At 50.6% G+C, this 124,415-nt stretch overlaps 3 protein-coding genes and 1 long non-coding RNA gene across 11 annotated transcripts; 2 read left to right on the top strand and 2 right to left on the bottom strand.

The window, feature by feature from the left end:
* Positions 1-14,915: 14,915 nt before the first annotated feature.
* On the bottom strand, positions 14,916-34,706 carry LOC120500137 (aryl hydrocarbon receptor-like). 3 transcript variants are annotated; one of them, XM_039704601.1, is made up of 11 exons: positions 33,894-34,706; positions 33,631-33,818; positions 24,336-24,442; positions 20,933-21,022; positions 19,933-20,041; positions 19,553-19,680; positions 18,740-18,942; positions 18,544-18,653; positions 18,137-18,278; positions 16,222-17,788; positions 14,916-16,108 (listed from the first exon to the last, which is right to left on the bottom strand). In XM_039704601.1, exons 1-11 carry the CDS (start codon positions 34,430-34,432, stop codon positions 15,953-15,955), a joined length of 3,339 nt encoding a protein of 1,112 aa, XP_039560535.1. In that variant the 5' UTR covers positions 34,433-34,706; the 3' UTR covers positions 14,916-15,952. The 3 variants fall into 3 exon arrangements, with proteins under 3 accessions (XP_039560535.1, XP_039560536.1, XP_039560533.1); XM_039704602.1 differs by having other exon boundaries at positions 19,553-19,683; positions 34,275-34,706; XM_039704599.1 differs by having other exon boundaries at positions 19,553-19,683; positions 33,894-34,705.
* Positions 34,707-36,948: 2,242 nt separating this feature from the next.
* LOC120500138 (aryl hydrocarbon receptor-like) lies at positions 36,949-55,943 on the bottom strand. Of its 5 annotated transcripts, none has more exons than XM_039704603.1 (10): positions 53,855-53,943; positions 50,788-50,975; positions 43,204-43,319; positions 40,871-40,960; positions 40,520-40,619; positions 40,269-40,411; positions 39,939-40,129; positions 39,510-39,619; positions 39,094-39,235; positions 36,949-38,716 (listed from the first exon to the last, which is right to left on the bottom strand). In XM_039704603.1, the coding sequence occupies exons 1-10, from the start codon at positions 53,893-53,895 to the stop codon at positions 37,225-37,227; spliced, it is 2,613 nt and encodes an 870-aa protein (XP_039560537.1). In that variant the 5' UTR covers positions 53,896-53,943; the 3' UTR covers positions 36,949-37,224. The 5 variants fall into 5 exon arrangements, with proteins under 5 accessions (XP_039560537.1, XP_039560540.1, XP_039560538.1 ...); XM_039704606.1 differs by lacking the exon at positions 53,855-53,943 and adding an exon at positions 55,698-55,943 and having other exon boundaries at positions 37,066-38,716; XM_039704604.1 differs by lacking the exon at positions 39,510-39,619 and adding an exon at positions 39,791-39,813 and having other exon boundaries at positions 37,066-38,716.
* Positions 55,944-55,960: 17 nt separating this feature from the next.
* On the top strand, positions 55,961-83,578 carry NDUFA10 (NADH:ubiquinone oxidoreductase subunit A10). The gene is made up of 10 exons (XM_039704608.1): positions 55,961-56,117; positions 56,945-57,113; positions 57,527-57,742; positions 57,847-57,933; positions 58,843-58,964; positions 60,420-60,499; positions 64,153-64,207; positions 67,729-67,814; positions 73,373-73,481; positions 83,135-83,578. The coding sequence occupies exons 1-10, from the start codon at positions 56,010-56,012 to the stop codon at positions 83,201-83,203; spliced, it is 1,101 nt and encodes a 366-aa protein (XP_039560542.1). The 5' UTR covers positions 55,961-56,009; the 3' UTR covers positions 83,204-83,578.
* Positions 83,579-101,524: 17,946 nt separating this feature from the next.
* On the top strand, positions 101,525-115,914 carry LOC120500146. 2 transcript variants are annotated; one of them, XR_005627037.1, is made up of 5 exons: positions 101,525-102,243; positions 106,658-106,758; positions 110,625-110,811; positions 114,492-114,577; positions 115,336-115,914. It is a non-coding gene; the product is annotated as an uncharacterized LOC120500146 (long non-coding RNA). The 2 variants fall into 2 exon arrangements; XR_005627038.1 differs by lacking the exon at positions 110,625-110,811.
* The last annotated feature ends 8,501 nt before the right edge of the window (positions 115,915-124,415 follow it).

Genomic DNA, 124,415 nt, shown 5'->3' with positions numbered 1-124,415 from the left:
ACACCTGACGGAGGACATGAGCAGTGCCCGTCCCTTTTGAGGGCTTATGAGAACTGGCCCGAGAAAAAGAAACCTAACACGTGGCGCCTGGACAGTATTTTTCATATTGAGGAAGATAGTCTAGGGAATTTTTGATTACCTCAATCAAAAATAGGACATTGTTTCCTTAGTATTTGTGTTTTTGGGAGAGCAGGCCTGCACCTGAGTTTTCTGTTGTTTTAAAAAAGAAAACTCAGAAGAAGGGATTTGAGATTGAGAGGGAGTCTCGAATCAAAGCCTCACACTGGTGAGAGAGGCTGTGACTGGAGCACGCACGCATCGCAAGCCTCAGAGGATTCTGCCGTTCAGCTACGCTGAAATATTGTTGCAACCAGGACCAGGGGAGTTTCATACCAACGATGACAACTTTGAAAACCACTTCAGTGAGTGCCACCATGGGAAATCGGTTGTCTTTAGCTGAGCGGGATTTTTATTCTTATTTCAATTATAAGTCAGAAATTCAAGATACTCAGTTTGGGAAGAAACAGCTTAAAAAGCTTGTAAAATGGGTTTTAACAGAGTTCCCAAACTCAGATATGCCTCAGAAACTCAATCCAGAATTCTGGGATTCCATTGGACTGAAATGATATAATATGGAAAAGAATAAGAATTCCAACTTAAAGGTTCGTCCGATATTCAGGACGGTGTTAACATTTGTAACAATGGAAAGTGAAAAGCAAGCAAAAAATGCACACAAGCCGGCAAAGATCAGAGACAGGGCAGAATGCAGGTAGCAATAGCAGAACTGGGAGGACAGGAGAAAGAGAAGCTCTGAAGGGACCCAAAAGCTTTCCCTTGCCCCATCTGAGAACCAGAAACCCCGGAGGAGCGGCAGGGAGGTGGCCAGGCCAGCCACCCGTCCCCCCTTCCCCACACCCATCCTTGGAGAGAGGGGAGCAGACGAGCCCTGGCCAGGCTTGTCTGCAAACCATGTCTCTCGGAACCCCTACCATAGCTAAGTCCTCTAGATTTCCTCTGAAAAGCTCCCTTCAGCACACGAAATCGGTGAATTTTGGCAGTAAAGTCGAAAAAGCCGAGCCGACTGTGTCCACTCTGAGAACAATGGAGCACATGGCAGACGCCATGATGGCCCCGGGCCCAGCTCCGCCCCTCATGGGCGTGGCGCACCATCCTCCTTGGGCTCCCAGAAATCCCTCAGTGACTCGTCCCTGAGCTCCTGCCCATCAGAGCAGGGACACGTCCCTTTTGTGGGCGGCGCCCGGTCGGTGTCCCTACCCCTGCTCCCTGCCCACAGCCCGGGACGGCACACCCCCTCTCTGCCGAGCGTGGGAACCGGATGTGATGTCCCGGAAGTGACCCCATCCAAGATGGCGGCTCCCATGTCCGACAACCTGCCGGAACAAAAAATAAGTTATTCCTATGCTCCACAATGTAATTCAAAAGAATCTAAGGGAGAGTTTAATACACAAGGAGTCACAGATACCTGGCAGAGGATAAGAAAGGATGCAGTTCAGGAAGGAGAGTGGAAAATTGCATCAAAGCTAAAAGTTTTTCCCTGTGAGGTACACAGCAGGTGCTGTATCTCGAGGAAGCTGGCAGCAGATTAATTTTGCTGAGTTAAAAGAGATTTGCAAAGCCTCTCGTTTGTATGGTAGAGATTCTGCATATTTCAGAAATCTTTTACAAGCCACTTTTACAGCAAATGTATTTACTCCACACAATTTAAAGCAGCTTTGTTCATCCCTGATTTCCCCAACGGAATTTTCTCTGTGGGAACTGGCATGGAAACGTTTGTTAAATGACCTTTTAAGAGGTTCTGCAGGCACTCCAGCCCCTACAAATTTACCTATAGATCAGCTCTCAGGTGAAGGAGCTCATAAGGATTCTCAGACACAATCCTGAACTCTCAATAAACAAGTATTACAGGATATCAAAGAAGCAGCAAAACCAGCTTTGTTACAGGTTCCTGATGGCAACAAATCAGAATTAGATTTCACAGAAATAAAACAGGGAATAGATGAGCCTTATATTAAGTTTTTGGACCATTTGAAAATGGCATTAGAAAAGCAGATTCCAATAGATCGTGCCAGACAAGAGTTATTAAAACAGCTTGCAATTTCTAATGCAAACCCAAGCTCCAAAAAAATATTATGTACATTGCCACAAGATCCTGAGCCCACCCTAACACAGGTAGTGGATGCTTGCAATCACCTGAGTACCCCTGAACATGCAGCAGCCATGCAGGCAGAGGTGCTGGCTAATGCTATCACAACAGCTCAGGAAAACACCCTAAAGCAGCAAGAAAAAAGCAGTAGAAATGCAAACCCAAGCCCTAGCAGAGGCTCTAATAGCATTCAAAGGGGCAATTGAAAACCAGCAGATTCCAAGGGACACGTGGCTGATATAGTTCTTTGGGGACGGGACATTCTATTGCAATGGAGTCTGAGGTAAGAAACTGGATTTTAACAAAACCTGTTGATGGACATAACACTTTAAAACTGACATGGACATCTAACATGACACCCATCTGGGTCAGCCAGTGGCCCTTACCCAAAGAGAAACTTGCTGCTTTAGAGAAGTTGGTACAGGAACAGTTAAACAAAGGTCACTTAACTCCAACTACTAGTCCCTGGAACACTCCAGTTTTTGTAAACAAAAAGCCAAACAGTGGGAAGTGGAGGCTGTTGCAGGATCTCAGAAAAGTTAATGAAGTGATTCAAGAAATGGGTTCTTTACACCCAGGTTTACCCTCTCCTGTTATGATTCCAGATGATGCACCAAGATTTGCATTTTCCATCCCATCCATAAATCAGCAAGCACCCTTGAAAAGATATCATTGGCTTTCTCTACCACAAGGAACGAGAAATTCCCCAAGTATATGCCAGTGGTATGTTGCAAAAATACTTTCCTCAGTTCGTGCACAATATCCAAATTCTCTCAAAGTACATTACATGGACGATATTTTAGTAGCAGCAAAGGACCAAGCATCAATGCAAAAGACAACAGATCAGGTCATCTCGGCAGTGGAGAAAGCAGGACTCACTGTAGCAAAAGAAAAAATACAGACACTTCCTCCCTGGAAATATTTAGGATACAGGATCACAGAACAAACGGTAACCCCGCAACCACTCCATCTAAGGACAAATCCAAAGACCTTGAATGAAGTACAGCAGCTAGTAGGGACTCTGAACTGGCTTCGTCCACTACTAGGCCTTTCAAATCAGGACTTGGCTCCTCTGGCAGATTTGTTGAGAGGAGACACAGCTTTAAGCTCACTGCGAGAATTCAACAAAGAAGCACAAAATGCTTTAGATAAAGTGATGAGAGCCATCCAGTCACGTCAGGCTCGTCGGTATAATCCTAACCTGTCTTTTTGTTTGCAGTTTTAGGAGAGAGTCCACAGCTTCATGGTTTAATATTCCAGTGGGATCTAGAGAAGAAGGACCATCTGATAATCTTAGAGTGGGTTTTCCTATCTCGTCAATTGGGTAAAACTATAACAACTTGCCCTGAAATTATTTCACAATTGATTATCAGGGCTAGATCTCAAATGCTTTCCCTTGCAGGAAAAGATTTTGGAGAAATCTTCCTGCCTGTCAAATTCATCTAGTTAGAATGGTTAATTCAAAACTCAGAAGTCATGCAATTTGCTTTGGAAAATTTTGCAGGAAAAATTTCAGTCAATTGTCCCAAACATGAACTATTACGTTTATCTTTAAAATTAATTCATAAGCCTTTAAGAAGTCATGCACCCCTCAAGGCAATCACAGTTTTTACAGACCGTTCTGGAAAGTCTAAAAATCTGTGATTGCTTGGCAAAATTCAGAGACAAAAAAATGGGAATCAGATATTGAGGAAGTAGATCTCTGCTGAAAGAAGTTTCTAATGATCAGTTATACAGTTTGCTTAATCTTACTTCTTTCCATTCGACAAGAGCCTTACTTTGTAATGCACATTCGCTCACATTTTTCCCTTCCAGGATTTTTAGCAGAAGGCAATGCCATGGCTGATTTGTTAGCCATGCCAATCCAGCACACACTTCCTAATGTTATTGAACAAGCCAGAATGAGCCATGCTTTCTATCATCAAAATGCACCTGCTTTAGTAAGAATGTTTAACATCTCTCAGAATCAGGCAAAAGCAATTGTTCAGTCATGTCCAGATTGCCAGAAATTAGCTATACCAGCAATAGCAACAGGAGTTAACCCTCGAGGCTTGAATAGCCTGCAGATATGGCAGACAGACATCACTCAATATCAGTCATTTGCAAGGTTCAAACATATACATGTATCAATAGATACCTTCTCAGGAGCAATTTTTGCTTCTGCACATCAAGGAGAAAAAAGTAGAGATGTGATTAAGCATTTCTTACAAGCATTTGCATCCCTAGGTATTCCTCAAGAAGTCAAATCTGACAACGGACCAGCCTACATTTCTAATAAACTGCAGGAGTTTTTCAAAACTTGGGGTATCAAACATACCACAGGTGTTCCACAGGCCAATCTATTGTAGAAAAAGCACACAGGTCATTGAAAATGATCCTTAAAGACAGAAAGGAGGGACAGAAGTGCTTTCTACAATCGAGAGGCTGAATAAAGCTGTACATGTTTTTAACTTCTTAAATAATTCTTTTATGGAGCAGGTACCACCAATTTTCAGACATTTCAGAAATACCAGTCAGGCAAAGCTCAAGGAAAGACCACCATTCTTCATCAAGGATCCAGAGACAGGACAGATTTTGGGACCCCATCCTCTTGTAACTTGGGGCCGGGGGTTTGCATGCATTTCTACAAATGAAGGTCTTCGATAGATCCCTGCAAAGAATGTCAAGCCACAGGTACAGCCGATCCAAGAGCAGCAGATGGCACCAGAAAAAGAATGCACAAACAACTGAGAGACAGCCAGAAGCAAAGACTGTTTTCTAAGTTTGCACTAGTTAAAATTGTTTACAAGAAAGTTTTGCGCTGAAAAAGTTCTGTAGTTATTGTTGTTGTGATAAAAAGTTGTTAACCTACCTCTATGTAAAGTCATATATAGCCAGAGATTTGAAGCTTACCTGGAAAAACACTTCACCAAAGTTAAGATAGAAGATTAGAAACAAAATTTAAAAATTATTGGCATTTCAGTTCATGCTCCTTTCTCCTCTTTCTCTTTAAATGTATAGAAAAGGGTGACCTGTAGGAGTGTAGGAGTGCCCCGTAATGAAAAGAGTGACAAAGCTAGCCTTTGTCCCCCAAAAAAGGACAGAAGCCCAGAAGTTTCTCTCAATGACTAGGTGAAAAGTCACGTCATAGGACCTCAGAGACTTCACCAAAAACACAAGGTCATCTAATTGGAAAGAAGCCAAAAATCCCGCCTGGCCCATCAGGTAGAAAAGAAAAGAACAAAAGAACTAAACAGCTTTTGTGAGGTGTTTATACCAGGAGCAGACCTCTGTACCTGGCTCGAGTTTTTCTGTTTGTTATTTTGCCTTTTATTAAACCGTTTTTGTTTCTAACACTGCAGCAGAAGCCATCCTGCTTATTATATGGCCCCAAAAGTTAATAGCTAAGCTATCCTTGGGTGTGTTAGGTTCCTTTTTGAGGGCTTATAAGACCTGCCCCCAGAAAAAGAAACCTAACAATTGTGGGTGCTGCCAATAAGGGGTAGGGGGCAGAGGCCGGGCTGGCAGCCAGCCCGGGCCCTGGTGGCTCCCCAGGCCACGGTGCCGTGACCGCGGCCCCCCTGTCACAGAGCTCTGGGCCCACAGAGCCGCTGCCACCATGGCGAGGGCGGCCGTGTCTCCTCCCGCGGGGCTGCGCAGTCGCTGCTGCCCCGGCAGCTTTTGACCCCACAGAAACAGCACCAGAGCCTGCTCAGCAACAGCAGCACCCCGAACGCCGGCCCTGCTGGGCGAGGCATCCGCACCAGCCGGGATGCCAGATGGGGGGAGCCTGGGGGCACAATTGCCCCTGCTTTGGCAAAAGGCTTCCACAGTGTTGGCCACAATGGCTTTCTCTTCCCTTGCCATCCTGAAATGAGCAGGTAGATGAACTGAGTTTTCACTTTTTGAGCCATTACTGAAGTTCTTTTCCAGCCATCTTAGGCAATTTTGAGAACAGACTCTTCTGCCAGACATGACACATTTGGTGAATTGCAGGCATATCTCATCTGTAGCTGGAGGGGACGGGTTGGGGGAGATGAAAGCAGACATTTACCTATACTTGGTTTTGTGAGACAGTGCTTAGAGTGCTCTGCTGTCATGTCAAATCAGAGGCAGATGCCATGAATGGTTCACATCATTCCCTGCTTTCCAAGAGAGCTGTGTTCTGTCTTCTCTTGTATTCACTTTTTAAGGGTTCTCCTAGCTACAGATGTAAGGAAGATATGGAATCTTGGAAAGGCCACCTAGTCTTTACAGTCTGCCTTCAAGAAAAGGGAGAAGGGTTTTGTTTAACTTGGAATTCTCCTTCACCCCTCTGTCCTGACATAATCAGGCTCTTCCTTTTTTCAGTAACTAATAGCAACTAATAGTAATGCAAGAGTAATTGAGGAAACCCACATAGGCACATGGAACCATGTACAAACAACAGCTCCAGGGAGTATCTTTTACTGCCCGGTGTGACTTGATAGGTGAGTGCAGCATTTTCCACTACAGTGCCAGCTTTCCAAAGCAACTGGTGGCTCTGGGTGTCTTTGCTCTTGTCTCCCCAATTTGAAAGCTTTTCAAGGGTGTATTTTGGAAAAGCAGAAGCAACTTCTCCAGTGAAGTGACAGCTTGAACATCCAAACTTGCTAGTTCCTCCTTGTTCCCTGTGGAACAGATCAGTTCATATCTCACCTCACAATCGTTCCTCTTCACCCAAAGCTTCCAGTCAGGGAGCTGCTAATCCCAAAACTGCTGTCAAGGAGTCTCTTCTCATCCCTGTCAGGGCCCTGAGGGCACTAATAAACCTTGGTGGCCCTGATGAGCCCCTCCACTGGGGTCTCTACTCAGCCCCAGCTACTGAAGCACAGCCTTGGATCTCCAGTGTTTGAGCCATGTAGAGGGAATGCTGAGCTCTAGCTCAGCCAAGGGAGTGTGGCTGGGCATGAGTTATCTAAATACCTACTAAATTCCTTCACCCTCTGTTCTTCCTCTGGTGTTGCTCTGGGAAGCATCAGAAGAGCCTTTGTAGAGGCTCTTCCAGAGCAACATCAGGGAGAATTAGGCTATTCCTGAACAGCAGGGTAGTGCTATCAAATCAATTAACAATCCGCCACAGTGAAGGGGATGCCTTTAGTGAGATTTTCAGGCCAAGCCACATGTGTGGCATTTTACCCTGAAGATCTGACTGCACTCCCAGGGAAATGGCAGATCTTGGGGCTGAGGGAACTTTGCCTCAGAGCAAAAGCTTATGGGGAAAAACCAATCAGTATCAAACGCTGGTGCCGCTCTCTTAGACCCCTGCACATATTTAGTGGAGTATGAGAGATTATGTGGGTACACCACGCACACCCATGCAGTTCTAACTGCTAAGGTGGAACAATACATTCCTGGGGCTTTCAAACACATCTAGTACAAAATGAACTCTAGGAAACCACACAAGGGAATCACAGGAACAGCTTTGGGAGCTTGTGCGAATTGGGAGAAGAAAACCACTTCTGCAGAAACAAAGGATTAAAAACCCATAAAGGACTTCAACTACAGCATGTGAAAATACCGTGTTTAGAACACAGGACCTAGAAGATATCACAAATAAATACGTAATTCTTCATAGAAACCCAGACCAGCTTCCTTTGCTTTAAAAGCACATTTTAAATGGCTATTTTGATGAAAATGTCAGCATTTTTTTTGGAAACAACAAAAACGTAAATGAACATTCATTGCACTTGAAACCCAGTTTCCTCTCTGGTTTTGTTTTTTAAAGGAAAATGTTGGCTAGCCCTGCCAGTCCTGTGTATAATATACACATCTTCCAAACACAGACAGCTAAGTGTTGGCTGTAAATCAGAATTTTCCCTGCTAAAGGGACCGCAGAACCATGGAATGGTTAGGTTGGAACAGACCTTAGAGATCATCTGAGATAAGGCAGAGACAGAATGCACCTGCCACACCCAGAAATGCCTTTTTTTTTGTTCAAACACACCAAAACACCTCATTTCCATGAAATCCAAGCAGCTCTCCCAAGTGACAGAGGGCAGGTTTGGATCAGGTACTCGGAAGAGATTTTTTGCTGCGAGGGTGGCAAGGCACGGTGCCGCTACCATCAATGTCACTGTGTGTCAGGATAGACAGTGACAAAACCCAAACAAGCAGAACAACCAGCCTGCTGACAAGGTTATCCACAAACCCCAGTCTGGAATGGGCTCTGGCAGCAGCTTGCCCAGGGTTTACTGCAGACAGGGAGACTTGCCCGTGTCACAGCTCATTAGCCAGGTGGCTCTCAGGGGGAAGGCTGCTCCATGCTGCTGTGCTGCTCTCTGGGATTCTAGGTGAAGCCTGTGGGTCTCTGCTTCCAGCCACACAGGTGCCAGGATGGAGGGGAAGCTTATGGAACAGTTACTGGGGCTGGGCATACTCAGCCACTGCGGGAAGCAGCAGGACTTTTAGGGACTGAAATCTCAGTGTGGCCAAAGCAAACACATAACAAAGCTTAATATGATGGTTATGTTTTCATCAATGGAAGGATCTACACCAGTACCTGCACTCCCAGGGAGTGGGAAGAGCTGTCCTTTTACAAAAATCCCACTCTCTTGCCCAGAACTGTGAGCAGCTTCTTGCTAGGGGCTGGTACCGCAGAGGGAAACAGAGAGCTCTTTGTGTTGAATGAAACCCTCAGTTCCCTCTGGCCAGGCCCTTAAAGAGAAGGAGTAGCATAATGACTATGTTTGTTACAGGGCCTGCACCAAGTGACACAGGATGGCAGTAGAATCACAGAATCAGGGAATCACTAAGGTTGGAAAAGCCTTCTAAGATCCTTGAGCACAACCATTCCCCCAGCACTGCCAAGCCCACCACTAAACCATGTCCACAAAGAGCCCCATGGCCATTCTAGGTTACCCACCACCCACTGGACAGGGAAATTATCTTATCTTCTCATATTCCAATTAACTTATGAGCACTCCACAGGATTCATGGTTTTGCAAAATCCAGAAGGATGCTTTTGGTTATTAAGGATATGCTTTGAGGTTATGAAATTTGAAGTTCAGAAGGACATATGTTGTCCTCACAGTTGTGATGTTAACTCATGCACATCTCATGGAGCACAAAAACATGCACTCCCAAGGAGTTTTAAGACTTCCATCTTGATCTTTTTCCCTAGCCACTTTCAGATAGGCTCTGTAGTTCTGAGCACTTTACCTTCTACCTAAGCAAGTCACTTCCATTCAAAAAGAAGATAAATTCAATTCCAAAGCCTTCCCCTTTGACCCAAAAACCACAAATGGACTTGGCATCATTCCTTCTTCTGTCTCCAAAAATGCTCAGGGTTTGGTTTCCCAGTATTTCTGTGCAGCCAAGGGAGCTGTTAGCACCTGAAGAACTGATCCTGGAGTGGCACAGCTGAGTCCCAGCAACTGTTCCAACACACTGGGAAATGTCCCCAGCCCTGATGACCAGGATAACCAGGAGGAAGAGCAGAGCCAAGGGGATACCAAATGACTCTGTAAGAGTGCCCAGAACACACCACACTGAGTCTCTTCCTCGAGGCAGGCAAATCTCCTACTCCAGAGATGCCACAGGCACTCAGGCTCCCCAGCTCCATCCCAGCAGAGAGAATACCCAGAAGCCAGATAGGATGTAGCCACCTCCTCTGTGTTTTGTCCTTTTGCAAATCGTCTTGCTCTGTGCCCTCTGCTCTGCTTAATTGATCCTCTGCCCATCTCCAGCAAACAAATTGTTCCCCCGTCTCATTCATAATGTGCTCCAAATAAAGTGTGTTTCTGCCTGAGCGAATGCCCTTCGGGGGTACTTTAAACTGTCACAGTGCATAAGGCTTTCCCTGAAATCTGCATTTTTACAGCGCTCACTCTCCACAATGGCCCCTGCAGCCACACTTAATCTATTTCAAGGCATGTGGAGACTTCCCAAAACAACCTGGCTAGGAAAGCAAAGGTTGCTTTAAACCAGGGCCTTTCCATCCTCCCTTTTCCCCCAAACCAGCTGGGTTTTCCTTTTCCATCCTGAAAATAAAGAAGCAAACCAAACTCCAAAGAGTGTTGATCCAGCTCTGAGACCCCACCAAAGCAAAGTACTGTCCAGCTGAAACTGGGCAAGGGCTCAGATCCTTGTGGGTATGAGGACCAGCTGCTGATTCAACCCAGCCTTGCTGCTCAAAGGAGTATTGCTGAGGTTATCAGGGAGGTTGAAGCCACACAGAGCAAGTAGCCAGTGTGTCCGGGAGAAATGATCCCTGTAATTTACTACAGACCCAATGATGCTACAGAAATACTTCTGTATTTCTGGAGGAGCAGCCAACCCTGCTGATGAACAGGGAGGAGCTCAGATTAAAGTTTCTTTGTAGCCTCCTCATGAGTTTTGAGGACACAGACCCAAAACAAGTATCTCCCAGGAGAGAGAGAGCTCCCATGTTTTTATGGGATGGTTTTAGGGAGCAAGGAACTTCTCCACAGAGGGAGGCATGGATTCAAATGCTCCAGTTTTGTCTTTCAATCTGCATATTATGGAGGGGGGGGGGGAAACCTCAAACCAAACAACCAAGCCCAAGGTTCAGAGCCTCTTCCCAGGAGCCCCAAAGTGGGCATCAAGACGCAAAAAGGGAGCAGGGTAAAGGTCTTTCCCTTCAATTGATGTTGGCAGGTCCTCACCATGCGGTCCCGCCTTGCTTGGAGCCAGCAAGGGCAGATTTGGAGCCTGGGCTTGGCAGGATATTGCGAAAGCTGGGATCAGAGCTGCATCCCAGCTGGAGACTAAAATAACTATGAGATTACCTCCGTGGGAGCACAGCCAGCAAGGATAATGCTCAGCCTGTTTCTCTCCCATCTTGCCACAGCCTTGCCTGGCCTCCCTTCCATGTTTCTTCAAAGCCTCCTTCGCTGCAGAAACTTCAGTCCTGCTGAGGGGAAAGAGAAGGCTGAGCTTCCCCTGTCTCACAGGGGCTGCTCTGCAGGCAGCCCCCAAGGGCCGCTCTCCACACAAGGCTGCCCAGCTCAATCCACCTTTGAGCTCCCCCAGAACTCCCAACATGCAGAACTCCCAACGTGCAGAGCTCCCATCGCTTCTTTGTCTGATCCTTCCCTGCCAGGCTCTGCTCTCTGCAGAGTAATCCCACCCATTGACAGTGCAGAGGGCCAAGGTGCAAATGGGTTTTCTTCTCCCTCAAGAGCTCCCTTCCCCTTGTGCGGCCAGGCCATCACCAGTCTAGGCTGGGATTTTTGATACTGAAGGTATTTCAAACTCAGGCCAAGGGGGTTTCTGGCATGAAACATCCTGTGAGAAGGCAGCAAGCTCAGAGGTGCAAACTGTTCTTGAGCAAGCTTAAAAAAGATATTTCCTCCTCTGGAGAGCCAAACCCACCAGAAATGGCTGGAACAGCTGAGGCTAGAACCCAGCACCAGTACAGAGCACTGTGCAAGGTAGATGTGACACTTGGTCCTCCTGTGCAGCTTGGAAATCTTCCTAGATGCATTTGAGAGTTTAGCAACCACTTGAGGGTTTAGCAGCCACAGCTGGCCAGGAAAAGGGGAATTAAGGATTGGGAAAGATGGGGAAATTTAAAGCAGAGTTGGGGACACCATGACACCAAACAGCTCTGGAACACTCCTCTGCTCAGTGGAAAGACATCTGGGAGATATCAGCAATGTAGTAACAATCTGTTAGCAAGGGCAGGAGTCCTCACAGCTGCAAAGCAACAGCCCCTGTGTCAGGAGAAGGGGCAGGGGTATGTCAGCAGACGGTAAGAAATATAAAATATAAACCTTTCTAAACCCATCAAGGAAACTCAAGTAAGTTTCAGTGTAAAATAATTAAATGGGCACTAAAAACATTTATTTTAAAGCCTTCCAGTGCCTAAAAAGGCTCCAAGAGAGCTGGAGAGGGACTTTGCACAAGGGCCTGGAGTTACAGGACAAGACAAGGGGGAATGGCTTCCCACTGCCAGAGGGCAGGGATGGATGCGATATTGGGAAGGAATCGTTCCCTGTGAGGATGGGCAGGCCCTGGCACAGGGTGCCCAGAGCAGCTGTGGCTGCCCCTGGATCCCTGGAAGCGTCCAAGGCCAGGTTGGACACTGGGGCTTGGAACAGCCTGGGATGGTGGGAGGTGTCCCTGCCCATGGCAGGGGGGGAGCAGGATGAGCCTTAAGGATCCAACCTAAACCATTCTATGAGTCTGAGATTTCACATTGGATTTGAGATTATTTTTTGAGGCACACATTTATCAAACAACACAGAAAGTCTTGGCCCATTCATATCAAACTCTCCATGGTCCAGAAAATAATAATGATAACAATACCTGATGATGATGATGATGATAACACCACCAACAGCAATGCCATTATTCCAAAGTACCTGCTAGCCATGTGCTGGTCCTTCACCCCAAGATGATGGTTGATGTGCTTCATTCTTTAGATCTTTCCAGCCAGGCTTGGAAAGTTTTGGACTTAACAAAAAGATACACAGATATATTTTTTTGGGGCAGATGACTGCTATCTAAAGTCCATTGTACTTGAAAACCATGGGCACAGAAGGTTGTATAGATGGCTGGCCACTCAACTCTGCAGTGGGACTTCCAATGGTGATGTTTTGAAGTGCCCTCCTATTAAGAGGCTTTATGATTTGTCCAAACTGGTTTTTTTTAAATTATTTAAACCAAGGTGAAATGTGTTTTAGCTATTCTTCAGGAACATACTGGTTAACTCCACACCTGCTGTCCCAGGTATCCCCAGCCAGGCTGCAGCACCTGTCCATGGCTCTCCTCTGGCCCAGAGCAGGAGCTCATCATGGCTCTGGCACTGAGGGGCAGCCAGCAAAGAGGACATGGGCTGGGTGTGAACAAACACCACCTCCCCACATGCTCCTTCATCTCACTTTAAAGCAGGAGCCATCACAGTGTGTTCTGCTCTGCTGCCCACAGCTCCTGTTCCCATCTGTAATGGACGGCGCATGGAGGTGGTGTGGGCAAACACCAGGCTGAGCTTCTGGAGAAATATTTACCTTGCTCTCTGCTGTCCTGGGGCCCAGGGAGACATCCTGGCCTCCGTGATGCCAGATGGGGCCTGGCGCTTTCAGCCTGATGGATGCAGCCAGTATCAGATGTCACCTCTCCCAGCTGGCTCACGACAGGAGCCCCCTTCTGCTGCAAGCTGTGTCTCACAGGCCCTCGTCCTGGCTGGCACTTGGGAACACAGCAGGCAGGAAGGGAAAGGGGTAAGAGGCAAGCAATAAACGCCCTCTGCTCTCCTCCTCCTGTCCCTCCATACGTGCATCTTACCCTGCTGCAAGGAGCACCACAGCTCCTCCTGCCCTTTCCTGCATGGAGCTGAGCCTGCAGCTACACAAACTTCCCCAAACCCAAGCACACGGTGGGATTCTCGGAGCTGTGCTATGCAGGGCTAGCACTTCAGTGATTCTTCCAACTCAGGATGTTCTATGATTCTGTACGTCTCCAAACTCCTTCCTCACACCCTCCTTGGCCTCATCCAGCTCTTGGGGATTTATCTGCCCCATGGGACCGTGCTCCCTCAGGATGTGCAAAACAGAGCACAAATGCACAGCTGCCCAACTCCCCTTTCTAAGCACCACGGCTCAAGGCAGGCTGCAGACGCTGGGGTGATGAACACAGGCATCTCCCTTGCTGCAGAAGTTTTTCTTCAGCCAGACTCCCTGGGCCACCCTGGTCTGTCAACAATCAATGCCATGAGGCCCAGGGGAAGACAGGCAGCAGCTGCCATGAGGACGGGCATAAATTATGGATGTGCCAGCCTACTTTGGGAGCAGAGAGCACCTCCCTCCACAGAAATGATGGCTGGTGCTCTGCAGGCCTCACAGATACAGTGCTGAACAAATCCACGCTGTGCTCACTGAAACAGAGCCCTGGTGACACAGCCAGCAGGGCTGCAGTCTTCCTCAGGTCACCTGGGCTGCAGGGAAGCTCATGGTGCCATGGAGATGCATGGCAAGGAAGAGGAGAAACCCATCGGGGCAGCTGCCTATGGGATGGTTGCCTGCACATCCAGGACCTGGCTCAAGGAGGAAGTTTGGCAGTGGTCAGGTTGTGCTCAGCATCTGGGACTCAGCTGGAAGTCACCAAGCTGCAGCCCCAGGGATGCTCTGGTCCCATCCCTCCATCCCCCTCAGCACAGGTGGTGCTGCCCAGAGCCAACTCCTCTGAAGGAACAGGGAGGAAAAAGCACAGCAGGGCACAGAAACCAGAAAAGATCAAACGCTCCCAACATATCTCCGTCAAAAATTCAGGAACATTACAAAACTGCCTTGTCTTGCTAAGAAAAAGCAGGTGCCAGATAGAGGTGAGAATGTTGGAAAATTCAGCAATCAGAGCAAAGAAACCTGTTTTTTCTAGTTTCCAGGTTGAAAAACAACAGTGCAGGGGAAAAGAATCAGCTCATTTGTCTTAAAAGATGTTTTCTATTACATAATAGAAACTACATATAGACACTTTATATTTCAATATATCTACCTGCAACTTTATATACATATATATTACACACGTATATAATATATAAATATTGTGCTTTTTTTTAATACACTTACCCTGCTCTGTCAGATTTCTCAATCTCTTTCAAACATCCATGGCAGGAGCTAGCAGGTGGACTGTGTGCATCCCAAAGGCTCCAAGTGCTCCTTAGAATCCCTTCCTATCCAACCCATCGTGTCTCAGGTCAACAGTGGCAAGGCCTGAGCTCTGATGCTGCAGCTAGCAGACCCCGACGTGCTCCGGATTGGGAAGAGACACAATCACCAAGGGAAACAGCAGGGAGGAACTCCAAAACCATTTATTGAAACAAAACCAATAGGAATTCACATGAATCCAAAGCTGGGCAAGCAGGAGGAGGGATGAGCTTTGTCAGGTTTCTTAAAGGGTCACTGTGTTTCTGATCCTTAAGCAACCTTTTTATCCCATTCCACAGGTGCTGCTTTGGGATGGTAAGAGGTTGTTTTTTCCTTCCATTGGAGTAGCATAAAAATAAATCTGTCAACTCATTAAATACACACATATGGGCTGTGGGTTTTTTTGGGTTTTTCTTGTGAGAAAAAAATCACTCTCAGTACTTACAATTAAGTAGCGTTACATTATTTATCTTATTGAAATTTCTGTTTTTTAACTGAAGACTTTGAGACTTGAAGTCTGAGGGTACCTGAGAGGCCAGCACCCAGAGAAAACCAGTTTGGCAGCCAATCTCAGCATGTCTTGTACAGTACAGCAAAGCCCAGGGTGTTTGCTACAGGAGCTCTAACCTGGATCCCAAACACTGGAACACCCAGGACACAGGGAAAGCTGGGATGGGGAAGGACCAGAGCAACACAAGACAACACAGGGCACATTTTCCTTATAAAACAGGCAATATCTGTACAACATGGCCACAGCCACAGGTGCCTGACTGTGATGGCAGGAAATTTAATACCAGAGGTGAAAACATTTTCTGGGTCTTTCTGTAGGACAGGCTTTCATGAGGCTGGTATCCATGCTGGATCACGCACGTAAATACAAAGCTTTGGTGAAGCTTTGGTTGCACTCATGGGGTGGGCTGCAACCACAGCTCAGCCTGCTCCAGTGCCCTGGGAAATCTGTCCTCCAGCCCTGCTGCCTGCTGCTGACCCTCCCCACGCCAGGGACACCAGCACAAAGGGAGCAGGACGGTGGGAAGTGGAGAAAAAACCCCAGGTGAGGCAAAGCAACCAACATCAATAGTACTGGCAGGATGTGCGCAGCAGTGGGGAAGGTTTGTTATCTGCACCTTGAAGGTAGCTCCTTCTCCAGGGTAAAGTCCTGCTTTGTCCATTCCTGTCTCTCCTAGAGATACAAGTCCCCCCTGGAGGCATGAGGGGGATCTGGCAGCACTTCTGCCTGGGGCTGAGGCTGGCAGGGCAGTGCCAGGCTTCCCCCCAGCACTGGATGGTCTTGGGGCAGTCCCATGGGACAGCTGGGCAAACCACAGCCGCTGCAGGACTAGGAGAGAGAGAGAACAGTGAGGTGAGGTGCTTTGCAGGGTGTTATTAGCAATGGCTGACAGATCCCCAGCACAGAAAACACTGAGCCCCAGACTGGAGCAAGGCCCTTACCCTGTGCCTGCCCTCCTGGTGCCGCGCAGAGCCATGTGTCCCATAGGAATTCAGTGTCTCCAGAGGGCTGCTGATGCTCCCAAAGTGCCCTGCAGCTGAGCTGGGGGAAGAGCATTGAGGCATGGAAAGAACAGGGCTCAGCTGCTTTTCAGGAATGAGCTGGTAGAAAGGGGGAAAAAACCTGGGGTATGGAGCCATCTCTTCCCAGGAGTCCTCAGTGCCAGCAGCATCCACACTGCACAATCCATTCAGGTTAAAATGCTGTGGGGGCACGCCAGGCCTGGGGCCCAAGCAGCCTTGGGGCTGGGAGATCACGTCGTTGCTGAGGCCACGAACACCAGGCTGAGCTGGAGACTGCAGCAGCGGGCACACGCAGTCCTGCCATGGGCTGGGGGAGGGAGAAGAGCTGGGGCTGTGGCCACATACCCTGTTCACCAGCAAGTGATGGTGCTTGGGCTGGCTGGGTGGTGCCATGAGGTCCTGGCACTGGCTGGGCAGGGAGAAGGGCTGGTAGATATCCTCTTGGAGGGGCTGCACGGCTGAGAAGTCTCCCTGCAGCTGCTGGGCCCTGGGTGGCTCCTGTGGGCTGGGATCTCCTGGGGCTGAGCTGGGGGTCCTGTACCATGGGGTGCCCTGCACTGGCTGGAAGGAGTGGAGCAGAGTGTCCTCCCCAGCTGGTCTCCACTGGGAGCCACTGGACAGCTCTTCCTGCTCAGCCAGCTCTGGGAGCAGCCCTGGCACAGCACTGAGGGGCTGCTCCCACAGCAGGATGGGGGGCTGGGGCAGGGCAGTGCTGGGCTGCTCTGCATGCTGTGCCAGGTGGCACCTCGAGTCCTTGCTCTCTGTGTGGCTTGGAGCAGTGCCTCCCTGTGGGCTGGGGGCCATGTATGACAGGGGACAGAGCTGCTGCCCTCCCTCATACCCATCCACTGGAGGGCTGGGGACACAGAGAATTGGGTTGCTGGCCAGGCTGTTGTTCAGGGATGGGGACTGGTCTGGGTCCGTACTGACCATCACCATTTTCTCATCCAGCAGCAGGAGCTCCAGGTCCTCAGCATTCAAGCCCAGGCCCTCTAAAGCACTGAAGAGCTCATTGGAACAGCTCTGGTCACTCTTAATTGAGAGAAAGCCCATGGTGTCCAAGAGAGGGTCATCCTGATGCAAATCCAGCAGCTTCTCTTGGAGGCTGTTGCCCCTTGAAGAAGCTGGAGCTGTGTCCATACTGCAGACATCCCCTCCTGCACCTGGCAAGGACAAACCCTTGAGCTGGAGAGTGCTGCTGAAGGAAGGGTTTGGAATGGGAGCTGAGTGGGAGGTGTACACCGCCTTGTCCTGCTGCATCACAGCACCCAGCAGAGACCTGGGGTCAATGCCATTCTTCCGGGAGTGCCCTACGTGGCTGCAGGAGGAGGGCCTCTTGGACTTGGTGAGTTTCCCTTTGCTCTGGAAAAGGTCAGGGAAGCCTGGGAGAGGGTGAGTACTTTGGTACAGAAGTGCCTCTCCTGTGGCAAAGGTGAAGGGAAGATGCATGGACCGCTTCCGAAGGTGCTCTCCTCCTTCTTCATCTCTGCAGGGCAGGAAGAGGACACTGTGGCTGGCTTGTGCACAAACCCACCCCACAAGTGCAATGGGCAATTGTGATCCCTGAAAGCCAAAGTCCCTTTGCTACAGCCAGCATGCATTCACACAAACACATAAAAAAAACCCCAAACCTCTGCAGCATAACTGAGCATCACCCCTGCTGAGGGGCGGCCTTGCAGACGGGGATGTGGCTGCACAGCACCAAGCACAGAATCCCACAGCTGCTACTTTAAAAGGCACAAGCAACAACGACAAATCCAACGTGCTGCCCTGCTCAGGACACCCCAGAGCCACGAGAAAGCCAGGCTGTGCCCACAGCAGCCCCAGCACGCACACGAGGGGTCTCTGTGTGACCACGATGTACTCGGGCTTGCCGCTCCTGTAGACGAGCCGGGCGTTGGCCTGCACCCACTTCCAGCGGTTGTCCTTGGTCAGCAGCCGGAACACCGTCAGGCCGCTCTCCCCCGTCTTCATCACTGCCGGGAGGAAGCACCAGGGCTGTCACCATGGCACACTGCCCTTTCCAAATGGAAATAGCAGCAGCGTAGCTGGCAGGCACAGGGGACACCATGCAGCTGAACACCCCTCGCTGCACTCCACACCGAGCTCCCTGCAGTGACAGGAGCAGCACAGCGAAGCGTCCTGTGGGGAAAGAGCCACTGGGCTTGGCAGAGCAGCCAAGAGAGCTGCCCCCGTCCCAGCCCACTCATCGGCACAAGTGACCAGGGAGGGGACTCTTACTCCTGACGTGGTTCTCAGCACAGTACAACATGTCAGCAGCGTGGACAAACTGGTACCCGGTGCCACACATCCGCAGCTCCGCCTCGGTGTAGCCCAGGACAACCTTCCCCCTGTGAGACACAGAGAGCACACCGAGCTCAGAGGCAAGGCTGGGGTGGGATGTCAGGAATGGAGCACTGAAAGCTCTGCTGCTTACTTGGCATCGCACGCCAAGGGGGTGAAGTCCAGCTTGTGCTTGGTCCTGAAGATCATGTTCTTGGTTCGGATCTGCAGGATGGACGGGGGCTGCAGGGGTGTGGAGATGGCGAACAGAGCGAGCTGGGGGGGCAGGACAGAGCCATCTTCAGACCTTTTGCTCTGCCCATGAAGGAATTTCAGCCTGCCTTGAAGGTTCAAAGCCTGGGAAGAGAAGAAAAGCTCAGTGTCATGCAGAAAAGTGAGAAGGAAGAGAGCTGCATGGAAAGGAAGATGTTTGTCTACAGAGTTAGTGTGAATAGAGTTACCAAATCACAGCATGGTTTGGGTTTGGAATGACCTTAAGGATCATCTCATTCCAATCCCCCCTGCTATGTGGGGAGGACATCTTCCACTACCCTAGGTTTCTCCAAGCCCCATTCAACCTGGCCTTGGACATTTCCAAGGATGGGGCAACCACAGCTTCCCTGGGCACCCTGTGCTCTCCAGTGCAGAGAGGAGGAGGGATGACCACCAACTACTTGATCTTAAGACATGCTTTTAACAAAAAAAAAAACCAAGCAAAACACAGGGGAGAAAAGCACTCGATTATTCAAGATTCAGCATTTCTGAGAGGAGAGGAACAAAATTCACAGGAAGAGGCTGTAGTTACAGGCCAAACCTATGAAAACCAGGGAAAGTCTCTTGCTGAGACAGGCAAGTGCTGCACATGGCAGAAAGGAGCATGGGATCTTTCCAGGGGGTGGTTTCAGTGGTGGTGTGAGCCTTCTGTGGCGGGCCTGCCCCTCTCCTGCTGTGGAGGGTCTGGACTCACCAGGAAGCCGGAGGAATTATCCAGGAGGCAGCGAAAGCGGCACACAAAGCTCCTCTCCAGGAAGGAGGAGTCTTCTGGGGGCAGCTGATCTGGCTTGTAGATGACAGCAGAAGAGCTAAGACTCTTCCCTGCTGTGGAAGAGAGGGACTGAGAGAATCAAGTAAGGATTCACCCCAGCGAGGGTTGGAGGCCCCCAGCATTGGGCACTGCAGCAGTTTGCAGAGCCCAGCAACAGAAACTGGGGGGGGGGGAAAGCCACAACATTTGAATGAAAACGTGGCCTGAGCCATATGGGTGCAAGTAGTGAGAGCACGCTGGGCTCCCAGCATCCCTGGGGAGCTACACACCCAGTGACACCCGGGATGGCAGCCTGCCTTTACCTGCTGGAAAAGGCTCACCCTCGTCCAGGGCCCAGCGGAGGTTGCGCCTGAACTCCGGCTGGTCCTCAGTGTGGATGAGCTCGAAGACACTCTGGTGCATCACATCTGTCTAGAGGGGACATGCCATCTGTAAGCTCTGCAGCCCGTCCCCAGTGCCAGTTTTCATGTCCCACCTGGGAACAGCCCGTCATGGCCCCAGTTAGTTTTATCTTACTCGGTTTCCCTGGTGCTCAAATGGGTCCCTGGCTAAATGAGGTTGGAAACTTGCCCCCAGAACTGATGTTGGTGGGAACAGAAAGCACATCTGGCTTTAAGGGCTCCTTGCCCATGGTGGGCCTGACTTCCTCCCCTGAGAAGCCTAAAGAGCCAATACAGCTTCCCTCTAACATCCCCATAACTCAAAATCCTACTGCTGACTTAAGAAATTAGATGAGGACATGGATTTGGGAACAAAACAGCAGCAAGGCCACCCCATCCCTACACTATTCCCAAGAGAACAACACCTTGGGACCTGCTTCCTGTGCCCAGGTGGACAGGTGCCATCTACCCCAGGTGCTGGGGACAGCCAGCTGTGTGTGGGTGACACCAAACTTCAGTAGCTGAAGGACTGCAGGTAAGTCCCACTTCCCTGTAAACATGATCTAGTGTTCTACCTGGGTGCCCAAAGTGCTGGAGCCTTGTGGGATTTACCAGGATTTGAGTGGGTGTCCCAGGCAAAGTGGGCAAGGAACCCCAGACATCTCACCATGGCCATGAACCCCATGAAGGCCCATCAACACGGCTGCTGGAAAGTATTTAGGGGCTGATGAAGTCCCTTATCACCTACCAGTGACCACGTCTGGCAATATGGGGTCCAAATTCCACAGACCAAGGAAAAGCCCCATACAACTCCCTGAGACCCTGTGATCCCTGCAGAGCCTCCTCCCTGCAGGGAACCTGGGGCTATTCACCACCACCAAGGAAAAATTGGCTCTCCACAGCAAGTCAGAGTCCCACCAACCTGATGAAATCCCAGATAGTCCTGGATGGTATGCGAGGAGTAAAATATCAGCCCTTCTGATGTCACCACCAGCACGAAGCCATTGAGTGCCTGTAGGAGAGAGGAGATCAGCAGCTACAGGCCATGACCACTGCACTTTTACAGCAGGACACTGGGCACCAAAGCCTGGCTAGCAGGCAGCTGAGCCACCACAGATGGCCTATCTGAGCTCACACAGCTCCTCCACATAGCTGCCTGGGAATATCCTAATCCAAACTGATGGAAAATTGTGCTTCCATCCTGGGAGCATTCACTCAGACTCAGCTTTGGATATTTATCATCATCCTGTGCAGGGAGCAGATAAAAGCCTCTGAACTTCTTGCACTATGAAAGCAGACACCACCAGAAACAGGTCCATTGTGGTGGAAATGAGCCTTTCCAACAGCCTTGAGGGCCTTGGCAGCCGTGTGTGGCCATCCCAGGCTCCAAAGGAGTGGCCTGGAGAAGGACCATGGAATGCCTGGACTGTCTGTGGGCAAGGAGGAAGGCCAAGGAAGGTGTTGTCTCTGCTGCCCATTCTCTCCTCAAGCTGGCCAGTGCTGAAAGGGCCTGAACCAGTGGAAATGGAAAAGCCAAAAGCTAAAGCACAAGGGTTTGGATTCGAAATTGCAGCAAAAACAATCTGATTTCTGAAAAGCCAGGTTCTTCCAAAGCAGCAGGGAATTCAGGCTGAATCTGGTGCCTGAACTTGGGGGAAAAACTACAAAATCCGTGGGTGACCCCAGAGCACCTTTTCCTTTCTGCCAATACATTGCAGAATCATTTAGGCTGGAGAATCCCTCTAAGATCACCACCTCCAAGATCACTTCCTCTGGAACACCACCTGGTTCATGCAGACCCCACACCCCTTAGGTTGAACGCTGTGCTCTGTTTTCACAAAACAAATACCCAAAGCTGCTGTGCCTGTGTGGATTTGAAGCCCCAAGCCCTCCCCACAGAGAAGGGCAAATGCAGCCATCAATCTGAAGTTTCCATTGCATTTTTAATCTTACACACTTAGACAGTGTTACACACTTCACAGTTTACTGGCCCTTCCATCCACTCCTCAAGCTTCAGGATTGCAAAGTTGATATTCAAGGGAGCACAGGGTTTCTTGGCAGGAATAGGCTGAGCTGATCAGAGCCTCCGTCTTACTCAAGAGGGGCTCATTGCTACTGGTTTCATAAATTTGGGAAGCAATTTGGGTGTTTTCCCTGAGCTAAAAACCTCACAGCTGGCAGGACAGGACACAAGAGAAGGGACCAGGGTGCTGGATGACAGTGTCCTTTACACCTGCAGAAGACTAGAAGGGGCAGAGAAGCTTCCCTACCAGTCCAGGAGTGCAGCTCCTTTGCAGGAGCTCTGGCTTTCCATCCCTGCTCACTGGCAGCAGGTAGAACACTGCTGACACAGGCACTGACAGAATCCAGGGAAGCGCCATCAAGTGCCACAGGCACAGCACCAACCCTTGCAAGCCTCTGTGGCACAGAGCCCAGGGCATTGGAGACCTTGCCATCCCCCTGCAGTACCCCCTGAGCCCAGCTGCCAGACATCACTCTGTAGCTCAGTGTCCCCAACTTTGAAAATCCCAAGCCACCCAGCAGACACCTTGGTGCCCATGGTGCTGCCCAAGAGCAAAGGCAGTGAAACCCCATTAAAATCATTGGTTTATCTTCCCAGAAACTGAAGAGCTTTCACCACCACATGGCCACTCCTCCCTAAGGGGAACAGATCCTCCAAGGGACACTCTGGCAGCACGAAGCAGGACCTCTCTGGAAGGCAGGGATCCTGCAGTTTGGGCCCTGTGGCTTTTCAGAGCCAAAGCCATCCTGTACCACTAACCTGGCAGGGAAGTCACAGTAGCCAGCCCTGGCCTGCTTCCCCCATTTCATAATGTACAGACATCAGCATTAATTAGGGCCTGGCATGTAGTCCCAGCCAAGTCTAGTTATTGTTGCTGCCAACTCCTGTTTCATTGTCCAGGTCAGAGTTTCTCCCCCCTCTCCTTCCCTTTATTCCAGGCACAAATGCTCTCTCTATGTACTGGGGTTGATCTCAGTGTGTGGGAATCTGCTGCAGAGGTTAATTAGTGCTGCCAAATGCACTTTAACCCTTTGAGCAGTTTCAGAGGAAGAGAGGGGAAAAATCAGAGCAGACAAAGAAACAAAAGAAGTTTGGCCATCACAGGTGACAGACCAGGTGGAAATATGTTTATAAATATGGAGGAATGTTTCCTTCGTGGGGGTACAGAGACAGATTCCGAGCTCCTGCCACATCCAGGGTCACACAGACAGACCAGACCCCGAGAGAGCTGAACCAGCTTTTCAGACCAGTCTGGTACCTCTAAAAGGATGGTACCCAGCTGTGGGAGGAGCTGATGAGCAGGACATCAACCCCCAGCAAGCCCTGCCGAGCCGTTTTTTTATATGCTGAGGGAAAACCCTCAGGTTTCTGGTTATTAACCAGGCTGCCTTTAGCACTTCTCCCACCAGACAAAGATCCTCAGAGATCCTCAAGCTCTCAGGCAGGACAGTAATTACACTTTGTGCTGAGTGAGTGCTTGGACGGGAGCTGGGGCTGCCCAGCATGCTCAGCCAGTGCTGGAGAACAGCCAGGCAGGCAGGGGACAGTGCCGCAGCCTGTGCCCAGGTGCCAGGCAGGGGATGGCAGACCTGTGTCCTTGCAGGACCTCGTGCTGCCAGCGTGTGACCTCTTCCCATTCTCTGCACACAGTTTGGGGACAGAAGGTCTGGCACCTCTGAACAAACCATGGCAGCTGCAGCACCACCAGCCTTGTCTCCAGCACCACCAAAGACCACTAGGGAAAACTAGAGCTCCTGGGACACACCCACCTACCCTGTGTTTAAGGGATGAGCACCTATCTGTGTGCTCAGCATCACACATCACCTCCTCAAAATCAGGGGAGACTCCCACGATGTTCTGCTCCCTGTTTACACCAGTGTTTGGACAAAAGCCTCGAGTCGGGATCAGTGTGCCCACGTTGAAAACTGCACTCAATCACTTTGCTCAGTTTGATTCTCACATTACACCTCTGGCACACTTAGACATGAGGGCAGAGAAGCAGGAAAGATCAATCACCATGCTCAGAAATCCAGCAAGATGTTCCTTACATATGGACTACTTAAAAATGGAAACGTTTTCTAGGAATAATGAAAAAAGCAGGGAAGGAGCAACAGTTTCTTCCCTAGGGACCTTTGGAGGTCATAAACTTCTGCCCAGTGAGAAGCTCAGTGAGCTACACCATATGAAATCACAAATCACCTGCCATGAGTGAAAGAACAGCCTGGTTTCGGAGCACAACTCAAAGGAGTTGGAAGAGGGACAAGAGGAAGATCCAGTGAAGGCATTTTTGAGGAGCACTAACCTGTAGGAGCAGCTCACCCTCTGGAACAGTTGCTGAGCCCAGAGCTGGTCCAGTGCCACAAGCTCCGTCCCTCTGGGCTTCTCTGGCACCAGGATTCTTCAGAGCAACTACACCAAGAGAAGGGAAGGGACATCAGTGCTGCAGGAACAAACTGCCACAGCCGGAATGCTGCAAGCTGAACAGTGCAGGGGAAGCCACCATCCAGCCACAGCCCTTTGCTTCACCCCTCACAAGAGTTGATTTTAACAGGATGTTTCCCCACCCCTCAACTGTTTCAGTCTGGAGTTTTTTTCCCCCACTCCTTCTGCCCCCCTTTTAATAACCTATAAGTAAAAAGCAGTTAAAGCCAGGGATTCTTAAAGCAGGTAGGCATCATAATAATATAATTATGGAATCATTGAAGTTGGGGAAAGATCATAGCGCTGGTCTTTCCCCAGCACTGCCAAGACCACCGCTGAACCATGTCTGCAAGTGTTGACATTCATGGGTCTTCTGAACACTTCCCAGGACAGTGCATCCATCACTGCCCTGGGCAGCCTGGTTTTATGCCTGACTTCTTTTGTGAGGAAATTCTTCCCAACACCCAAACTGAACCTGCCCTGGCACAGCTTGAGGCCATTTCCTCTTGTCCTGTTCCTTGGTGCTGGGAAGCAGAGCCCAGCCCTCACCAGTCAGGGAGTTGTGGAGAACAAGAAGGCCCCTTCTGAGCGTCCTTTTCTCCAGGCTGACCCCCTTTCCCAGCTCCCTCAGCTTTCCTCGTCAGATTTGTGCTCCAGACCTTCCCAAGCTCTGCTCCCTTCACAGGACATGCTCCAGCCCTTCAATGTCTTTCATATTGTGAGGGGCCAAAATTGAACACAGGATTCAAGATGTGGCCTCAGGAATGCTCAGCACAGGGGACAGTCACTGCTCTGGCCTTGTGGCCATACCATGGCCTTCCTGGCCACATGCTGGCAACACCAGCAGAAGTCTGCCCTACACAGGAGGCATTGCAGGAAATCCCAGGATCAGGAATGTGCCATTTTGAAGGACACAGTCAATGTCTCGTTACAGTTCAGCAACCAAGTGGGTTTACTCAACCAAATTAAGGCAAGCCACGGCTCACAGTGGGAGAAAAACAACATAGAAAACACACGGATCCAGACAGACACCCAAGATCTAATATAGTGGTCCATGCACAATCCACATGCATGAGGGACTCTGTCACTCAGCTGAACTGAGGGATGTGCCTGTAAATTTTGTTCTGTACTCCCCAAGAGAACAATTCCTGGGGACATTTTGGCGTGGATAAAAATTAAAGGGTGAGATGACAACAGGCCTGTGCATGGCAGGCCTGTCCAGAGGACAAAGGAGCTCGCAGGAAAGCTGGGAAACCTCTTGCCAGCACCACAAGGACAGAGGACAGCATTTGGCCGCTGGTAAACCTGCTACTCCCACTGGGATCTGGGAGGAAAGGTGTGAAACACCAGCTGCAGCACTACTGTGGTCTGCCAGCTCACAGAGGGAGCAAGAGCTCTCCTGGATCTGCCTTTGCCAGCTCCTGGACAGCAGGAGGACTGCCAAGCTCAGAGGTGTTGGGAGCAGCAAGTGGACTCTGGAAGCAATTGGACAGCAAGTCAGGAGGTAACAGCCACCAGCACATAAACAAAGCCAGGCTCTGTGACAGGCTCTGCTCTCCCTGTGCTCTGCTAAAGCAGCTGCTGAAACTCAGCTCCTCCATCTACATGGGGCTAATCCTGAAGGATCTCAGATGCTGCAAAAGGCAGATGTTCCAGACTCAGGTTTTGGTGACAAAGTTCTTCCACCAGGCACAGGACCATCCCAAAGATTGACGCTGCTCCATAACCAAAGGCAAAGCACAGCCCAGTTCTAATACTTACTGAAAAGCACCTGACACAGCAGCAATCCCGCTGCTTATGGGAGCTCTGGAGAATTCCCCAAGCTCAGCCTGCGCAGACTATTTCAGGAGCTGGCCAGGGATGGGCTGACACCAGGACTGAGGTTACAGCACGTGTTTGTACAACCGTGGGTCAGGCCCGAGCCAGCTGGGGTGGACACACACAGGCTGCTGTGGCCTCACCCCTTCCCACCCTGGGTCCCCTGTCCAGACTGGAGCACTCATAAAATCTCAGGGAGGGACAGGCCATGGGGCAGAACAGCATGAGAGAGGCCACAACACCCAGGCAGGGCCCTGTGGTGGGGATGGAGCAGGTTTGTGCCAGGGCCTTTCAGCAGCTCGCTTTCTGATTGCTGGGAGCAAAATGAGGAAGTTATGAATTATTAAAGGACTCCAGTCCTCCGTGAGCTCCCAGCCTGCTGTGCTGGAGGTGAGAGACAAAAATAAACCTGGCTGACAGGAGAGCAGCTAAAGGTGCTGCCCTCTGGTTTAATGGTTTGATATCATCCCTGCAAAAGGAAATCTTGATCTCAACCTCTGCCTAAAAACAGGCTTTAGTATCAGCATCTGGGCTGTGGGGCCAGAGGAGACACATTAACAGCAGAGGACAGCCCGCTATCCTTCATGAGGATGTCTGCCAGCAAACAGGATCCAACCACCAGGGTGTGAGGGATAAATGAGAATTCCAATGGAGGTTCCCCCATGAGCTTCACCAAACAGCACCTCTCCCACCCGAGCCACCCAAGGATCCCCAAAGAGGACGGGCTCTTGCCTGTGGCCACACCAGGCTGGCATCCAGCCTGGTGTCCCCCAGCTTTGTGTGTCCATAAATAGCCCCGTGCAGCCCCTGGAGTCAGCAATTCAGCAGAACTGTCACAGCACATCAGGCTGACGGAGCAGAAGGAGCCAGGAAACCGCCACATCCTCTCTGCTGCGTGCATCCCGCCTGGAGCTGGGCACTGGGAAAGGCGGGATACACCCCAGGCACAGCACACTCCTTCACCAGGGCAGCAAAACCAGCAGCCTGTGCCCCACTGCACAACTGGGGACAGGCACTTGCAGGAAAAAAAGAGGAGAATGAAAAGATGAGAAGTGGCTTTTCCTGGGCTCCCTCCCTCTGGCCACCAGTGTCACCTTTGTTGCTGGAGGTGAGAAAGGTGAGAAGCTGGTCACCTGAAAGCAGCGAGGCTTGCACAACTTTCATGCTATTTCTTCCAAGAAACAGCTCCTGCCAGGCCCTGCAGGCTGTTTGGCCACAAAAAGCCTTTTAGCTGAGAGGAAGAAAATCTCTCACATCTCTGGGGAACAAGCTGCCTGCCCACATCTGCCTCTCCACAGGAGGGCGATGCTCCCTGCCCCATGGCCATCCTCACCAGCTCTCTGCTGCCAGGAGGGGCCACCAGGGGTGGGTTTCCTCCCTCCCCTCCATCTCCCGGTGCTTTCCAGCCTGAGAATCTGTTTCATGTGGTGCTGCAGGGACACCTTGCTGCCTAACAAGTTTGCCAGTGAACTCCTGAACCTGCCAGGGCTTTGCAGACCTGGGAAATCCCTGCAGCACCAAGCAGGAATTAACATTTTTCAGAGGATATCTCTCAGGCCCCTTCCTTGCACACAGCAAAAGCTCCTGGTGGCAGCAGGGTTTCCATCAGCCATTGACTCCAAAGGAGAAAAATTAAACAACTCAATCCTAAACCTGCTCCAGGTGTTGATGAAGGAGAAGGAAACCAAACTGCTTCCTGACTCTTCAAGAGCTGCAGGAGAGGGCTGGGCCACCTGTATGGCCACTGTCAGTCTGAGCAGGTTGTGGAGAGGGGACAGAGAAGGATTTTGGTAATGGTGCTCCCTACAAGCCTTCTGCCAGACACCCCAGCACTCACAAGCCACTCTGGGGGAAGGATTGATTGATTTCTTAACAAAACTGCCGTTTATCCATCTCTCTCTTTCCATCATTTGTGCCAAACCCCCAAAGAACTGGTCTTACCTCAGAGAGACTGGAAAAGTCTCTACTCCCACAAATGGATCTCCAGATCTCCCTTTCCCATCCACTTCTCCAGCTTCTCCTTGCTCATGGGCAGAGGGACCTGCAGCTCTGTACACCCTCCTCACATCAAATAGCCCCTCAACATTGCTTTTTCCTACATTTTATTGTTAGTAAGAGAGAAAATATTGGAAATTTAGAAAACATCATGTAAATGGTGAGGGAAGTGGGCACAGGTTTGCTGACACCAGGCTACAGAGCCATCTTTTCCCTGCCTTGCTGAACCATCAGTTGTGTTCAAAGCCCATTTTTCAGCCACCGGCAAATACTTCCTGACTTCCCATTTGTTAATTCATAATGGATACCAAGGTTTTACTTACTTTACTTGCCACACCTCCCTGTTGGCAAAAATTTCATTAAACAGATGCATTATTTATCCCTGCCTGAATGGTGTGGATGCCCTGCTTTCCAAGAACACTTGTGGTTAATAATGGATGGCCTCTTAAAAGATCTCACTGCACTTTTAGAAGCAAGAAAGCCCTGACTACATGTAGCTTTTGGTTGTGTCACTTGGGTCTCAACGGGAGAAGCACGTGCAGTAGTTTAAACAAGGACAAAGATGACAAGGACCTGCCAGATTTTCCTTCTTCTGCAGCATCATCACTGTTTGAACCCTCCCTCTCTCAGTGCTCCTCCCTCAGGAGCTTTAGTGTCCATCATGGAATAGTTTGGGTTGGAAGGGACTTCAAACACCACCTGGTTCCACTCCCCTACTGTGGACAGGGACACCTTCCACCAGACCAGGAAGGATCATCCCAGCTCAAAGCCTCAGCCTGGAGTTTCTTCCCAGTCCTGCTCTCCTGCCTGCCTCTGCAGGAGCCCTGAGACAGCCCAGTTGCTCATAAGCAGCCTACCGTGAGCCCCAGGGAGCTCCAACAGCTTCCCACCAGCTGCTTTCCTGAGTCAGGGAAAAACACTAGGCAAGGAAAGCGCACAGCAGGAAAACTGCCTACCTAGAGAAGTTACAAGAATTCTCCACCTTAAATTGCTTCTCCGAGGGCAGCTCATTACCCAGGCAATTAAGAGAGCACAGCGATCACAGGACCAGGCTTTGTTTTTCTTAAACCAGCCCTCAGGCTTCACTGCTACAGCTCTCTGCTGTGCTTGACAAACAGCTCAGGAGGAGGGAGGGCACACAAGTGAAGGGATGAGCAGCGTTAGTCCCACACACCCCATCTCAAGCCCTCATCCCTAAGGAGAGGTTTCAGGGGCACAGTCATATAGCCTATAATAATTACATAACTAAAAGCATTTTTCCAGCCTGACCTGACTGCAGCTCAGGCACTTTTTGGGCCACCATAGTTCCAGCAGTAACAATCTGGGTTCATATCATAGTTCAAAGGGTGAGGCTCAGCCTGGAGGCTGCGCATTGATCCTACAGCAGCCACCAACTATTTTAAGAGGACTTTGGGAAAATCCCTAAGCCCCCAACATCCACAAGAGCATTATCTTTTAAAGATACATGGGAGATAAAAGTGTTGGACACATGACCTTATGCTTCCATACGGAAGAGACCCATGCAGAGCCCAAACCCAAAGAGACCCCAGAACAACTCTCTGACCCACAATCACAGACTGTGCAGCCGACAAGCCAAAAGTTTCTGAGGCCACAACACGTGCCAGGGTGTTTCCCCCTCTCCTCCCAGCCAGTGATGGACCTGAGCTGCCCAGAGAGCCAGGCAGGATGCTGCACACAGGCAGAGGATTCCCACTCCAAGGCAGGGCTAGCCCATTGCTATGGGGTTCAAACATGCAGCTCCTGTCACCATGGGTTGACCTCTTCCTACGGCCCATAAACCCTAGACTTGATTCAGAGCATCAAGAGAAATCCCACAGATGAATCACTTTACATCAGGAACAGGTCTGTCACAGGCACAGGGCACCCTGGGGACACCCAGGGGCAAGTGAGTGCCCAGCTGGGGCTACACTCACACACCAGAAGGGCCAGTCTTGCTATAGGATGGGAAGCACAGCTCACAGGATGACCTTCCCAGCACCCTGCAGGATCAAACTGTGAGAGACACTTCTCTAAAGTGAGCCCTTGACCACTGTGACATCTGCCAGTTGGCCTCCCACCAGGAGTTTAAGTGGCCCAAGATACACAATGGCACCTGACAGACAAGGTGTCTTTGAGGCATCTTCTTTTTTTAGTAACAAATCCTCTCACAGAGCAAGACACCAACCTTCCCCTGGAGCATCTTTCCTTCTTTCCCCCTTTCCAGAGGGTGAAGGAGGTGGAGAGACAGGGACCCCTCCTCCCCTCCCAGCAGCATTTGCTGGGCCCTTGCTCCAAGAGGCGGAACAGGGAGGGATTAGAGGGGAGCAGCCCGGCCAGGCACCACTGGGATAAGCTGCTGGCACACAGCTGGTGTGACATGCTGTGCAGCCCCTGGAGCACACGGGCTAGGGGACAGGGAGGTGCCCTGCAGCACAGTCCCATCTCCACCAAACCCCACGGGCTAAAAGAGCCTCCAGCAGAGCAGGGAGGAAGGTCAAGGTAGTGAATGAGAATTAAAAATACTTGTTCACCAAGGTGGACAAGAAACAAGGCATTTGGGAGGACTGCTGTAGGGGAAGAAACCTGGATGGTAAAGGAGGACATAGAAGCCTTTAAATCAGCTGGCACTGATGTTTGGATAGGACACTCAGCCTGGAAGCAACCTCAGCTCCTTTCGGCCCTTCTGGTCCAGGTGCTGGGTTCTGGTCAGTGCTGCTTCTCCAGCAGGATGGATGTCAGATAGGCTGGATAGCCTGCTCCCTGGCAGGACACCTCTCCCAATGTCTCCATACCTCCCATGATCCAGCTCCCCTCCGAAGCTCACCTCTTTCATAGCAAGAAAGCACTTGTGTGAACCTGGGATTGCAAAGTCAGGCAATGGGAGAAGGGAAAGGCACCTGGGAATCTCGCAGAGGATGGCAGTGCTGCCCCATCACAAAGGGAGCCTGTTCCACCTGCCACGGATCAGGAGGAGACCTTGGCTGAGATCCCTCTTCCCCCAGAGCTACCAAACACAGCTGTCACTGAGCTGCTTCCTGCTTTGTTAACTGGAGAGATCTGAGTGGAAAAAATTGAGTGGGATCAGTCTGCAAACACACAGAGGATGCTCTTGTGCATTGCTTGCAGAAAGCCAGCACCAGGCTGGCAGCACATCAGCCCGAGGAAGGGTTTGTTTGGGTAAATAACCCTGCTCAGCAAAGACAGCGGTTGATGATCGCTAGACCACTCCAGAGATTAAACAACACTGAGCAGCCTTAAATCCTCCTAATTCCTGCCACTGAACTGCAGGCCTTGAGTGGTGCCCCCACAAAGCCAGAGAGGCAGCAGGGACAGCTTCCCTTTGGGCTACATAAAGAGTAAAAATGCTCATGTCCTCAGGAAAAACACATCCCTATAAAAATCAAAGGCCTTTAAGCCCATACAAACTTCCCCGCATATCAGCTATGCATAAATCGAGATGGCAAAGTAACATTATGTGTTGTTAATTATTAAACCGATTAATAATTAATAAACCAATAATTATTTATTTATTCTGGCTGGCATAAACCTCCTGGGTGAATTGCTGTCAGTGATCATGGGCAACACCTGAGACCTGCTCCAGCTGCTTCTCCTCACAATCCATGGCAGCACATTCCAGATTTTGTCCTCGCTTTCCCAAAATCTTCTCTTAGGGAGCACACAAGCAGGGTGGATAGATAAATAAAGTCACTTAAAATCAATTATTTTGTGGACAAGCTTACCCAGAGCTCCATTTAAGGACTCTTTTTACACTGGTATTAAGCATCACCAAAGGACTCAGCTGGGTCTGCAATCACTACTTGCATCTGAAAGGCTGAAGCTCTCCTTCTTCCCTGCCATACTTGCCTCGAAGCCATCCCACAGCTTTGGACAGACTGGAAATCGGTGTCATGGAATTAAACCGACAGCGGGTGGGGGGGGAAAAACGACCCAACACAAATGAGACAATCTCAGAACAGTAAATTCCCTGATGAGGCAAGGCAAACAAATCTCCCAGTCCATTCCTTTCCCAGCTCACCCACTTGCCAGTCCTTTAAGCGGGGTTAAAAGAGAGTGGAAAAGGGAAGGAAGCACTGAATATATTCAGTGAGAAATTGTGGTTACTCTGTGGCTTGATAACGCAGCGTTTTTGAGCCACTGCTACCCCACCAGGAAAATCCAGGGACACCTCAATGCCCTGCTGAGGGTTCCTCTTAATTACAGTTACAGGGCAGTGGAACGGCTCCCAAAAATTCCCAAAAATAAAATGCTCCCAGATCAACTGTAAGCACATCATGGAATTACTGCTCACTGCCAGCACCACGCGCCTATCGGGACAGAGGGGGAAAATGTCACTTCCACGGGGAAACTCCCGCATAAACCAGAACTTTTTGTCTCAGGAGAACCCATAAACAATTAACCTCACCCTCCAATCCCTCTGATCCCTCAGCAGTGCAGAACGCAGCCCCAGCCTGGCAGCTGGAGATGGCACAGCAATGAAATGTGGGCTAGAAAAGGGGAGAAAGCAACTCTAGGGGAAAGAAACCAAACTTCTGACGGGTAAAAAGATGAAATTCTAGGGCAGGTAAAGAACAAAATATTCGAGGGGAGGGGAAAACAAAGTTACAGCGGGGAACGGCAAAATTCTAGAGGCGTAAAGACAGGAACGACACAAAATTCGAGGGAGTGAAACGCACCAGAATTTGAAGTGGAAAAAATAAATTAGGGTGGGAGAGAACCCCAAAATCCAAGGGGGGAGGGGAGGGGAAAAACCAAACGCAAAACTCGAGGGGAAAGAAACCGAATCCAACGGCAAAATTGCAGGGGGAGAGGGAAATCCCACAAAATTCGAGGCGGAATAAGGGAATCAATTTCAAGGGGAAACAAAAAAAAACCCAAACAAAAAAAAAATTTTGACGCCTCTAGGGACACACACATTCGAGGGCGGAAAACCCACACACTTCAAGTGGGGGAAACCTGTCAAAATCCAAGGAAGGAAAAAAAAAATCCCACAAAATTCGAGGCGGGATCGACACGAAACTCCTGAAAGGGCGCGAGAAACCCAAAAATTCTTGGGGTAAAAAAAAAAGCACGATTCTGGGAGGGAAAGTTTTTGATGAGGGAAACCCCACGAAACTCCAGGGGGGAAAAAAAAAAAAAACAAAACCTAGAAACTCTAAGTGAAAAATACTCTGTGGAGGAAAACAAGCCCACGAAGAATTTTGGAGGAAGGGGAGGAAAGGAACTGCAACCACATCGCAGCAGGGGTGACCCAGCGGTGAGGGAAGAAGGGGACAGCACACGGGGGGACAGCACACAGTTCCCGGCAGGAATTGGGAGCAGGGAACGCGCCCGTCGTCCCTTACCGCCGAAGAAGCTCCTGGCGCGCAGGAAGCCGGCGCTGAGGCGGAGCACCGAGAGCTTGTCCAGCCCGGCCACCACGTCCTCGGGGAAGGGCAGCAGCCCCGCCAGCCGCTCCAGCTCCCGGTTCAGCCGCTCCCGGTGCCGCTTGGACGGGTTGGAGCCGCCGCCTTCGGCCGGGCCCGGCCGCATCCTGCCGGGCACAGCCGCGTTACCGGGGAAGGGGGACAGCCCTCAGCCCTTCCCGGCCCCTTCAGCCCTCACTCACGGCCGCGGCACCGGCTTCCTCCGCCTGCGCCCCGCGTACATGGCCGGGCTGGCAGCGCCCGACCGCCGCTCCCTCAGGGAGAGGGCAGCGAGAGGGAGAGCGGGAATGGGAGCGGGAACGGCCCGCCCCCGGCGAGGGGGGAGACGGGCACGGACGGGGATTTGGGGCTGCGATGGAGCTGAGGAGGGATTTGGGAGCTGGTGGAGAGGAAGGATGACGGGCGGGAGGGATGGCGGGGGTTCAGGAGGAGGTGAAGGGGCCGGAGTGAGCAGGGAGCGATGGCAGGCGGGGATGGGAGGGTGTTGATGGGGAGGTGCGGGCTGGACCGTGCGGCTAAAGGCTCGAACCATCCACCTGGTGCTCTGCCAGAGATGCACAGACCTGAGGCTTGCAGGCAAGGGAAGAGGCTGATAAGAGGCAAATCCTGCCATGTGGAGTAAGTCTTTATCATGCCAATGTCCTCCCTCACGGTATGGCTCAGCGGTGAAAACTCCGTTCCCAACTCCGGGGACATTCACGTACAAGCTGAAGGTACCCATCTCCACTGATGGACCATAATTAATTCAAATACGCTCACTTGGAGACGGCTGCAACTTCTTAGAAGGTGTAAAGAGTCCCCAGGTGTTCCGCGGTATTATCCAGTGTGACGCTCCCCGCCGCAGGGAGAGGTACAGGGGATGTTCCCACAGCAGAATATGAACCCATGGATGTGATGCTTGTTGGACTGTTTCCCTTCACCATTCGATGAATGTAGTCTGCAGTCACTTTCTCTCCACCCTCCTATCTTTTCCCTCTTCCCCCCCCCCTTTGCTGTTAAATTAAAAACCGTGCTACTGACATTGGTATATGGTGTTGTTTGCACCTGATTTTGGGCAGAGGCATCTCTGTAATAACTTTTAATAGTCGGATATTAACAAACGTGTGTCAATGCCGAGTGTAACCCTGCCTGTAAGTCCCACAGGGCAGTTTGGGGGTGCAGAGGGGGGACACTGTCATGCCTCTGCTGCTCTGCATGCCCACAGTAGCTGGGGACAGTGACAATGAGAGTGTCACACACCCAGCACCAGTGCTAGGCTTTTCCCAGCCCTTGCTCAGTCAAGGAGGAAATGCAGAGACATGGTTTTAGGTCAAAACAAACATCAGCACAAAGCAAATAGCCTTTTAATACATCGCCAAACACAGGGGTGAGGCTCCAGACAGCTCTTTTCTCCTTTTCTCCTCAGCACCTTCTTGCTGCCACCAGCAGCACAAAGAAATCACAGAGCAGAAAATGAGACACTGCCACCAGAACAGACTTTATCTGTACAGCCACGAGGTACAGAGAGATCAGACACCAGTGACAGAGCACAGGGGGGTCTGTCACGGCCCCAAGCAGCAGTGCCCCCACCCCAAGGCTCATCTCCTGCAGCACTGGGAGCCCCTGGTACAACCCCAGCACCGTCTCACAGGTGCCAGAACAACAGAGGCCAGTGAGCAGAGTCCATCCTGCTGCTTTTTGGATCTGGATCATGGCCAGTCAACTCCTTGCCCAGCCAAGGTGCTCCTCGAAGCCAACTTAGAGTGGTCCAGCACGTTTCAGCATTGCTCTGCTCCCAGCCTGCAGAGAGGAGCTTGACCTTTCCCAGGCCCTGTGAGCAGACGCAAAGCTGGGCATGAAGGAAGAGACCCAGGGAGATGAGGCTACTCTGCACCAGGACACGTGGGCTTGCTGCTGGCCCTGCATTAATTACCTGATTTAATTTGATCCTAAATGCTTAACGCTGGTGTGAGATATGATGCTCAGGGTGATGGGTGCATGAGGGCAAGGTGTGAATGTCCCCAAGCACTCTGACCTCTCTGACCCAATGTTGCTAGTCAGTGTGGTCTCAAATCATCCCCACCCTCCCCAATCTTTTTTTTTTTCTTCTTTTTTTTTTTTCTGTCATTTCCCTGATGGATCTGCAAGACTTTGCTCTCACAGTGGAGAAAAAACAATTCATTCACATCTTAGGTTACAAACACAGAAAAGGAAGAGAACTCAACAAAGTGGCTGTTCTGGGCTGCAGGAAAATGGTTTGAGGGGCACCAAGTGGGTCTGAAGTGGAGAGGCAGCCACTGGTCACTGCATCCCTCCCTGCCTTTCCTTCTCACTGCTTTGGCAAAACCACAGGGGAACACCCACTCTACTCTGTCCCACAGCACTGTGGAGCAGAGAAGAGGACGACAAGGACAAGCCAGTGACAAACCCAAGAGGAGCTTGGGTGGACCTTCCCCACCCTGCATCCCAGAAAGGTCACAATGGCCTGGTACCCACCTCTCCCAAATTCCCCTGGGAGGCTGCTGGAGAGCCCAAATCCCCAAGACACCTTCACTCCCACCAACTCCACCTCCCACCAAGACCCTTCAATGCTGCTGAGCTTCTTGAAGTGCTTAGTAACATCTTTTCCAAAGGATTTGGATGGCCCCTGGAGGAGATGGAGAGCACAGGAAGAAAAGAGGCTCAGGCCAGCAGAGATAATGCAGGGGACTAAACAGCACCATGACAAGGGTGGTCCAACAGAGGAGATGCAGAGAGCACGCTGTATTGTTGAGAAACAGCAGTTCAGTGCTACCTGCCTGTGAGGCAGCAGCTCCATCTGCAAGAGGCTGCCCCAAGCACATGGATGTGCCACCAAGCACTGTCCTTCCTTGGACCCCAGGAGCCCACAGGCCCCTCCGGTGGCACAGCTGCATCTCCCCAAAAGGCTTCTCATGGAACAAAAAGTCCAAACCACTTCATCTTAGACTGCCCAACAGCATTGGAAGACAAAATCCTGAGAGACCAGGGAGCATGGGGCACCACTGGCAGGTGTGAGAAGAGCTCACAGCTGCTGGTGGCTTTCCAAGACAGGGCTCCTGGTTCACAGTGAGCTCCAAACCATGCTGCCCACAAAGGATGGTGTGGCTGCACGCCTGGCAGACCCCTTGCTCCCTCCACAGGAGCCAGGCGCCCCATAGGTCCTGCAGCCCTCACACCTCACCTTGAGCTGGATCTCACAGGCACATCTCCTCCCTCCACAGGAGCCAGGCGCCCCATAGGTCCTGCAGCCCTCACACCTCACCTTGAGCTGGATCTCACAGGCACAGAGGGGCTGCCCAGCTGAGAAGGGAACTGATGGGCAGCCAGGGCCTTGCCCGGAGCATGGGAGGGCTCCTGCACCCATGTTCACAGGGAGAGCTGCTGAGCAGCTTGAAACTGAGCCCAGTGAGGAGCAGGGTGCTCCACGGTGGTTCTCAGCGGGGCAGGGCAAAGCGCCCAGCTGCTGGGGAAGGGGTATTTTAGCAGCATCCCTCAAGGAAGTTGCTCTCATGCCTAAAAAGGCTGTTTCCATACTGGCACTTGTACAGCACAATGCAGTCCATCTGGTGGGCGCTGGGATCCGTGCTGGAGCCTGCTGTGGTGCACTGGCCCTGCCCCATGGCTCCTCTGAGGAGCTGCCCCAGCCTGTGGGAGCCACAGCTGTGGGAACCGCTTGTCCTCTTGGAGCACTGCCTGCTCCCTCTCCCAGGAAAAGCTGGGGTCTACATGGGCTACCAGGGGCTGTTTGGGGAAGCTGCCACGCCCTGGCAGCTGCCTGGCTCCTAAGGGTGCAGGGGGAACAGCTTCCACATCACAGAGCTTCCCATCCCCAGAGGACAGGGACTCATGCAAGCCCTGGGCAGGGCAAGGAAAAGATTGGGAGGGGGGCAGCAACCACAGCCCAGCCCCCGGGGGATTCTCAGGACTGCCACCTGGCAGAGTCTGGGACTCCACGTAGGCTCCTGCAGCTTCCAGCTGTTTTGGAGCTATGGCCAGTGAAGCCTCCGGTGGGCAAGTGGCTGGGTTTGCCTGGAGGGGGACACTGTGCCACAGAGTAACCAACGTGTTTGAGTGCAACGGGGGTGAGCAGCTTGAGCCCACCAGCTGGCACCCAGGCTGGCTCTGAGCAGGAGGAAGAGTGTTATCTACAGGAGCAGGGGGGGTAGCTTCTGCCTGAAACGCTTGGTTTGCCAGCTGAAGTGCTGCAGAGGATTTGCTGCTGGAGATGGGGACACCCAGCACAGTCCCTGTCACTGGTCCAGCTGGGTTAAACGGGACCTGCAGCTCTGGCTGGGCAAAGCTGCCCTCAGGGGGAACGGAGCCCACAGCCCCCTGGCCTCCCCATGTGCCTGCTGCCTGGGGCTGTGCAGGGAATGCTGAACCAGCTGCCCAGCAGCGCTGGAATTGAGGCACAGCACTGTTTTCCTCATGGCAGTGTGGGAAGCCCAGTCTCTTTCCAGCACCCTCCCTGAGGAGTGTCTGCTCCACACAGGATGTCACCTTGGCGCCTGGCCTCTGGCCGAGCCCCGGAGCTGGTAGCTCCTCCTCTGCCCCCAGGCTGAGTAGAGCCTCCTCCCACTGCTGCAGCTCTGTGCTGCCCACGTTTAGGCCCTGGCAGACATTTCCATCCACCTCACTCTTCTCAAAGAGGGTTTTGATGACCACCAGGAGGGAGTCGCTGTCCTCCTTGGCACTGCTGACGTCCTCAATCCGGGTCAGCCCATCAGGCTCAGGGCTGAAACCTGGCAGGGAGAACTGAGGCACGTTGTCAGCGTGGGAATTGTATATGGATGCATCCTGCTTCATTACAGCCCCAAAGAGAGAGTTGGGGTCTACCAAGCGTTGCTCTGAGCTGGAGTTTGCTTGCACCTGCAACCCCTCCTTGGCTTGGAATGAGTCCAAGAACCCAGGAAGGTCATTCCCATACAAGACTGCTTCCCCGGTGGCAAAACTGAAAGGCAGCTGCAGATTTCTCTTCTGGAGATGTTCCTCCCCTTCTTCATTCCTTCAGTGTGGAGGCAAAAAGGAATAGAAACAGCATGAACAGCTCCTCCAGGCCAGGCAAAATCACCCTTCTGACAGCAAGGGGGGAGCACACAGCCCTGCCCCAGCCTTTCTAGAGGAAAAGGGGGCTGGAATGGGCTGGCTACAAGAGGGCTCTGAGGAGCCCACAGGGAGGTCTGCATGGCTCAGGGAAGGGCTGCTGCTCCCAGGCAGGAGCATGTCCACAACCACCTCCTCAGAGCCATTTCACTCGCACTACAGGAGGACAAATGCTACAAAGTGCCAACCTTACCTACCCTTTCCTCCACCTTCATGGCCTCTGCGTGCCTTGGGCAGCCCCCCACGCCCAGAGCAGCTGAAGGGGCCAGCAATACTCACGACAGGGCTCGCTGGTGGGCGATGATGCAGTCGGGCCTGTCCCCTTTGTACACCAGCCGGGCGTTGGCCTGCACCCACACCCAGCTGCCCCTCTTGGTCAGCAGCCGGAACACCGTCAGCCCGCTCTCCCCCGTCTTCATCACTGGGGCAGGGACACAAAAGAAGTGCCACAGACAGAGTTCCTCCATGGAGGCAGACAAATGACACGTGCAAGATGCCACGAGGTTGAGTATCACCTCGTGGCCACGCTACGGGGGCAGGAGATGCAGTATGCTGTGTCTCTGCCAGCTTCCCGAGCTCATCCAGGAGGAAGAGCCTTTATCACAGATACTCCAGCACCAAGAAGCAATAACACAGCCAGGCCAGAGCCTTGAGGAACCCACAAACACCTCCCCAACAGCCCCCCCAGCACTCACTTCTCACGTGGTGCTCTGCGCAGTGCATCATGTCGGCCGCATGCACAAACTGGTATCCAGACCCCCTCCTGCACAGCTCCACCTCTGTGTATCCAAGGACAACCTTCCCCCTGGAAACAGCCCAGGAATGCAGTGACACCAGGGATGCATCCCCCACAGTTGCACCCCACTGGTCAGACCCCCACTTTGGGGGGTGCAATGCACCACCCCGGGCTGAGCTGCATCCCCTGTTCCAAAACCACCCAAACAACAGCAGACAAGAATGCTGGTGCCCCATTAACCTGCTCTCCGTGTTACTGGGGGCCTGCAGTAGAGGGACAAAAACATCAGGCCATGGGAGCTGGGTCAGGTGTTCCTTGTCATCACCAGGTCTAGCTTCCTAGTCCAGCACCAGGGATTTTGCCACAGAGAAAGGGAGAGATGCCTTACCGGGAATCACAGGCCATGGGAGTGAAGTCCAGCTTGTGCTTTGTCTGGAAGATCAGCGTTTTAGTCCGGAGCTCCAGGATGGAGAGAGGCTGGAGGAGTGTGGCAATGGCAAAGAGAGCAACTGGGGACTTGTCTGCTGCTGACTTTTGCTGCCCAAGAAGGAACTTCAGGCGCCCACGGAAATTCAAGGCCTTATAGGGATTAGAAAATGTGGGTGTGAAGCAAACAGGGTGGTGGGAACTGGCTGTGCTGTCATCCCTGTGGGACACAAGTGGCTCTGGGGGAACACCCTGCAGGCACAGGAGGAGCAGAGGGGTGTCCCAGCATTACCAGGAATCCCGAGGAGTTATCCAGCAGGCAGCGGAAGCGGCAGGTGAAGCTCTTCTCCACAAAGGATTGCTTCTCAGTATGGCAGTGCTGGGGGCTGGACACGGCGCTGCACCTGGCAAGCAGCGGCTGCTCAGGGGGGAAAGCTGGAAAATCAAACGCAAAAGGAAGTTTTCCAAGCTGTGCTGAACACCTTGAGCTTGTGGATCAGAGCTGCTCAAGTGAAGCCCTGCAGGGATCACCCTGGCACTCACTGTCAGCAGCATGCGCTGGGGTCCCGTGCAGCTGGCGGCGGAAGGCGGCCCTGTCGTCCGCATGGATCAGCTCATACACACTCTGGTAGATGAGATCCGACTGGAATGACAAAACAGAATACTGTCTGCTGCTGGACAGCTTGGCAGAGGTGTCAGGAGGTGGACATGGCAGAACATTTCCCTTTCTGGGCACTAGAAGTGCAGTACTGAGTGTAAAGAACAGGCAAACTCCAGCTCCTTCCCCTGCCAGAGGAGCTGCTACCCTTTGGGAAGCTTTGCTGTTCATCGGCACCTCCTTCCCACAGCAGGACTGCATCCATCTGTTTCCAGCCAGGAAAACATGGTGCTCACCTGGTGGAAGCCCAGGTAGTCCTGCACGGTAGGGGAGATGTAGAAGATGTAGCCATCTCCAGTCACAGCGATGACAAATCCATTGAGGGCCTGAAAGCAAAAGTTCAGTCCTAACTTGCTCTGCCCAGCTTCAATCCAGCTGCTGAAGGATGAAATCCCCCAGCTGTTTCTTCCGCATCCAGGGACAGGAAGGGACCTTCTTCCCCAACAAGGAGCCCCACAAAGAAGGACAGCACTTGGTAACCATGCAAGATTCAGTTCCATGGAGCTTCTTGTTCTCAGCACAAGCAATGATCCATGCTGGACTGACCACTTTCTCCAAACCCCCCTGGAACCCCCTCTCACTGCAGGGCAGCTCCTCCATCAGGAGGGACCAGCTAAGGAGAGGTTTTGTGGAGGATCTGGAGTCCTCCTTTCCAGCTGGGAATAGCTATACTCTCCTAGGGCTGTGCTTTGGACACAGTGATCCTTGTGGGTCCCTTTTAGCTCTGGATATTCTATGATTCTGGTGTCCATTTCAGGCTGATTTCCCCCAAAAGCAAAGCACTGCACTAGATAGTAACTCATGCACCCCGTTCTTGACTGTGATATGTTTAATTTATTAGTGAATGGAAGGAGAGAAATAGGGAAAGAACACCCTAAATGGAAACCTAGCATACAGATCGAGCTTGCTGAGGGACTAGTCCCTTCCCTTTGTGTGCTGCAGCCCCCTGAGGGATCCCAAGTCAGAGATTGCTGCAAATCACAGTATGTGCTTAAAATTATCTTTGTGGGGAGGAAAAAAAGCCACCAGACAGCTCAGCGGGGGGATTTCTGTCACAGTAACACCTCATGAGCTCTCCAGATGCCTTCAATCATCCCAGCCTGCCAATGCTCTAATGTTGATGGCTCAACAAATTGCCATCATATGGTCAAAGTCCAAAGCCCTGGGGAGTGCTCAGGAGCAGCTCCATGCTGGGGCTGGGGCAGCCACGGGCTCCTTCCTGGTATCCAGCTGCTCCTCTGCGACCATCACACTCACACACAGCTGGGACTGTGGGGGACCTCATGTGGTCCAGGATTCACTGCCAAAAGTCACACTGAGCTCCCAGGAGTCACTGCCTCTCCAAAATCCCACATGGAGGCTCCTGCTGGGGATCTGCTCACACTGCCTGCTGCCTGGAGGGCTCTGCAGGAGCAGATTGGAACCGACCAAATCCAGGCTTAAAGAGAGCCAAGCATCCATCTGCTGGTGTTTGGAGAGGTGGGAGAAGAGGACTGAAGGCCCAGAAAGCCTACAGGAGAGCTGGAAAGGGTGTGGAGGCCCTGGCACAGGGTGCTCAGAGAAGCTGTGGCTGCCCCTGGATCCCTGGAAGTGCCCAAGGCCAGGCTGGATGGGGCTTGGAGCAGCCTGGGATAGTGGAAGGTGTTCCTAACCATGGCAGCTCATCACGAGCTGAGCTTTAAGGTCCCTTCCCATCCAAACCATTCTGGGATTCTGTGAAAGCCCAGGCATAGGAGATGCCAAGAACATGGAATGATTGAAGGTCTTGCACAGACTGGCCCTGCAGCCCCAGTGGGCATGTTCCTCAGCTGACATGCCCAGATACTTGTTCAGCAGTCAGGCTTTCCATGTGACCTTCCACTCCAGGTCCTTCCAGCTCACATTTATAAACGACAGCCCAAACCAGCAGCACTGTGGGAGGCTAATTCACCAGACCCTCGTGCTCTGAGCTTCACTGTCAGCTGTTTCCTGAGACACACGTGGCCTTTCTACAAAGCACAACTCTCATTTCTCACTGGTTTTGTTCACCAGTGTTTTCCAAAACCCAACTGCTCTTCTTTTCTCCCCCACAACCTACAAACTGAAGCTGGGCTTTTCCCATCCCAGGCAGGCTGAGAACTCATCCCTATGGAGCTCACACAATGCCCCAAGTAGGGCAAGGAGTTCCTGGGGGATGTTTTGTCCCACAGCTCTCAACATTCTCCTCTTGGCCTTTGCTAAAGATAATGAACCAACCCAGCACCTTGGGAACTGCCCAGGGATCAATCCTTACACCACCATATGACATCCCTGAACCTCTTGGTCTTCATGGAGCTTGTGTCCATGAGATGTAACATAATAAAAAGGGCAGCAAATTGCAGTGGGATGAGAGGGAATGGTGGGAATGGGGATCCGGACGCATCCCAGCCAGACAGTGCCACTGGTCTCTGTCCCGGAACTCACTGCCTGCAGGAATCACAGTGACACAGCTCTGGGCAAGGTAGGGTCTCCTTCCACTCCACAGATGGGACCACAAGCTCCAGAGCAGCTTGGGGAGACCCCAAATGACCAAGCTACAGCAGCACCATACCTGGAGCAGCAGCTCCCCCTCAGGAAACAGCTCCCTGTCACCCTGGGGCTCCATCCATCTGTCCCCTCCTGGGGCTCTGGGCTGATCCATGCAGTTGCCAACATTTGGAGCTGTAGCTGCAAGTGAGAAGGCAAGAAATCAGTGTGGAAGAGGCAAGCCAGGAGTCTCCCGCTCCTCCTCCACACCCCAGAGCTGCTCATGCAGCTACTGGATGCCCATGAACCCAGCATGGAGGAAGGTGTGACCATCAGGGGGAACTGGCACTGAGCCCACTTACAGAGCCACCCCCAGCTTGCCCAAGGCTTCCTCCAAGAGATTCTTTCCCCTGCTTGATCTAATTTCTGGGAAACCTCACTCCTGCCAGGGTGTGAGACAGAAATGCAAAGGACAGAGGGGGGCTGAGGGCTTCTGGGCTGCCCAGGCTGGAGAACACCACCCAACACAGCCAGGAGGCTTCTGGTTAGAGCCTGGCAGAGCTGGAGTTGGTTTCAAGCTACCCCCACTGGGATGCTCTGTTTGCTCTGCTGCCCTTCAGGGTTAGAGAATTACAGAAACAAACCTACCCAAAGCACCTGAGATGCTATCAAAGCACCCAGACTTATTTTCTCCCTTCCACCTTTGGCTGCCTGGAAGCAGATCAAGAGCTGGTGGCCATGGCACTCCCAGTGACACCTGAGAGCTCCCAGGAGTTGCTGCCATCACCTCCCCAGGCTGATTCAGGAGCTGCCTCATGCTTCAGCACTGGAGGCCTTCAAGGCAACACCCTGGGTGCAGCCAGCATGAAACTGCCTGCTGCCCTGCTCGTGGGACCTTGAGCATCACAGGACTCCCACAGAAGCAGTTGTTCAGGGAACAGGAGTGAGGACAGAGGCTCCCAGGGACATCTCCAGCATGATCCTTTATCTGCTGATTATCACTGAAAAAACTCTATCCAAGCTCAGCTGCCAGCAAAAGGATGATTTTCAAAGCATGTTTTTTGTGCCAGCTCACACACAGAAAAAAGAAAATCACAGAAAAGCTCAAAGCAGCTCCTGTGTAGGAAGCACCCCACCTCTGCCACCACCACCAGCTCGTGCAGCTCCCTGAGGTCTGACTGAGCTCACATACCCTGGGTAACTCACATCCCAGTAGAGAGCACTGCTTGCTGGACGGTGCTGGATCCAAAGGGAAAAGATCCTCTCAATGCTGGATATAAGGAAGAACCCCAAACCATCCCAAGTCTGACCATACATTTAATTTTCTCCATGGCAGAAGCTCTCACTTCATCACTGAAATGTTTTAAGGGTTTGTTTGGTTTCTTCCGTGGTAACACCAAGTTCAAAGCCAAACAATTTGGAATCTAAAGAAGTTTCACCTGCAACTGCTGATCTGTGACATTTCGCTCTGCAACAAACCTGATGGATTGGCATGTTTGTATTCAAAACTAATTTGGAATCAAAGCATCCCTGGGATGTATTTACACCTGGAGCTTGATGCCAACAGGCACTGACCCATGGAGGCTTTCATCAGCCTGGGCATGGATACAGCAGGGTTAGGGTAACCAGCTGCAGGTCTTGCACAAGGGGACAACAAATAGCAGTGGAGAGGGTGCTCTGGAGCAGGGTCAGCTTCCATCTCCATCGCTGGCAGAGCTGGGATACTTCTTGCTCCCTCAAACCTTCAGCACTCCTTGGAGATGCTCAGGCAGCATCTCCACCTTATCCATCAGCCATGGCTTCTGCTCTTTTTCATCCTGTGCTGTCAGACCAGCCTGCTCAGGGGATGTGAGAGGTTGGGAAAGATGAGATTCAACAGAATCTGCTTGGAGACACCAAGCAAAAAGCGTCCTCATGTGATTGCTGTGTGATCCCCAAGGGAAAAAAATCCCATCTGGACCACATTGCTTCAATTTGCACTTCATGGACCCTAATAGTTTCAAAATGAAACATCAATTCTCATTTAAAATTTGATTTCTTTTGAAGGGCTGACTCCTCTCTAAAGCATTGAAATGAGGCAGGTTGGCAGGGGATTTCAAAAAGAAACAAGTTCTTCCAAAACAGAGCTCCAAAAGGGCACAGAACTTTTTGAGAGCATGCACATCTTGACAGCATCTGGTCTCCAGCTCTCTCCCAGCATCCACCAGCAGCATCTGCAGGGACAGCTGGGGAGAGCTGCTGTGGCTTTTAGAATCCAGCAGGAAATACCCATTTTGGGCTTTCCAGCAAAATTTCTTCACCTCTCCCACTGATCTTAGCACGGGTCTTTTAATCTCCCACCAAAGGTGCTCACTTCCCCTTCTCTCAAACTCAGAGCAGCCCATTTCTGCACAGCTGAGCTCAAAAATCATCCAGAATCTGTCTTCCATGGGACACACCTGACCTGGGGAGAAGGTCTGGAGCATGGAGAGAGGGGAGGAAACTCACAGAGATGTTGTCTGCCACCAAAGTACTGGTGGTGTGGAGCAGCTGGTGCTCACTTCCAGCCCAGTCCTCACCCTCCACAGCCAGGGGTCATGTTGTTCCTGTGGTTCTCCTCCTCCAAAGCTCTCTGAACGTATCCTCACTCAAACTGCCAAGAACCATTGGGATTGGGAGCAATCCCAAGAGAAACCCAAGCACTTCCAGGTAGAGGACTCCAGGCCCATGCAACCACCAAAAGTACAGAGGCTGTTCCCAGTCACTTTTTGACTTGGAAGGGAAAACCCAACATTTTAATCATACCCTCGCTCATTTGGAACACAGGAAACCTCATGGGAGGGAGGGATCACTCCTGAAGCATGTCCTTGCTTGAGACAAGATGGGGAGATGCCACCCTCTGGAATCCCACCCAGAGCCATGGATCCCTCAGGCTGCTGAAGCCAGGTCTCCAAGGGGCCAGTGGCTAAGATGGACTGGAAACAATGGCTGGCAGGAGGAAGAGACCCCCATTGGCTGCCAGGCAGGACAAAGCAGGTGATGAGCTGTATTAAAAGCTGGCTAATTCATCCCATTTAACACACTCCTTCAAATGGAGCAGTTCAGACTCCCACACAAAGCAGCTGAGACCACGAATTAATGGGATTAAAGGAAACAGGTCCAACATGTATCCAATCTATAATACACCCACAACAACAAAAGTAACTGGGTAAAAGGACAATTCACTTTTGCTGTTTGTGCCCAGTTTTTTCCAATCTCCTGCAGTGCATCTTGGACATTTAATGGGAATTAACATGTGGATGTGGTGCTTAGGGACATAGGTTAGTGGTGGGCTTTGCAGTGCTGGGTTAATGGTTGTACTTGATGATCATAGAGGTCTTTTCCAAGCTCAATGATTCCATAATTCTATGAAGAACACCACGGCAAAAGCCATCTGCATTACCAGGTAAGTCCCAGGCATCTGCTGGAGCAGTGTGGTGATCGCTTACGTTTTCAAAGTGCTGGGACAGAGGCTGTGTGTCATTTTTAAGATAGGGAAAAATCCAGCTTTGTACTGAACCAGCCAGAGCACTGCAGGTTTCCTGCTGCTGGTGTGATCCCAAAGACTGCAAGGATTTCACTCAGCCAGGGAAGATGCCAAACAGGACCAGCAGAACTTCCACCATCAATGAATCAGGATGGGCCCCATACAGCCCCAAGAGCACCCCGCTATGGGTTGGCTTTCTTGTCTCTGCAAGGAGATTCCTAAGCCCTGCAATGGAGGAAAAAGTTCCAGCAGGAGAAAGAAGGAAAAAGGAGCAAAGTTATCTAATCTCTTCACTTTTTTGCCCATCACATTCCCAAAGGAAAACATGGCAAGGCAGCCATGGAGGCTAAAACACATCCCTTGCCTCTGGCATAGATTTGGCATTGAAAATAAAAGGTTATTGGAAAGAACCCCCGAGTCAGATCTGTTCTCTCAGACTGAGTTACACTGGGGGGAGTTGAAAGCTTCACCCACGGCAAACACTTCTCTTTGAACAGGCTCTGGAGGTGCCTGGCATCCAAAAACCAGGAGCTCCCAGCTCTTCAAACAACCCCAAGCCACACACAACCATTTTCCTCTTGGATCCGATCCCAAGCCCTGTCAAATTAGCACTAACCTTTGCCTCAGCTGTTTAACAAAGGCACGGTGCCAAGCAGAGCAGGCTCATGCCATCCAGGTGAAACAGACAAATGCCAAACCCACAGATGATAAACTATTTGGAAAAGTCACTCAGCGTTTTCCAAGGGGCACAGGAATACCCTGGCATCCCCAAGTCCACACCAGCCTCTCCAGCCTGCTGCTGCAAACCTCCATCCCATACAGTCCTGCAGGATCTTGCCCAGGAACAGATTTGAGCTTGACTCCTTTCACTGCCTCAGTTATTTCAGGCCCAGACCCCTGCAGCTCTGGCCCAACAGCCAGCTCTGGTAACAACAAACAGAGAGGAGATGAATAAAAAAGCTAATTTAGTGCTGATTGCAGTGAGATTACCCAGGGAGACCTGCTGCCAGCTGTCCTGCAGCGGAGCACTGGGGAGGGAACTGGTGAGACCAGCACCAGAGGTGGGGAAGAATCTGGTGAGACCACCTAAACCCAGCCCCTGCTCCAGTCAGGTCAGCTGCATGGGGAGGCAGCCCACTGTTCACTGTTTTCTGTGAACTGTTAGATATCTCAAGCTTTGCCAGACTCCAGAGTGTGGTCTCACACCAGGACAGGGTTTTCCATGGGTTCTGAAAGAGACTGCGTTAGGCTGGATGTTGGGAAAGAATTCTTCCCTGTGAGGGAGGTGAGGCCCTGGCTCAGATTACCAGAGCAGCTGTGGGTACTCCATCCCTCGAAGAGTTTCAGCCCCAGGCTGGAGAGGGCTTGGAGCACCCTGGGATAGTGGGAGGTGTCCCTGCCCATGCCAGGGGGTGGAATGGGAAGAACTTCCTTCCAACCCATTTGGGACTCTATGATCCTCTCTTGCAGACCTCCCAGCCTGGTGTCCTAGGAAGAAGGCACGGCGACACATTTCCTAATCACACCCTGTCCACTTCAGAGAGCATTTTAAGCCCCACTTTCTTGCTCAGCCTTGGCAGAGCCACATCTGCAATCCCAACATCTGCTTCCTTTGCTACAGGAACCGTAGGAAACTAACCCAAGCACAGCTCTCCAGCTAGCTGGAGCTTTACCAAGCCACTGAAATCCACCTAAGCTTTCATGAGAGCTCCTTCTTTGCAGCAAGTGGGGCTCCAGTCACACCACAGAGAGGCCAGAGCATTGTGGCACTCGGCAACATAAACATCAGCTTTTCTCCTTGGGCGTTTGCTCTCAAAGACATGGGATCAGCAAAGTCATTCCAGATTTGTCTGGAAGGATGTCAGACACAGGTCCAAGTAGCAACCACTGCAAATTGGTTTGCAGACAGAGCTCAGCACAAATCTGGCAGTGAGGTTCAGTCATTGTTTACACGAGTGACAAAACCTTTAAAGTGCCTTTGAGGCGGGCAGTGATAGCACCAGAGCTGTCACCACTACCCAGCACTGCTCTCCAGCTGGGCAAAGCTTGAGGAGACCAAGCCCTGAGCCCCCTGATTTTGTGCAGGGAAGGCTGAGATCCCAGGCAGCAGAGAGCTGTGCAACACCTGCAGCGTTTGCCCCGGGGCACAGAGGAGTTACAGTGTGCACACCCTGAATCACACTGGTAGAGGCATGGAGGGAGCTCCCAGATCTTCCTTCTCTAGGCCCAAAGCTTAGTGTTTCCAGCAAACTGCTAATTGGTCTGGTTTCTTGTTAAAGCACAGACATAGAAGAATATTAAAAGCAAAGCAGACTCAAAGGATGATGCAGTGAGTCACTGCCCTGCAATGGAAACCAGGATCCCATGCAGATGACAAGTCTCTTTCCTTGTATCCACTGTGGAAGCAGGCACTGATACCAGCACCCAAACCCACCGTGGTTGTCCTCTGCTCTGTCCCAGCCTAAACACTGCCCCAGGCTCTGATGCCTGGCTTCCTACACCCCCTTAAACAGGTCTGTTCCCAAGCCAGAGGCACACAACACCCACACCTCAGAAATACCAGAGAAGGTGGAGAAGGCTGGAAGCCCCTTCTCAGATTTCTCCTGGTGTTAGCAGCCAGACAAGATGCAGACAACACCGGGAAGCTGCACTCTAGGGCTGGAGAAATGCAGCACAAGGGAAAAAGGAGCCTCAGGGCATCACCCTGAGCCCACTGCGCAATTGGTCTCTCAATTGCCTGGAGATAAGGCAATTACCACTCTATCAAAACATCCATCTCTCTCCTGCCTGGGGATAAGGCAGGGCTGTGGATGGGAAGAGGATAGGGATGCTCTTCAGATGATGCCTTGTTCACCTACTGCAGGAGAAGAGCTTGCACAAAGCACAGGACAGCAAACCTGAGGAAGAAAGTAGAGCATGAGGGGTGCCAGCATGTCCCTCCAAAATGCCCGACAGGACACACCAGCAGCAAGCTGCTGTGACCTGCAGCTGGCACGGGTCTTCATCAGGCACGCCTGAGACCCAAGCCAGCCCTGATGTATCTGGGATGATCTGAAGTCAAGCATGATGAACTTCAGTGCAGAGCAAGGGGAAGGAGCTGGAAATCACAGGCAAGCAGCCAGATGGGAATAATTGGCTTGGCAGAACAGGGCTCCAGGACCCCTGCAATGCCAAACGCTTTTCCAGAGCAGCTCACTCGCTGAGAAGCACACACTGAGCACATCCACAGGGAACCAGCTCCTGCTCAGAGGCACAGGGCCCATCTGGAGAGTCTGGCACAGGAGTCTCCTCCTGGAGCCCAGCATCCCAGCTGGAGAGGGCCCTGGGAGAGCCCAGAGGAGTGGGCATGAGGGAAAAAGCAAAGGAGCCAAGTTTATCCAATCTGCAATGGGGAGAAGACACAATAGGAGTCTCTACATGTAAAAAGCTGCTGCTGCCTTCCTGCCCCACATGCTCTGCCTTCCCCAGTGTCCATCACCCATTCCATCAGGCCCAAGTCACTGGAGAGGGAACACATCCCTATCCACACATGCTGGTGACTCCTGGGAATGTGGTGACTGCCCCCAGGCAGGCTCTGCACCGTATATAATGTTAAAATTTATTAAACATACTGTAACTGTAATAATAATAAAGGGTTGGAGAAGAATAGGGAGAGAGGGGGGAGGGAGAAGGAATATGGAATAAATATAAGAATACCAAATATGGAATAAATAAGGAAATACAGAATATGAAATATAATAAAAGGGAATGTGTAATATATATTATATTATGAGCATTCAACTATTTAGTGAATTTAATTTTAAATTGCCATTCCAGTTAGATGAGGGCATTGTTGCAGTTCAACAAGACACACTGTTTTACCCACCCCTCTCTTCTTCTGCACAGGGTGCTGGGAGTGCGACAAAGGCGGAGTTTTGGACATAGGGATGGCTGCTTATGAGATGGAGGAACTTTGCAGGAGGTCTCAGCTGCTGGGCTAAGTGTCTCCCACCATCCATGGTGACATTCTCCTGCCAGTATCAATATCCAAGGGCCTGCTCCCATAACTCACCGTCATGCTTCCTCAGGAAACACAACTTCCCATCCCAAAGCTGGGGTGAACACAAGCTGTGCAGTGGGGATTGATCCCAGGGGCTTTTCCTCCCTCCCAACATGGACACTCACCCATCAGGTAGCTCTTCACCTTCAGGTAGCCCACGGCCAGCCGGAGGATGGAGAGTTTATCCAGCCTGGAGCGCACATCCTCAGGGAAGGGCAGCAGCCCCATCAGCTTGTTCAGCTCCTGGTTCAGCCGGTCCCGGTGCCTCTTGGAGGGGTTGGACTTCACACCCTCGGGGGGAGGCGGTTTGGGGCTGGAAGAAGCACAGGAGAGGTTAATCAAACTGGGATTTTCCAACAGGCTCTTTTTAAACCCAGCACTGGCTTTGGTGCAGCCACAACAGTGAAATGGTTAAGATTTTCCACACACACCCTGCTCCTCTTAGAAATCACAGAATCACAGAGTGGTTTGGGTTGGAAGAGACCTCCAAGCCCATCTTGTTTCGCCCCCTTCCACTATCCCAGGTTGCTCCAAGCCCTGTACAACCTGGCCTGGAACACTTCCAGGGATGTGGCAGCCATGGGGCAGAATTAGATGATCTTCCAACCCAAACCATTCTGGGATTCTATGACTTAACCAAAGGGTGATTTAGGGCACTGCACTGTGAAAAGAGCCTCTCTTAAAAAAAATTTAAAAAAAGTTGATGTAAAAAGTTTTGTTTGTTTTCTTCCAATATTCTGTTTTTGTCCCTTTCAGATGAGCATTTCCAAATTATACCAGCATTTGATGCCAAGCTTAGGCCCTGGGGGCAACCCTCAGCCCACAGAAGGAACAGTGTCCAGGAGAGCAGCCTGAAGCCTCCACGACGTCCCATCTCTGTGAGCTGCAGTTATTTCACCCACCCCAGCCAAAACCCAGCACAGTAGTAAGAGCTCAGTTAATCACTGTAACAAGTCCTGGACATCACCTTGTGTTCTTCATTTTTTAATGCCGATCTGAGTTTCATAGCTCAAGGACAAACCCTTGAGTCCCCCCAGATCTGTATCTCACTCAGCTGCATCCCCCTAACACACATCTTGTTTGGTTTGATGTAATTTGTCTAACCACAAACTCCCTCTCTGCAGGCATCCTCGCTTCAGGAAGGAGCTTTGGATAACAGGATCTGCCAGTGTTTAGCAGCAATTTAAGCTCTCTCCTCTACCACCACTCTCCAATCTCATCTGGCAGGGCTGCTCGCATACGTGACACGAGAGGAAATGAGCATTAAATGAAATGCACTGAAATGCCTGTTGAATTTGCAGCTCAGAGAGAGACTGAAGGGTCTTTCAAGGCTGAATGCAAAATTGCAACATTTCACCAGGAAAGCTCAAGCCTGCTGGTTTGTAAAAGCAGCATCAGGAGGGATATCCCCTCTTGCAGGGAGGCTGGCACAACCCAGCTCCAAACTAGTCCACACAAACTGGGTAAAACACATTGACACCAGGGCTTTTACAAAGCTTAAACACTTTTGAAATCACAGTCACACGCCAGGAAGGAGAAAAATTAAAACAGTTTTCCTTTGATTAAAAATAAAAGGATGAAGAAAATTTTTCTGAGTTTCCTCAGATGTCCTTTAAAGTCTTCTGGTCACTCACCAACCAAATCCAGCTCCAAACAGCCAGAAAGAAGAGAAAATGAGACTGGAGATGAGCACGGCAGTGGGTAAAACACTGAGGTATAACAGAACCACCAGGATAACCTGGCCAAACACTGAAAATCTTCTGGCTGAGGCACACAGGGTGACACAGCCAGCAGCAAGTCCCCTAAGGGGCAAGGAGGACACCCCAACACCTCTGTTCCTGCACAACCCAGCTGCAGCATGCAGGGTGCTCCATGGCCAGCCTTGAGAGGGGGGGATGCCAGTGAGGAAATGCCTCATGGAAACAGTGAAGCTTGCTCTAGACATTTTAAACCTGTCTAATTTCTCTTCCCTTTGGTCCAGTGGTTAAGAAGCACACTGTGCCATGGGGTTCATGGTGAAGCTGTGCCGAGGGAAAGCTCAGCTGCCAGCCCCAAAGGCTGTGCTGCTGCTGGGGCTTGTTTTTCCCCAGCTGCTCTTTGAACAGGAACCCAGTGGGAAGTGAATCCCTTCTGCAAGCTGGCAAGTACCAAGGGAGATTATTCCCGACAGCAGAACTTGCCTGAGCTAATCTGTTGTCTCCTCATTCTTGAGAACAGTTTTTTGAGGTAAGTAAGAAGGAGAAGCCCCTCAGCCCATCCTCCCTGTTCCCTCCGGCTGGCTGCACATCCCACTGCCACCAGCCCTGCTCCGCCTGGCCGCTCCCAGCAGGATCCTGCTCCAAGATCTGACCCAGCACACAGAAAAGAATCTCTCCCCATTCCCAAGGCTGACCTTGCAGAACCAGGGAACGAGGGCCTTTCTGCTCCAAAGAGACACTTTCTCCTGAGCCACACAAATCCAGCCCAAACCCTCAGGCTAGTATGCCACAGGGCTGGAATCCCCCCTCAGAGATGAACAGAAGACAGGTTTTTGGCAAAACAACTATACTTCATGTTCACACAACAAGACCCCCAATTAAATACCCAAGAGAGTATCAGGGTCACCTCACCACAGGTTTAAAGTATTGATGCTCCCTCCTTCATCCTGGGCTTGGACTCAGATCATCCATGTGCTCCCCCACAGCCTCCCAGGAACAGATACCCACCTTCAGTTCCTATACACCTGGAAAAGCTGAGGTTAAACAGGCTGGTGGGACTTGGGAGCTGGGGAAGGCACAAGACAGGCAGGAAACACCGGGGACTCCAAGGGGGATGTTATACAACAGCTACTGAGCAGCGTGGTAATTAATAATTAAGGAATCGAGGTGTTTTGGTAATTACTAATTGCTGTATGCTTGATTTAGGCGGGCACCGAAACACAGCCCAGTCTGCAAATCACTGCTGAGCGGCTCAAACTCTGCGGCGATCTTCCTCGCCGGGATGCAGGACAAGCATCTTTGGGATTTCTGTTCTCCCACCAGCGTGCCAGAGCCGACACAGCGTTAGCTCCAATTAACCCTGATTAAAACCGAGTAACCCAAGCGCGCCGCTCCCTTTGGCTCCCCCAGCGCTCGCACCAGAGCGGCTCCAGCACCTCCCCAGAGCCAGCTGGGCTCTCGCTGCCCGGTTTTCGCCCGTCCTGCCCGCTCCTACCTCCTGGGCACCGGCTTCTTCCTCTTCCTGCCGGCGTACATCCCGGGACAGCGGCGGCGCCCACGGCAGCGGCGGCAGCACCGCGCCCGGGGCCGGGCTCCGCGGCACCGGCAGCGGCCACGCCCCGGCCACGCCCGGGACACCGAGTCCTGGGAAGCTACGGATCCCTCTCCCTTGGTGACAGCCCAGTCCTGGGAGCACTGAGCCCCAAGAGCTACTCGCACAAGGGGACGCTCTTGTCTTGGCGAATGCCCCAAGGCTTGACTTCATTTTGCTCAGAAGGCTGATTTATTATGTTATATATCATATTAAAATACTACATTAAAACTATACTAAAAGAACAGAGAGAGAAGAAGATCAGAAGGCTACAAAGCCAAGAATAGAATAGGAATAGAATGCATAACAAAATCCTGTGACTGCTCACAGCCTTGGCACAGGTGGCTGTGGTGATTGGTCACTAATTGAAAACAATCCACATGGACCAATGGAAGATGCACCTGTGGCACTCCACAGCAGCAGATAGCCATTGTTTACATTTCTTTCCTGAGGCTCTCAGCTCCTCAGGACGGGAAAAATCCTAGCAGAGGATTTTTCATAAAATATCATAGCTACAGGACCCTGAGTCCTAGGAAGCACTGTGCCCGTGGGCCACCATCCACAGAGGAGACCAAATCCTAGGAAACGCCAGGCACTTGTGCCACAGTCCTCAGGGGACGCCGAATCCTGGAAAACACCGTGTCCATAACCCACTCTTCCCAGGGGCCGCTAAATCCCCAAGGGGACACCAAGTCCTGGGAAACACCATGTCCAGGTGACACTGAATCCTGGGAAACTTGTCCGTGGGCCAGCATCCTCCGGGAACACTGGGACTGTGGGAATCACCGTGTCTGTGGGCCACTGTCCAAGGGGGACACAGAATCCTGGCAAACACCACGTCCATGGCTCACCGTTCCAGAGCCTGATGCCCCTTTGGGAAAAGCCAGCCTGCTCCTTCTCACTCTGCCTTTCCCTGAGTTAATGCTGCCCAAAGCTTTTGTTTTTCCCCCCAGAACCAGCTCCAGCTGCTGTGCTGAGGCCCTGGCACAGGCTGGCCCGGGAAGCTGTGGCTGCCCCATCCCTGGAAGGGCTCAAGGCCAGCCTGGAGCATCCAACTAGTCTGGCTGCAGCCAGAGCTGTTAAGGAAACCTCGAGGCATCCTTTGTGGATTGTTTGGGTTTTTCAAGCTGTTTGCAAATTCCAGGGATAAATCCTTGAAATGCAACTTGACTGCCTCTTGCCAGGGGGCAAAGCAGAAGCTGTAACGGTGTCACAAATGTGCCGGGTCAGCAGAGCTGGTGTCGCTCTGATGAGAAATGTGCAAAACGTTTGGTTATGACCTTCCCAGGCCCAGTAATTTAGCAGTTTTTAAATAAGGGTTAGGGTTACTGCCCGTGCTCCAGCCTAAAAGCTTGGAGCTGTTGGTCAAGCAGGGCGCAGAGGGAATTGGGACAACGTGCAGGTATTGGAAAGGGATGGATCCCAGGCTCCCTCCTGTGGGGACCTGCGGGCCCACACAGTGCAGGCATCCCGTCTGTCCCTAAGTTCATTGTCCCGCTTGCTCCTGCCCCCCGTTCCCCATCCCGTCCGGCCCCTGACCCGGCTGATCCCGGCTGCCTGTTTTATCTGTTCCCTGTTCCCAGCTGCTCCCTAACCCGGCTGTTCCCTACTTCCACTGCTCCCTATCCTGCCCGCTCCTAACCCGGCTGATCCCTATTCCCACCTATTCCCTATTCCCACCTGTTCCCTATCCCGGCTGTCCCTTGTCCCGCCCCTTCCCAGTGCAGTGGGTTGTTCCCTGTCCCACCTTGCTGTGGCCGCTCCCGCCTGTCCCCTCTCCTCCTAACTCGGTTGGGCGGCTCCTGCCTGTTCCTACTCCGGCTGCCGTTCCTGACCAGGCTGTTCCCTGTCCCCCCTGGTCGCTATCCCGGGCCGTTCCCGGTCCCCGCTGTCCCTGTCCCGCCCGTCCCGGTCCCCGCGCCCCCGGAGCCCTCATGGCCGGTGGGCGTGGCCTTTTGAGAGGGGCGTGGCGGTGGGCGTGGCTTCGGAGCTTTCATCACCGCGGCGCGCCGCCGCTCCCGCCTGACGTCATCGCCGCGCGCCTCCGGCCGGCAGCGCCATGTCCTTGTGGGTGTCCCGGCTCGGCCGGGCCGCGGCCGCCCGGGCCGGCTCCGGGCCGGGCAGCGCCGTGCCGGGCGGCTCCGGGCCGGGCTCTGGCCTGCTGCGGGTGAGTGGCGGCGGCTGGGCAGGCTGCGTGCGGGCCCTGTCCCGCTGGGGCCGGAGATGCCTCTGGCTGAGGCTGGGCTGTTCCCTGGGAAGGGACGCTCCCGGCAGGGAGCTGGGAGAGGCGGCAGAGTGCGAGGCAGACCGGAGCGAATGCCGCGGAGGGGAGTGCGGTGACCTTCGGTTGCGGCTGTGGGCAGGGGGGCTGCGAGGAGAGGAGTGTTCAGCAGTGTTAAATAGGAGCGAAGGCCGCTGTGTGAGGGCGGTCACTGCACTGCTCGGAGTGAGGTTTGTGCAGTGCTTACCGGGCTCTCTGGGAGGCGCCGAGCAGGGCTCAGAAAGGCCCTGCCTTCAGCCCCACAGCCCAGCTGGGTCCCTCTTGGCACCTCTCAGAAATCGGGGAATGGTTAAGGCTGGAGGAGACATCCAAGGTTACCGAGTCCAAGCTTTTGCCCACTAAGCTGTATTGAAATGAAGCTGTAACTCTCCTGCGAGTTTATTTAGTGTTATTACGTGCCCATAAAGCACAGAAAATACAAGCAGAAGTCTGATGTGGGCTCTCTCTTGGGAACTCTGGGTGTATTGTATGTCTGGCCTTCAGACTGAAAATTCTTCCACGTTTTCCGTCTTCTCAGCCTTTAATTTCATAAACAACTTCCCAGCCTAACCACTGCTGCAGTTGCTAAGCTGAAATGGCAGTGCTAAGGTTACAGAGTAAAAAATCCTTGTATTAGATGCATAAGAGTGTGTCCTGTGTGTGTGTCTGAAGGAACAGCATTTTTAGCTGAACAATCCCCCCAGATCTGCTGATTTCCATGGGTTTTTCTCCAGGCAAGAATCCACACCAGCCCTGAGCAGAGCTTGCAGTATGGCTGGCTGGCCTACATGCTGGGAGAGAGGACCAGCAAGAAGTTCACAGAGCACAGCAAAGTCTTCACCGTGGAGGGGAATCTGTCTTCTGGGAAGGGCAAGCTGGCCCAGCAGATAGCAGACAAACTGGGTATGCATCACCCTGGCTGCCTCCCTGAGAGCTGGCAGGGTTTGGTCGTGGCTGTTGCTCGCAGGAAGCTCAGCAGGGCAGCAGTTCCTGACTGGGAAGTGCTGGAGTGAGCGGGGAGGGGCTGTGGGTGGTGTTGGTGAGGTTTGGGATGGGGATCTGTGTGAGGGTTCAGTGCTAACAGAGTCTGTGTGCTCACTGTGCTCCTGGAGGGCTTGGGCTTTCCACGTGGGTGTGCTTGGCACAGCTTTGCTCTCCCTGGGCAGGGGCAGAGCTCGGGGTTTGGGATCATTGCCCTCTGCTGGGGTGGGCAGAGGAGCTGGGACTGTTTGGGAGCTGCTCCAGGAGCAGCTCGGGAGGCGTTTGCCGCAGATGAACGCATCCCATTCCTGCTGTGGCTTCCTTCTCTTTCTCAGGAATGAAGTACTTCCCTGAGGCAGACATCCACTACCAGGACAGGCTCTCAGGGGATGGGAAGCTGCTGCCTGAGAAGTTCCATGGCTTCTGCAGCCTGGAGAAGTTCTACACGGACCCCAAGGCCCCCGACGGGCACTCGTACCGCCTGCAGTCCTGGCTCTTTGGGAGCCGTGTCCTGCAGTATGCCGATGCCCTGGAGCACCTGCTCAGCACAGGTGGGGCACTTGTGGAGTGCCTAGGGCTGGAAGGGGCCTCGCAGCTCCTTCTGGTCCAGCCTGCAGCCTGTTCTGCATAACCTGCAGCCTGATCTCCCTTGCAGGCCAAGGCGTGGTGCTGGAGCGCTCTCCCTACAGCGACTTCGTGTTCCTGGATGCCATGTTAAAGCAGGGATATGTGCACAAGAGATGTGAGTTCCTGCCAGCAGAGGGAAGATGTTTGGCTGTAATCTCTCTCAGTTAACTTTACTTTTAAAAAGAAACAAAACATTCCTGCTTGGAAGGAGGGATTCCTTTAAATGTTCAGTGTTGCTGGTATGTTGCTGGGTGGAGCCAGTCGGGTCTCAGTGACAGAGAGGATGGAAGATAGAGGGCATGAGTTGAAATGCAAAATGTTTCATTTGTAAGGAAAAACCCTTTTTCTGCTGTGAAGAGAGTCAAACCCTGGAGCAAATGACCTGGGATCTCCCCCCTGGAGATACTTAGAGTGCTGTGGGTGGACTTCCCAGCAGAGTGGTTGAACTGGGTGATTTGGGGATGTTTCTCTCAACCCGAGTGATTTGGTTTGGGATTACAGGTACTGAGCTCCTGTTGCTGCCTGTTATTAGTAAATCTGTTCTTTTGGCTGCTCCTTTCTTGACTCCCTCCTGTTTTTGCTCTTGGATTTAAGAGGTGTGTATTTGTTTTTTGCCACCTGCTGTAAGTTACTGGATGGCTTTGAGAGCTGATTAAAATGACCTGTCTGCATTGCTGAGGCAGCAAAGCCCAGCAACCTGCAATTTAATACAAAATCCAAGTTTGGATTGTACTGGAATCCTTAGGGAACAAACATCTTGATTAGAGCTACTGCTGCTTATTGTCTCTAAATGGTGGAGAAAAAGCTGAGATTCCTGTAAACCTGAGTCAGGAATGAAGTCCCTCTTTGATACAACTGGGTTTAGATTCTTAGACCTCAGTGCATGGAACTCCTCTGGATATAGTTTTTCTGTGTCCTTCCTGAATTCTGTTTGGGGAAACGCATACCCTAAACTTGCTCTGTGAGCCCAGAAGAGACTGCAAATACAGATGTGGGGAATGTGATTTATTTATGTTTTACACAGGCCTTGATCACTACAAAGAGATCAAGGAGATCAGCATTTCTGAGTTCCTGCCACCTCACTTGGTCATTTATGTAGATGTGCCTGTCCCAGAGGTGCAGAAGAGGATTCAAGAGAAGGGCAAGGTAATTTGATCTCTGATTATTGCCTGTTTATCTCTTGTCTTTATTGTTACTTGTCTCTCACAATTACTGCCTGTAATGTCTTGCAATCACACTTTATGTGGGAGGCCTGTGGGGTTTGCTGCTGAATGCTGCCCCTGAGGAGCTGCTTGTCCTCTGAGGTGTGAGATCTGGGTGGTGGTGGTCACTCTGTGGGTATTCTCATGTGCTTGCTTTAAAAAAAGGCAAAAAAAAAAGGCAAAAATCAACTTTTTGTGTGACTGCATCAATATGTTTTCATTTGTGGAATGAGAAATTGTTTTAAGAGCAGATGAATTTTTATACCAGGCTTTGTAGCTCCTGCTTCAGGAGCTGTGGGCAGGTGACGTGTTGCTTGCAATGCACTTAGAGATTACATATTTATTATTCTTGAGTGCCAGGAGCCCAGCTGGGCTCCCTGGCTCCTGCTTCCCAGTTGACTGCTTCCTCACACTTGTGCTGGGGTTCATGTGTGAGTCACTTGGGGTCAGTAGGTTCACTTAATTCCCTGAAACCCAGCAAATCACTGCTGGCTGACTGTGTTATTGAGCTAGTCTTGGCAGCTGTAGGGTGCTTTTGGGGAATGACTAATCTAAGTAAGGTTTGTAATTTGGGGATTTTTCCCCCTCTTTCTTTGATACTCTTTGCAGATGTGTTAGGAGGATTCAAAGATGTTTGTCTTGCCTTGTTGAAAGGCTATGGGAAATGCAGTTTAACTCTGGAAAACATGATAGATTAAAAGAAAGCTTTGATTTATTACAAAAAAGTTTTCAGTTAAGGAGCTCTTAATGTATTGGGGGGAGCCTGTGAGTTCTTAGCTCTTCTGGGCGTGAAAATCAGTGGCATTTTTGAAACCCTTGGACAGAAATTGCTGATGTAGCTTGTGACTTCTTGGGTCAGTGGCAGTGCTGAGCTCTGTAGGACTTGTTTGGGGAACACATGGTAGATCAGAGAAATTCCTGGTGTTATGCAAATGTGGCATTGAAAGTACACTGTGTGGAAAGCAAGCTGCTTAACAGCAGGGATGAGATCCATGGAATTTCACAGGAGTTTGGAGTGGCTGTTTGCCCATGCCCTTGTCTGAAACTGGGAATAGGTGCAATTTTGGCCTCCTTATGGAAAAGGTGGACTCAGACAGTCTTCTCCTGTTTTCTGGGTGGCGATTACACCCCCTGGAATGTGTAGTTAGCAGGGGTGAATCAGTCCTTGGGTAGCTGGGGGCTACTCTAGGTATTTCATGGCATGTAAGGAATTCCAAACACTCCAAATAACACTCTTAATTCTTTGAAACTTTCACTGATGTGCGTGTGGTTCACTTGGATGTTTGACTGCTTATCCCAGAGTGAGCCCTTGGCAGCTGGTGGAGCAGACCTTGGAGTCTCTGCTGGTGGGAAAAGATAGAGAGTTAATTTCACAGCTTTTCTGTTTGTTTGTTTGTAGCCATATGAGAAAAAGGTGTCTCCTTCCTATCTCCAGAGCATTGAGGATGCTTACAAGAAGACCTTCCTACCAGCAATCAGGTTAGCAAAGCAAAATGTTTTGCCTTTTAGGTCTTTGAGCAAAAATGTGTGCAGACCTCAAAATCTCTGCCAATATCAACAAATCATGTGAAAAAATCCTCCTCGTGCTGCAGGGTATAGTACTGTGCCCTAGTGAAGGGGTGCTGCATTCACAGCATGAGACCTGTGTGAGTGTGGTCAACCCCTGCCATCCCAGAAGCCTGATGCCAGTGCTGGAAGATGAAAGTGGGTTCAGGAGTGGTGTGCAGAGTGCCACAGCTATGGATGTGTGTGTTTGCACAACCTGAGGAGAGAGTGATGCAATGCAAGCTTTTCTCAGGCCTTTTTGGAAGGCTTTGGGGCTTTTCTGTCCTCAAAAAGTCCTTTCAGTTGTCACAGAATCCCAGAATGGTTTGGGTTGGAGGGACCTTAAAGCTTATCCAGTCCTGCCCCTGCCATGGGCAGGGACACCTTCCACTGTCCCAGGCTGCTCCAAGCCCTCTAGGACCTGGCCTTGTGTTGGAACCCAGGACATCCCTCTGGGTGCCCTGGATGGCTCAAAATCCTGGCAGGGGCTTGGAGGCCTTGGCAGGAAGCCAGAGACACTTGGGATTTCAATCTTGACCCATGGAGCAAATTATCAACCTTGTGTGGGGAACTACAAGTCACAAAAGTTTAAGTAGCATAACAGTAGTTGGCACAGGGTGAAAAGTGGAGTTTTGAAGAATTTTACTATGGAGGTCTAGGGGACAAGATGGAGGAATTTGGGTGTTGTTCTGTTCTTCTTTCTTTTTCCTAGCCTCCATCTTCTGGGTGATGTTAGCATATTTGGATTGGTTTAGAGTAGAGGTACACAGTCTAACATAGATGATAGGTATTGGAAAATAACTAAATAAAGTACACATCGTTTTTAGTATAAAGAGATAGCATCGCCTCAGGGCAGTGCAGCGTGCCTCAGACTGACTGGCTGAACAGACCTTGGCAGGCCAGACAGAAAATGTTTTAGATGAGAAATAATAAACAACCTTGAGAACTACAGCTGAAGACTTCTGACTCCTCCTTCGACAGCTGGGTTGGGGAAAAGAGACTTTTAATTCATCTTGAGGTCATCTTGACCAGAGGAGATCCCAAGAGCCTTTGACACTCCCAGGGGTCCAGGGGCAGCCAAAGCTGTTCTGGGCACCTGGTGCCAGGGCCTCAATGCCCTCACAGGGAACAATTCCTTCCTAATATCGCCTCTAACCCTGTCCTCTGGTAGTGGGAAGCCATTCCCTGTGTCCTGTCTATTGCTGGGCTCCCCTGGCTTCCTCTAGCTGGGAAGCAAAAACATGTGCCCTGTAAACCTGGGATGAAACAGAGCTTGCCAGCTCTCCCAGTTCCTATCAAAGAGCTCTAGGAAAATTACAATTGTCCTAAAAATCTAAAAGCAGAATTATGGTCCCTCATAATTCTGGGACAGAAACTCTCAAAGGGTATCAGATGAATTAACTGTGTAAGTTCTGGTGTGTGCAGGAGGCTGATAGAAATCAGAGTAGGTTCCCAGGTGTTTTGTAGCCTGCCTGTGTCCCCCTGGTGCTTGCTCTGTCTCCCCGGGTGGATCAGTGTGGTGGCTCTGCCAGCTGCTGGAGTGAGTAACTCGATACTGAGCTTGTCACTCATGCAGGCAGGGGTTGTTGGTGTCACAGATGGTCAGTGGCCTCCCTGTGTCCCCAGAGCCAGCACATGGCTCTTGGAAGGGAATGAGAAGCATTGGGAATGTCATCCCCTGAGGGCAAACTGCTGCAGTCAGTGATGGGGAGTAAGCTGCTGCTTGTTCTCTGGAGCAGATCGAGCCCCACATGTGGTGTTCAGCGAGGCTGAGTCCTGAATCCTGCTGTGATTTCACCTCCTCGCCCTCTGTGTGTGCATGGTCAGTGCCCTGTAAGGCAAACCCCCTCTGCTGGGCGTCCCGGCAGGGGATGGGCTCCCAGCAGCCTGTCACACTGACCTGTGTCTCTGTACCCTGCCTGTGGGGGGCTGGGAGTGTGTCAATCCAGCTCTGTCTGGGGTAAATGCAGAAGCCATGGCTGCCTTAACTTTGCTGGCAGGGGTGCAGGGGGCTGAGTTCATGCTTAGCTGTTACCTCTTAGTCTGCTGAGTTTGATTCCCTGACTCCTGGTGATGCCCAAAGTCTGGTACAAACAGGCTAAAAAGAGTTGTTATGGACTGCTGAGCAAACTCCTGCTGCTTTTCATGTTGAAGTTTGTTTCCTTGTTCCTTGAAAAGCAATTTGTTACTGGGCAAAACTAGTGTTATCTTGTGCTGTTTAACTGGAGCATCCTGATGCTGCCTCAAGTGGTTTTTTGCTTTAAAATTGATTCTTTCTTTCTAGTTGACTTGTTATGAGTGTCTTTAGTGTTTTTATTGATAGTGAGATTTGTGAGCTGGGTGCTGTGGCAGGTACTGCCTGGTGATTTGGAGCAGTGTTTGGGTTCTGTTTGATTTTTCTCTTTTCCTGGAGCAGAGCCTTAAGATTGGTAATGTTCTCTTTCATATCCAAACCTGCTTCCACTGAGCAGCTGTTTTCTCTTAAGGAAAGCTCTGATTATCTGCAGAGTCACTGAGCAGCTGTTTTCTCTTAATGAAGCCCTGATAATCTGCAGAGTCAAATCAAGAGATGGGATGAAGTGATTTGATCGGCATTCTTAATGCAATTGCTGGTGTCAAGCTCTGCTGAAGGCTGACCTCTCCCTTGGGCTGATATTGAGGAGAATCTCTTACTCCAGGTGCTTGCCCCATCCCTGGAAGTGTCCTAGGCCAGGTCCTACAGGACTTGAAGCAACCTGGTATGGTGGAAGGTGTCCCTGCCCATGGCAGGAGGTGGAACAGGATGAGCGTTAAGGTCCTGTCCCACCCAAACCATTCTGGGATTCTATGAATTTTTCTCCATGCTCCTAAACTTTGCTGTGTGATGTTTGATTTAATGTCCACATTGGGCAGCTATTCTAGGGCCTTCCAAGTTTTCCAGCTGGAAACAGCTATTGCTGAATGTGGCTGAACACGTGTAGCATGAAAGGTTCGTGTAGGAACTCCTGTTGTGGTTCTGCTCTGCAAATGCCTTTTCTCTGAAGGCAGCTGGCTGATTAAAAAAACAATCTTCTAACCAGGAAACATTACCTTTTAAAAATGTTTTTACACTTGCAGATCATGCTGCCTGCATTTGTATTCATTCAGCTAGCTCAGCCTGAGTAAATAGTGATAAATGAATGCATTCTTCTCTTGAGATGACTCACAGCTATTCATGCACGTGGAAAAAAGAAAATCTACCACAGTTTTGGGTTAGACTGAAAATGTCACTTATTTTCAAGTAGATTGAGCAGTTGTAATAGGGGCTAGTATCCACATTAATTAAATGAAAACAAATTCACGTGCGTGGTTTTAAAATTTTTTTCCCAACTGAAGTTAACGTAGATATCCAGGCCATTTGCCCTTTAAAAGCAACTTTCCAGCAGCAAAGAAGCAGCTCACAGCTGTAACAGGAGTTCTATTGCAATAGCTAGGAGCAGTCTAAACAATTGCAATGATTCTGGTTCAGTGTTTATGCCTTTTAACTTCATTTCTGTTCCTTTTGGAGTGAGGGGGAGAATGGGTTGAGCGGTTTTATCAGGGAAATTCATTTTCTGTGCTCTTTGCAGTGAGAGCAGTGAAGTTCTGCAGTACACAGCAACTGCCGCTGAGGATGTGGAGAAGGTAAGTTTTGCTTTTCTGGGAGTAAGTTTAAAAGATTTCCCTGAGTTCAGTGAACTTTCCCCCTCTTGGAGAGTTATTAGCAGGGTAATGGAAGCCTTTTGCTTGATCAGTATTAACTTTCCTCTCTAGCTGTTGTTCCTGAGCAAAGAGCACCAAGGTTTTTGAGACTCTGGACAGGTTTTGGGCGCATTTCAGTTCTAGGGATAGATGTCTGTTAATAACAGTAATATGATGTTAACTGGATAATAACAATCCTACATGGAAACTTGCCAAGGAATCATGCCCACCTGGGAGGAGGGAGAGGAGACTTGCCTGTGGGCTGTCTCCAAGGGCTTTTGGGTCTTCATCCTAATGAGGTGAAATTTTAACCCTACTTGTATACAGACCAAACTCCCTCTCCTCTTATGTTACATGCAGTGTGAGCTTGGCAGAGAGTTGAGTAATATGTACATGTGTGTGGTAGCCTGTACCTCATTAAGCTTATTAGCATATTCAGAGCATGCATTTTAATATTTAACTGCTCCTAATCAGACTAAAATTACATTTTTGCCTGAGGTGTCCCTCAATATTCTGGTTATATGGCTCTGTGAAGCAGAAAATATTGATGAGGACTTCCCTGGTCCTAAAATTAACACTCCATTTTCCCCCATGGGTGCAGTGCTGCTTGTCTCTAGGCCTTTTGGTTCCCTTTATAAGAACAGGGTTGCGTGCCACATTCTGGGTACTCTGCTATTGTGGATGGGTTTTTGGGTGCTCCTGCACTTGATAATAAAGGTTATCATTAATAACCAGTAGGCCTGTGCGACAGTGTGGGTTTATACCCCTAAAAAAGGGCTGGTGGCTTCAGTGTGACAGCAGATAATAAACAGAAATAATACACAAAAAAATCAGGCTAAAATGACCAAAAAAGCTGAGGTTGTGATGTGAATATAGAGAATCTAGAGCAATTAATTTATTTTTTTCTGGATAACAACATAGAAGCAAGGATGGGAGTTGAGAGCTGTAGTGTTTCAAAATGGGTACTTGGTGAATTAAAGGAAAAGTTGGAATGGGGGTTAAATGCCTGGTTTTTTTTTCCCTGTCCTCCTCTTTGGACACCTCTCCAAGTGGTCAGAATAAAGCAGGTTGTTTCCTTCTTAGATTTTTTTGTAGTAAACCCCATTGCTAGAGATTTGGTTTTAATCCTTTAAATCAGGGTTTAAAGTCAGTCTAAAGCTCTTATTGTTCAAGGAGCGACTCTCCTGAGCTCAGCAATCTTGTCATTGCTCTAAATAGGGTCATCAGATGCACCAGTGGAGTCCTTAATTTGCTTGGACAAATCTGGGAAGGATTATTATTTGGAAGTTAATCATTCTGTGGCATTATACTTTAAGGTTGGAAAAGACCCTGTGAGATTATCCAGCCCATGATGTTGTCATTGTCATTGTTGGTTGTTGGTGGTAGATACTGATACTTGGAAGAATTCAGTTGTTTTTTCCCCTTTTTTTGTTCAGATTCAGTTTCCCTTTGGGATGACACAGAAGAAATTTGGAAATGAGGGTTGGCAGGAGGGCTTTGGCTTGTAAGGTGTGTGTTTACACAGGTGTATCCTCTTGACAGACAGCAGTGTTCATTAGCCCACTCCAATCTGTTTGCTTAGGGATTTGGGAGCTGAATTTTTTTATGGCCTTATAGTTTAATAACTTTTGGGTTGCTCAGAGCACACATACACAGCTTAGAAACGATTTTTTAAGTGTCCTAAAAAGGTCAGTTGGGGTTTCCTGTTGTAATTAACTTTGGTTGTGGTGGCTGAAGGGGTAATGAGTGCTGAAATGAGCTTCATTAGGATGTTTCACACTTGTTTAGCTTGAGTGTAAAACTGGGAATACAAAGTTAGCTGTATGTTTAATTTCTTTTAAAGCCTTGCATATTTGCTGATAATTCCTGGGTGGATGCCAGGTCATTCCATATAAATTAAGAAGTTGTTCTTCTGTCCTGGTTGGGAAACTGATGCCATTGTTAAGGAGCTGCTGGGTGAGATATCTTCTGATGTGATGGTAACAGTGAGCAAAACTAATTTGAATACAGATTCCTTTCCCCCTGTAGCGTATTGTGAGCCCATTGTGGCAGCTCTGATCAGTGCTGTTACCAGGTTCAGAGAATTTCCATAGCTTTGCTGTTCAGTGGAGAAGGAATTGCTTTTGTTCAGCTTGTCAATTAAATAGTTCAAAGAAATAATGGCTGTTTGAACTAACTTAATTTACACCTCTCTTCCTCTTATCTTGGAGTTATGTTGCAGCAGTTTGTGCCTCAAAAGTGTTTATTCACTCATGTCTAAATAATTATTTGTTACCATGAAAGTACTGGTAAGAGTAGATGTTTATAGTTTAAACTACTTTGTAATAGCACTTGGTTATCATTTTTTTAAGTAGTAGTAGCTGGGATTTAGTGTTTGCAGGAAATAATTACAGTGCATTTAACATAAAGAATTCAAGGATTTTTTTGTTTATCATTCTGTCACTTCATTGCTGACATGTGCTCACCCATCAGTGGGTTGACAGTGTGCCATGAGGAATTTGGGATGACCTCAGCTTTATCCTTTCCCCATGGAAAAGGTCTCTGGAAAGGGATGTTTGGAGGTGTAAGAGTCCACTCCTTCCCCGGTTGCTCTGAGGTGCTGTCTCCATCTCATCAGGCACCTGAAGTGCATCTTCCTGACATTAGGGCAGGTTTCCCTCAGCTCCAGGCAGCCAGGTGTGATAAGCAATTACCTCCTGGAGCAGCAAAGATCTGTTTTCTGGTGGAGCCAGGCTGTAAGTGAAGCTCAAACCAGGGATTGATAAGTTTGGGGATGCTGAAGGAATGATTTGCTGAGCTGGCATTGCTTATTTGAAGGGTTCTGAGCTGTGAGTGTTACCTTTCCTTTCATGCACAGATGGGTCCTGCTGGCTGGTGAAATCCTGAGCCCTTGGACTCATCACTGCAGCTCCTGCAGGCCTGAGTTTTCCAGCCTGAAGTGTGCCTTTGTTTCTGTGCTGTGAACCACACAGCACTGAGGCAGATGCCACATGTGCTCCCCTGCCTGTCTCAGAGAATGTGTTACTGAGCCTCTCTGGGACTAAAACCGACCACACTTTATTTTTGTAACAAAAAGGAGTTAAATTTAGACTTACCTCCATTTCTTCCTCATTTTCTCTTAGGGGTGAGGTTGTACCTTCTTGGCTTTTCAGCCCCAGTGGCAGGTTAAGGAGTCATGTCTTGGATCTGGTAAGAATTTGGCCACAAGACACCTCTCAGCCAGTTGATTCCCTGCCATCCAAAGCTGAAAGCACAGGGTGTTAGGAGATCCCCCACATGTGTGCCCAGTCCTCCTGGCAGGGCCACAGCCTCAGAAGTAGAACTGGAAGATGATCATGTTATCTCTAGGCATTTGCCTTGTTACTACAGCTTTAGCAGTGAAGCCTTTCTCATTTGTTTAATAACCTGTTTTGGTTATTTCATTGGTTTTTGGACCCTTAGTGAGCTTTCTTTTCTGATTCCAGGTAATTGAAGACATCGAGTACCTGAAGTTTGACAAGGGGCCATGGGTGGAGCAGGATGATGTTTCTTTCCATCACTTGAGACTTTAGTAAGTGTGATGTTCTCCAGCCACTGAGCAATCAAAACCCAGGGAAAATGGTCAAAGCCATGAGTTTTTAAAGGTGGGGTTATGTTTTGTAATACTGGTGCTTGGCACTGGAATGTGATGTAGCATTTTTGCTGCTGATTGTTGAGACAAGAGGCTCCAGACAAGTTTAAGAGTGGTTTTTTTTGTCAAAGATCCTTGTCTGCCCAGTTGGAAGAGATCAGACTCAGACACTGGAAAATAACTTGTTGGAATAGAATTTAATTTGCTTTAATAATTCTTTGCGAATGCATCATATTTAATTTGTCCGTTTGTTTATATAAAATACAAATATGTATATAAAGAATATAGCTGCATTTGTAAGGCTGTTAGTACCAGAAATGAGACAGGCTCCCCATTTTGCTGCAACTTCATCTTCATATTGAATGTGCAGGTGGAAATTTCAGTATAGTTACATTCTTAAAACAAAATGTAAGAGTTATATAATTTTCATTATTTCCTGGTCATCTCACAGGTTAATAGAAACACAGATTTTTAAACTGAGCATGTACCCCTAAGTTTGTGTCTCTGTGACAGGCATTGGAGAAGCAAGTTAAACTTTTTTTGTGGAGTTGTGATATTTCTTTAATTTTACTTTTCTGTGCTGTTATTTAAAATACCTCCTAAAAATAGAAATAATGCTTCTATTGTATGGTTTTTCTACCAAGGAGTGAAGGTGGATTGCAGAAGAGCAGTTCTGGGTGGTGCCTGAGAGGAACAAGTCATGATTTGGGTGCATTTTATGTGTCAAAGATGAGGTTTCTTTGTGTAGTAGTTGGAGGATAACATCTGGTGACTTAGGCCCTGAAGAATTATCACAATCAGACTACCTTTGAATGAGGAAATAAGTTCCTTGTTTTCCTGTAGCTCCACACTACTAGTGCAGGTATTAGGAAAGGATTATTAATTGTGATGACTAGGAGGGAGTTGAAGGAAACCTTACAATTAGAGAAGTGTGTTAAATATTGTATGAAAATTCTATTTCACAATTTTAGAAGGGAATAAATTGCTTTAAGGAGTCAATTTTTCATTGAACCTTGGAGGGGGGAAGTCTCCTGCACAAGGTTCTTGTCATTGTAGGTAATAAGAAATTATTTAGTCTTTTGGCAAAAATGTGGGGTTGTTTGAAGATCCCAGAATGCAATAAGCTGCTTATTTAAACCACAGAATCTTAAAATACCCTGCATGGAATGGACCTACATTAAGCATTGAGCTCAATTCCTGCAGTTTGCTTTTGAATGTTTTCTTGTGCTGGGCTGTCAGAGCATGGATAAAGGGGTGCAACACATCCTGAGCCAGTCCTGAGCTCATGCTTCACTCAGCTGAGTGAGGGAATCCTGAGCAGTGTCTCGGGCAGCCTGGGAACAGCCTCTTTGTGAAAGTGTGTGTTTGGGCATGATCTTCCCCCATGGTAACTCCAGAAAGGCAGGGAGCCTGCTGCAGGTTGGCCATATTGGAATTGTGTGCTGGATTCAATGCCCAACCCAGGTGTGAGTCCATGGCCCCTAAAGTTGATGCTTTTCTCCCTTTTTCCAATGCCCAAGGAGCCTGTGTTCCCCACAGCTGAGCAGGTGTCCTGTGCCTGTGTGAGTTGTTCCTTTGGAAAGCAGTTTTCCTGCAGGGTCCTGGTGCCTGCTTATGGGCACATGCTGCCCTCTCCTGGGTGTTCCCGGCAGGCTCCAACAGCTCTTTAGGATCGTTTAGGTTGGAAAAGCCCTCTGAGATCATGGAGTTCACCATTCTCCCAGCACCACCGAGCCCTCCGTGAGCCCATGTCCCCAAGTGCCACACCCACATGGCTCTGGAACCCTTCCAAGGACAGTGATTCCATCCCTGCCTGTTCCAATGCCTGACCACCCTTCCAGTGAGGAAATTTCCCCTGATATCTAATCCAAGTTCTGCCCTGCTTGGTTTTCCATCTGCAGTTGCTTCCTTTGCTGACCTCCCGGCTCTTGGGGCTGTCAGCCCTGCTGTTCTCTTCCACTCTCAGCTTGTACCAGGAGGCCTGGGAAGGGTGAGCAGGGCTGAGGAGGACTTTGTATTGCACATGTGTAGGGTGTAATGCATGGGAACCCCGGCAGGGCCTCTGAGTGATTAATGCAGCTAATCAAAGCAGTAATGCAGCTAATCAAAGCAGTGAGCCCAACCCGTGGGCGATATTGCCATCTCTTGTGTCGCTCTGCCTTGCCTTGACAGCAGCAGGCCTGGGCTGGGAAAGGAGTTGGGATGAGACACAGCCAAGACTGCTGACCTCAACTGGCCAAAGGAATATTCCATACCATATGATGTCAGTAAAATTCCTAAGCAGGAGGCAGTTTTGGGAGGTGGTGATTCCTCAGAGACTGGCTGGACATCAGGCTGCTGATGGCCTTTGCATCACTTCTGGGCTTTTCTTGTTTCTTTTTCTCTTTCCCTGACTTATTAATTATCTTTAGCCTGACAATTTCCTAAATTTTGCCTTATTCTCTGAGAAGGGGAGTGAGAAACTCAATGATGATGGCTTAGCTGATGACTGGTGTCCCCCAAGCACAACCAACTGTAACAGAAAGTATTCTTTAAAGCAGTGTCCAAAGTAACATTGTAGCTATTTTCCTCCAATTAGTAAGATTAAGGAGGAAATAAGGTTGTGGGATCTTGGTAAAAGGTTGAAAAGAGCTGCATTTGTGGCTTGGAAGCTGGAGGTGTCTTCAGAGGATGTTCTTCACACTTTCCCTTCCTCTGCAGCTGCCAAGCCCAACAGAAACCATTTGGCTTTAAAATGTCTCAGGGAGCTCCTCTGCTGCCACTGCACTGTCTCAGGCCTGTTTGCATCTGGGCCCTTCACAGTGACACTTCACCTATTGCACAATGCATGCATTTGGGAGGAGGGGCTGCAGGCCGTGTGGCCTTGCCTGTGTTATTTATCAGCTCGAGGGGGGAACTTGCTGCCCTTGTTGCCTCAGACAACTGCACAGCTAAATCTGACCTGTCCCTGCAGCTCCTTCAGAGTCTGGCAGTGAGGGAGAGAGAGCCTGCAGCTCTGCTCCCAGTGTAGCTTTGCCTAGCAAGGGGAAGAAGTGTCCGTGATTAAATGTCTGATTGCAAACAGCAGGACTAGAGGGGCTGGCAAGAGATGTCTTGGACCTGGCTTTGAAACTTATGTTATGGAGGCTCCAAAAATCTCATGAACTATTAATTGTAACACTTTTGGCACTAGAAGCTATTTTCTTTAGCACCTTGGTCATAGAATCCCAGAATGGTTTGGGTTGAAAGGGACCTTAAAGACCATCTCATCCCTCCCCTTGCCATGGGCAGGGACACCTTCCAGTATCCCAGGTTGTGCCAAGTCCTGTCCACGCCATCTTTTTGCTGCAGTTGAAACACTTCTTTTGTGATTTCTTCTTTGCAGTGGCTTTTGTAGGTTTGAAGAGCTGTTGTTGCACCTTCTCCCCTTTTCTTGCAGACCTGCTTTTTTCAGATTTTTTTTTTTTTTTTTGTTCTTGGTGTTGATGTGTTTGCTTACCAAAGGAGTGGCTGTGCCTCACCTTGGCCATGCCATATCTGTTCTGCCTGGCTAAATGAGGGAATTGGAGTCTCTTTGGCAGAAGGAGAGATATTAATTTCCTCTATCAACATAGAACTTTGTGGAATGGTTTTGTGGTGTTGGCTTTTAGGCCAGTGAATGCTTTTAGGTCTCTCTTGTCACTTGAGTTTTTGTGCCTATGCCAACATCACATGTTAAGAAATCACAGCCCAGGCTATGCAAACTCAGGTGTTTTTTGTTGGGTTGCCTGGTTTTATTTTATTTTTTTCTAACCAGTTTCCTTCCCTTACCCCACCTTGCACCTTTGGCAAGGTGCTGCGTGCAGAGAGCTCCTTCAGGAAAGTCTGGTGAAAGGTCAGAAAAGAAAAAATAATGATAATTTTCTGCTGGGGGAGAGAACAAAAATGAAAGAAACATAAAAGGTGTCTGTAAATGCTTCCTGCTGAGCAGGGAATTAGTCCTGGCAAGTGGCTGTGATTTTTGTGGTTAGACATTGTTGTGGCAGGTGTCTTTGTGTGTGCTTCTGCTTAGTATTCCAAATTATTTCTGAAGGTGCAGAGAACATGGAGAAGCCATCAGTAGCTCTCATTATTTTCTTGTGCAAAGAAGTTTTGGGAGCAGAAAGTTTGTCATTTGGCCTTAAGTAAAATCAATTGTACCTGGGAATTTTCCTTTCCAAATGGCCACTTGGCTGAGATTCGGGAAGGAGTGGATTCACTGCAGAGGGGATGACCACAGAACCTTATTTCTGTGTGTGATGTTATGCTTCATATCTGCCTGGACTCCCTTTTGTGCCTCCCAGCACATGCAATACACATTTAATGTTGTTGGAGTTAAATATTGTTGTAGTTTATAGGAAGCATCTTTGGTGTTGATCCTGATCTTGGAAAAGGGCATTTATCTTCACCTTCTCCCCTCTGAACTTTGACTGGATTATTGTATTCCCTCACAAACCTGTCTGTAGTGGGATAATTTACAGAGTAAATATCAGGGTATGTTAGCAAACCAGTTCACTTGTTGGAGCTCTTCACTGCTGGGAGGAAAGGTCACAAAATTTATGATTTGGGGGTAAAAATAATAGCTCAGAGATGATGAACTTTGCTTTGCTCAGGACATGTGCTTGATGTGCCTGTCAATATTTGCTGAGAAATGTAATTCACTGAAAACAACCCAATTTGCAGAGTTTCTGGTGTTGGATTTAGGGTTTGGTCAGTGCTGGCTGGAAAGGGATGTGTTTTTGCCAGCCACGTGCAGGTGGCACTGTCGGCCTGTGGATAAGCACAGGCAGCAGGAGGATTTCTAGCAGTTTCTCAGGCATTTTAAATTCGGGATATCTGAAGTGCTGGTGCTGTGTGCAGAGTGGTGGATCCTGAGATCCATCACTGGAGCTGCTGCAGCTTCCTCCAGGTATTCCAAGGCAGAACGCTGGAGGCACTGCCTCCTTCCAGACCCTCTCACTGTCTCAGTACTGGCCCATTTAGGATGGGAATTTAGCAAGGTAGCATGTGACATTCAGTAAAACCACGTTTTTTTACACTGCTTTTATAGAAAGCAAAAAAGCCAGAGGGGATTCATGGAGAAGGGTCCCAGGAATGATGGAGCATCTCCAAGGAGGATGAACCTGGGAGGGGAAATGGAGAAGCAGGAGCAAACTGGAGGCAAGGATGAGGGGCAATACATCATAGATTTGTAAGGAGAAGGATAAATGTTTGAAAAACAGCCCAAATCTTTGGAAGCTTTTACGGAAAAGTAGCTCTTTAATTATAGAATGATGATAATGAATCCTGTAATGGTTTGGGTTGGCAGGGTCCTTAAAGCCCTGGCAGTCCACCCCCTGCCATGGGCAGGGACACCTTCCACTGGCTCAGGTTGCTCCATCCCAGCTCCATCCAGCTTGGTTTGGAATATTTGCAGTGATGGGGCAACCGCAGCTTCTCTGGGTACAATGCTTGGCTGTTGCTGTGGCAGGGAGTGAACTGAGTGCTCCTTTTCTCCTCAGTGTCCAGGACAAGACTGGAGTGCTGGATTGCGTGTCCATCCCGCGCTTCATCCCCGAGATCACCATTGGCGGCTCCGAGTACGACAAGATCTACTACGAGTACCGGGCGGTGAGTGGGGCTGGGGACAGCTGGGGACACAGCCAGGGCACCCCTCACTGCTGGGGACAGCTGGGGACACAGCCAGGGCACCCCTCGCTGCTGGGGACAGCCAGGGGACATGTCCAGGGGGCTCCTTGCTGGTGGGGACACAGCCAGGGGACATGGCCAGGGGGCTCCTCTCTTCTGGGGACACAGCCAGGGGGCTCCTTGCTGCTGGGGACACCCTGCCTGCCACCCTCCCACCAATTGCTACTGGGAACTTGTGCATTTTGCCCAAATCCTCACCTTTCTTGAAGTCTAGCTTCCCCCCAAGAGGAATAAGGAAGCAAATGGTTTGTTTCATAAGGGCTCCTTGCTGCTGGGGACACCCTGCCTGCCACCCTCCCACCAATTGCTACTGGGAACTTGTGCATTTTGCCCAAATCCTCACCTTTTTTGAAGTCTAGCTTCCCCCCCAAGAGGAATAAGGAAGCAAATGGCTTGTTTCATAAGCAGATTCATTTTTTTGGGTTTTTTTTTTTGTCTTTAGATGTGGACTGAAGGATAAATGGTTTTCATTTGTTTCTGTTTCTTGTGCCCTGATGAGTCTGTGACCTCTGAAATCTTAGAGTCCCTTAACTCAAACAAGAAAATTGGAAACCCATGGTGACTCCTTATCGAATGCTGAGAGAGGGGGTGTTTTTTTAGAGAAGGAATGAATGCTGCCTCGCTTCCCCAAAGTGCTGTTGCTTTAAATAGAGTGTTTCTGCACGTGGGCACACATCCAAAGCCTGTTGTGCCCAGTGCTCTCATACACCTCATGCAGGCTCCCACACAAGGTTTTAATTAGCTCCTGCCTTGCTGCTTCTGGAGACAGCAGCTTCCAATCCCCCCGGAGCTCTGCCCTCGTGCTGCTCAGTGGTTCCCTGGCATGGGGTCTTCTCCCCCCACATGGGGCTTGCCTAAGGCCCAGGTATTGGAAAAGCTCCTTGGAGAAGTTGTGGAGCTGATGATAATTAATACTGAATGGCCAAAGCTACAGGTGAGCCTCTGTTTTCCAGTTGGGTTGAAATCTTCTCTGCCACCACGTCTTACTATTTTTCAGGCAATCCTGAAGACAAAGGGAGGAATATACGATATAAATTGTTAGAAGCCATGATTTGCATAATCCAAACCCTATAATTTTTCTTTTCCTGGTAGTATACAGTCTCTTACTGAGACTAAAATGTAAGCTACAGATTTATGGACTTGTTTGGGTACTGAGCTATCGATGTTTTCTTCTAGAATAGACACACTATTCCAATAATTTGTTCCTCCTCGACTGGCTGTGTTGTGAAGAGGCTCCTGGGTTCACACTGTTCTGCCTCATTTGAGATGTGACCTTTCTAGCTTGTAAAAGGGGCTGAAGCTAAAGGTTAAAGCAGCAGAAAGCATCTGAGGTTATCTAATGGATTTGAAAACTCCCTAGTCCAGCTGAGAAATTGCTCTCAGAACTTCCTCCTCCTTGTTGTCACATTCTTAAATCCAAAACTTGAAGCTCAGACTCGGAATCTTTGGAGCCCTTCCCTCCAAGAGCTACTTGTGCTGTGCAGCACAGATTTGAGCAGGATCTGCTGCATGACTCGTCTCTAGCACACAGCATCCATCTGCACTTCCTGTGCCTTTCTTCCCCGAGATGAGAGGGCTTTTTTTGGGCTGAGATGTCCCTTTGCAGTAGAGCTGGGAATTACTGAGGCTGCCTGACACACAGCTAGATGTGACCTCGGTGCTGTGTGCTGAGAGCCTGGGGTGAGACTTCTGAAAGCCTTTTTTCCTCTGGCTGTACAGCAGCACATGCCTCTTTGTGCTGGCAGGAAACTGAGAATGTCCTGGCTCATCCAGTAACTGGCTGCCAGGAGAAATTTGTGACTTGCCTTGCAGATGTAGCAAAGGGATGTTTAGGAGTGGGAATATGGGTACCTGGGAAGGAAAGCTGTGCTCTTGGATTGCTCTGCTCAGTGCCAGTTAGTTGACAGCTGAAGCTGAGGGGGGAAAGAAAAACCAAACACTGCCAAAATATAATCTCCCTTCTGCAGTCTTGTTTATAGGCCCTGATTCAGGAAAGTGCTGTGGAAAGTGATAATGTCCTTTGGAATCAGGAGGAGTTGCTTGTTTCAGGAAGTATTCTGTTAAATTTAGGCTACATTAATACTAATTTTCTCTCTTCTAAATGCTTGGATACTTGTAATCCTTCAGTGGTGTGGGGGGTGTACAGGGATAGTGCACAATGCAAAAGATGCTGAGATTTCCTGTTTTCCATCAGCTACTGGAAGGGAAAGCACAAAGCCAGCCCCACCTGCTGTTTAATGTTCTGAGGATTGCATTCTTTGTGCTGAAACTTTGAAGATCTGGTGTTTTTTTTACCTTCCAACTTTGTTTAGCAAATGAAGGGCTGATTTTTTTTTCTCAGGCAAGGCTCCTGTGCAGAGGTGATGGAGCAAGAGGCTATCCAGCACAGGCCCAGAGAGCAGATGAGCTTCCAGACATCCAGATTTGGGCTGGGAGGTTGTTGGGTCTGTAAAGAAGGAATCACAGCCCCTGGCTTGCCCATGGCTGTGCAGGGATGGTCACAGCTGTGCTGCCACTTCGGCATCTGAAGAAAAAGGGTTTAGCCTGACTTGTAAGTAAAATTTTAGGCTGACTTGTAAGTAAAGGCTTAATTATGGGATAATTACAGAAGTTTAACTTTTCCTTGTGGGAAATGCTTGCTTTTAAAGTTGGTGTAATGATGTTTACCACATAAATACAATGATTTGCATAGGGGATTTTTTCCCCCTGTAACTACTCATAAATCCTTGATCTCTCCAATAGGCAGCAAACTGCTGTGCTTTTCACAGCTCCATGCACACAATTCATGCTGCCTAATAATGGTGGTTTTCAGGGAGTTACAAGTTCCAGGTAGAAGCTGGGTTTTGTTCAAAATATTCATTAGAAGCAACCAAGAAGGAGGAGAAAGGAACGCTCTTCAGAGTTCAAGATTTTGGCATGTGTGCCTTTCTGTGAAATAATGAGATGGCCACATACAGTTCTGAATACTTGAAACTCACTTTTTTTAATGTATAGCCTCTAAATTTCTTCTGTAAGGGCTCTTTTCATGTGTGAGGAGGTGGCTTTCTGCAGCCTTCTTATACCATGAAGTCCTCTGCCAGGGTCCAGCAGCTCTGCTCAGGCATTCAGAAACTTCTAAAGACGCTCTTCTGGCAAGGGAAAAGCAACCTTTCAGTCAGGTTCTGTAGATCAGAGATAAGCACGTTCATTCTTCAGGGGAGCAACATTATTTTAGGAATTGTCAGACTAGTAAAGGCTTGACTACCCTTTTTTCCCCCCCTTAACAACTGCTGTATCTCTCTGCCTTTCTTCCAAGTGCACACAATCCCCAGGGATAATGCTCCAAACTCACTGTGCACCCTGTGAAGCTGGAGAGCTGGAGCACTTAGGCAGATGTGTTTGCAGTGAAGATGAAAACAAATGGCTCTGTTTAATGGAATCAGTGTACTTAAATAATGTGCTGGTGTACTTCACACTCCTGCTGCATCTCCTGGAGTGGGGAAAAACGGCGTCTTTGACGTGCGTGTGCTTTTCTGTGTACATAAAAGTGCAGCTGTTTGCTGGAATTTGGAGAATCAAAGAATCACAGAATGTTTTGAGTTGAAAGGGACCTTAAAACTCATCCCATTCCCACCCCCTGCCATGAGCAGGGACACCTTCCACTATCCCAGGTGGCTCCAAGCCCTGTCCAGCCTGGCCTTGAACACTTCCAGGGATCCAGGGGCAGCCACAGCTTCTCTGGGCACCCTGTGCCAGGGCCTCTGCACCCTCACAGGGGAGGATTTCTTCCCAGTATCCCATCTAACCCTGGCCTCTGGCAGTGTGAGGCAATTCCTCCTTGTCCTGTGCCATGGAAAGGTAAGACAAGGCTCTCATTTTAATTCCCTCCCTGTTTTCCTTGGTGGAAGACTGCTTTTGGAATATAGGGATGCTGAGCATGAGGCAAGGAAAGCTTGAGCAGATCAAAGTCCTGGCTGCTGCTGTGAGGTGCAATCCAGCTCCTTCCACAGCAGCTGCACAGCTCAGTTGCCTTGCCAAACTTAATCTTTGTGCCCTGCTCCTCATCCTCCTCCCTCCTGCCCCGGGGCTTGGGAATGTGTGGCTGGCAGGGTCCTGCAGTCCTGTGTAGCAGCAAGCAGAGAAGAGGGAACCAGGATGGAGGGGAAGGGAATCCCACACTCTTTTCCCAGGCTTTTCATCACTTTTTTCCATAAGGATGCAGCCTTAGGAGGGAAAACCCTCCAATGTCTGCCATGCCTGCATGTTGGAGGTGGTTGCAGGGCAGTAGCTGTGAGTGGTGGAAGGTGAGCCTGCAGCATGAGTCAGCTCTGTCCCACAACCCAACACTGAGAGTGCTGGAAGAGCTTGTGTTTGCAGTGGGAAATCCCAGCCAGCCCCAAAGGGAGGGCCTTAAGGGAAGGCTCCCCAGGTTTGAGGGGCCCATGAGCTGCTCTGGACCTTCTTGGTGGCTGTGGGACTGAAGGTGGCTGCTGGCAAGCACAGGGTTAGCAGGGCCCTTAGCTCCCCATCTCTGCTGAGAGTGCAGTGCCCTCTTCACATAACAATCTCCTGAAAGAGCTACAAAAGGAATACTTGAGCTTTCAGAAAGCCAGAGTCTGGATCAACAGCAGGATCAACTCTTGCCTTTGCAGGAGCAGGGAGCTTAGGATATCTTTCCTTCTGCATGTTTGCGATCGTTGCCATAGCTGCTGCCTTTGATAGAACCTTCTGTTCTCTCCTGCCATTTTTTTCTTGGCTTGATGAAGCTTTCATTCTTTTTAGGATCAAGATCTCCTTTCCTAATTCTGTTTTTAAAGGAGGTGTTTGACAGCTGTAATGCCCAGCCCTATCTGCTCTTGAATCCAGGAAGGAATGAAAACAGACCCACAATAAATTAGAAGAGGCTTCATTTAATGTTGTTTTTTTTCTGTTTTATCTCTGCAAAAGTATTTTAGCCCTTTCTAAAGTAACAAAATGTTGCCTAGCTAGATATCAGTAAGACCAACACAACCTGAGGAATAACAAAAACCTGGGTATGACAGAGCTGTTGCTCAAGGATACCTGGATCTGCTCCTCTTCCCACCTTCCCACTTCTCCTCTGCTCTCACCAATCCTGTCCATATGGGGAGAGTGTGAGAGCATCGCCTCTTTAGGAACAGGCAGCTTTTCCACCCTGCTTGGCCTGAAAAGTATCATGGACAGTTGGCAGGGATATCTGTCCCAGAAGCAGTAGGGAAGGAGCCTGACAGACCTTGTAAGTGTCTCAAATCTTGGGTTTGGTGGTTGTGTCTGTTTTATTTTAGGTGATGGCCCTGCTGTCCCAGGCACTGGGTGCTTCTGTGAATCAAAAAGACAGTCAAATCTCGCTGGCATTAAAGTAATCCATTTTCATCTTGATAGTCTGTCTCTGTGAAAGGAAACACTTCTTTATGTGGGAGCACATCCCCCTTTCTCAAACTCCTCTTAATGCCATATCTGTGGCGGGATGTGATCCCCAGGGTACATGTCTGTTAAATTAAAATTAATTGGAATATAATTTAATAGAGGGGTAGCATCTCCATGGATCTTACACTGAGAAGTAGAGCCAGTTTGAGGTATTTAGCTGTGCTGTGTGGCTTGGATTAGTTCCTTGGCTTTTCCCTGCACTCTCTAGTGGATAACTGATCCTCTTATGGGCGCTTCTCTTTCTAAAGGATTTTTGTCTGTTTTTTAGTGAATGAATGAAGGGCAGGACAGCAGTCATTGAACAGTTCCAGCAAACTGGAATTGTTTTAGCCTCAATTCAGCGAAACTTTTGGGTGCTCTTGTATTTTGGGCTGTGATGGATGTTAACAGCATTGAGGGTTTTATTTGAGTAAGGGATGGCAGGAGTGAGGCTGTACCAAACATCTGTGCCAGGCCTTTGGGAACCAAGCCATGCACACCTCAGATGTGTGTTTGGAGGGGAAATTGTTCCCCTTCCTTGCTTTAATTGGTGCTCTGGAGCACAGGATTACTGATGCTGGAGAAGATCATTGAGTCCAGCTTAAACCCAGCAGTGCCAAGGCCACCACCAGCCTGTGTCCCCAGGTGCCACATCCACATAGCTTTTAAATCCCTCAAGGGATGGGGATCCTGGGCAGCTGTGCCAAGGGTGATAGCCCTTTCCATGAAGATTTTTTTCCCTAATACCAATTTCAAGGTCCCCTGATGCATTTTGAGGCTGTTTCCTCTTATCACTTGGGAGGAGGGACTTGACCCCACCTGGGTGCAGCCTCCTTGTGTGTAGCTGTGAGAGGAACCAGAGGAGGAAGGAGGAATAATGAGTGGTCAGGAACCAAACCCTTCCAGAATCCAGCCAATATCTGCAGCTCCATGGTCCTAGATTCTCTCTGATTTTAGCTGTGTGCCTACAACACTGTCAGCCCTTTGGAAGTGAGGATTTCTCCTGCAGTCATGTCCTCCTAGCAGTGATGGAAGGGGCTGTTACTGTGCCTGTTCTAAACAGCCCCGGGGTATTGATGAATGAGCCTGAGCTCCCAGAGCAATGACTCTGCTTTTAAGTGCTCTTTGATCAGTGCTACTCCAAGTAGACTATTTATAGAGCTTCTGGAGCTGTGGAGCCCAGCTATCAGCAGGAATAGAAGGCAATAATGGTAATTCTGTTTGTTCCCCAAAGGCTGGAAAACAAGGCAGGCTCCTCCTCAACAACCTTTCCAGGTGGTTACAGCTCTCCAGAGCTCTACCTGCACGTGCCTGGTGTGGAATGATCTGGAGCAAGCAGCTGGCTGGAGCTGCTTGTTGCTCTTCCACAGCCTCTGCTGCTTTATAGGGCTTTTCATCATGTTTATAGTTTTGACAGGCACTTCTGTGGCAGGTTCTTAATTTAACTGATGAGACGGTCTTGTTTTCATCTCTTTTCCTGATGCTCTTTTAAAATTGAGCAGTTTGATGCCTTTGAGCTGACTCTACCTTTGGGTTCAGCTCATTTCAGGAGTTTTGTGCTCTGTGTGGTGGATTTTATCCCATCCCTCTGGAAATAATCCTCACTGCCAACTTTTGGGCACTGTGGAGTGTAATGCAGCAGGCCAAGTCTTCATTCTCACTCAGTTTCCATGGAGTGGAAAAATCTGTTCCTTGGTGACCTGGCTCAGCCTTGCCTCCTGCTGCAGAGATGTGGGGGAGCTCTTGGGGCTGCCTGGTGGGACCTCTGTGATCATAAAATTGTGGAATGAGTTGGGTTGGAAGGGACCTTAAATCTCATCTCAGCCCCCCTGCCATGGGCAGGGACACCTTCCACCACCATCCCAGGGTGCTCCAGCCTGGCCTGGGGCACTTCCAGGGAGCTTTTACTGCAAGAGAAGGTGAATATTCTGTCCCTTTCTGTTGTCTCAGCTGCTGGCAAGTTCCATAGAGCTTTTTCCTATCTCCCTCCCATCATCTCTTGCAGCCAGGCTGCCCAGCCTAGACAAACCCAGCAGCCTTAGGGCTGCTCCTGGATTTCCATCCCTGCCCTTGTGCTGGCCAAGAGCCAGCCTGGGAATTTCAGCTGGGTGCAGTTTGGAGCACCAGCCTGACCAGAACCAGCACATCTTATCCCTTGCCCTGCATCCCCACATCTTCCCTGGTGCTTCTGCCACTCCTCTCTGCAAAATCCTATCCGTTCCAATGTGCAGCTCCTTTAGTGCAGTCGCAGCTGGAAAACGTGGGATTTGAAGAGCAGAGTTTGGCAAAGTGGCCTGTGTCACTTGTGCAGCTTGTGCACAGAGCATCAATTCCCATCCTCCTGCTTCCTAGGTAATATGGGAGTTGTTTACTCTGCTTCCCTCTTCCCTTTTTTTTTTTTTTTTTTTTTTTTGGCTGTTTTGAAAGCTTGGCTGTAACAAATCCCCAAACTCTCCTGCCTTTGCCAAGGCCCACTGTGAATGATGGAGTTATGGGTGAATACTTATAACACTTGCTTTGATGTCTTGCATGTCTTTAACCAAAGGCACACAGGGAATTTGTTTTGGACAATGAATTTGAATTCTGTTGGCGTTGATATTGTAGCTTTTTAAAGAGGGCAGATGGACCCAGAAACAAAACTGTAAACTGCTGTATTTTCCCAGAGATCTCCTGTTGCTTTAATAATCTACTTATCTGGGAATCTCTTCAAGTATCAAAGGGCCAATTACGTGCTGCCTGGAGAGGACCAGGGAGAGCTGTTTTTGTGTCACAGGAGGTCTCATGTCCTCCCTGGCTCACTGCTGGAAATCTGTGGGGCAGAGGTAGTAATAATTTATTTTCATCTCCCATCTCCTCTTTGCTCAGTGGGGGGAACTCTCAACAGGACTGTGTAGTTTCTGCTGATGTTTAGACAAGACATTAAATGAAAAACCTCAGAAAAACTGATCACAAATGGTTTGTGACAAGGCAGGGTGGGAAGTGTCTCGTGGAGGAGGTCAGGTCTTCTGTCAGCTTAATTTTTAGGGAAAGAAGTGTCTTGTTTTTTGACATTCAAGTGAATATAAACACAGTTCCCCTTCCTCAAAACAACAGGCTTCATCTTTTATTAAATAGTTCATTTTTGTGGCCTGAGTAGAGATTTTATCAAGACTGCATCTTGCTTCTCTCTGCAGGGGCAGCTGTCCCTGACAGGATCCTCTTACATGGTTTTTTGGAAAAGAAAAATCCTCAGGACAAGTCTGGGGTCTTGTGTGAAACCAGTGTTTGTTTGGAGACAGAGCGGATGATCTGTGCTTAATTATTTGGAGAGGCTGCCAGCAGATAGCTTATTTTTAAAGGAAGAGTTTTATTACAGCATCTTTGCTGGCTTCAGCCTTTCTCACCAAATTCATTGGCTTTTTTTTCTGGTGCTTTGCTTCTCTGGTCCAGTATTGGGGCTCAGAGGTGTTCTGTTCCATTTCTTTTTGGTTCCTGGAGGTAGGAATGGATGTTCTGGAGATGGATTTTGCTTTTGGAACCAGGACCTCACCATCTCTGGCATTCCAGGTCATGGCCAGTACCTCCCTAAGGGTGCTACTTCAGCACTGAGACTCACAGGCCGCTGCTTAGGTCCCAGGGTCCTTGCAATTTTGGGTAAAGACTTCAAAAATCTTTGGGTTTTCCATCAAAAAGTGGTTCCTGACTTTGCTGATGAAGACAGGCAGATACTGTTTTTGCTTTAATGAAGATAAGTTCAGCTCTTGAAGGCTAAATCTGCAGTTTCATTTGAACAGTTTAATTTAATGTGGTAATTAACTCAGTATCTCATGCATGAAGTGTTTCATATATTTAATAACGTGTGTACCTATTTTGGAATGAGATTCAGTTCCTCTCCTCCATGATACAGTTAGGGGAGCCATCTTACTCAGGCTGGGAGGAGCTGGATGAATCCAGGTGGAACGTGGTGCTGGGATCATTTGCCTCATTTTCATACATATATTATGGTTTGTATAGTGGCTTTTGCAGTCCCTCCTTCAGCTGCACAACTCAGTCTTTTCTGAGGGCCTGATTTTCCTGTAAGTTTTATCATTCCACTGTAAAAAGAGTATTTAATGTTCTGTAGATTCCACGAGGCACTTCAGAACTTTGAGAGGGGTGCCCAGAGTTCTGACTGAGCTTTCTGCTTTCTTTAGCTCCCTGGGCGCAAGTACAAGGCAGGCTGCAACGCTGACGTTGGGGACAAGTGGATCTGGCTGAAGTGAAACCCTGCTGAAATCCTGCTGCAGCCCTGGCCAGGAGAGACCACAGCACCTGAGGGAAGAGGAGCCACATTCAGTGCACCTGCTCCACATCACTTGTGTAGCACCAAGGAAACATGCTTAAATCATTTCCCATCCCCAGCAGGAGGGAGCAGACTCCCAGAAGGAAAAATCACTTTATTCTGTTTTGGTTTTCCCTGAGGAACTCAGGGATGTTGGATAGTCAGTGTGGGATAGCCAAGTGAGCTGGGGCAGGCTCAACATCAGAGCTGAATTTTCTCTTCCTCAAGACTGTGGCACATTATTACCCAGGATTAGTGTTGTTCTGCTGATTCAAGAGAAATTAAACCTGTACCCTCCTGGCTCTCACAAAGTTAATTTCTTGTTCTGTCGTGCGTGGTGTTCTATGAGCTTCATTAGAAGCAGCAATATGTTCTGAAAGGCACTGACTGGACCCTCAGCAAAGCATAAGAAGTTCAGTGAGAGATGGAAATAAGTTATCTCAATTAATACAGTAAAAATCTCTGCTTAAAGTTTTAAAAAATAGTCAAAATAATTGCAAGCAGTTGTACTTGCAGCTTCTTGCTTTGATTCCACTACAGAGTGAAATGTTTGTTGGGTATAAAATACAAGTGTAATTATTATTTTTGCAGGTCCCTGAAAGTCCAAGTTGGAAGGCGTTTTTTTTAAAGAAATTTATTCATTTAGTATTAGTCACAGAAATGAGGTACCTTGGCATTGGTTCAAGCACCACTGTCCTGATTTAGGCTACAGTTAATTTTGCATTTCCAGCACAGGGCTCACTGCTTCAGTCACTGAGGAAAAGGGCTGCTAGGCATTCCAGAATTTAGGGCAGTGCCTTGGAGTTAAGCAGCCAGATCTCGCTTGTGCCCCTTCCTGTATCAAAACCAGTATGAAGATCCTTAATGAGAGCCTTGGGGGCCTGGTGAGGTACTGGATGGAGGAGCCCTGGGACAGAACTGTGGCTTTTCTTGCTGATCCTGTAGCGCTTTGCTTCCGTGTTTTGTGTCTCATCCCTCTGTCCTCTGGCAAGGGATGCCTGAATCCCTCAGGACTCCCAGCCAGTGCAGTGAGATCCTGAGCAGTGTGAGCCTCCCTCCACCTGCCCAGAGCACCATCTCCCAGCTCAGAGGGCTGTGGGGATGAAAAGAGCACCTGCTGTGATTTTGGGATTCCTCTGGAGAGTGCAGCTCTGTACAAATCCTCTGTCCTCGTGTTGCCGACGTCTCTGGGTGCTGGAGTTCCCTTGGCAGTGTGTGCAGCCCAGTGCCAGATCTGGAGAGGGGTTTTGTGCTGTGCTGGAGCTGGGGAAGCTGCTGTGGGACACTGGTGGGGGCTCACTGGGAGGCAGAGCAGCTTTGGGAGCCTTCCCCACCTGCTCCAGCAGCACTGAGAGCTGAGCTTTGGATATAAGAGACTTTCATTCCAGTCAGGAAAATTGGTGCTGGTGAGCCCTGTGGTATGACAACATGCATCTCAAGCATACTTTTTAAAATTTTATTCAGACTTTAACTCTGCTTTAAAACTGTTTATAAGCTAAATCTGTGAAGGAAATAACTTTTCTCTCCCCTTGCTGTCGGAAGGAGCACTAGCTTTTCTCTTCCCTCCTCTGTTTTTCTCTTCCCTCCTTCCCACTCCCAACACCTCAAGAAAAATCTCTTAGCAAACCAGCTGTAAAGATTTGGGTTTTGGATGCTATGCTGTGCCAGTTGGATGCATCCATCTCCAGTTCTACTTAGATTGGGGAAGATAATACAGCTCAAGTCCTCTCCACGCTTCTGTGTAGGGGCATGTGTGAAACCATCTGCAATCTGTCCTCTTATCCCAAATTCCCATTGCCTGGGGTTTGCCTCTTGCCTGTCCTGGACTGTGTTTGGCTCTGCCTGCTTTCCCAGGGCACATTCTCTGGGGAAGGTCACATTTATGAGCAAAACCACCAGCTTTCTCTGTGGTCACTTCAGTTCAGCAACAGCCTCCCCCTTGGCTTCACTTTGCACAGGAGGGGAGAGAGATGAGTGACTTGTGCTTGTCTCTGCTATCCCAGTATGTTTGTTAACAGCTTCCCCCTCAGCTGGGGCAGCCTAGGACCATCCAGGCTGTGGAGATACCTGTGCATGGCCAAGCCTCTCCATGAGGAATGGGCTCCTCAGCAGGGACATCGAGCTTGTGGCTGCAGTTACGAGATGCAGCAAGTTTCTTTTTCCTACTTCACAGTGAAACTTTGATGTTTTAATGACAGAATGACAGAAGGGGATCGGGCTGGAAGGGACATTAAAGCCCATCCTATCCCACCCTCTGCCATGGGCAGGGACACTTTGCACTATCCCAGGTTGCTCCAAGCTCTGTCGGCCTGGCCTGGAACACTTCCAGATCTGTGGAAGCCACAGCTTCTCTGGGCAACACAATAGCAGTGAGGTTTCAATATTAGCCCTGCTGCCTCAGTTCTGTGTGCTCCCACCACAGACAAAGGTTGGAATGAATCCCTTCTGTGGAAGAGCCTGCTGAGCAAGTGGAATTTAGGTGCACAACAACTGCCAGCTGGCTTCCAGTGCTGCTCACAAAAGCAAAATGAATCAGTTGTGCAGAAGTGAGTGGAAGCAACCAAAGCAGAGGGGAGATGGGATGGCACAATATTACCTGATGGGCTGCTTTCCAAAAATGTGTCTGCACAGCTTTGGTGTGAGCTGAGTGTTTATGGAGAACCCCAGAAGCCATCAGTGTTCAGGGAGGGCTTGGGGGAAAAGGAGGGGCTCTCCTCCTTGGGGTGGCCTTCTCTTGATTTGCATTTGATGTGAGGGTGACAGGAGATGACATCATGAGGGAGGGGGGGCCCTGCCACACGCTTTCTAGAGCAGCAGTGGCAATCCTTGGAAGAGTCCAAGGCCAGGTTGGACAGGGCTTGGAGGAGCCTGGGTTACTGGAAGGTGTCCCTGCCCATGGCAGGTGCATTGGAGTAGAGCTTTGAGGTGCCTCCCAGCTCAAACCAATCCATGATTGTGTGATACTGGCCAAAGCTCCTTGGGAGTGCCTGGCCCTGGGACCTCCCATCTGTGTCAGCCAACACTGATCCCATCTGATGACGTCGCTCCCTGTGATCCTGCTGAGCTCTTACACCTGGCACCATGGGTGGCAGGATGCCATGGAACTTGCTCTGGTTCCCAGCTTTAAGCCCTGTTTTCTGCCAAATGCTTGTTCCCAGCGAGGCAGAGCCGGGTGCGTTGCCTCCCGCTGCCATGTAATTCCTCCGCAGGTGCTGGAGCCCAGCCTGGCTGCTGCTATCTGATGGGACCACTCCTGCTGCGCTCTCCACCCTCCCAAGTGAAAACTGCAGCTACAAATGAGAGTTCACTTTTCTGTGCCTGAGAAAGCTTTGTCTCAATTAGCTCGGTGCTGAGCATCTTCAAAGGCAGCCGGGGCTGGAATTCGCGGCGGGCGCTGCGGTTCCCTCTGGGAAGGGCAGGCACTGCTCCTCGTTCCTCCACCTGCTCCTGGAGCAGGGAGCATGGCTGGGAACCAGCTCCTGGGGCAACGGTACAGTGCCAGGGTGGCACAGCAGTGCCCCTCTGCAGAGCAGGGGATAGGATTTAACCAGCTGTGCTCTTTTCTGCTTCCTCTCCTGCCTACAAGGAGGTGGCTGCTCCAAACACTGCTGCTCACTGTGGAAGCAGATTTCCTTTTCGGGAACCAAATGCTTCGATATAAAGCTCACAGGAGAGTTGCTGGTGTATGAAAGGAGTTGATAGATGCAAAAAAGAAAAACACAAAATGGTGCTAAGATACAGCCAGGCATGACCTCTGCAGCCCTGGCAGGGTCCACAGCAGCTCCTGGGCCATTCCCTTCACCTCTGGGTGTTTTGGAAGACAAGGTTGATTTTTTTTATGTCACAGAAGGTGAGGGTGTCAGAAACTGGGCTGGGATTTGCCATTAGGACACGGACTCTATTTAATGCTTTTTGGGTTTTGGTTTGTCTGCTCACAGGAGAGACTCAGGACTGAAGGAGGGAGGTACTTGATGAAATAAATTTCCACTTTTTTCTTTGGAATATGGGTAAAAATTGAGCTCCCATTGCCTTCAGTGACAGCTGAAGCAGTCCTGGAAGTCAGGTTGGTATGGGCAGGGACTGTACCTTTGGTGAGGAAGGGAAACAAAAGCCACCATGGACTCTGAGGAGTCTCCAATCCCCTCTGATTTTTTCCCTGAGGTGTTTGTTGTGAGCCAAGAGAACTCTGCAAGGGAGATGGGGGCTCAGGGGCAGAGGCATCAAAGCTGCTGCTCTGAGTGCTGCTCCCTGGTCATAGTGGAAGGTGCTGGTGCTGCAGGCAGGAGCAGGGATGTGAGCAGACCCTTGTGGCGCTGCATTTGAGACTTTGACACTTTGTCAGTGCCATAGTGCAGGAGATGGGGCCCTTGCTGCTCCCAGCAGTCCCGTGATGCCATGCGGAAGGTGTTGCTCACCTGGTGGTGATGGAGAGGAGCGGGGTGGAAGGCTGTGTTCAGTGCTGTGGGTTTGGCACAGTGCTTCAGTCCCTGGGCTTCCCTGGCACAACCACCCGTTTCTCCTAGCCGTGCTGATTTCCATCCCACATCCATCCCTGGAGTCCCTGTGGAGCTGGTTTTCCCTTCGGTGTCTGCCTGCATGCAGCATTTTGGCAAGAAGGCAGCTGTAACTGGACACTGCTTCCTCGAGGCGCTTAATATTCAACAGGCTCTGCTGCCAGGAGCTTTTATGACCTGTGGGAGGCAGCGAGAGGAAAATGACTCTGAGACCCAATAGAGCCTTCTCCTGGTGTGCCCAGCCAGGTGTGGGTGGTGATGCTACTGGGACACGGGCGGCTGCCTTGTTCCCTGCCCAGCTCTGAGCACACAAACCCCTCTCTCAGTCCTGCCTGGCCCCTCTGATTTGTGCCCCAGCGCTGCTTGGTGTCACAGAGCCGGGGGTGGCTGACCGGGTCGGCCCGGACGGTGCAGGGAGCGAGAGGCACCGGCAGAGCCCTCAGCGTCCCGGTCTCGCTGGTTTCCAGCGGGATGCTCGGGCTTTCCCAGCGCATCCCATTAGATGGCAATGCAGCCTGCTCCTCTGAGCGGCCCCGCAGGATGACGGCACTGAGAAAGGGGCTGCAGCCTCTGTGGGGTGGGCCGGGGTGGCCAAGGCTCTTCAGTCTGTGGAAAGGGCTCTCAGATCTGTGCTTATAACTCTATTTTGGCTGCTGGGATTCCTGTCCATCTGGCTTTGAGGTGCCCTCTATCGTGTACTGGTGGCTGTGGCCATGCTTGGGCCAGCTCTGTCCCTTGTCTGGGCTACACAGGTTCTGTTCTGTTTGCAAGTGCTTTGTCCACCCTGGTGTTCCCTGTTGCTTTATTCCATGTCATTTCCAAGTAGGAGGAAGCACCCAAGTGGCATCAGGGCAAGGGGGACACTTGGCATCTTCTCTGGGGTGACCAGCGAGCAGGACAACTCCTGCTCATCTGGCTGCCCGATGGAGCCAGACTGAGCTCCAGGTAGGACAAGGCTGCTGCTCCCTGTGCTCCCAGCAGCCTTTCACAGGCCGGCAGAGGATGCAGACACCTGCACTGCCCTTGGCCACGGTGCTCCAGCTCTTGCTCAGGAGCTGTGTGAGTCAGGAGCTCACCTGGGCAGTGCTGGGCTGCAGCCAGGGGCTTCCCGGGCTGGGCACAGGGCCAGGCAGCAGCAGGGCTCAGGGCTCTGGGGGGCCCTGGGCATGGCTGGGGGAACAGGCCTGCCTCTCAAACAAGGCCCTGGCTGGGTTAGGGACGCACTGAACAGCCCCGCGCCTGCTGGGAGCCCCCAGGTGCAGCCCCGTGCTCCAGCCCCTTTCTCCTGAGCTGGTGGTGCATCCCCAGCCTGCCTCTCCCAGGTTTCACCAGGACAGCATGGTGCATCCCCAGCCTGCCTCTCCCGGGTTCAGCTGGCACCTTACCTGGAGATGAGAGCGCTCGGCTCCGGATCTCGGAATGGAGCAGCGTTCCACAAGAGCCCAGCCAAGGGGAATGAAGCAATATTAAAGTGCAATATTTCATTGCTCTGTAATTAACTTCAGCTGCTTTCAAGCTGCAACAAATTACCCTCAAAGCCCGTTTTTGTACTGAGGAGAACTTTGAACTGCGTTCGCAGCCCTTGTGCCTGGGAGGGAGGGGAGGCCGCTCCTGCTGTCTGTGGCTGCAGCTCCGTGTGTGGTTTGGGACCAGCCCTGGGCCGGCTGTGCCGGGCTGCCGTGTCAGCACAGGCAGCAGTGCTGGGGCTGGCATCAACCCCGCCAGGGACTGGCATTAACCCTGCCAGGGGCAGCCCCGGGTGTGGGAAACTACTGCGGCATCCCGGGAAAGCCTCTGGCTCCACCTGGAGAGTCTTTGCTGGGATGGAACCTGCTGCACCCAAAGCTTTAGATGCATGCTGCCATCCCAAGGTTTTCCCAAAGTACTGTGGGCAGATTAATCCAGGGTGTGAAACTTCAGCCAGCTTGTTGGAGAGAAAATTCTACTTAGCCTCCTTCAGCAAAGACCTGATGATCTGATGGTTTTTGGGGAGCCACTGCTGCCCCTGAGTGGCTCAAAACACAGCTCTGCTCTGCTCCCTAAATTCCTTGGAGAATACGCTTGTTTGTGTTTACTTTCCATCTCCCACCTCTAGCAGGATCCATGGAGATGGGCCTGTGCAGCCCAGGCCTGGGAAGGTGGCACAGGCTCCCACCACACGTGGCCTGGCTGGCCTGGCAGATTGCCAGGCAGTGGCTCTGCCTGGCCTGATGGTGCCAAGCCCTTCCCATCCTACTCTAGAAGAGCAGAAGGACTCCAACAGCTTCTCTGGGATGCCTCAACCAGGGGCAGCTTAATTGCCTTTGGTGAATTTATGAGCTCATGAAGCCAGAGGAAGATGGGAAGCATTCCATGGGAGCCGGGGAGCTGTGGCACCGCTGCCACGCCTGCCACCATCAGAGGTCTCAGAATGCTCCATGCCCTGGGAAGGCTGTCCTCTTGGATGCCCTCAGGAGACGGGGAGGGAACTGTTGCTGCTCTGGACCTCTCTGCCCACCGGTGTGCCCACAGAGGGGGTGGTCACAGGAGTGTGAAGAGCCGCTGTTTCAATAAGTGATGATGGTGATAGGGGATTTGAACCATTGCTCTGGATGTGTTAAAGCATGAGGAGCAGACAAACCTTCAGCCCAAATCTCCAGGGAGAAAGCCACCGGCGCAGACTCCATTGTGGTGCCCTGGAATGGCTCAGTCCCAGCCTGGGTCACCAGCAGCCCTGTCACACCTGCACTGGGGTTCCAACCCCTGGATATGGCATGGAGGAGTCACAAGGAGCTTGATCCATGGACAAGCCTTGAAAAAAGAGGGGACGCTTTCACCTCTGTTCCCAGTGATGCCCATGGAGCAGTGCTGGAGCTCAGCCTCATGCCCTGCTGGGGCTGCAGGAGGAGATGTGAAGCAGTGACACATGGCTGAGCTGTAATTACCCTTAATTACCCAAACCCATCCTCCTAGGTGCTAATCTGGGGCAGGCGCATCCCACTGGGACATGGGAGCAGGGAGACCTGGCAGGGCCGTGATGGAGCTGTCCTTCCTGGGAAAGCCATTTGGTCTGGATTCCCTGAGATGGCTGCAGCACCAGCCTTATCACCTTCAGCTGGGCCAAGTAGAGTAGGCTGATGATTAGATTTATCATAAAGTGATCTAATGAGCAGCAATAGAGTCAAGTGCTTTCCATTCAGTGACCACATCCAAATCTTAATAAGAGCTGACAGCCTGACCCTGGGACCGTGCTCTGGCCAAAGGAAATCAGCCTGATAGTTCCCTGGAGAGAGCAGCCATGGCTTTAAAGTGTCTTCTGAAAGCATTTATCTGACCAGCTTAAAAAAACCAAAACACCAAAACACCTGAGCCGCAGGGTTGGGTTATGTGACTTTCTCACTCTCTTCCCCATCTCTGCAGCTTGGAACGCCTCAGCCTGGGAATGTGCTGGGATGGCTCAATCCATCAAGGAAAGATCCAACAGCATCCCAAATCCTTCCCAGGCTGTGCTCTTGCATCTGCATCACCAGTACCCAAGGGGAGAATTAACATGCTCTGGGTGCTGATAGGGAAATTAAAGGTGTTTGGAGGCTTTTGTTGGCATATTTTTTGCTGGCATATTCTGGAAGTAACATTCTACTGTAGCAGCTATTCCTCTTCTCTAAACCTTTCCCTCCCTCTGCAGCTGAGAAGGGAAGCAACCTGCTTTATTCCAAGTTCCCAGGGCAAATCTCTGTGCACAGAGATTTGTGGAATCTCCATCGCTGGAAGCGTCCAGGACAGGTTGGACAGGGCTTGGAGCATGCCAGGACAGTGGAGGGTGTTCCTGCCTATTGCTGAGGGTGGGATGAGGTGAGTTTTAAGGTCCCTTCCAACCCAACCCATATTCCATGATTCCATGGTCTGAGCAGTGGATGTAGCTCCTTGCATGGGAGGTGCACAGATGAAGAGGAGGGTCAAACCAGGTGTAAGGAAAATCTCCCAGGGGTGGCTGGAAGGAGTGAATCCTTGTGGTCAGAGGGCTGTCTGCCACTGTGGCTAGCAAAGGGGTTTTATTGGCTCAGCAACTGCTGCCAGGAACCTCAGGGGAAGCTGCAGGATGTCCTGCAACCTTCATCCAGGCTTCTCCCAAGGACCTGTTCCCAGCAAAGGTGTTCTGTCCTTAGGAAGTCTTATTCAGCATGTCCTTCAACAGCCTGAGTGATTTCTGCTGCTTACAGCCAGGGAGTTTTCCTCATGTTTAACATAATTTATTTTTTGGTTTGAACAATAGCAATACCCAGGGCTGGCTCAGCAGTTGTTTGATCCCACAAGTCTCTGCCCTTGGCCACGTCATATGACACGGAGTTCCTTGAGGCAAATTGTGTGAAAAGATGCTCTTTTTTTGTCCATCACTTCTGGATTTACTGTCCCTTCATTGCCTCTGAATGGCCCGTTGTTTGCAGAGCCTGAATACGAGCTCTGTCTCAGAACAAGCATGGCACCAGAGGACCCCAACGAGGCTTTTCCCTCAATGTGCTGATTTTCAGAGGAGCCCTCCAAGGCAGGGCCATTGCTCTTGCTTTGTGTGACACCCTTCCTCCAGGAGATGGCCCAAGAGGAAGGTGGTGATGGTGGCAGTCAGCAGACCCTGGGAGCAGGGAGGGAAGCCAGCCAGCTGCAGTGGGCAGAGCTCTGAACCCCTCTTTGTGCTGCTGGAGCAGTGACCCCATCCATCCTCTGCCCTTGCCTCAGTGCAAGTGCTGTGAAAGTGCCTGGGAAGCCCTGGCAGAGCAGGGCCTGGGGGTGGTGGGGCCGGAATTGTGCTCATTCTGTGCTCATTCCCTCCTCAGCCCTTCCCGGGGCTGCTCTCTGCCCTTTGTTTTTCTTCATGCTGGATCTGTTCCCCATCCCTGGAGTTGTCTGAAGGAGCAGAAGGTGCTTGCAGATTTGGAGGTGTTTCTCACCTTGGTGAAAACAAACAGGGCTGATTTGTTCCATAACTACTTGTCCACAGGAACCGCAAAGCTTCACGTGTGCAGGGTGGGAGCTGGGAATTGCACTTTGTTTGACGTTTGATCGAGTGCTCTCCTGCTCCAGCTTCAAAGTTCTCTTTGCTTTTCCACTCCCTTTTAAGTCCCATCTCTTGAAATTCCAGTCCTGCACGAAGGCACAAACCCAGGACAGCTGAAGGCTTCCAAATGCAATTATTTTCCAAAGCATTTAAATAAATTAGCAGCTCGTTCCTTTGCCAGACAGCACTTCCCTTCCCATTGACCCGCGTCTGTGCAGCTGCCATGTGCCTTGGACCTTTCTCCTGGGATGTCAGCTCAGGAGGATGCAGCCAGGCCCTCTCAGCTGTGATTCAGACCTGGGCTGGGACTCTGGGGAGGTTGGCACCAGCATCTGCAGATATATATTTTTTTTAATAGCCTTTTATTTATGAAGCTACTTTGGAGTCTGATTCCCTTGCTTTGTTCGATATTTATTGGTGCTTCACCCATCTTGAACTGGGAGCCGTAAGCACTTTGATAAATGGATTTGCCTTTCCTGGAACCGTGTCCCAACATCAGCTCATCAGCATCCTCAGCCAAAGTGCCACTCCTGTAAATCAAGGATAGTGAGGAGAAAAACCCTGAGCAGGGCAGGATGGCAATCCAAGTCCCAGCTCCTCTGTTCCAAGGGGTTCAGTGCTTGGATAAGGGATCACTCCAAGTGACTGAGCTCCCTGTTTAGTTCAGGGAGGAATTCCTTCCCAATATCACGTCTATCCCTGCCCTCTGGCAGTGGGAGGCCATTCCCCCTTGTCCTGTCACTCCAGGCCCTTGTTCAAAGTCCCTCTCCAGCTCTCCTGGAGCTCCCTGAGATCTCCCTGGAACATCTCCCTGTCCTATCACACCACAAGCTAAAAGGAGTCAGGTGCACAAGGGACAATGTCAGTGTAGGAAAGAGCCTGGAAATACCAGCTAAAGGTGAGCTGCTGTCATTGCATGATGAGCCCTCTGGGCTGGGATCAAGCTAGGAATGTCCCTGAAAATGCTTCTCAGGGGTAGAGAGAGGTGGCATTTTAGCAAAGGCAGATTTGGGATCTATATTGAATGTCTTGATGTTGCTATGGAGAAGCTGGATGGAGGCCACCAGGAGAAAAGGAGGCTCAGGGGGGACCTTCTGGCTCTCCACAACTCCTGACAGGAGGGGGCAGCTGGAGGGGGGTCAGACTCCCTCCCTGCTCAAGGGAACAGGGACAGGAGGAGAGACAACAGCCTCAAGCTGTGCCAGGGGAGGTTTAGATTGGAGATGAGGGAAAAATTCCTTCACCAAAAGGGTGGTCAGGCACTGGATCAGGCTGGCCAGAGCTGTGGTGGAGTCTCCATCCCCAGAAATGTTTGAAAGATGTGTAGATGTGGCACTTAGGGACACGGTTTGGAGGTGGCCTTGCTGGTGCTGGAGTTGGGCTCAAGGATGTTGGAGGTCTCCTGCAGCCCTGTGATCTGTGATTCCATGGAACAGCACATGGCTGGAGAGGGAGCATGGCCCCAGGGAGATGTTCCAGGGGAGGTTCCCGCTTGCCCAGGTGGCTGGTGCTGGACACTGGGATGGGCTGGATGCCCAGGGCAAGGCCATGTGTGTGGGGGGACCAGCACTGACAAGGATCTGCATCCACAGCTGTCCCCTTTGCATGGGGAGCTTTTCTTTTAAAATAATGTCCAGGAAAAAAATCCCTGTCACTTAACAAAAATGTTTCAGGCCTTCTGGGTTTTTCCCTGTGACTAAGTCTAATGAGAAGAGACAGCAGAGGATTTATCAGCATCTGCTCCCTGATTTCCCTCTGTGCTGACAGGAGATCCAAGGCTGTTACTCCTGAGCAAGGACTTCATGCAATGTGACCACAGCCCTCACGGCAGAGCTGCATCCTGACCCTTCCTGAGGTGTGGAGAGTGGGGGGGTGTGGGGGGGGGATAAAGCAGCAGGATAAATCGGGAAAAGATGTGAACCTTGGCAGCATTGCCATGGTAACGGGGGACCTGCCAGTGCCTGCTGCAGCCTGGCACAGGCAGCATGGCACTGTGGGCACCGTGGCACACTGTGATCCAGGATGGAGAGGGCTGGTGCCGTGGAGAGGCTGTGCTTTCCCTTCTGGAAGTCAGCAGAGGCCTTGGGAAGATGCTCTGGAAGCTGGTGGCAGGGTGAGAGAGAGGCAGCAGTAGGACACGAGAGTCTCTTGAGCAGGATCCAGCCTCCTGTGCCTTCCCTCTGCCCTCCATGCCCGCAGTGGCAGGGCTGTCCCAGCTCAGGGACAGCCCTGCCCTGGGTGGGGCACACAGGCCATGGGCAGGTTAGTCTGCTACTGGCAGCAGGGATTCCCCTCCGGGAAAAAAACACCGAGGAGGCTCGGGCTGTGTGAATTTCCCTAAAGAGTGATACCCACACCTTTGTATGTTGCTGATCCCAACCAAACACATTCAATGTCCTGCAGCCTCCTCTGGACTAGCGCCCAGAGCCTTCTCCTTGATCACAGCAGCTCCTGAGCATCCCAACCCCTTTTTCCCAGCTGCCTGCCTGCCAGGCTTTCCTCTGAAGGCAGGGCCAGGTACAGAAAACCCTGTCCCAGAGGAGCCCCAATTCCTGCCCTGCTGGTGGCTGTGCAGGGTTTGGCTCCCAGGACTTGCTCCAGCCCCCTTCCTGTGGCTGAACTGTGAGTCCAGCAGAGAGAGGGACAGCAGGGACTGGCTCCCCTGGGACAGCACCAGCGGGATGGGGACGTCTGGGAGGGATATCTCTGGCAATGGGGGCAGCAGTGTTGGATGGGAGCGAGCTTGCTGCACTCTGAGCGGGGCTGGGAGCAGTGGCTGGTTAACGAGGCTGTGCTGTAATTACTGCCAGCGTGTTTGCCCCCAGCCCTGCTGTGCTGCAGGGGGAGAACGTGTCCTTGCAGCCGCTGCCATCCCTCCCCGCGCAGCCATGTGAGAGGCGACGCAGGCAAGAGGAGCTAAAAATAAACCTGGGTAAAAATAGTCCCACGTGTGCTCGCTTTTGAGGGGAAATGAGGGGAATTTTCATCTGAAGGAAAAGGGGAAAAAAAAAAAAAAGAAACTGAAATTTATTTTCCCGGCTCACCCTCTGGACAACAACATCTGTGTCCAGGTGGGGGAGAAGTGGATCAGGGATGTGTCGGGGTCAGGACTCCATCTCAGCCTGTGCTAATCCACAAAATGTGTCAGTGCACCTCTCCCCTCTGCCTTGCTGCCTTCCTCTCCTGCAATTTCTCTTAGCAGAGGGAATTTCTCTCCTTTCTGCCCAGCTCAGCTCGCGGTACTTCAGCAATGCCTCAGGGCTGACTTCTGACCAGGGAACAGAAGGATTCGTCCTTATTGCACCAGTGGGGGAAAAGTGTTAATGGGATTATGATGGAAACCCAACTCCCATGAAATTTGTTTGTGCCATGGGATGTGTGGGGCTTTTCCCGGACTGCTGGGACTGAGATTGGACATCCTTTGAGAGCTTAGTCCAGGGAAAGCTGCTCCCATCCATGGCAGGAGGCAGAGACAGGCGGGTCCAGACCCTGCCTGAAAAGGGAGGGCTTCTGGATCTCCTTTGTCATAGAAACAAAGAACCAGTGAATGGTTTGGATTGGGAAGGATCTTAAAGTTCATCTCATTCCACTCTTGCCATGGGCAGGGACATCTTCCACTGTCCCAAGGTGCTCCAAGCCCCAGTGTCCAACCTGGCCTTGGACAATTTCAGGATCCAGGGACAGCCACAGCTGCTCTGGGCACTCTGTGCCAGGGCCTGCCCACCCTCACAGGGAGGAATTTCTTCCCAAAATCCATCGTGGCTCCTAATTGCTAGGAAAGCATCTGAGCTCAGTAAAAGCAATTGTTTAAGCTGAAGCAGAAGAAAACAAATGGTCATTACAACACATTCCACGCTGGCACGTGCTGGGGATGTTCTTAATTAGTGGCGTGGTGGCAACGAAAAGGAAAGGGGAATGTTAAATCAAGACCGTGGAGAGATGCAGGGGAGGAGCCCCGCCAGGGAAGATGCCCAGAAAGCCTCTTCAACCCCACATCCTCCGAGCTGGTCCCGGGGCAGGACGGTGGAGCAAAGCCGGCTTAGCCCCCGCGCTGGTGCGAGCTGCGGCAGGACGGGATGCTTGGTGCCAGCCTGGGAATGCGGGCTGAGGAGAGGAGGGAGTGGGCCGCGCCATGGAAGGGAAGCGCTGATGGATCTGCCGGCTCCCCTGCCGAATGAGAGGTGTGTTTGAGTTTCTGGCCAAACCTCGGTCTGCCGGGGCAAACCCGAGTTTCCAGGCTGGGAAGGTGCTCCCCAGCTGTGCTTTATCTCCCGTGCGCAAATGAAGGAAGAGAAACGGGGAAGAGACCCTTTGACACCTCATTCCTCACCTTCTGTGAGGATAACCTTCCTTTTCAAGGCCAAACGCGGGCTTCTTTTCAGTGTCGTCTTTGCTTTGTTTGCTTGGAGAGAGCACTGGCACACACTCCAGGAAATCAGCTCTTAACTAAAAGCATTTATGTAATTGGGGAGGGAGGGAGGGAGGGAAGGAGGAGGAGGCGAGTGCACGCTGACTTTGGGGAAGTTCAGTCTACAAAAACAAACCTCGCTAACTACGCTTGGTTCTGATTCAGGAAGATAAATCTGTCAGTGAGGGGCTAAATTTACCAAGAGCGTAACCCCCTGCCCCTCGCCCCACCAGCGATGGTCAGGCTGCGTTTATTTCTGTTGGGCGCACTCCAGAAAGCGCTGGGAGGTGAAAAACAATCCCCAGAAATGTGAAAAATGTGGAATGAAGTGGGGGCGGCAGGAGGAAAAGTGGGGGGAGCCGGAGAGAGCGACCAATGGCAGCACGCTGGGTGCGATCTCAGCTCTGCTGCTGAAATAAGAAATCTCGAGATACTCAAAGCTGATGGGGAGCGGCTGGGAAGGAGCTCAGCCTGGAAAAAAGGAGGCTCAGGGGGGACCCTGTGGCTCTGCACAACTCCTGACAGGAGGGGACAGCCGGGGGGGTTGGGCTGTGCTCCAGGAAGCAAGGACAGGAGGAGAGGGAATGACCTCAAGGTTCAGGTGCCTTCCAATGCAAAGCATCCTATGATCCATTATCCTGCTGAGGATGACACCTTTGGGATGCCATTGCTGACATGAGCTGTAGCCGTCCCTCTCTGGCCTGCAGGATGCAAATGTGCTTCAGGTTTGGTTATCAACCCAAATCCCTCATTGTACTGATTAATCAAGGAGTCACTGTCACCCACTGCCCATGAACCAGGACTCCCTTAGTTCTGGTTTTAGCCCTCTAAACCCATGTTTTTGTGAAAGAAGTGCCAGGAGAGGGGGAAACCCCCGCTTGCATGGTTGTTGACAGAGATCTCTCATTTCCCAGTTTTTGCTCTTGGAACTGTTTGAACTGCCTGACCCCTCCTGAGTTTTGGGGGTATCCAAGCTGAGGAAGCCATCCTGAAGCTATAAGGAAGGTATGGCTTCAGGAGAACCTGTCACACCTTGCTGAACTGCTGCAGGACATGGTCTGATGACAGCCAAGTGGCACTGTGGTATCTAACCCCCACTATTGTGGAGATTCAGCAGGAGAAGCCCCAAGGAGATGTCAAACAAACAAACAAACAAACAAACAAACAAACAAACTCCAGCTGCTCTGTCGTTGTGAATGGATTGGCTGGAGCCAGGTGGATTCCTGCCAGGTGAGGCTCAGGTTCTGCTGCTGGAGCATCCCTGTGCTGCCCTGCTCAGCAGCCTTGGCTCTCTCAGCTGGTCTGTGCAGCAAGGACATGTTTTTATATCAGGCTTTCCAGCTGCCAAAACAAACCCAGTCTCAGATGCAGCCCCAAAAGGCATTAACAATATTGGCATGCGCTCTGGCGGCTGCATTTCCTCCCAAAGCCCGAGCTGGACCTTGATAAGCCTGATTGCTTTGTCACTTAACTCTGCTTCCTCCTTAATGAGCCTTCCACTGAAACGCCGGGGTGGCTTCCCGGCTGAGGGACAGCAGGGCAGCTGTGCTAGTGGGCATCCTTGGAGAACTTTGTGCAGGGAAAGCTGCTCCCACTGTGACAGGAGGCAGGGACAGGCAGATCCAGACCCTGCCTGAAAAGGGAGGGCTCCTGGATCTCCTTTGTCATAGAAACAAAGAGCCTCTGAATGGTTTGAGTTGGGAGTGGCTTCAAAGTCCATCTCATTCCACCCTTGCCATGGGCAGGGACACCTTTCACTATCCCAAGCCCCAAAGTCCAAGCTGGCCTTGGACAATTTCAGGATCCAGGGGCAGCCGCAGCTGCTCTGGGCAGTGCCAGTAACTTCCCAAAATCCAATTTAAGTTACTTCCTTTTAATCTGAAGCATTATGCAGTGTTCAAAGATATGATATATGTACTCCCTTATTTCTCTTCTTCCCTGGCAAAACCCACTGCATTAACATATGAAAATGATTTATAATCCAGCCTTTGCACTGGTGTCTCCAGGCAAGGCCAAGAGGTGTGAAGGTGGTGCTGCTACCACTCCCTGGGTGGATGGCTCTTCGTTTCCCAGACTGGCAGGACGGTGTGTGTGGTAAAGCAGGGTCTCCTCACTCACACACCAGTGCCTGCACCCCTGTGGGCTGCCAGGGCTCCTCGGGGTCAGTCCGTGGTGTCCAGGTCTCCAGGAGCAGCTCCGAGCTCTGCAGTGCGGAGGGCTGCACAAGGCCACTGTGACCCAAGCTGGCTGGGAGGGGATCCCACAGGGAGCAGCCTCTCTTCGGGGACAGCCAGTGCCCTGAGGTGCCCTAAATGGCAGGCATGGCTGTGCTGCCATCCCTTGTGCCAGGGTAGCGAGGAAACTGCTGACTGACCACCTTCTGCAGCCTGTGGGGTGGTTTGTGCTGGCACTGTGCTCCACCCAGAGCATCCCTTGTGTCCCTTCTGTCCCCTTGTCAGGTGCGCTCTGCCCGCCTGCCCCAGCCATGTCCCGCGCGGCCTCCATGGCGCTGGGCCCGCGGAGCCGCGTCGTGTGAGGCTGCTAGAGCACAGCTGTGCTCCAGCTCTGCCACCTCCCCGGCTGCTGCTGGCCCCTGTCCTGACAAACGAGCTGCTGCCAGCCCGGGAAGCGGCCTGGGGGAGAAGGGAGTGCCCGGGCAGCCCGCAGCAGCCGCGGCTGGGCCCCTCAGCGAGGGGAGAAGGCCCCGCCGGCAGGGCCCCGCTCCTGCAGAGCTCGGCTCCTGCAGCACCTCCTGGGATCCTTTTCCAGCTCCCTGCAGGGCTCGGCCTGGGCTGCTCTGCTGTGCAGGGAGCTTCACCCCCTGCGAGGGACAGCGTCGTGTCCCCGGGGCTCAGGGATTGTCCCGAGTATCTGCTGAGAGAGATGGGCAGGTGATTTTTCACGTCTGCCCTGCTGGCGTGTGGATAGGATTAGGGAAGATGGGAGACTGGAAGGGAAACAGTGCATTTCGGCAGGGATAAATGAGTGTACTGAAAGGGAGGGGAGGGAAGAGAAGCTCAGCCCTTCTCGCAGCTCCCTTGCAGATGGAATAAGATGTCCAGTGCCCCCCAGTACCAAATGGTCTCAATTTGCTCCTGCGTCAGAGGGAGCTGGTTCTGCCTTGGCCGGGGCCTTGGCGGGGCCGTGAGGATGCGTTTCATAACTGCAGCTCTTGTCAGGAACAACAACAACAACAGCTTCAAAAACCTGTTGAAACTGTGCTATGCCCTGAACAGAAAACACATGGCAAGAGGGAGAACTCCCTCCACAGAAAAGCCAACGTAATTAGCCCTGACAGGATCTGCAGGCCAGCAGCAGCAGCTGAGAGGCGGGAGGGGAGGGACAAACATCATTTTATAGGCAAATGTAAATGGGTCATTAGCTGTCTTCGAACAAAATGTTCCTTCCTGGGGAAGGCCAGGGACAGGCCTGGCTGGAGGAAATGTTGCAGAAGGCCTGGCGAGGCTTCCTGTGAAAGCAGCTTTGCTGGGATGCTGGATGAAAAGGTTCTTGCTCTTGCTGGGAGCAGAGCTCCTGGGATTTTTGCCTTCCAGCAGGGTTAGGGTGGCAGGACACAGGTACCTGTGGTACCTAAAGTCAGCTCTGAGCCTCTCAAGGTCACCTTCTCCATCAGCAGAAGCATCACCCTGCTCCAGGGTCTCCGGAACAGTTCCAAGCAGAAGGTTGTCCAGCTCAGGGAAAGTCCTGTGCCACATGCTGCACAGCCATCGGGGAAGACACAGAGTCCTCTCCAGATGTTAGAGCTCAGCTGCAGGAGTGAGGGCAGTGGGAAGAAGAGGAGCATTGCCTGCAGACCTTGTCCAGAATCCAATCCCACCCAAATGAGAGAATCACAGAATGGTTTGGGTTGGAAGGGACCTCAAAGCTCATCCCGTGTCAATCCCTGCCATGGGCAGGGACACCTCCCACTGTCCCAGGCTCCTCCAAGCCCCACTGTCCAACGTGGCCTTGGACACTTGCAGGGATCCAGGAGCAGCCACAGCTGCTCTGGGCAACCTCTGCAGGGAAGAACTTCTGCCTGAGAGAGCTGAACTCCTTGCAGTGCCAAGGGTTTCTCCTGAAGCTCCCTGCAGATGTTGCACTTGCTACTTTCAATGTTTTTGATTCAACCCAAGCAGCAAAACTCAAAAGATTTTCCTCTTTGGGCTCCATCAGAGGTCTCAGATGATTTACAGTCTAGTCCTGGCAACTGATTTCTATTACTCACACCTTGGCTTCAGCCATTTCAGGTCTTGGGTGACCCCTTTAGAATGATCACAGACTGCAATGAGCTTTTGTGCATGGGATATGCTTAGCAGCAAAGGATGTGATGCACTTGAGGGGCTGGAGCACAGCTGGCAGGGAGAGGGGTTTTGTGAGACAACAAGTCCTCCTGTTGGATTGGAGTGTTTGCTCCTGGTCTCCCTGTGGAAGGTCTGAAAGCTCCAGTTGACTTCTTCCCCCAGAAGGGTGCAACAGCTGGATCCAGGTCAGTACCTCCTGTGGACCCTCTCTTAAATTCTTAATTGACTCATAATACCCTGTATGTTACACAGCAGTATTGTCACCAGGCTGTTTGCAAACCATGGGCTCTGAGAGCCTGTGGAGAGGGAGGGGGCAGAGCTCAACTTTGTCATTGTGCAGGAATGCTGAGGGATCATTTTATCCCCACTCTAAATTCCAAATGCTTCCACTTGCCCGTGACAAACAGCAGAGTGGCAGATGCCAAGCCTGTGCCTCTCTGTTTCACAGTCCAGACTGGACCAGCACAAGACCCAAATCCAGAACAGCTGGGATGAAAAGTTTCCTGGACAGCTTTGTTAGCATCCCAGCACTCAGTGGAGAACCAGGATGTTCCTTACATCTGAAACTTTCTGGGAAGTCTCCTGTCCTGGAAATGTCCAAGGCCAGGCTGGATGGGGTTTGGAACAACCTGGAATAGTGGGAGGTGTCCCACCCCATGGCAGGGGGCTGGAATGTTAAGGTCCCTTCCCCAGCCTTTCTGGGAACATCACGTTGGAGAAGAGGTGACTCACAGCAATGTGCCTTCAGGGAAATCTTGGAGTGGGGGCATTGCTTGCTGGATGGAGAGATCCTGCTGCTGAGCTTGGAGTTGTTAATGCAGGGCTGGGAGTTTATCAGGGGTCTCTGGGAATCAGGGACTGGGATCCAGGGGCAGTGGAGAGGTATTTGGTGCATAACTCAGGTAAGTTCTGCTGTGAATGCCGTGAAACGTCCCCTTTGTGTGTCCTCTGCAGAAAGGAGATCAGTGTGGGCACAGAAGCCTGCTGGGGGGTACAAGTGTGTCTCTGGCAGCCTTTGAAATCTTCCTTCACCTGCTTTTCTGAGTCCTTGATGCCTGAAGATCTGATTTTGAACAGAGTGGTTTTGTCCTCCCTCAGCTCTTTCCTCAACTCTGTTTTTTGCCCAGGGCGAGGCTCTCTTGGACAGTGGACTGGGCTGCTCATTCTTCCTCAAGGTGTCCCTTGGTGAAGGCTTCATTTGAAGGCAGTGCTTCAGAGATATCTCCGAGCTTTTAAACTCTGAGAAAAGTTTCATGGCATTATTTCCCATGGGTCAGCTCTGTGTTTGGGGAATCAGAAGGAGTGGCTGCACACACTTGCAGCTGTGGGTGTCAAGATAAGCTTATTTTCCCAAAGCCTAGAAAAAGGGATCCTCAGAGCCACCCCCGGTGCACTATGCACCCTCCAAGTCTTCCCCTCATTTTCAGGACGGACAAGATCTGTGAGCTGGTTGCAAAGAGCAACACTCAGCTTCTTCTCCCCTGCTTGACATATCCAGGGACTGAGCTGCCATGTCCAGACATTGTGGTGTGACAAACCTCCTGTAGCCTCTTTGTACTGACTGCACCTCATTGTGAGTAAAATTCAATTTAAAAACACAGTGGTGACCTTGGGCTCCAAGCAGGATCTTGCCCCTCCTGATCTGAGGATTAGCCTGCTGATATTTTGCTCTTGGAGGGGAGGTTTCCAGGATGCCATCCCTCTGAGCCTGTCCACATAAATCTGTGTGTTTTGCTCCTTGGGCTGCAAACTTCCAGGAATTTGTAGGTGGAAATCTGACTTTTGCTGGTCTTCTCAGAGCTTGGTGCTGGTGCTACTCCAGCTGTGCTCCTCTAGCACGGGAACCTCGAGTTTAATAACAGCTCTGGAGTCAACTGGGGAGCAGCTATTGTTCTCAGGGCTTCTCACATATGTATCACTTCAAGGTTTCCCCCTCCTTCCATTCAAAGTGTTTGGGGATAGAGGAATGAGGGAAGCAAGCTGCCAGTGCCTAATGCATGTTTCTTGGAGCAAAATGTATTGGTTTATTTTGTTTTAAACAGCTTATTGCAAATGGGGAGCAGCTGTGGATTTTGTGATGACTTTTTTTGTTTTAATTTTTGGAAACGTGGGGTCATCTCCCTAGTATTCCATAGCATGCTTGCTAGAGACAAAAAAAAAAAATAATCTAATTTTGAAGAATTTCAAAGCAGTTATTTAGACTTAACCAAATTCTTAATTCCCTGATCTATAAAAGCCTATTCAGTAATCAGCCTGATGAAAAGGAATGTGGAGTTTCCTCAGGGCTCCCTCTTGCCTTGCCCTTCTGGGGCTGAAATTAAGGCAGCCCACAAGTCCCACGCAGCAGATCCATGATGGGGTTTGGGAATGCAGTCCCAGTCCCAAACACAGCATTCTCAGGCACAGGGTGGGATTCTGGGCACTGCCCTGTGCAGGGCCAGGGCTTGGACTCCATGATCCTGGTGGGTTCCTTCCACCCAGGATGTTGTGATTCTGTGAGATGGGCTGGGAGACTCCATCCCCAGAGGCATTCTATTGTCCTGTTTGGGCCTTTAGCCAGACCTGAGTGTCCCCAGGCTGCCTGATCCGAGCATCCCTGTGCATCTTCTCCAAGGAACCTGGCCAGGGAGGATTTGGGGAAGTATTTAATAGTGCTGTGATTTGGTTTAAGCACTTTTCTCCCTAAGAGCAGATGGAAGGATTGTTCCTGTTTGGATATCCTGAGTGTGCTGTACAGCTTTGATATAAGGTTGAGGTGGGAGCAAAATTCCAGGGGAAACATGAGGTCAGTGAGGCTTTGGCTCCAGCCTGGCTCCCAGGGTGGTTTGGGTTGAAAGGGACCTTAAAACTCATCCATCCCACCCCCTAACATGGGCAGGGACAACTTCCACTGTCCCAGGCTGCTCCAAGCCTGGCCTTGGACACTTCCAGGGACCCAGGGGCAGCCACAGCTTCTCTGGACACCCTGTGCCAGGGCCTGTCCACCCTCCCAGGGAACAACTCCTTCCCAAAATCCATCTTTATTGCTGTCAGAGTGGCTGAGTTCCCTATGTCTGTGTGTACAGGTGCCCCCGAGGCAGATGGATTTCAGCACAGCTCCATGGATACAGACATGCCGTAAAGGAGCAGGCCCTGAGTATTTTGGGGAAGGGAGATAATAATAAGCCAGTTTGGCACAGCTCTTTCCTAAGCCTGGCAAGTCAACCCTGACAATGTAAACAGCTCTTTCGGGGTGAAATGTTGCTTTTCAGTTTCACAAATCTGCTGGCCGAGCTCTCTGCCAAGGCGTGGTGTGAATGAGGTGCCCTATATTTCCTTGCTTGCCTGTCCTGCCCTTTTGCTGCAAAAAGGAGATAAGTGCTAGCTCTGCAGGGCTGGCCTGCAGCCTGGGCAGCATCGGTGGTGCTGTGCTCCGCTGTCAGAGCTGCCCTGAGCGTGGAGGTGTGGGAGCATCTCCAGATCCCTCCTGCAAGGATCCTCTGGGACTTGCGCAAGTTCTGCAGGGGAGGAGGGGGAGCGGGGCAGTTTCCTTCCCGGGGTTAATGTCAGCCCTCAGGAATCCTCTGCCCCCTTCAGCTCTGCCTTGCACACCCCAGCTCCCGGCTCTGAAGTTTGGGAATGCCAACTTCTACCTCCTGACCTCCCACATGGCTCCAATTCCAAGAAACGATGCCCTAAATCTGCTGGCAGTGACAGCTTGCTGATTCCTACAGCATGGCTCGTTAAAAGATCTGAATCTACTAATAGGAATTGGCCTGATAAAAGGGCTGCTTTTTTTTCTTTTTTTTTACCTCCTCACTTAGCAGCTACATGCAGCCCAGGGAATCTAGAAATTAAATTGGCTTTTTGTCAAGCCTCTTCTTTGCAGCAGCAATGGGACCCCTGCAGTGCAGTGCAGTGTTTCCAATTACATTTTGGGGTATGTTGCTAATTTTTGGCACACAGAGAGAAGCAGGCCAGGCAAATGGCAGGTGGCAGGCTGTTTTCATATTTCACCAGGAGCATGGGGGAAGGGAGAGGGGAGAAGGAGCCGAGCTCTCTGCCAAGAAATGTGACCTCGCAGAGTGTGAGCAGAAGAGTTTTGGCACGTGGCAGAGGATGGAGGGCTGGGCAGGCATGGCTGAGCCAGTTTACATCCCCTCCTGCTGGGAACACGCACGAGGGAAGCAGGGCTAAAATAAACACTGCTCCAGCAGCCACAGCCTCCAGGTCTGGATCTAGGCACCTCTGGGTCGCGTGTGGCTGCATCCAGGCCGGGCTGTCACACTTGGGACAGCGGTGTCACTGCGCTCCGCCTCTCTGCCCCCAGCACAAAACAAAACTGGCTTTGCTTCATTCATTTGTTCCTAGCACAGCTAATGCATTCAGCCTGGCACCGGCTCCACAGGGCCTGGGTGGCTTCTCAGAGCTATTGCACAATCTGCAGCTTGCAGTGAGGGCAGCAACGACCAGAAGCTGCTTCCCAGGATCTGCATCTGTCCCTGGGTGCCTTTGCCCATCAGAACAGAGGTCTGGAGGTGTGAATTTTAGGGGTCAGATCACAGAATGGTTTGGTTGGAGGGGACCTCAAAGCTCATCTCGTCCCACCCCTGCCATGGCAGGGACACCTTCTGCTATTCCAAGGTGGCTCCAAGCCCCAGTGTCCAACCTGGCCTTGGACACTTCCAGGGATCCAGGGGTGGCCACAGCTTCTCTGTGCACCCTGCAGGGCCACCCCAACCCTCACAGGGTAGGATTTCTTCTCAATATCCCATCTAATATTTGCTCTCCTTCAGCTCAAACCCATTTGCCCCCGTGCCCAGAAATGCTGCTGTGTTTGACAAGAGCAGTCAGAGCTGGTATGTACTCACAGGGACCAGGAGCAGAGCATCCATCTCAACCCGAGGGTATGTCAGCCAGGAGAGCTTTGGGGGAAGGAGCCCTAGGACTCAGCATGGAGGCCTCTAAACACTTAATTTAGACATCAAATCCAAAAATAAAATGGTGAATGCTGTGAAAGAGTGTTGTGAGAGATCTTATTCCAGGTCCATCTGGAGCTGGGTTTGTACTGAAGCTTGAAGGTATGGTTCTTGTTACAATTGCTGAATGTTGTTCTGATTGCTAAATGTTGTTCTGATTACTGAATTTTGTTCCACAGCAATGATTTCACTGGTAAAACCCCAAAGCCCCTCATTTTGAAAAGACCGTAAGGCGAGACTGCAGACGGCAAACAAAATTTCCAGCAGAGGAAAACCACTGGTGAGCTGGGCATGATGTCAGCAAGTACTTTTGTAGTGCCTTTTGTAGGGGACTGGGTGTGCTGGTGGTTTATTTTGAGTTGGCTTTGCTGCTGTGAGCTGAGATCTATTGCCAGAGGTAAATGTGGAATCATTACACTGGGAAAAGACCTCTAAGATCCTCGAGTCCAGCTATGAACCACTAGGTTGTCATGGTGACAGAGTTAGTTCTGGCTGACAGGAGACTTTAAAACTCTTTTGTTTACCCCTCCCAGTGGTGGAGGCACCCCAAAAAACAAAAACAGCCCTCCAGACATCTCTGCTCCCCCATCCCTCTGCCTGTTCAGACACTGCCATTACATCCCATCCTCCTCCTCCCCCTGCCGCTGTTTTGCCGCAGGGATGAGCCCAGATATTTCTGGCACCAGTGCTAATGTTCTTGAAATGCCTTTGAGCTGATAGCAAGCCAGCCACTCAGGGTCTTGTGAGATCCTCAGTGACCTTGTTTCAGAAGGAAATTGTCAGGGTTTCAACCTGTTAATTTGCTTTCTTGCAACCTGCCTGAAGGGCTTGGGAAGCAGGGCCCTGGTCAGCTGAAATGCTCACAGTGTGCTTTCAGAAGGAGGTGCTGCCTGAGGACAGGAATGGATATTGGTGCTGGGCTGTGCTGCTGCTAATGGCAGCGTGGTGAGTGCAGCACTACCTTGTGCAGCACTTGCTGCCACATGGCTGAAATCAGGTGACAAGCCATTTGCCTCAGACCTTCTGCATTGTGACGGGTTAAATCTGTGCTTGGTGGCAGCAGAGGTGCTCTTTTGACTCCACCTGAGGGATGCCGGAGGACAAGATGGGTTTGACATTTTTTTAAGACATCGTCTCAACATCGTGCGGTGTTGCTTTTCCCACTAAAGGTTTTTCCTGAGTGTGTGGCCTGGATTCTCCTTGCTGTCACTGTGTGGAGACACAGAATGTTTAGTGATTAGGTCTGAATTAGCCCCAGGACAAGGCGCCTCTCACCTGGAAACAGCCTGTGCATGATGGAAGGAGGAATGGCTTTGGATTGAAAAGGACCTCAAAGCTCATCCTGTGCCACCCCCTTCCATGGGCAGGGACAACTTCCACTCTCCCCGGGTGCTCTAAGCTCCATCCAGCCTGGCCTTGGACACTGCCAGGGATCCAGGGGCAGCCACAGCTGCTCTGGGCAGAGATTTCCTCTCTCTGACAGTGAGCAGGATTAAGTTCTTTAAGACTATCCACCCCAAGATAGCCAGGTCCTTATTCCTACTGAAGGTTGCTCTAAACCCTGGAGCAAAGATGAAAGAAGTTCAGTGAGCACTTAGGGAAATGTGAAGAGCATTGTTAGCCCCAGCACAGCTTCAAGTGTGCCTTGGGCTGAGACACATCCTTTGTTCTCCTGCCTCACTCTGACCTGCAGAGAGAGATCTGACACCTTGTTATCTTCTCCAAGCTGTCCCAGCATGGTCTGAGCTCTTGGGGCCGCTGGAATTCACCCAGGGCCCTCGGAATGGGAAGATGCTTTAAATGGGAAGCATTTAAATGTGGCTTTCCAGCATCTTTATGACCAAGCCCTTGTGTATTCCTGGAACAAATCCAAACAGCCCCACTCCTCCCCCAGAGCCTGTGGCATGACCTGGAGCCTTGTTATACATTTTCCTAGGGCTTGTAACATCCACTTAAAATAAAGGCAGGGCACTTGGAAATTATTTTGGGAGAACCAGCTTATAGCCCCCATTCCTACTCCTGAAGAAGATCCTCACGGAGCTGTTAGGATAGGATGGAGAACACTTCTCGCCCCTCACCCGTGACTTGCAAACCTTTAACAATTTTGCAAAGCGAAGTGGAAATTGGGTAACTCCCCTACACACAGCCTCTTTTCCTCGGTTTTGTTTTGCTGTTTTTCAAACTTGTGATTGAAACTCCGAAAGCTCCAGCTCCTCTGTCTGTAAATGGTGTTCCAATGTTTATGTTGGCATTTGAACCCAAACCGTCTTCCTTGGGAATCCCAGCGAGCTGCGGTTGGGAATACACCCTTGGAATGATAAAAGCTAAGCACTTGCCCACTAATAAATTTAGGTGTTAATGCCTTGTTTTTGTGCTGTTTGGTTGCCATAGAGACGGGGCCGCCTGAACTAATGAGTTTGTTGTGTGAAGTTCAATACACATTTGCCAAATGCTCCGTTTCTCTTGTTACCTCTCTGCTTTTTTCTTCTTATTTTTCGTTTTCATCCCATGGAGCAAATGAATCTGGAAGCAAAGCCATTGCAGGGTCCCAGGACAGGAGGCTGGCTGCTGGTTTTGCAGGGCTGCTGAGAGGGATGCAGGACGTGGTTTTAAAGAGGTTGTTACTCTGCTCCATACACCACAGGCCAGGGGATAACAGGGACATTGGCTCCAGGCTGTGTGCTCAAGGCACCTGTTTGCCCAGGGCGTTGTGGCACAGGCACCCATTCCATTCCTGCAAAGACAGGTTCCATTGCTGGGCCCAGCTGATGGACAGGATGTCTCACTGGGAGCCCCTGTTTGTGCACTGAAAACTCACCAGGAGCATCTCTCCTTGGATGGACTGAAAATAAAACACCACAAATAGGTGGCTATTGTTTGGAACAGTGAATTCCCTTCCACCCTCAAACAGGCTGCCCCTGCATCCCTGGGAGTGTTCCAGGCCAGGCTGGACAGGGTTTGGAGCAACCTGGTCCAGTGGAAGGTGTCCCTGCCCATGGCAAGGAGGAGAATAGGAAGAGTTTTAAGGTCCTTTCCAAACCATTCCATGATTCCAACACCCTTCAATGCTACCTGGGAGCTGTCATTCAGGGGAAATCACTCCATGAATCCATGTGTGGTCCTCCTGGGAATTTGGACTTGGATTCAGATCTTTTTAGGCAGTGATCATTGGAAATCCTTGAGGGTTGAGGGTTTGAGGTTTTTGTGTGTGTGTGTGTGTGTGTGTGTGTGTGTGTCAGAACCTCCCCACTCACAGCACCAACCTGCACTTTAATTTGGAAAGGCCAAAAGAATAGCAAACCCCCAAAGCTCTGAACAGATTTTTATTTTTCAAAGCTTAAATGCTTGGTGCCTGCCAAGCACTAAACTGAAAGGTTTGTTGCCAAAATATCCTTTTCCAAAAACCTTCTTTTTAAAGTTCCTGCTTACCAGAAAGAAAGAAAGAAAGAAAGAAAGAAAGAAAGAAAGAAAGAAAGAAAGAAAGGAGGGAGTCTTGCTCAAGCTATTTTAGAGGAATAGGTCTAAAATAAGTGGCTTTCCCAGGATCAAAGGCAGAGCCATTCTGCTGAAGGTGAGAATGGAGTGAATCATGCAAGAGGACAATTCTGCATGCCAACAATCTGATTGCTGATCCTTGAAGCATGCACATGAGGCTGGCTTTTTCTTTCCCAGCTGATCCTGCTGAAATTAGGGAAAAGCAGTGCTGGGTTAACAGTTGGACTCGAAGACCTTCGAGGTCTTTTCCAGCCTTAAGGATTCTGTGAATCTTTTGAGTTGAGGAGAGTGCCAGGATGTGTTTTAATCCCCACAGGGATTAACCCCACAGGATTAACGCAGCCCTGGTTGATCAGGAGAATGTGACACCCCTGCTCCAGGTGCCACAAGAAACTCCTGATGCTACCTTTCCCTCCCTTCCCAAGTCTGTGGCAGCACCTTTCCTGGGATGTGAGGGAATTTATTTTGGAGGCAGAGAGGAGAGGAAAACTGACTTGTCAGGAAACTTGGCTGGAGTTGTTTGAGTGAGGCTGACTGGAAAACAGCTGTGTGTGCACGGAGCTGAGACTGCACCCCTGCACTGCCAGGGTGGGCTGGCAGGAAAGCCCTTTTATTTGTTTATTTATTTATTTTTAATTTTTTTTTTTTAAGAAACAGAAATACAAGACCTGATTGGCAGCCTGGGAGGAGAAACCTGAGGTAGCTGAGGGTCTGGACTCATGGGAGCATCCCAAACAAACACTCGTCAGTCCCTTGAGGTGTCTGTTACCCCAACAAGTGCCAGTCCTCGTGAAGCTGGTTCAGAACAAAGCTGCAGAGCAGGTGTTGGAAGGGTCAGGTGAGTAGGTCAGAAGTGACCTGCACTTAAAACCCCTCCCCTTTGTTATGAATGTATAAATAAAATTATGTAAACCCAAACTGCCCAGCCATGCCAAGACCTTTGCTTGGCAAAGCCTTCACCTTACTTTTGATGTTAGATGAACATCTAGCAAGCTTAATTAAAGTTTAATTAGTGTAAGTAGGGTAAATGTGGTAGGTCAGCAGGCACAGCAGATGTTAAAATACTGTTGGCAATAATCAACCTGACCAAAAAAAAAAAAAAAAAAAAAAAAAAACCCAGAGAAAAGTCCCTTCTTAAAAAAATAAATACCTCTATGTGACTGGTTTAGACATGTCATCTCTTGAGGGCGGGGTTTTGGTTTTTTTTAACTTTCTTTCCCCAGGTAATACTGACCAACCAGTTGAAAGCAAATCCTGTTTCTTCACATCAGTGAAAAGAAAAAAAAAAATCAGTTTTTGTCCTTTGCTGTGCTCTGGAATTTTGCCCCAAACACTTTCTGGCGTCTGGGCATATGCCACAGGGAGATGTCTCACTGCTTTCTGCTCATGTCTTCAGTTGAGAGGCACATGGTGAGGGCTGTGGTTGCACAGCCCAGATGAGTTTATTAAAGATCTGATAATAATTTTTAAGGGCTTTCAGTGAAATTCAGCAGTGCATCACCTGTCTGGCTGGCCACTATTGCTTAGGATGTCCTTGGCAGCTATGGGTGATGTTTCCTCAACTTTGAAACAAAATTTGGATGTGATTTGGGTATTTTGGTATGCAGCTATCTGTGTTTATCTGTGGTGATCCCTGTTTTTTGTCCTGTGGGGTGCTGGTGGGAGCACAACCGGGTCATCGAGCCCTGTGGATAAACCCTTGACCTGTTCTGGGATGTGCTCTTGGATCAGGAATCCCACTCTGGCCACGAGGCTCCGGTAAGCCACAGCATCTCACAGTCAGCTCCAGCAAAGATTCTCCAGCTCCTTTCTTATTTTTATCAGTCTCAATTGGATCATCCCTAAAAATAATCTGCAATGCAAGATACTGCAGTGCTGAATTCCCCAGCACAGTGAGGGGAATGTGTCTAGAGACTTCCTTGGATCAAAGCCTCAGAGAGGGGCCAGGAGCAAGAGCCAGGCTAAAGTTCAGGAGTATCCTTCAGATCCAGAGGGTAGCAGCACAAAAAAAAGTTGCTGCTCTCCTGATGCTTCATTGGGCAGTGGAAGAAGCTGCAGGGAATGTGGACTTCCCCCTGGGATCGGATCGTGGCTGGGAAAATGGAGAGGAGCAGCAAGAATTTAGGGCAATGGTCTCAGACACAGCAGGCTCAGGTGGCTGCCCCCAAAAGCCATGTGTCAGGCAAGAATTCCATTGCCCAGAGCCTGCTCCTGCAGCCTGCTGGAGCTGCCCTGTGTCAGGCAAGAATTCCACTGCCCAGAGCCTGCTCCTGGAGCTTCCATGTGGAGCTGCTGGCACTGAGCACTGAAAGCCTGGAAAAATACACCAGCAAACTGCTAATGAGGGTGAATATGTGTTTTTGGTTTGTTAGAGAAGTCTCAAATGAAGGGAAATCTCAGCTCTTGGAGACAGAGAAGGAAAGACACCATTCTGGGCTTGATGGAGGTGTTGTCCAAGTTTAGTGGATCTATGATTGTATGAAATGGATGGGAGATGGGCTCTAAGCTTTTCCAAAGTGTTCCTAACCCCAAGCACAATGAGCTCCTCCTGTCAGCTGGAGCTATAGGCAGATGTATGCACTCACACAGCAATTTCTGAGGAATACTGATGGACAGGGAGTGGTGGGGAAGCGATGAGCTGATCTCTGGGTGCTGCAAGGGCTTCAAAGCAGAATGCAGAGGGGGAGATGAAGTAGAGCCACGGCTGCAGAGGCTTGTCCTGAAAAAACAGGCCTGGCTCTCCCCTCTGGGTCAGGGCTGCTGTGACTGCACAGTGCAGGACTCAGTGTGAGCTCCCAGGGGCCACAGCAGCAACTTCATGGTGCAAGACAAGAGCAGGATATGGGATCTGGCCCTCCTTCATCAGGACACTTCAGCAGTCCTGGCTGGGACACTTGGCTCCATTTCCTGCCCAGACATCACCCCCTCTTTCCATCTGGCTGAGGGAACATTTAAGTATTATTATTTTTAAATAGGGCAGTTCTGACAACATGAACTGATGCATCCTTGTGGGCACATGGGCAAGCTGAGGCATTTTCTGTGAACACAGACTGCTGCTCTTTTTTCACTGCTTATTGCTGTCACCTGCCTTAAACCCTGATGGGGAGAGTACTTTATTATTTTCCTTTTTTAAAATGAGCTGTTCAGTCCTCTGATTTCTAAGATTCTAAGAATCTTTAAGCAAAGTTACAGCTTTTAGGTCAAATTAAACATTTGACTTTGAGCCAAGCAAACTTTGTTTTTCAAAATCCAACTAAAGAATATAAACTTTCAGTTTCTGATTAGCCTAAACAATTTTTTTCTTTCTTTCTTTTTTTTTTTTTTCCACGTGTGTTTTTTTTTCCTTCCTCTTTGTAAAAATGAAGGGGGAAAGCTCTGCCCTGGGGTAGTGCAGCTCCCTTTCCTGTTCTTCCACCGTGTTGTTGGGATGAGTGTCCTGAGAAGGGAACAGAGCTGGGCAAGGCTCTGGAGTTCAGGGGATAGAACAAGAGGGAATGGCTCCAGGTTGTGCCTGGTGAGGTTTAGAGTGGAAAGTGGGGGAAATCTCCCCACTGGAAAGTTGGTCAAATATTGGACCAGGCTGCCCAGGGGCACCAATGCTGGAAATGTTCAAAAGGCATGTGGATGTGGTGCTCAGAGAAATGCTTTTGTGCTCTTGAATTCACAGTTAGACTTATGATCTTAGAGGTCTTTCCCAACCTTAATGATTCTGTGATTCTTTTGGTTAAAAGGAAGTGGAAACACAAATAACAAAGGATTAATCTGCTGTTTGCAGTGCTGGGCATGCTCTGCTTTGGGGACAACTTTCCCCTCCCCTCCCCTCCTTCCCCAAACTCCTTCCCCAAACTCAAATCTGTGCTTGCTACATTTTAGTTTTGCTCAATTTTTACCCTAAAAAAAGTGTGTTAATAAGCGTTTCTTTGCAGCTAGGGAGCCACTTCCAGATGTGTTTATCCTCAATGTCCTTATCTTGGGTGCCATTTGGTCATGCTGAGCTCAAGAGGGAGCTTGCCCTGGACCCAGCTCAGAGGATACTGCTGCAGGAGTCACTGCTCTGAGCTGTGGAAACATCTAGGAGATGTCTATTCCTGCCCTAATCCCTGAAATGTGTCCCTCATAAACACAGCCAAATAATTTTGGTGCTTTGTCTGTGCAGAGTGGAGAGAGCTGCTGTGGGAACTTTGAGAGCTTGAGTGTCTTGTTTTGCATGTAAGTTCTTAGCACTGAAGTGCATAAATAGATGGTTTTGCATCTCATAATTTATAATTCAGCCCATGAAATGCACTAATACCTTTATCAGAATTGGGAACATTGCTCAAAGCACAAAAGCACAAATCACTGAGGAGCAGGCAGACATTAAGGGCTGCTGTTCTCCCTGCATCTGGAATAACAGCCAAGAATCAGTGAGATTTTCTCCTAAACAAATGTTTCAGTCTTGTGTGTGTGAATAAATACAATTTCTTTCTCTCTCTATTTTTTGGTGGTTTTTTTTTGTTTGTTTGTTTTTTTTTTAAGCAGGCTAAGGAAGGAAAGGAAAAGCTGAAGTGCCTGAGGTGCAGGGAAGCATTTTACTCTATTCCCTGACTTTGCTTCCCCACTGCAGGGTAAGAGCAGGAGGGCTGAGGATTTGGGATGGGCACACCTGGAATAGGGGAAGGACGAGGACTTTCTTCACAGCTATCCCTGGTCGTGGGACCTCTGGTTCTGGTGTAGATTTGGTGGCCAGGCAGTGAAATCAGGAGGTTTGGGGAGATAAACCTACCTCATCCTGGTGGGAAGGAGCTGGGAGCAACCTGGTCTAGTTGGAACTGGATGGCCTTTAGGGTCCCTTGCAATCCATGAGATTCAGCATTCCTGTGGCAGGGATAGAGGTGGTGGAGAAGCTTCCCTGTAAGCAGCACAGGATGGTTTTGAGTGCCCCCTAAAGCGCTTCAGCTCAGAGTGGAAAAGAAAAAAACCCACTTGGGAGTGCTGATACATTTGTCAGGGTTTCTGTAGCCACAATATACACTGGGAAGCATGGCACCCACCCACAGTTCATTTACAAGCCCTGGGTGGTGCAGAAAACAGGAACTGCCCTTCAGAACCCCACTAATGGACCTTCTCCTCCAGTCCCCTGGTGCTGACACAGCCCAGCTTCATGGGACACAGGGGAAGCTGTAAAGCTGCTGTCATGATCCCTCTGCTGGAGCCAGAGGCAGCTGGAAGGCAATGGAGAGGCTCTCAGGGAATCCAGGGTGCTGTGAAGTGGGGGCCCAGGCCATTAAACCTCCATGGGGACAGGCAAGGGGAGGGAAAATGCGTGGGAGTCAGACTGCAAGTCCTCACTGAAATTGTTTGTTCTCTTATTCTTAATCTCCAGCATCACTGGATGTGATCCCTCTGGAGGTGCTGCCAGACCATTGAGTGCTCCATCCCTGCCCTCCAGACACCCTCTTCCTGGAGGAAAGTTGGCAGCTTTGGGTTTATTCCATCTTTTCACCCATGCCGAAACCTATTTAATATCAGGTTTGCTGTGGGTTTGTTTGGGTTTGGTCCCACAAACGCCTCTGGGGCAGGTCAGTACATCTCCCAAGCCACCCCTTGGCTGTGCCTTTGGAGTTTGCAAAATCCAAGGAGACCTCTCTTGTTCTGCTTGAATATCCCTCCTCATCTCAGTCTCAAATGGTGGGAAGCATCAGGGAATATTATTGACAAACAATAGATGTCTGGTGGAGACGCTGGTGATTTTCCTGGTACAAAAGGCTGCTACATCCTCTGTGATAATTCCCCTTTTTTTCTTCCTTGTTGGCTTTGTGGTTTTGTGATTTATTTGTGGGCTGGCAGGCGTCCACAGCCCTGCAGGAAATGGATGTCTGCTCTTGTGTTTGGGGGGGCCATATAAACGTGTAATTTTCCCACTACATTAATTACAGACATTTCTCCCTGGCTGGAGCAGCTCCATGGTTTCTGTGCCCTTTTGGTTTGTTCTCCCCAGCTCAGGCTGAGAGTATTTATAGGGAACACCAGCTCTGACATCCTCAGCTGAGCTGGGGGAAAGTTAAAGAACTTGGCCACAAAAACTGTAGAGGGGAAACTCACTGGCCTTTTTATACCTGATAGCAACTCCAGGACAGCAGCACGGCCAAGTTTTCCCTGGCTATTCCTCCTGCTGACATTTCCTCAAGGATAAAAGTGGTTTGCCCTAAGAAAACAACCCTCTTGCTATGGAAAAGAAATTGTAGGGCAATTTACTTTGGAGTAGCTGTGCTACCTAATTCCTGGCTCCTGGAGAGAGACCCAGCTGGACTTGGAGCAAAGCAAGGAAACCCGAGGCAAAATTCAGTGTGGCTGAATCAGGTTTTGTTGGAGCAAAGGCTGGACAAGCCTCTGTGAGGCCCTGGCACAGGGTGGCCAGAGAAGCTGTGGCTGCCCCTGGATCCCTGCAAGTGTCCCAGGCCAAGGTGGATGGGACTTGGAGCAGCCTGGGATAATGGAAGGTGTCCCTGGAATGGCAGGGGTGGAACAGGATGAGCTTTGAGGCCCTTTCAACCCAAACCAGTCTGGGATTCCATGGTCTGGGACAGCAGTGGAGTCAAAAATCATAATGTCCAGCAGACTGAATGTACCTATGGTGTCCCTTGGCTTGTAATGTGGGTTCTCCATGGATTCCTGATGAAACAGGAATGTCCTGCTAGGATTTTTCTCATTTTTATTCTGCCGGAAGTGAGGGTAAAGGATGAGGGATGTCTGCAAGGACACGACAAAAACCTGAGCCAGCCTGGTGGCATGAAACCAGGAGAGAGGTGAGAGTCTGTGATGGGGGACATCCAGGGATGCAGAATTCTGGGATGTCACCTCCTGTTTGGAGTCATTGCCTGGCTGTGCTGCTGCTCTGGCTCTGCTGCGATGCACGTCATCCATTTTGGGGCCAGGAATGTTCCACCTACACAGTTTCTCCCAGGGGTCCCAGCAAACCTTTGAGATAAATCCGTCCGGATCCACATAAAATGAAGCATCTTACTGTGTTTGTCCTGCCTCATCCCCTGTAAGTCTTGAGCACCTTCTATGACCTCTCTCACGTTTCACTTTCAGAGCTCAGCCACGTGTGGGCCACAAGCTCCATGGGTCCGTGTGGGCTTGTGCAGGGCTGTTGTTGCATTCCTGTGGCTGATGGCAGCAGGTTAGGGCTGGGACAGAGCTGTCAGGAGCCGGGTTTCCTTGGGAAAGCACCCATCTGACCATGAGCACGGCATGGCTGGGCCTGGACATGCAGGCTGCTGTTACCTCCACACCTGGTCTGGCCTTACTGAGTGGTGGAAACTCTCCTGGTGAGGAAAGAATGCCCTGGTGAAATCTATCTCATAGAATCCTGGAATGGTTTGGGGTGGAAGGGATCTTAAACTCATCCAGTTCCATGCCCCTGCCATGGGCAGGGACACCTTCCACTATCCCAGGCTGCTCCAAGCCCCAGTGTCCAATCTGCCCTTGGACACTGCCAGGGATCCAGGGGCAGCCCCAGCTGCTCTGGGAACCCTGGGCCAGAGCCTCACTGCCCTCATGCTAAAGGATTTCCTTCCAAATCATCTTCCCATCATCTGAGTTTAGGCTCTAAACACAAACAACATTAGCAGCAACAGGCTCCATGCACCTCACTCCTGCCCTGCTCTAAAAGCAACAGCCCCAGCAGCAAACATCCCCCCCTCCATCCTCCCAGTGCTGAGCCAGAGGAGCTGCACCCCCTGCCCTCACACCGTGGCACAGAGTGTAAATCTCATCCACTCCCTTTCCATTTGGCCACTTTGGGAGTTTATTCACCATTAAAGTATTTTCTTTCACATGCTTTTGCAGAAGTAGGGATTTATTTGGGTACGAATTTGCTGCCCTTGTCGGTGACAAGGAGGTGCTTCTGTGATGCTGACACAGCCTCAGCTGCAGAAACACCATTCTGGGCACTGCAGGGGGGAAAGGGATTCATGGCAGGTGTAAAAGTGGGCCAGGTATGACAAAAAATAGAGGAGGACAAGTGCGCTCTGCTTCCAGAGGCTGGGGGAAGGCACAGAGCAGGAACTGTACAAGACACCATGGGTTGTGGAGGCAGCCAGAGAAACATCCAGTGTTTTGTCCTCTCTGCAGGGAGCGCATGGCCATAGGGATTGGCCAGGAACTGGGTCAGGATGAGGAGGGATGAGGCAAACAGAACTGAAGGCCTTCAGGGAGGCCCTTGCGGCCCCTGCCAAGCCTGTGCCGAGGGGAGGCAATGTCCACGTGGCCACCACGGGTGGGAGATGAGTCAGGAGAGTTAAGAGAGCCCCGGCTGCTGCTGGTGTTTGGTCACAGCTGCTCTGGGCACCCTGGGCCAGGGTGTCCCCACCCTTCCAGGGAACAATTCCTCCCCAATATCCCATCCATCCCTGCCCTCTGGCAGTGGGAGCCATTCCCTGTGTCCTGTCCCTCCAGCCCTTGTCCCCAGTCCCTCTCCAGCTCTCCTGAGCCCCTTTAGGCCCTGCAAGGGGCTCTGAGCTCTCCTTGGAGCCTTCTCCTCTCCAGGTGAGCCCCCTCAGCTCTCCCAGCCTGGCTCCCTTAGCATCCTCATGGCCCCCTCTCACCCTGCTCCGAAGCTGTTGGTACCAACCATGAAACAGAGGAAATATTGCACTAGATTGCCCTAGGCTCCCATCAGGTCTGGCAGTCTGTTTTTAGTTAAGTGGGGGGGAGAAAGAAAAGAACACTCACACACAGACACACACACACACACACACACTGAGTGCTACACCAAGCTGAAGTGTTTTCTTCCTGAAGAGCCCTTCCTCCCGGGAGCAGAGCAGGAGTCAAGCAGCGCTGTGCCTCCTCCAGCAGGCACTCAGCCCTCCACCTCCGTGCTCAAGGGTTCCTGGAAACCAGGGCTGCTCGGGGAGAGCGTGGGGTGGGCACTGCCATCCTCCCACCCAGGATCAGGGCTGGGATCTGCCAGAGGCCCACCCTCCACTCAGAGCAAGAAATGCCAAGGAGAGTTAGGGAGATGGCTGGAGGCTTGGAGTGCAATGGGAAGCAACTGCTGTTCCTAGGCAGGCTGTGACTACCCAGCCTTGCTAATCAGATTTTGGGGGATGCTCAGCTGGCTCTTGCTGTAGGGAGCTCGGGGTGTATTGTGGTGACAAGGTCTGTGTTCCAGTGGGGAAGCAGAATGCTCCTGGTTCAATGCCCAGAGAACTAGTTTTGTTGGTGGAAGGGGGGGAAAGGCCATTTGGAAACTGTGCATCCCCATCTCAGCTCTCTGAAGGTCATTTGAAGCACTCGAGGCAAGGCTGGGTGCCCCTTGAGGGTGCCCAAAGCCAGCCTTACCCCGGCAGTTCCACTGGCTGGGGGTGACCCTGCTGCCAGGGCCGTGGGCACCTGGCCCTCTGAGCCTCAGTGTGTCAGTGCCAGCAGGAAAACCAGCCACATCCAGCACCACCATTCCATTTCATCCAGCTGGCTTCAGCCCTGCTCCCGTTCCCAAAGCACCCTTTTGGTCCCAGGAACTGCAGTTCAGGGATCAGTCCTTGAGCCCGGGGAAGTGGGGATCCTTCACACGAGGCTTTAATTAGCAAAGGCTCGTGCGGTTTTTTTTTGTGCACGGCTTGCTCTGTGGCGATTCCAGCCAGGAATAAAAGTTTACTCCCATTCCCCAGCACTCAGGGAAAGCAGCTTCCCTCAGCACTGCCTGTGCTCTCGGCTGTGCTGGATATGGCAGGTCTATTTTTAGAAGCCAGGGTTGCCATGGCAACCCAGTGTATTTTTTCTGTTAAATATAGCAGCTGTTGCAGGGAACTCTTGTCCTTCTGGACGTAAAGGCTGTGTTTCTGCCCTCTGACAGAGCTCAGGGTATTAGAGGCAGATGAGAAAGGATGTTTAAATAAGTGGAAGCCCAGAAGAAACCGTGGATCTGTAATTACACGGAGGGGTTTGGGATGCAGCCGTGTGTGTCTGCAGCTTCTGCACTGAAAATGGTGTGGTGACAGGGACAGGGGAGCTTTTCCATGTGGGGCTCCATGAAATCACCCTGGCCCTCTCTCTCCAGCTGCCCAGCCTGCCTGGCTTTGGCTGTTCTGGTCTCTGCCCCTTCCAGGAGCCAGCCTGGTCCTGGCTGTGCCCACCAGGACTTGTCCTGGCCAGGAGGAGATGTGGGGGTGCCAAAAAAAACTTGATATCCGAGGGCAGGAGGGAGCCTTTTTTGGGGAAAAAACCAGTTTTATGCCTGCCTGGACCTCCGGAGCCTGAAGCAGAGCTGTGTGGTGCAGAGCTGGGGCCTAGAGCTGCCTTCATCTCCTGCTGGTGATGGACACCTCAGTGGCAGCAGTGGGAGAGCTGCAGGTCCCGTCTCCTGCCAGGGATGCAGTATGGGAATGCCGTGGGACTGTTGCATCCTAAAGCAGTAACATTCCCCAGCTTTGGGGGTCAGTGGGAAGCAAACTGACTCTGCTTCTTAATTTTTAATTTTTTTTTTTAATTTACAGGATCCCTGTAAGGTGCCAACACATCCCATCAAAGGGCTCGTTTCCATCTCCTTGGAGGAGGGAGAAGAAGAGGGGTGGGGGGCACAATTGCTTGGGCCAAGGGCAGTCTGTCTTCTGGGAGATGGAAATCTTTTTTTTTAATAAACTAGTCTTTGCCCCATTAAAAGAAGAAAGAAACCAGAGCACAGCAGATATGAGCAGGGTTTAGGATCACTGAAAGTTTCCTTAAAAAGTGGATGCAATGACAAAGAACCAAATTTAAACCAGCTTGAGTTTAAAGTATCTGTGGAGGTCACTGTGACCAAGGCTTTGAACAGGAATAACACATTTCTGGGAGCCTTATCTGCTCCCTGAGCTATCGTGAGTGGCATCTATTGCTGGGGATGTTATTGCTTTTCTGAATTTAATAGCAGAAGCAGTGCTTAAGCAAGCAGAAAGCTGCAGGGGAAGAGCTGCCTCTGTGGCTGTCGGGGGCTGGAGTTCACCCCGAGCCTGGTCCCCTGCAGGGTGGTTTGGAAGGATGGGGAATTTGGAAGAGTCAGGAATTTAGGAGGATGGAGTCAGATGCTGCCTGTCCCCCTGGAGCTGGAGCCTGCTTGAGCATCCTCTAGAGCCGAGGGCATAAATACAGGGCTCATCCCTGAGGAAGGGCTGCCTGTAACAAGGGAAGGAAAGGCTGCCACATCACATTTGAAGATTTCCTTGCATCCTTCAGTGAATGGGTTGTCAGGGGCTTGTGGGCCAGAAAATGTAGCTGGCAGCTGGCAGGGAGGTTTGGGGCAATCATTTCAGATGCTGCTTTGGTTTAAATCTAGGATGGGGTGGAGGGAAGGCAGTGGTGTGGGCACAGCTCCAAAAGCATGTGTTTGTACATGGAATGGTTTGGGTTGGAAGGGCCTGTAAAGACCACACAGTTCCACCTCCTGCCATAGGCAGGGACACCTTTCTGTATCCCAGGGTGCTTCAAGTCACATTAGCCACATCCCCAGTGCCAGGCAGATGGGTCCCCTGGGCACCATTTTCTCTCTGTGCCCACGGGACACCAGCCATCCCACCAGCTACACTCTGCTGGTGCCAGAGGAGGAGTTTCCCCAGGAATGGGTATTTATTAAAACTCCTGCCTCTGCTTATAAATCCACTTCCCTGTGTATTCAGGGATCATAGGGGTGTTTATGCTCCCTGCTTTCCCTGGACTGATTTATGGGCTCATTGTAATCCCTCCATTGTGTGGCTGCCCTGCTCCAGGCACTATGGGGCAGGCAGCAGTCCTGGGAGGTTTTCCCTTTCTCCCTGAGCATTGGCTGGTCCATCCCTCAGCCATTCACAGGGAGTTGTGTGAGGAAGGACCATGGCAGTGTCACACTCCACCTGGGACAATGGAAGGGGGTTGGAACAAGATGGGATTTAAGGTCTCTTCCAACCCAAGCCATTCTGGGATTCTGGGATTCTCTGATCCTGTGATCCAGCCCTGAAGCACTGAAGGCTGCAGCCAGACACAAAGCTCATCCATGAGAATGAAGAAGGGAGCTTGGAGCACCCAGTGTAGCAAAGAGATGCATCAGCACCTGCTCCCAGCTGCAGGAGAAGGAAGGAGTGCTGGGAGTTCCCTCCCCACAAGTGCAAAGGTAAGAGGAGACAGGATCTCAAAACCTCCAGAAATGTGTCCCAGATCCCCCTGTCATCAGGTCTATACCTAATCAGGTTTGTACCTAATTGTGAGGATGACACTCCCACCCACCATCCCTGCCAGAGTCACTGCAAGGGCTGTTCTGGAAGTTCTGTTCTGGCATGGGATGCTTTCAATATAATTTTTTCTCCTGGTGAACATGTGAATATCAAAGGAATCTCTGTTTGTTGTACTCTGGAAGCTGACAGTTCTGCTCTCCCCTTTCCAAGCTCAGCCTGTATCAGTCCTCGGTGTGTTTGCCACTCCAGCATCAGCACCTTGTGCAGCAGTAGCATGTCTGGGGAAATTCTCTGAGAGAGGAGGGTCCCTGGTAGTGCTGATACAAGGGAAAAGTCCGTACTTTCTGTGAGGGGATTTCTGGGCACCAAGAAAACAGGGAGCAAGTCCAGGCTGTGGACTCTCCATCCCTGGCAGTGTCCAAGGGCAGGCTGGATGGGGTTGGAACCACCTGGGATAATGGCAGGTGTCCCTCCCCATGGCAGGGGGTGATACAAGATGATGTGTAAGATCCTTTCCAACCTGAACTACTCCATGATTTTATGATTTTCAGTTAGTCCCAAAGGTGTCCACTGTCCCCATAGGAATGTGAGTTTGACCCAAAGTCGTGGCAGGAGCTGAGGAAGCAGCAGGATGAGTTTCCTGTAGGATTGTATCCCTGTTGGCTTTCAACACACCCTAAACCCCAGGCATGGAGACCCTGTTATCTGTTGTGCTGCTGCCTCCAGCTTAATTAGGGGTTTCAATTCTTTTTATTTTCTAGTTTTAGCCCCCCAAACCCTTCCTGAGTTCCTTCTAGAGGGAGATCCAGGAAAAGCATGTTTGTCTTTGCTGTGGTGTGAGCAACCCCACCAGCCCAGAAAGTTCAGGGGGCACTGGGGGGAGCCAAATGCCAAAACCTCTCCTCCTCCACACCAGAGCTCCTCCAAGGCAGCTGCACCTCTGGGGGAGAGGCAGGAGCAGCTGGAGCAGAGGCAAGGCCAGACGAGATGATGCCACGAGGATTATTTCATGTTCCTGTTGAACAGGAGCCCAGAACAGCCCCTTCCTCCCTTGAGGGGCAGCAGCTCCAAACACTTGCGAGGCCTGGACAGCTCAGGAAGGACGAGATGTCCCCAAGAAAGGCCAAAGGAGACAAAACCAGGGGGTGGTGGACATGCACAGATTTGGCCAAGGGTAGGTGCTGCCCCAGGATGGTTTGTTGGGAAGTTCAGGATGGATGTGGAGAGCAGCATCTCACTTCCCTGCAGAGAGTTTTCCATGTTCAAAGCAAAACCTGTTGTTTTGTTGAAGGTTTTTCTGAGGTTTTGGGGAGGGGGATGATTCTGAAGGAGGTTTTTTATTTTTGAGGGAGTTTTGGCAGGGGGGGTTGATTTAATTTTGTGTTAGTTAGTTAGTTAGTTAGTTAGTTAGTTAGTTAGTTAGTTAATTTGTTTCTAGGTTTTGGGTTTTTTTTGTTTTGGGGGGGTTAGGATTTTGTTGCATTTTTGGGGGGTTTTTTGACAGTGGGTTTGTTTGGGGATATTTTTGGGGGATTTTTTTTTAGGTGTTGGATTTTTAAATTTTTTTGGGGAGGGCTGAGTTTCTTGGGGGTTTGTCTGTTTTTAATTTTTTTCTTTTTTTTTTTTTGTTTCTTTGGAGTACTGTATTTTGAGGGGGCTAGACTTTTGGGGTTTTTTGTGGGGAAGAATTGGGGTTTTTTAAATTATTTGTTTTGTCTGGGAGAGCTTTTTGTTTGTTTGTTTATTTTGGTTGGTTGGTTTAAGTTTGTTTCTCTCCTGGGGAATACCAGGATGCAGCTCTGCCCCTTCAGGGAGTGGGGTTTGGCAGGGATGCAGGGATGGGATATCTCCCGCCCGTCTCCCTGTGTCTCCAGAGGTCTCATCCTTGCTGGATCCTTCCTCTACTGCTCTGTGTTGGCTCCATGTGTAAAGGGCTGGGGAGAGGATGATATCAGGCAGAGGTAATTATTAACTGTAATTATAACTGTGACAGTGACCCTGTTTGGGCTGGACTGTAAAGGCCCCCAAAACCTTCCACCTTCTTTCCCTCTCCTCCCTGGAATTCTGATCAAGTACCCCTTTCTGTGGTCAGGATGCCCCTCCTCCCTGCCATCTTTAGAGTCCCAGGTGCTGTTTGAAACCCTCCACGACCTCATCCCTGCATGCTCTGTCCATGGGGGACATGGAGAATGCTTGGCACATGCATGGAAACCTCAGCCAGGAGAGGACGTGCCTGGTCCATTTCGTTTCTGGCAGCAATGGGAGAAAAGAGAGCCTC

The sequence above is a fragment of the Passer montanus genome, unplaced genomic scaffold (assembly GCF_014805655.1).
Source record: "Passer montanus isolate IOZ18808 unplaced genomic scaffold, ASM1480565v1 scaffold178, whole genome shotgun sequence".
NCBI lineage: Eukaryota > Metazoa > Chordata > Aves > Passeriformes > Passeridae > Passer > Passer montanus.
Note: the sequence above shows the minus strand (reverse complement) of the source record. Positions and strands in the feature narration are given on the sequence as shown.

Bases quoted from the DNA above. Each gene is read 5' to 3' on its own strand.
- LOC120500137 (XM_039704599.1), bottom strand. From the start codon at position 34,432: ATGGGTACCTTCAGCTTGTACGTGAATGTCCCCGGAGTTGGGAACGGA. The intron at 18,943-19,552 runs GTGAGTCCAGAC...TTCTCTTCCCAG, and splicing joins ATAATTCCTCCGGCTTCCTG to GCTTTGAACCTTCAAGGCAG. The intron at 18,279-18,543 runs GTAAGAGTCCCC...TCCTCCCGGCAG, and splicing joins TGCTGAGAACCACGTCAGGA to TGATGAAGACGGGGGAGAGC.
- LOC120500138 (XM_039704603.1), bottom strand. From the start codon at position 53,895: ATGTACGCCGGCAGGAAGAGGAAGAAGCCGGTGCCCAGGAG. The intron at 40,130-40,268 runs GTAATGCTGGGA...AATCCCTATAAG, and splicing joins ATAACTCCTCGGGATTCCTG to GCCTTGAATTTCCGTGGGCG. The intron at 38,717-39,093 runs GTGAGTATTGCT...TCCACACTGAAG, and splicing joins GCCCACCAGCGAGCCCTGTC to GAATGAAGAAGGGGAGGAAC.
- NDUFA10 (XM_039704608.1), top strand. From the start codon at position 56,010: ATGTCCTTGTGGGTGTCCCGGCTCGGCCGGGCCGCGGCCGCCCGGGCC. The intron at 57,743-57,846 runs GTGGGGCACTTG...TCTCCCTTGCAG, and splicing joins GGAGCACCTGCTCAGCACAG to GCCAAGGCGTGGTGCTGGAG. The intron at 73,482-83,134 runs GTGAGTGGGGCT...TGCTTTCTTTAG, and splicing joins TCTACTACGAGTACCGGGCG to CTCCCTGGGCGCAAGTACAA.